The 144,179-nt window shown below is 35.6% G+C and overlaps 2 protein-coding genes across 2 annotated transcripts; both read right to left on the reverse strand.

Annotated features, from left to right (window-relative positions):
• Positions 1–18,999: 18,999 nt before the first annotated feature.
• Positions 19,000–72,740, reverse strand: Ido2 (indoleamine 2,3-dioxygenase 2). Its single transcript, XM_076852477.1, has 10 exons — positions 72,633–72,740; positions 57,857–57,952; positions 45,883–46,002; positions 42,632–42,750; positions 41,022–41,036; positions 39,589–39,688; positions 38,428–38,545; positions 27,442–27,493; positions 20,561–20,709; positions 19,000–19,355 (listed from the first exon to the last, which is right to left on the reverse strand). The coding sequence occupies exons 1-10, from the start codon at positions 72,729–72,731 to the stop codon at positions 19,000–19,002; spliced, it is 1,224 nt and encodes a 407-aa protein (XP_076708592.1). The 5' UTR covers positions 72,732–72,740.
• A 9,435-nt stretch (positions 72,741–82,175) lies between these two features.
• On the reverse strand, positions 82,176–97,269 carry Ido1 (indoleamine 2,3-dioxygenase 1). The gene is made up of 10 exons (XM_076853824.1): positions 97,090–97,269; positions 93,104–93,199; positions 92,860–92,979; positions 89,049–89,167; positions 87,855–87,869; positions 86,334–86,433; positions 85,804–85,921; positions 84,600–84,651; positions 84,018–84,166; positions 82,176–82,812 (listed from the first exon to the last, which is right to left on the reverse strand). The coding sequence occupies exons 1-10, from the start codon at positions 97,186–97,188 to the stop codon at positions 82,457–82,459; spliced, it is 1,224 nt and encodes a 407-aa protein (XP_076709939.1). The 5' UTR covers positions 97,189–97,269; the 3' UTR covers positions 82,176–82,456.
• Between the last annotated feature and the right edge of the window lie 46,910 nt (positions 97,270–144,179).

The raw sequence follows: 144,179 nt of genomic DNA on the forward strand, positions 1-144,179 counted from the left end.
GGTAAAAAATTAGGTGAAATAACATGTATGAAAGTATTTCCTCAGTCACATTCATCTGCTTTGATCATTATAGATCCTGAGCACTTTTATCTCAGCCATTCCTGATGCTTGTGTTTCAGGTCTCCATGTTCAAAGTTTTGCTTGCTGTGAATTTAAATATGATGTTATTGGTATAAAACTGTGTTGAGGGAAAGAGTCACAAAGTCGTTTGCCCCCGCCTGGAGATTCTCTAGAGATTCTTTTTCCCCTAAGAGAAGTTTGAACAGTGTTTACACTGCAGACAGGACCTCAGACGGGTTCTCTGCACCCTCTGAGCTTACTCATGCTTTCCTTCATTCTCCAAATATTAAGAACTGCTCATGCAAAACATCAGAAATCCTGAGGTGACTTGGTGGAATTTATCACTACGTGGAGGAAGTAGCTATATAAACAGGTAGTTTTGAGATAAATGCAGCAATAGGGGCAAACACAAGGTACTAGGCAACAACAGGTGGGGGCAGTGGAGTTCGTGGTGGGAGGAAGAATTTCCCAGAGCTGGTGCCTCAGTTGAGACCCCAGGGATTTGTAGAAGCTCAGCAGGGAAAGACAGAAGGGCAAGTCCTGAGGGCATTCCAGGGGATCTCTACATGGTCTAGAATGACTTAGTCAATTTTCTTAAGTGAGGAGGAATTATTAGAACCCACCTGCACATTGCGAGAGCCCCTTCAAGGGTTCAGTGATATTGCTTGGCAAGGGCAGGAGACCATGTTTGAGTGAGGGTTTGTTCAGGGGAGCTGGTGGTCACAGGCTGGGGATTCCATTTAAGGGGATGTGATTCTTGGGTGAATTTCTTTGTTCGTCATGATGAATTTTTTCTGTGCTTTGTCATTCTGTTTGTCATAAACACTGCCTGTGTTTAATGCAAACAGGCAGGGCCCAGCCTCAATGGCAAACTGACAAGCGCTTAGATATCTAGCTGATATTACAAATGGAACCAAACTCCTGCGGACTCTACCCATGACTCCCCTCGGTGCACTCATTAGTGAACCAGAGAACATTAGGAAATGAGAGAGAGATTGCCCAGTCCAGGATGATCATTTTGCAAATGAAGGAACAGGGGCTTACTGAGATGAGGCAGAGAGAGATGGGGAAGAGGAAAGCATTAATACAAAAACCTAGTCATACAGCTGATATCTTTTTTGCAGAAGATCCCCATTTGAACTAACATTTTCTGCTCAGCCTCTTCTCACTAACTTTTGAAGGAATATTTTATCCATTAATTTTGGCATCGCTTAATAAACACACCAAAGTAGCTTTAATATAAGTCCCAGTACCTGTCTTCCTTCAATAAAACCGCAGTTAGCAGTTGATTGGGGATGTTTCCATTTTAAGAGAAACCATCTATTTCCTGAGTCTTTGGGCCCAAGATGTCTTGAATTTTTACTATGCCCTTCATTTAACAATAATATTGCTTTTTTCCCTTAAATGTACATTTGTTCTTTATGTTTGAGTCCTAGTGTTGAAACTTAATGGTGCAAGAGAATGATCAAAATAAAGTGTTTCTCTTTTTAATATATGCAAACATTATTCTGGATATTTTGGTGTAGAGAGAAATGTGGGGGTCATCAAGACACACGGAACCTAAGCTTTCTCCCTTCAGAAAGCAGAACACTTTCACGAAGTGTGAGATGGATTGTAGGTAAGGGCTCATAGTGCTCTTGCTAATAAGGAAGAGAGAGAAACACCATAAACCAGTGGTTCTCAAACTTTAGCTTGTAATGACATCACCCGGGAACTTGTTAGAAAAGCCAGTCTTCCCACACCATCATAATGCTGGGTAACTGTAACATATCTGTCACCACAAGATAGATCCTCCAAACAAAAACTAAATAAAGAAGCTATAGAAGTAAAAACCCAATTGATAATTTACACTTAACAGACATATATGGAATATTTCATGCATCAGTGACAGAATACACTTTCTTTTCATCAGCATACAGATCCTTCTGTAACATAGACCATGTTATGTAAGCTATCACAATCGTTGGCATGCATGTAATATTACCTTAATATATTTTTAGTATATCTAGGGTTATTTTGATAGCTCCCTTTCAATTAATATTAATTTTTGTGTTCTTGTTTTTTTTCTTGATTAGACTGTTTTAGCTGTATTATTTCTTCTCTATTTCATACATTTCTGTTCCTACTCTTTTTTTCCTTCTTCCACATAATTTGGAAATAATTTGTTATTCTAGCTTCTTTCTGATACAAGTACTCCAAGTTATAAATGAATACTGTTTCATTCCAGAGGTCCTGATACTTTTAGCTTTTACTATGGTTTAGTTCAAAGCACTTTTTATTTACATTTTTCCACTTTCTTCCTTGACCTCTGAAGTATTTGTAAGTGTGCCACTGAATTCTGAAATAGTTGACACATGTGAGTGGGGTTCTATATATCTTAAGGTGAGTGATTTCTGATATAATAAATCATGCAGGAAACGGTCTGTGTGATTTCAAATTAAAAATAAGGGAAATGCTTTTTAAATTGATTGTATTGGATACATACATTTCAAAACTGATCAAGTTGCATACTTCAAATATGTGGACTTAATTTTACCTCAATAAAGCTATGGGGGAAAAGAAAAAGAAAAGCCAGTCTTCAGGTTGAACTCAAAACCCACTGAATCAGAACCTCTATGAGTGGTCACAGCAATCTCAGCTCTAGCAAGCTTTCCACAAAGTTCTGACACATTATGAAACTGAGAAACACTACTGGAAACTGGGGACAGGGATCCTTCAAAGAATTTACTCCTGACTCTGTGAGAGGAGGCAGAATTTCCTACATGCTAAGAGCAGTAATTTTACACAGGATGATGTGTTCCACATCAGTGGATCTGAAAGTTGGAGATAATATTACAACTTTTAGTGCAAACTGACTGTCTGAAGGGAAAGGTGTCTACTGTACATGGGCTACAATTGCAGCTCTCACCCTATTCAAACTGCCACCCCACTTCTTTCCCTTTCCTTTCTCTTGACATTTTAGTGGTGAGGTTTAAAAAAAAATACTAGTTTTTAGTCCTATTAAAATGCAAACCCACAACTTAGGGAGACCCTGTCTCAAAATAAAAAACAAATAAGGCTGGGAATGTGGCTCAATGGTTAAGTGCCCCTGGGTTCAATCACCTGTTCAAAAAAAAAAAAGTGCAAATCAATTAGGTAGTGTTAATATTTTTATCCATTATCAGTCTATTATACAGTGGGGTGAGTTTTTAGATTCTTTTCTGAAACAAAACAAAGTGTTGAGAAACATGAGGAACACTGAAAAAATCAGAGTATAAGAGAAAGATGTAATATAAATAGGTTTTGTTGCCTACCTCAATATCTGTTCACACCCTCCCCCTTTTTGCTTGAAGTCTCTTCAAAATAGACAACATTAGTTTTTTCCTGTTTTTCTCCTGACCTGGAAAGCAGATGTAAATGCTGTAGCTTCAGTAGCCTTCCTAAACCATGAGGTAGAAGAAGTATCCCGAAGATACCAGGAAAGGCAGAGAGTAACCTGAATTATTAATGTCAGTATGGAGGCATCATTCTATCCCTGGATGTTTTAAAACATGAAAACGAAACAGACATCTATCCTTAGAATATTTTTTGATAATGTCAACTATTTGGGAAAAGGATTACAGAAAGAGAAGTTTGGAAGTTAGAGGGTTAAACTTCCCCTTGAACCTCTCCCTCCTCCTTTCCTTCCCCCCCCCCTTCTTTTTTTCTCCTTTATTTGAGATGCTGGAGATGATGCCAGGGTCTCACGCGTGCTAGGCAAGCCCTCCACCAAATAGTGTTAGAAAAAGTCTTTTTTTTTTTTTTTTCTAAAAAGATCAGAATGCAATACTATAGACATCTTCTAATTTTCCCAAGGCCTTCCTCTGAAGTTCTTAGATAATAACTTTTTTTCAAGGGGACCTGGAGAGGCCAGAAGTTCACTCTTCGATGACTTTATGTCTTGAATTCAACAGTGTATCTAACAGCCCCTCACCACCCATAATAACAATGACAGCCGTTGCAACCAGTCACACCAAGTTTGTTCTGCAGAGACACTGATCTAAATGGCTGACATGTATTAACCCACATGATCATCGTGCCCTATAAAGGTCAGTATTTTTGTCACCCTAAAATTAACACTCAGATGTTGAAAATATGTCATAAGGAACAACTGGGATTCATACATACCCAGGCAGGTCACACAGAATGGAAGGTCGCTGTAAGGAGAAGACTTCTGTGGGCTTCATACTCTGTATTGCAATCCTTAATCTCAAATTTATTTTATGGGTAAAGAGGATTGAGCAGTGTGTAGATTTGTTGTTTTTCATTCATTTCGTATGAGAATTTTTAAATATCTGGTCAACATCCTACTTAATCATTGAATATGAATGGAGAAATGGTACAGAACTAGGCTTGTTTTGTATTTTAAATGAAGGTAGGACTTGGCAACAATAAGCCAATAAGATAATTGTCATCTTGCTTCCGTCTGCACAAGATCTCTGTCCCATCCAGAACTTGAATATGATAGGGATTGCCATAATAGGACATTTCCAAATGGACAGTCTATTTGCATATGCTGACCCCACCGATGACCTCTGAGGATAGTCCGTGTTCCGTGGAGTCACACGTGGCCAAGTGCAGCACAGTTGGGGTGTGGCGGAGGCAAGCAGGAGAAAGAGATTTCATTTCAAAGATAATATTTGTCTTTTCTTGTAGACAAAAATCCAACTAATCTCCTTCAAAGCCCAAGGCAGTGATTTGGCTCTTCCTGTTTGACTATTTACTGATCTTCCTCTTCAGTGCTTAGTCCTGTTACTAATCTTTTTGCACTTAAGCTTCTCTGACAGTAAAGATCTCGAGATAACACTGGCCCAGGGAGGTGGGATAAAGAAATCCTCTCTGATTTTAAAACAAAACAATATAGTGACTACTGATTTTACTTTTAATGAAGAAAAACATAAAAGAATACAAATTACCTGTGGTTCTATTAACTTTCACAAATAAAATATCACTTTTGAACCCAGAGAGACCCATTGGGGTTGATTTAAGTGGTTCTGTCTAGAGGAAGCATCCTGAGTGTAATAACTTCTCCAGGCCTTCCCAGTCCTTCTATGGAGAAAAAGATATTTCAAAAAAATAAGAAAAATCCTTGGCCTGTGAGTTAAATCCACAATCTCTTTCTTGGAAGGCAATGCAATGCTGAGTATTGCAGGTTGCTATCGCCCTCTCGTGGACACCCATCAGAACTACAAGCAAAGACAATGCAATGAAAAGAACCAGCTGCCACTCCCTTAAGATCTGCTGGGCAAATGTACACCAAGATGCCTTTCGTATATATATTTCAAGGCTATAAATAAATCTAACAGATATTCTATTACCTTAATTTCATCTTGACCTGGAAATCTATATCAAATTAAAATTCTCAGGCGGGGCTGTCTCTCAGGGGTAGAGTGCCTGCTTAGCATGCTCAAGGTCACGTTTCATCCCAAGCATCACCAAAGGAACACACAAGTGGGAACCACAAAGTGCCACGCTGGCTAAGCTTCATCGGCTCTCTAGAAAATTTTTGGGTTTAAATGAAAACATTTATGTGACAGAGAAGCACTACCAATCATGTACTGTAGAAGCAATCAATAACAATGAACGGACCCCAGAGAGAGGACTGTGTGAATTATAAAATTATTCTTTAGGCCAATTTTGGTAAGAATTCTGATTCCCATGTCTCCAGAGCATAATCCAGAAGGCAGTGGAGGTGACACGGATTCTTCCAAGGCAACTAGGGCATCCAAACCTGTGTGGATAGATCCGTCCTGTTTTAGCACTGAAAGTCCCATGCCCTGGGAAGTCCATCAGCATGCTACAGCCAAGTTCTCAGTCTATGTTTTTCTATTTTTTACTTCTTCTTTTCAGATGTACATGACAGTAGTGTGTATTTTGACATAAAGAACGGGAGTATAACTTCCCATTCTTGTGGTTACACATGATGTGGAGTTAGACTGGTTATGTATTCATATATAAATACAGGAAAGTCCACTCATTTTACTGTCTTTCCTTTTACATACCCCTCACTTTCCTCATTTCCCTTTGTCTAATCCAATGAACTTCTATTCTTCCCTTCTTTGGCTTGTTATGTGTTAGCATCTGAATATCAGAGAGAACAATCAGCCTTTGGCTTGGGGGCTTATGGGGATTAGCTTATTTCTCTTACCATCATAGTCTCCAGTTCTGTCCATTTACTGGCAAAAGTCATAAAGTCATTCTTCTTTATGGCTAAGTAATATTCTATTTTTTATGTATACCACATTTTCTTTATCCATTCATCTGTTGCAGGTTGATTCCATATCTTAGCTATTGTGAATTGAGCTAGTATAAACATTGATGTAATGATGTTACTGTAGTTTGATGATTTTAAGTCTTTTGGGTATATGCCAAGGAGCAGGACAACTGGATCAGATAGTAGTTCCAGTCCAAGTTTTCTGAGGAACCTCCATACTGCTTTCCAGAGTGATTGCACCAATTCATTATCCAGCCAGCGATGTACAAGTAGCAATAAATGTTGGTGAGGATGTGAGGGAAAGGAGCTTTTCCCCGACATCCTCAACTTGTATTCTTGATAATTGCCATTCTGAGTGAGATGAAATCTCAGTGCAGTTTTAATTCACGTTTCTCTAATTGCTAGAGAAGTTAAACATTTTTTTCATATATTTGTTGACTATTGTAATTGTATGTCTTATTCCGTGAAGTGTCTGTTCAGTTCCGTAGCCCGTTTATTAATTGGGCTATTTGTGAGGTTTTTTGGTGCTCAGTTTTTGGAGTTCTTTCTATATCCTGGAAATTAATGCTCTATTTGAGGTGCATGTGGCTAAAGTTTTCTCCCCTTCTGTAAGCTCTCTCTTCACATTCTTGAATGTTCCCTTTGATGTGAAAAAGCTTTTTGTTCGATACCACCCCATTTATTGATTCTTGATTTTCAAGTTCTCAGTATTGCATCAAAAGTTAAAAGAAGAAGTACATAACCCATAAAGCAGCCCACAATAAAGGAATAAAGTGAAACAGTTTTTACTGTCAAATGGACACAGCATAGACCGTCCATCGTCCATAGCCATTGCCACTGTTTTTTTTTTTTTTTTTTCTCCTCTGATTGCTGATGTTAACAGCTGTGATTTGTGATTGCCAGTAAAGGATCATCCATTGATTACTGTGAGTGAGGTGACTAAAGCATGCTATTTTCCTGTCTTGTAATCATGAGCATGGCCAGTCTGACTTTGACTTTGCCTGTGGATTAACTGGGGTGCTGTATTGAGATAGTATGGATTTAATTTTCTGCCTTCTCAATATCATGATTAGGTTTTTGAGCTCTTTCTATAAGTTTAGGTAACTGAAAATGAGAACAATTACTTGTTATTTGCTTAATTAGTCCCACTATTAATTACTGCTAATTGTCACTGTTAACTGGAAAATTTTTAGGTTTAAATAAAAACATTTATATGACAGAAAAGTACTACCAATTAAAATATGATTTCCAATGGATGCTTATCTTGCCTGTCTTAGTGATAAAATGGTAATATGTGCATAATTGTTATTTTTTAAAGATTGCATTTAGTATAGTCATGTCTCCAGTTTGTTCTGTAAAATGTTTTTTAACCTAGAAGTGATTCTCTTAGGCCCCAGATCTCCTTGCCTGGTGCCCTTGCCTGCAAGAAACAGAGTGGAGTCTCAGGGCCTACAGAAATGGATTCCAACAGAGTGCAGGTGAAATCTCTGAAGGGTACCTCTGAAAAGTGACAAAACTGTTTATGGACAATTAACAGGTAAATCCACAATAGAGTTTCATTTGACATCTCTGCAGCTGCCACAGAAGCATGTGGCCAATAGATTTTTGAGTTTACAAAGGGAATGACTCTGCAAAAATACTCATTTATGTTTTGATGGTGCTTACGCTCAGGAATTCAGTTTTTTAATGTTACTGGGAAGCAGATGCTAAACTGCAAAAATTAACGATTGCATTTCAGAAAGCAATAATATCCGACTTCTTTATTAAGTTTACTGTTAAGTGAGCAAAGAAGAAGAGTGTTCCTTCCATTAGCAAAGCAAATAGAACATCTGTGCACAAGAAAACGCAAGACAAAATGGGGTGGGTGAAATTTGTTGTTCTGGAAGGAATAATTGGCTTGTAGGAACAGACAGTTTTCTAGTACAGATCTTAAATTGAACAGGAACCCACAGGGTGTTTTTGTTGTTGTTGTTTGTTTGTTTTTGTTTTTTTCTTTTTTTCAGTACTGAGGATTGAACCCGGGGCAGTCTACCCATGGCAGCTCACAGTTTTTAAGAAATTCTTTCCTTCCTTCCTTTTCTACCTCTTTCTCTCTGTGTCTCTTTTTCCTTTTTCTCTGTCTTCTTTTTCTGGGGAAAAGAGGTCAGTTTTAGTTAGACTTTAACCTTGGTTTGGAGACATCAAACCATGAATTTCAAACTAACCTTGAAGGAACTGGAACTCATCCCATGAGCCTCCCTGTCTTACCCTCACACACTGCAGGTGGAGAGACCTCTGTGCCCCAGTTTGAGGGACCCATCCACCCACAGTTAACCCAAGAACCAGCAGCATAAGTCCATGTTATACAGCTATTATTCCTTTAGTGGTTTTTGCTTTCATTGCTTTTAAAATCATCCCAAGACAGCCTCTTTAAATGACCAAACTAGTCCTTGTTGAACTTGTCACAACCTTGAGAGGAACCAGTTTCTTCTTGTCACTGGCACTGTTAAGTGGTAGGGGCAGCCCAGGTAAAAGGGAATCTGTATGCATGGCTTGGGTCTCCACGTCCTTGTCATCCCCTCCCAGGTGAAGGCTCTTCTGTGTTACCAGCTTCAGGTCATTGAGTTTGTATTTTTAATAAGGCAATTTTTTCAGGGGCTGGGTGCAGCTCAGTGGTAGAATGTTTGCCTAGCAGGCCTGAGGCCCTGGGCTCCAGCCCCAGCACTGCAAAAAATAAATAATAAAGAAATAACCATAGATAGATGTTAGATAGATAGATAGATAGATAGACAGACAGATAGATAGACAGACAGACAGACAGATAGATAGACAGACAGACAGACAGACAGACAGATAGATAGATAGACAGACAGACAGACAGACAGATAGATAGGTAGATAGATAGATAGGCAGATAGATAGATAGATAGATAGATAGATAGATAGATAGATAGACAGATAGATAGACAGATAGATAGATAGGCAGATAGATAGATAGATAGATAGATAGAATTTTCATTCCTCATGGGTCACTCAGCATGGAGTCTTTAATAATCTAAATCAGATTGCTCAGGTGTTCCCCACCTTTCTCTCCCAATGTTCTATCCAATCCACTGCCACTTCCCTTCCAGGTATCTCTTAAGGGCCAGCTACACTGTTCACCATTTGTGACCTTCTTGCCACTATATAAAAGGAGAACTGTTTTTCTCTAATGGAAAATGCAACTTATCCTACTTCAGTTTCTTCCTAAGGAGACATTGATTTAATGTCAGCGTGACTGGGCCATGGCACCTAGGTGTTTGGTCAAACATTATTCTGAAGTGTCTGTGCTTGTGATTTTTGTTGTTGTTGTTGTATGAAATTAATGTTTAAATTGATGGACTTAGGTAAAGCAGATTGCCCTCCAAAATATGGGAGGGTTCTCTTCAAAGTTCTATTCAAGCCTTAATAGAACTAAGACTGACCCCTCTGAGAAAAAAAAAAAAAAAAAAAAAAGATTAAAAAAGATTAAGAATTCTGCCAGCAGATGTCCTGTGGACTCCAACTGCAGTTCTGGCTCTTCCCTGGTCTCCAGTTTGCCAGCCTACCTACCCTGCAAGATTTGAACTTCCAGCCTCCGCTATCTTCTCTCTCTCTCTCTCTCTCTCTCTCTCTCTCTCTCTATATATATATATATATATATATATATATATATATATACACACACACATATATATGTATGTATATAGACAACTATATTCATAGACACACCTGAACATAATCTCTCTTTTCTTTTCCATATTTTATTGATGCATTGTAATTATTCATAAATTGAGTATTTATCGTCACATATTTGTTCATGATGTGGCAATATAATTTAACAATTACATACAGAGAAAGAGACAGATGTGTGCACATATATAGTTAGATCTAAATATACATTTTTATACATATGATACAATAGTATAGATACATATATAATGGCTCTATCTATCTCTATATATTGTTGTTTCCAATTTCTGGAACACCCTAATTCAATGCTCTAATTAAGGAATCTCATAAATTTAAAAGATCATCAAAGGAGGTATCTACATTCGAGCATAATTTGGTGAATATTGCTCACATCAAAAACATGAAGGATAGTGTTTGATCCTGTTGTTGACTAACCTTTAATTGTAATCATAGATGCAAACTCCCTGTGATACAAAGAAACCACATATTTTGTTCACCTCCACTGAGGTCCTGGCAAAAAGATTTAGTATCTTGAATAAAACCATTTTCTGAAAGAAGGAACTTATACTCTACCCCTCTATTTCTTTCAATCTGGGTGTGGATTCATTCTACACTTATTGAGAAGCCATGACACTACAATTGGTTTTGATTACATCTGGATGAGTTCATAAGATAAGCCTATGACAGCATCCTTCTTGTTTATCACAGAGATAAAACGTTCTAATCCTAGATCAGAGTGTATCTGTCTAGAATTTGACCATGGTCTAGACCAGCAGTCTCTTGGTTCTCAGTTATAATTCCACTTCTTGACAACTATATGCACAGACACACATGAATTACACATGTGCCCCCCAGGGTTTTTTTCCACATTTTTATTGGTGCATTATAATTATGCATATTTGTGGAATTAATTGTTACATATTTGTACATGCACATGATGTAACAATATAATTTGACCAATGTTCCCTAGTATTTCCCCTTGTTTCCCTTCCTCTTTCCCCCAGTCCCTTTCCTATATTGTACTGATACTCCTTTAATTTTCATGACATCCTCCACCACACATACACACACACACACACACACACACACACATTGTTTCTTTCCTTTTTCCTCTCTAACTTCCACATATGAAAGAAAATATATGACCCTTGACTTTCTATTGACTTACTTCATTTACCCTAATATTCTCAAGATCCACCCATTTTCCTACAAATTACATAATTTTTTATGACTGAATAAAACTCCATTGTGTATATATACTGCAATCACTTTATTCACTCATCCATTGATGGACACCTAGCCAGGTTCCATAGTTTTTATATTGTGAATTGTGCTGCTATAAACATAAGTATGCACCTACCACTATAACATGATGACTTTGATTCTTTAGGATAAATATCAAGAAGTATGGTTTAGCTGAGCCATTTGGTGGTTCCATTCCTAGTCTTTTGAAGAATCATAATGGTTATACTAATTTATAATCCCAACCAACAGTGTAAAAGTGTTCATTTTTCTTCACCTCCTCTCCAGCATTATTGTATTCTTGATGGCTGCTATTCTGACTGGAGTAAGATAAAATCTCAATGTAGTTTTGATTGGCATTTCCCTAATTGCTAACAATGGTGAACATTATTTCATATATTTGTTGATATTTGTTATTTTGTCTTTTAAGAAGTGCTTGTTTAGTTAATTTGCCCATTTGTTAATTGGTTTTTTTTGGTGCTAAGTTGTTTTTTTTAATTCTTTGTATATTCTGGATATTAATTCTCTGGCAAAAGAGTAACTACAAAATTTTTCTTCCATTCTGTGGGTTTTCTCTTCACATTCTTAGTTGTTTCCTTTGCTGTGAAGAAGTTTTTTAATTTGATGCTGTTCCACTTATTAATTCTTGATATTTCCTGAGCTTTAGGGGTCCTATTGAGACAGTCATTGCCTAAGCCTATATATTGGAGACCTGACCCTATATTTTCTTTAAGGAGTTTTATAATTTCTGGTCCAATTTCTTGGTCTTTGATCAATTTTGAATTGACTATTTTGCAGAATAAGAGATAACAATCTAGTCTTATTTTACTGCATATGAATAACAAGTTTTTCCAGCAAGATTTTTTTTAAAAGGCTGTCTTTTCTCCAGTGTATGTTTCTAACACCTTTGCCAAATATCAGATGACTATATCTGTGTGGATTTGTTTCTGTGTCTTCTCTTCTGTTCCATCGGTTTATGTGTCTCATTTTATGCCAGTACCATGCAGTTTTTGTTACTATAGCTCTTCAGTGTAATTTGTAGTCAGATATTGTGATGCCTTCAGCATTGATTTTTTGGCTTAGAATTGCTTTAGATATTTGGGGTCCTTTATTCTTCCAGAAGAACTTTAAGACTGTTTGGGTTTTTCCCCCTAATTCTCTGTAGAATGTCATTGATATTTTAATGGAATTTGCATTGAATTGTATATTGCTTTTGATAATATAGCCATTTTGGCAATATTAATTCCACCTGTCTATGAATATGAGAGTTGTTTCCATTTTTTGTGTCTTCTTCAATTTCTTCTTTCAGTATTCTATGGTTTTCATTATAGATATTTTTACCTCCTTGGTTAGATTTATTCCTAGGTATTTTACTTTTTTTAAGGCTAGTGTGAATAAGACTGTTTTCCTAATTTCCTTCTGAGCATATTCATTACTTGTGTTTGTCTGGTTCTTCAAAAGCCTTGAGTTACATCAGTAAGTTGTTTACTTAGTATATTTCTGATTTTCTCATGTAAATACTTGTAGCTATAAACTATCTTTTTACAACTACCTTCACAGTGTCCCAGGGGTTCTGGAATGTTATATCACCTTTTTTATTTGGTTCTAAAAATTTTTAAATTTCTCCCCTGATTTCTTCTATAATCCATTCATCATTCAACAGCATAAGTTTTCAGCCTCCAAGTGTTTATGTACTATAGTTTCTTGTGGTGTTGATTTCTAATTTCATTTCATTGTGATCGCTAATATGCAAGAAATTATATCAATGTTTTGTCTTTGCTAAGAGTTGCTTTGTGGCCTAAAATATGATCTACTTTGGAGAAGTTTGCATGAGCCCAAGAAGAAAGTAAATTTGGTCTTTATTAGATGAAATATGCTACATATTTCTGTTAGATCTATTTCATTTGTAACATTTTTAGATCTGGAAAGTCTTTACTGAATTTATATCTCAATCACTGATCTATTGGTAGAAGAGTTGAGTTAAATTGCTCAGTATTATTATATTGGAGTCTATCTGAGTTTTAAGTATTTTATGTTTTTTGGAGTTAGGTGCAACAATATTTGGGACATAAACATTTCTTATCATGAAATGTTCTTGTTGGACTGTTCCTTTACCAATATTAAGTAATCTGTGTCTCTTCTGATTAATTTTTGCTCAAACTCTTCCTTTTTGCAATTGAACATTTTATTTCATTTATTGTATCTTTCACTTCCAAGATTTCCATTTGGTTCTTTTTCAATTTCTCTGTCTCTTTATGAATTTCTAATTATGTCCTCTCCTGACTTCCATAATTCATCCAGTTGCTTTTCTATGTCTCTTGAAATTCATTGATCATTTTTCTAACTTTCCTTCTGAATGCTTTATCTGGTATTTTATTCACTTTAGTATCTTTGGAGCCAGTTGTTGATGAATTATGAACTTCAGGAAGTATCATGTTACCTTAATTTTTTCATATTTCTTATATTCCTGTACTGTGTTTTATGCATTTGTTGTGATATAGTTCTCTTCTACTCTTATGGGTGGGCCTTTTTAGGGAACAGACTTTTCTTGCCAGAAAATTCTGACATATCAAGTTGTAAATTTTTTAATACATTTCTAAATTGGTTTTGTAGTATTTTCCCTGCCATTTCTTTGGTGGTGATTAGCATATTTTGAATCAGTGTATATTATGTCAGAGCTTGAGGATTCCACTTTCTCTGCAGGTTTCAAAAGACTTGGAAATTATGCTGTGTATAGAAAGGCATGTGAGGTAATATCTGTGATGTTCTTCTTAACAACTCTGTGTGTTTTAAAGGGGTATGAGAGTGGTCTAGACTGAGACACTTCATGGGTGTGATATCCATTGACTTTATGTTAATTGGGATTTTTTATGGGAGTGAATGTCCATGAGTTGGACCTGACACCCCTCCTCTGCCCCAGCCATTCCTATTTAGGGCCTGTCATTAGTTTGAAGGTTTTGTCTCTCCTATTCTTTGCATTTAAGTATCACTGATATTTGAACGTAGCTAAATTATGTGTAAAGCAGGGTGCTCACTACACTGTCCCTTGGTTGGGTCTAGCTCAGCAGCAGTATATCTACCCTATGAACTTGTAGTTTACCAGCAGATTCCCAGTGCCTCACAAAGGCAGAAATAAATAATAGCAACCACAAAAGCAAACAATATAAAGTACATATCTAGTGTGCACTATGACACCTGTAATATTCACTACTACAAAGACAAGAATGGTGGGGTCAGCAACTGACAATAGCAAAAATAACTGGTAGCCATGAATGAGGTCTGGCATTAAATTTAGTATTAAGTGTCAACTATGCCATCTGTAGTACTTACAAATGGAACAACCTAAATGGTGGGGGAAGGGGACATATAAGCCAAATAGTTCTGAAAGATGGTAAAAATCAATTCATTTAAGAGAAAAAAAAATTGATAGGAAGGAAAATAAAATTTTAGAATATTCAAACTATAAATAGAGAAAAAGCAAAAGAGATGTAGCAATGGATGGCTATATAGAAGGAGGAGAAAAAATAAACAAAGTAGGTAAAGAAAAAGAGAAAGAGAACAAGAGAATTTGACTATAAAGGCAGAATATAGGAGAGAAAAAGAAATAAATGAAAACAAAACCCAAAATAAACAACAACAACAAAAAAAAAAATCCCTAACCCGCAAAAGGCAAGACAAAGAAAAATAACAATAGTAAAAAATGTTTAGAATGAAAAAAAGAAAGAAAAGTGTATATGTGTACATCCATGAATCAATAAGCACAGCAAGAACACCAAATAAAAGAGGAAAAAATATTTTTAATTAATTCTTAATGAAAAATGAAATAATTTCCTCCACCACAGGTGAAAACCATTAACAAAGATGGATATTTGCACTCTAAGCTCGACTGTCCTTCTCTCTTTCTTCTTGGGCTATGTACCTCTTAGAGAAAGCAAGAGTTAGGACTTTTTAAAAACCTTCCTGCTTTTTGAGTTACTCACCAAGCTGTCAGCCAATTTGTGTGTAAAGCAGGGATTTAGGTCAGCTGGAATGGCCTAAAACTGAAACTGGATGAAGTAGCTTTCAGCTTCCCTTCTCACCAGTTTAAGGTAGAACAGGATGGGAAGCAAGGACTGACCATTGGAAGTTTGGTCTGCACAGACCACATCCATGTACTCCCAGCGTGGGGCTGCTGCAGAGTTCTGGGAGAGGGGGTGGGCTGTGGCTGGGGTTTAACTTTAATCAGACCTCAAGAATGTTGTTGGGTGGTATCTGGTCTGGAGAGATATCAACACACCCCTACAGCTGGGTAGATGCCAATCTGCTGTGATTCTGGATCTCAGGAGTATCCTTAGAATTCTACTCAGGTAGACCCTCCACAGGTGTCTCATACTCCAACACCCACAAATATTCCAAGGCTTAGACTTCCGAGTATAATTATGCCTGCCTATTTGGTTTCTCGACTCTCTTTAGCTGGTCATATAAACTGCCAGACTCAAAAAAGAAGCTAGTTGGACTCCTCTTCATTTTTCGGATTTGAATCTCCCTGGGTACAATCTTCTGGGCCTGTTTCACTGGCATTTTGCTAGGTACACCCTAGGCCACAGGGTAGGGACTTACCAGAACACTGTGACAATATTTGCTATGTTTTCCTGGACTCACTCTGGGGCAGCATGGCCTTCTGAAGATGGCTGCCATCTAAGCTCTCCAATCACCAGTTGGGAAACACAGAACAACTTTTTAAACACCAGTTTGCTGTGTACTTCCAGATCCCCTAAGTTCAGGTTTTCCACACCAAATGTGTCTGTTGTGTTTCTTTCTTCATCCTATACCTCTCTTCTGATAAGCTAGAACTTCTGCTGCTGCTGCAATTGACTGCGTTCCATTACACAGCTTCTTATTCTTTGTTCAATGAACCTGGATTTCTGAGTATCTAAGAGACTCTGATTGTCCAATATTAAATTTCATTGAATTCCATCTTTCACCTGTCCCACTGAAAAGCAGTATCCCTGCTGCTTGAATCCTGAGCCATAGAGCAACTGGAAAGCAACCGACTTTTATCTGAGAAAATGGTTTCTGCAGCACTTCTTGATTGCTCTGCATTCTCCTTGGAACTGGCAGGGAGAAGAACATGGGCCTCCTACTCCATTCACTGTTTATTTCCTAGACTTGTTTTATTTATTTATTTTTTTGGATCAACAAGGGATTCAGGGAGCATACACCATCATCACAGCACTACCATTTATTACTCAGGGTGCTACCTTACAAATGCATAATAGCTTTATTTTTCACAAAAACAGTGCAAGGTAGCTATTAAACTAATTTACATATTTGATTGCTCTGATTTAGAAATGTTAAGCAAGGTAAACAGATTTTATGGTACATAAAAATCTACACTAGACATACTGGAGCTTGACTCACACACTACCATTTCCTCATGCTTGCATCCCTCCCCCTCCCCCTTCCCTTCTCCCTCCTTCTTCTTTCTCCTCCTCCTCCTCCTCCTCCTCCTCCTCCTCATCCTCCTCCTCCTCTTCTTCTTCTCCATCATAATCATATTAATAATAATGATAAAAATAAATTATTTCTACTATTAGTTCATGTTTTTTGTTGTTGGAGGTGTTGTTCTCTAATGGTCACATATTTTGTTCCTGGAAATCTTGAGAAAAGTGGGTTCACTTCTGTGCTGGAAGTTTTATGCCCTTCATTGTACCATAAAATTGACAATTGAGCTCTGCCTCCAAAAATCATCTCCTGAAACATGAACAAAGTTATTGGATTCATTATTGTTCATCAGCAAATAAAATAAAGACTTGTTTATATTTGTTCCATCCTTCTTCATAAGGCTTAATCCCAAACAAACAAAACCTATTCTGAAGACTTTGAAAGACAAAGCTTTGAATATTCCTTTTCCCTCCCCATTCAATTTATCCACTTTTCCACATATTTGACATTATTGAAAATTATGTGTCAAGCTTTGGGGTCTCTTTGAGTGAACTTGGATGTATTTAAAGTGAACCAGTTAAGATCATTCTTTGCACGTGGTGGCTCATGACTGTAATCCCAGCAGCTCAGGAGGCTGAGGCAGGAGGATCATAAATTCAAAGTTAGCCTCAGCAAAAAAGCCAGGCACTAAGCAACTCATTGAAACTCTGTCTCTAAATAAAATACAAAATAGGGCTGGGGTTGTGGCTCAGTGGCCAAGTACCCCTGAGTTCAATCCCAGGTACCCAAAAAGAAAAAAGATCATTTTTTTTAATCCTGTCACTCTGAAGGACAAGACCGGGCCCTGTTTAGAAGAGATCTATATAAAAAACCTGAAGAGGCTGTGGCATTGCTTCTTAAGTTCTCAGTCAGAGATCTGTGTACTCACCAAATGTAACTGAGTGAGACCAAGGAAAGTCCTGAATGTGTTCACCATGTTGCTTGTTTAGGGGTCATATTATCCTTTTCTTCATCACTTACAACTAAGCCCCATGGTGCCCTGGTGGAAGACACGATTCATGTCTTCTTATCAAAGGCCCCAGAGTTGACAAGAGTCCCCAACTTGTGTTCCTCCAAGGTACTGGAGAGTGGAGAATGTTGCTTTGAGTGTTGGGCAGCAATCCTGAGCAGTTATAGTCTCTAAATATCTCTAGGAAATGTGGGAAGGAGTTGAATGCTTTCCCAGTGCCATGATAGGACTTTGAGGGCTAATCCCAAAGGCCTTTTAGACAAGATGAGATATGCTGCCATTTACACTTGACGTGTGTCCATATGGGGAAGCAACTTCTTGCCAGGCACTAACTCAGACAGAGGATGCTCAATGATCAGGAGCTACTCCCTGACTCCAGAACAGCAGAGACCCCCTGGGTATTTAGATAACATCCCAGGTGTGTTTGTGAGTACAAATTGGGGGCAGGAACAAAGTTAATGGAATTTACTTTCATTTGGCAAGATTAAAATTTTCTGACTACCTTCTGTCAGGCAGAAAGGGATTTTGAGATAGAAACTAATATAGTAAAAAGTTACACTTATTTGCACACTGAATATGTTGTTTTACTATTTATTTCTATTTGGCTCATTTGCTTTCCAAAGGTCAATTATTTCATTTTATAAGTACAGATTTTTAGTCTAAGGAGAAAACAAGAAACATTCTTCTAAAAACAGAGGAGAAAACTAAAATAGAATTTGCAAATCTATGTACCATGCATCAGGGAATCTCATATCATTAGCTGCTGTTTTTCACATGCATGACAACCACGTCTTTATTATCAACATCCTCTTCCTATACGTCTCCACTTGAGCATTCCTAAACTCCTGATACCAAATTCAATACATGCAGGGAGACCGCAAATTCAATACATGCAAGGAGACTTCCCTGAGGTCACAGAAATCCCTGTTCTAATCCCTGAATCAGAGCTTGGTAGTAACTTAATAAATGAGGTGAATTTTTTCTTTAAAGAAATCAACAAGGAGATGTATCCATGAGCAATTTCATTTAGTTTTTGAAAATTATATTATTTTTCTATTACTTGGCAAACAGAATAGGGCATATCTTCTTCTCTGTGGAGTTCTGAGGGGAAAGCATCCACAGCTGTTTGCTGTTAGGCAGTGATCAGGTAGGGCAGGAATATTTCTGGCCGTATATACAAACTCTCCTCTGTGAGGACAACAGTTCTCAGCAAAGGAGAATATGGCATACTGTAGAGGAGAGATATAAATGGTGCTGTATGATTTCAGGCAGAACCCTGACCTTCATTGTCCAGGTCCACTTACCCTCCAATGGGGTCTCCCCACTGGGGAGAAGGTGGTCTCTTAACCACTTGGGTGGAGGGTTGCCTCTAAGGTCTTATCCCTGACGTTCTTCAGGAAGCTCAGAACTGCAGTTCCTCCAGTGCCCCTGTCTTCTAAAGCCTGAGGTGGCCCTGGGAGATGGTCTAGCCTCCTGCTCCTTGCTCTGGCTGCAGCTGTGACGAGATATCTGGTCACCATGGTGATATGATAACTGCGCAGTTCTGCCAGGGCCTCCAGACACTGGTTATAGGCTGTCAGACAGTGACCATGGCCAGAGGATAGAATGAAGTCCCTCAGTGAGGGAGCTGAGTGGATTTCTTCTATGAAGGCCTTATGGGAAGGAGGCATGTAGTCCCTCATTCTGTACAGAAAGTCAGCTGAAAGAAACAACCCAGAACGATCTTAGCACCATGTGGAATTTTAGGAAAGCTTGGCTGCTTTTCCAGATAAGAAGGCACCAAAGACTGTGGATGGTGTCCTAACGCAATCTACTTGCTGGCTTTTTTGCTTGTAGATGTCATATATTCAAATGTGAATTTCTGACTGTTGACAGGAGATAGAGGAAAGGAAGCAAGTGCATTGCAGATAGCTGAATTGGAACTAGATCAGTCAACCAATGTATAAATATTTATCATATAACAAATAGAAACCAAGTATGTAGTTGCCAGCTTCTATGAGGGATATCCATAAATGTAGGATACAAACCTTAAACTAACTTGCTAAATACTCTCATAAATTTTGTTTCCTAAGTGCTTTTTTTTTTTTTTGGATGGAGTCCTAAGAACGATAAAAGTTAAAATGTTTATAAGGGCCCAAACACAAAGAATGAGCAACTGTGTTACTAATAGAATCTTGAAGCCAAGTTGGTTAAAAATCAAATCAACAGATACGTATGGCAAGTTCATTATGTGTTTAATATTATGTGTAGTATAACAGGTATTAACATCATCGATGCAAAAATTCATGAAAATTTTTCATAGTTCCACAGAATTGACTTTTGTCATAGAGATGATTCTGACACTGAATTTTGCTCATTTTTTTTCTAATCCAACTTGAAAACTTTAGAGTACGAAGTGCCTTTTTGCAGCTGTTAAGCACATAGCTCGGTGCTGGCAAGAAAGGAAATGAGCAATTTCAAGCTTCCAAAATGACAGACCCCCCTCTTCTGGGCCAAATGGATTTGGCTGGAACTTGTACCATTTCATGGGGAAGGACTGCAGTGGAGAACTTCAGACCCATTTCCATCTGGCTCCAGACTCAGCCACATGTCGTACCTTCAAACTCCAGATTTCCCCATTTTAGAAAAAGGAAGCTACACGCCTAAGGATCCAAATAAAAATTACAGAGAACAGCTGGAATTATGGCAATGTTTTAAGATTTGCAAAAGGAAAGCCAAGATCCTGCTAAGATCTGGAGTCAATTGACTTGACACCATAACATGTGGCAGGCACACAGTGTCCTAACTAATTTAGGGCAGTACAGACTGCCTGACATTCTCACTTAGATTTGGTTTTATCAATTGGTAAAAACACCTCTTTGTTCACCCTCCCCTTGGAAAAAGAAAAGAAAACGCCTGACTTACCACTTTCCTCGCTGTGATGAATGCCCAGGAACTCATCAAAGGCATGAAGTACTGAGCTCTGAGCTGCACTCCCTCCAGAGTATTTCAAGGGTTCTTTGGAGATTCCTTCATACATTAGCCCCATGGGCATTGCTGGGTTATCTTTCCATCTAAGCAGAAGTAAAAATCAGGGAGAAGTGGGTAACAGGAGTGAGGAATGTATTTTTCCATATGGAGAGTGAGTGAGAAAGTGAATATAGAATGGTGGTTTGGGGACAAGGGATAGGGAGTCTTTGCAGGATATGTTCTGATGCATCATCAACCTCAGCTTCATAACTCGCCAAGGAATTGCAGCCCTTCTCTTCCCCATTTAAAGGATTCTTTCCAAGAAGCAAAGGCTGCTTAGCGAGGATTCTTTGGCATTGGTTGCATGACACTTATTCAAAAAGTTCAGTCGTCATGATGGCTTCCATACTAATCAACAGAAAAATCTGGGAGCTCTGGAGAACACTTCCTCTCCTAATCTGAACCTTGATGATCTGATGCTTGTAATTAAAAAAGTACAACTTCACAAATGCACGCAAATACACACACACACAACACACACACACACACACACACACACACACACACACACTCACACATAAACATTATTGATTTCTCTCCCCGGAAACAATAACTGTAACAGTTGTCTCATTAAACTAGCAGTCCTAAATATGACCTGCTTTTAGGAGAATTGCATTTACCAAATGCTCTGTTGACAGCAGGCTCTGGGAATATGGGCAGCCACAAAGAGAACATTACACAACCCTGGGGCTTACCAGAGGGCCAATGGCACAGCATGGAGAAGGACTGGTGCTTGGGCTCATAGTCACACTCAGATCAAGTGGGCTCTCCTCCCCACCCCTGTTGTCTTTCCTGAGCCTCCTCTTTCTGCTGCCACCTCCTTTACTCACTTTTCTGTGTCTGACTGTTTACAGTTTTGACCAGTGACCAGTGCCCCTGGTGACTCCGCAGTGAGACAGGACAATAGCCATGGGAGCTCACTACATCCGCACCTATGGTGCTCTACGGTTTATAAAGCAGCTTCATATTCATGTTCTCACTTCACCTCTTGCCAGTAGATCAGGGCAGATTTTTTTAACCTCCATTTAGAGATAAAGAAACAAAGACTCAAGGAAGTTAAGTCCCCAAGGTCATATTGTTAAAAACAATGAAACCAGATCTTGAGCTCCAAACTTGCAATTACCTATTTTATTATTCCCTCAGAACACCATTTTGTAGATTCTACTTCTACTCAGGAAAAGAATCTTTACCTCTTGTGGCTGGGATCAAGCTACCTTCCCTGTCATGACATATTACATAACAGATACACATCGATGTTCCCTGTTCTTCCTGTACTTATAAGTCAACAGAGAAGGGATGCTAGACACATACAAAAGCCATAGACTCTTCTGCTAGCTGTGTGTGAGCTTCCTCAAATACTGCCCTGAGGCTAGAAAGGCTAGAAGGGGCTGGGTTGTTTTCTTTGGGCCTGGCTGTCCTGTGGTTTTCACTGGGTGAACAGCACAGTAGCCCTTGCAGTTTAGGATGCTATCACTCTGGAAAGAGATCAAGTACAGAAAGCAGAGCAGGACACATGGGAAGAGGGAAGGAAAGATTCCCACTGTGGGATGATGACAAGCTGCAGCTGTTAGGAGCAAGGCCTCTGATCTAGGCAGATAGAGATTTTAATCTCAACTTTTCTGCTTATTAACTGTGAGTTTGGACTCAGTTAAACTTTCTTAGATGTTGTTTCCTCATGAGAGTAATATCAGTTATCTACCTCATTGGATCATTGTGAGAACTAACCAAAATAACATTTGCCTAGTACCTGGAATACATTGAAGCATTAGATAAACATTAGTATTTTTATCATATTATTCAGAAAGAGGTGGAATTCCTAATTTCCTTTTCTTTTTTCTTTTTTTTAAAGATGGACACAATATCTTTATTTATTTTGTTTATTTTTATGTGGTGCTGAGGATCGAACCCAGTGCCTCACGTGTATGAGGCAAGCACTCTACTGCTGAGCTACAACCTCCTAATTCCCTTTTCATTATTTGGTAACTGTACAAATATTTCTTAACCTCAGGTACCCCAATTTGTATCTACTTCCTATAACAGAAGAATTAAATGAGATCCAGAGAGGTTTTGTGATTTGTCCAATGTCAGGACCCTGATCTATTAAAATTGCTGAATGATAAGTATTCTGTGGTGAAGAAACGTAGAACACATGACCACCTCTGGATGATAATCAGAACCATTACACACCTGCAGACTTGATCAGATTTTTCTGTAATTTGGATGATGGCCTATGATCATCTCAATCTCTTTTATTATTTCCTCCCTATCTTGGAACACTTCTAAAAATGTTGGAGAGGTCATTCCTTGGACTTCTCAGTACTCTTTATTTTACAAGTGATCTTAACTAGTCTCTTAACAAAACCAACTTTAACTATTTAAAAATTTAAACTTATACCTGGACGCCACCCCATACTTCAGAATCCTATGTCTCCCCACTTGAGATATCCACAGGATGAACATGCCCTTGAAGTAACCTCCCAGGACCCCTCCCTGCTTCCCAAACCTGTTCCTCCTACAGTCTTCCCAGCAGAAGAGATAACAGAATGAATTTTTTTTTCAGTGGGTTAGGCCAAGAAACCTTACAATCACTGTAGAACTGGTGTACTTCTCTTCAATTCCTTGTGTAATCCAAACAGCAAATTCTGTTAACCTTAGCATCAATATACACACAGATTCTGGCCATTTCTCAACACCTTCACTATTGCCACCCTAGTCCAGGCTACCACACTGAATCCTAATGATGGTTTCTCAAACACTTTCCTTGTTTTCAAATAGTCTATTTTCCACTCAGCAGCTAGAATGATGATCCGAAACCAAAGACAGATCATGCCATTACTCTCAAAACTGCTCACCTCACTGAGAGAGGAAGAGCCAACATGCCCTCACATCCCATATGAATCTTTCTCATTCTCCCTGTGCGTTCCAGCCCTGCAGTTCTCCCATCGTGACAAAAAAGGCAATGACAATGACCCTACATCCGGGTCATTGCAATTGCCGTTCCTTTTGCTTAGAACAGGAATCTGGGTGGATCACTCTCTTACTTCCTTCAAGTGTTTGCTCAAATGCTCAAATGCCACTTGTGATGTGGCATTCCTGGATGACAATTAGCAAATAAGACATTTCAGCCACCACACCTAACACTCTTTCCCGAATACCTTATATTCTGGTTATTATTTCCCTACATTGCCTATTGTTGCAACACACATTATAGGATCCTTGCTTTTAGAAGGCCCACTTGTTTTCCATGTTTATTTATTTATTATCTGTTCTCCCTCCTTCAAACAAGAACCAAGATGTTGTTTTGCTTCACTGCTCTGCTCTCAGCACATACAACTGTACCTGGTATGTGGTAAGCACTCATCATTAAATATCCAGTGAATGAATGAATGAAAAAGTAGCATTCTATGTATCTGTATCTAATATCCAGAATATGCAAACCCAAATGCATTTCTTGAAAGGATCCAGCCAGCTTAAAAGAATTATCAGATATTTCAAATTATCTTTATAGTGTCCCAAGGTGGAAACAATATATTGAAGCCATATTGAAGAACTAAAGAAACCCCAGTTTGGAGGATCAAAAAAAGAAAAGATAAAATTGATGTTCTCTAGCTAGAGTAAGTTCAGTTCGAGAAAGAGAAATTGGATTTCTCTGAGCAGCCTGAGTATCCATCCCATGTACTCTTGGGCCCAAGAGTATTGTAGCGTATTTCTAACAACCCCAAGAAAATAGGAAGTTTAAACAACAAGACTTGATATTACATCTTTTCCATAGAGGCATCTAAATTCCCTGAGAAATTTAATGTGAGTGGGAACTGAAGGGAATATTCTCATTTACAGATGAAATCCCTCAACTTTCCTAAATAAAAAAATTTTTTAAAGAAATAAACAAAAAATAATAAACCAAACATAGGACAAATCAAGTACAAAAGAATAAATTTGCATTTTCCAAGACAACCCTCTTGGGAATTCTCAACAGTTCAGATGTTTTGGCCATCTATACATACTATAGCTTTACAATTTAGTACTGGCCACATAGTTACATGGGAAATATTTTGAGGATTAGAAATTGATGGGGAGGCATTTATGTAGATTACAGTTAAAATGTGCTGCTGACCCAGAACTTATTTTAATGAAAACATAGTCACTCTCTGGTGCTCATCTAATCATGAAGATTTCAGAGGATGTGGTTCATTTTTATCTGATGTCTCTGACATAAAGATGTAGAACTTATTTATTCACTTGAAAGATGCTGTGGTGCATGGAATTCTAAAAAGAATTCTCCAAAATTTCCACTCTCATTTCTAGAACTGTTAATATTAAGAGATGCATGGGAGGAATGGAGGAACTTTAGATAGGGCAAAGAGGATGGAGAGGAAGGGAGGGGATTTAAGGGTAGGAAAGATGGTGGAATGAGATGTACATCATTACACTAAGTACATATATGAAGACACAAATGGTGTGATTCTACTTTGTGTAAACCAGAGAAATGAAAAATTGTACTCTATATGTGTATTATGAATTGAAATGCATTCTGCTGTCATGTAAAACAAATTAGAACAAATAAAGAAAGAAAGAAAGAAACAGGAAAAAAAAAGAGATATCTTGTCAATGTGGTGTATTATATGTTAAGGCAGAAGAGACTTTGCAGATGTAATTAAGGTTACTGATTAATTAGCTTCAATACAGCAAGTTATCCTGCATTATCTGGGTGAACTGAATCTAATCACACACATTTAAGTGCACAGTTTCCTCTGTGTAATGGCAGAAAAAGGAGTCAGGGAAACTTGCAGAAGAGAAGGGTTAGAGGTGGTGTTCCTGAGGTGGAGGGAGCCACTTCAGGGATCAGCAGGCCCTAGAAACGGAGAGAAACTCCTGCCCAGCTGTCTGCCGGAAAACAGTTTTCAGTTCTAGGACTCCAAAAATACTGCATTCTTGCAGCAACCTCAGTGAGTTTGGAAGCCAATCTTCACTCAGAACCTCAGCTAAAGGGCAGCCCAGCAGATACTCTGACTTCAGTCTCTTGAGATTCTAGACAGAAAACCCAACTGAGCTTGTCTGGACTTCAGATCTACAGAACTGTAAGATGATAAAAGCACATTGTTTAAAGCTGCTAAATCTGTGGTAATTTGTTATGTGACAAATGAAAAATGAATACAGATTTAGAAAGCAAAGTGAAGCACAAAGAGATTTTCCTGGAATAAATGTTTCCTAAATCCCGGTCTATTTCTGTATGTAGTGTAAGCTTTCTCTAGGGTTCCATAAAGTTTTGTTAAAAAATAAATGGATCTTTTTTTTTCATGTCTAATCCTACCAAAGGTATACAAAGAAAGCCTAATTTCTCAGCTATGCTCTCAACTCTTTTTACATACACTTCCCTCCTGTGTTAGTTTGTTTTCTTTAAGAGAAAAAAAATGCCAGAGATGATCATTATACAAGAAAGAAAATTTTATTTTAGCTCAGAATTTCAGAAGTTTCAGTCCATGGTCACATGATCCTATCACTTAAGGACTATACAGAGACAGGGACAGTGTGGTGGAGCAAGGCTGCTCACCTCATGACAGCCAGGAGCTTCCAGGGTCCCAATATCCCTTCCAAAGGCATGCACACACTGACCTTCTTCCTTCCTCTAAGCCCCACCTGGAAGAGATTCCACTGCCTCCCAATAGCGCACACCAGCCTCTAGGCAGCATTTAATAACTAAACCATAATAATCTACCTATTTGTTTCATTTCCTCACTTAGTCACATACTCATTTCTCTAAAGTTACTCTAGAAACCTTGCTTTTCACCATTTAAACATTAAACACACACACACACACACACACACACACACATACACACACACACAATTGTCAATGTGAATAGGAAGGCAATCTGATTAAAACAAGCAATGTCTTAGTCTACACCTGCTGCTATAACAAAATATTTTTCACTGGATAATTTGTAAATAATAGAAATTTATTTATTTCTCATAGTTGTAGAGCCTGTGAAGTCATAGATAAAGGCACTCACAGGATCAGGCTGCTGAAGACCTAGTCTCTTGCTTCCAGATGACTCCTTGAATGCTGTGTTCTCACAGAGTGGAAAATGTGGAAGGGTAAAAAGGGCCTAGTGGGTTTTTTTGTTTGTTTGTTTGTTTGTTGTTTTTATTTTTTCAGTGCCAAGGAATAAACCCAGGGCCTCATGGGTACTAAGTAAGTGCTCTACCACCAGGCTACATCCCTAGCCCTCCCCAAACCTTTTCAAAGTGCTTTAGTGCCTTTCACAAGAGCATAGCTCTGATGTCCTACTCTCCTTCCAGAGACTCTACCTTCTAATACCCTCATCTTGTTGATTAGGTTGCAATATAAAGAAATTTCAAAGGTGTGCAGACATCAAACCATACAAAGTATCTCTTCTAGGGACTTTGGAAGAACATTTCTATACTGTTATCTATTTCCACTTGCTTCAATAACAAGGGAAGAGAATGGACATAAGTGTTAGAGTTATGTGGGTGAAATATTGAACCCTGTCATCAAAGTGGGAGTCTAGGAAAAGCGAATATAAAGGGATCTAATATGAAGACCTAAAGACTCTAACTTAAGTAGTCAGCCTTTTATATCATTTGCAGATGGTGCCCCACTTCCTTGATTCAAGAGTGGATCCAGATGATTATTTTGGTAGCAAGGGTCACTTGGTATGTTTCTTACTTTAGGAAGGTTCTGTTTGTTTCTCTTCTCATAAATTTGGAAAATGCTACAGAGGCCTCATGCAGAGAAACAACTGAACTATGCTTACCCAGAGAGAAAGATCCGGATGACTGCATAAAATATATCTGGATCTACATAATCTGGAAAAGCAATCAGAATATGAACTTTACTACAGGCAAAAGAAAACAATTGGTTACATGTGCATGGGCCCTGCTGCTCTCCTGGGGCTGCATCCTCTCTCTGATCTGCACCGAGACCAGAATGGAAGTAGCAACAAGAGGCAGATGGAATGTTCTCTTCTGTGGTCCCCCTCATTGGCCCTTACAGAACTTTTAAATGATTCCATATGCTGGCCTTTTCTATTTATGGAACTGCTCTTTTTTACTTAATCACAACAAGGCCATCTTCAAAATTAATATTTTAAAGAGACATGATATGTGAGAGAAGGTGGGAATGGGAGGGAAGAAAAGCAGAGAGTTACCCCACTCAAGGTTTCCACAAGAGAGGGAAGCCAAATCCATCCATGCTCAGGTGAGGGTCTGTGTACTCAACAAAGGACACAAGCAGGGAGTACCCATTGTCCAGGATTGTCACAACAAGTCAGATACAAATTCATTTAGATCTAAATTGCATTTGTTAATGGGTACATCCATTGCTGAATCTATATTGATGCTTGGGGAAAACTGATCCTACTAGTTTGTTCACTTGTATGTAAAGAAGTATGTTCTCTTCTTTTTACTAAATTTCTTTCATCAGCTTTGGAGAGCCATTCTCTCCCCTCTTCACAATATGTCAGGTCACAGGATATATATGGCGCCCCTCTGAATTCTGTGGTCTCCTACATGTTCATCTTATCCAAATCTCTATCTAGGTTCTTTTGTTTCTTAAGAGAAAAAGAAAAATCTATGAAATGAGGCCAAATAACATTTCCCAACCATCGGTTTCCCTTTTGTACCGTCATTCATAGTCTGTGATCCTCCATGTCTTTCCCGTCTTTATTTTCTATGAACCATCATGGACTCAGGTAGCTCATACTTTTAGTCTCTTACTTTCGTCTCAGAGTGTTCAAATGTTCCTTGATGATGTCACATTCTCACCTCTCATGTCTGACAATGACCAAGTGTTGGTTTTTTTCCTTAGTCATACTTCTTGGTTTTTCCCCCTTTGGCACTCTGTCCCCACCCAAATGACTAAGTACTTTGTGCTGAAGCAGAAATGACTGGAAGTAATTTAATATTTTACCTAAATTAACATATGAAAGCAGTCAAATGATTATTTCAATATATGTATAATATTTTTAAAGTAATTGTAATAGATTTTTTAAAAAATTCATTCATGATTAAAACAACCAAATAATTCAGTTAATTTGGAATTTCTATGTTTCTTACTTACATTCTTAAACTGATAAAAAGACACCTACAAAAAGTGCTATGCTTAATAGCAAAATATTAAAAATAACTCTTTTAAAGAGTAGAACTAAAAAAGGTCAATATTTCCATTCAGGACTGTCCCTTACTTTGAAAGAAATTAAAGAAAAACTAGGACATGAAAGGATAATCTTTATATACTGGACCCATGGACAAGAAAATTCAATATCTAAGAGAAGAAATGCATTAAAGAGAATAGAGTTCTTTGTGGAATATGTCAGGTCACACGATATATAACTTTGTAAGACATTCTGCTTATAAAATCACAACATCTGTAGCACATGTAACTAAAAAAATCAGCAGAGTGTACAAAAAAAAGAAAAAAACAGTAAGTAAAAGGTGAAGTTCAATATGAAAGTGAGGAAAGACACACATCCTACAGAATGGATATGAATGGTGAGCCTATGCCCGTATGAATGTGTACCTGCGCGCGCGCGCGCACGCACACACACACACACACACACACACACACAGATATAAGACAGAGACAGAAACAGAGTTGTGAACTTACCAGATATGAGAGAAATTTCAATACAAACATGAAGAAACACCATTTCATATCTATCTGATTGGCAATAACCAAATAGATAACTGAATAAATGAGTGAAATGAATTAGTAAATGAATAGAACTAACAATATTAAATGCCAGTGAGGTAGGATTTCAATTATTACAGAAGCAGTGACATCCTTAGATTGCTCCATCCTTTACTAACTTTCAGTTTTACTAACTAGCATCGAACTGCTTTGAGGGCAATTCGGTGCTAGTTAGTAAAACTGAAGATGTACATACCTTCTTATTGTGCAATTCAACACCTTGGCATCTACCTTAGAGATGGTAGTCTCTTAAGTACAGACACCAGGAGTCATGGACTATAGTGACATTGCTTTTAATAGCAAAACAAACACAGCAGCTGGGGTTGTGGCTCAGAGGTAGAGCCCTTGCCTAGCATGTGTGAGGCATTGGGTTCCATTCTCAGCACCACATAAAAATAAATGAATAAAATAAAGGTCCATCAAAGTCTAAAAAAATTATAAAAAACACAAAATAAACAAACAAAAAAGAGAAATAACCCAGAAAAAATAAGTAAATTATAGTCTAGTTGTACAAAAACCTGCTACGTAACAGTGACAAGGCACTAAATCTATATGACCTACAAGGTCGGCGCTTGGTGAAATGGGCAGGATTCGGGAACAAAACATACATCTTAATTCTTCTTCTTCTTATTTTTTAAGGTTCAAACGCATGTAAAATAATGTACTGTTATGAAATACTTTCATAACGAAAATTTACAGAAGTGAAAGAGAACGACTAATATAGTAATCCACATGTTGACAACAGGAAAAATGTTTTGGGGAAATGAAGTTGAAAGGAAGCATTTAGAAGGTTTCAAAGTTTTAGGTAACAGTCTACTTTTTAAGTTGAAAGCTGGGCATGAGAGTTTTATTTTACTATTATTCTATATATTCAATTTTATGTTGTTTCATCCTTGAAAAAAGGCAGCCAGCAAAACACCATGTCCCCAAAATGCCGCTTTCCATTCCCAAGAACCTGGCCAAGTCAAGGGAAAATGAATGCAGGCCCACACTGGAATGTCCAGATAAGCACTATCTTGAAGAACACTGACTTGTTCTCTCATACACTGGGAACTGGGGCAAACTAGCATTATCTGCAGGAACCACTTTCTTGCACGTACGCTAAGCTCCTTGGGATGCTGGTCATACAAATGGAATGGAGCAATCTAAGGATGTCACTGCTTATGTAACCTAACCCCTGTCCCTGTAGGAACTGGTGCAGAACAGACCACTGTGGAAAGATGTACTCTAGTCCAGCCAGCTACCCCTAGAAAAAGTGCCTTGACAGACAGAGATACTACTTTTTTGGCAAAGCCTCATGAAGGACAGAGGTGCTATCTATCCAGTCTGAGACCATTGTAAGCAGTTTTCAGTAAACCTTATGTATCACGTGCCATTTCTGGGTATCTTGTTTTATTCTATCCATTTGCTTTAGCACAACTGGGTTGTGGACAATACATATATTCTATATTGTTTATACATTAAATATTTTGTTCTTTTTTTTTCCAGAAAACAACTTAGGGTTTATAGTATATAAGGCTATTAGTAAGTTCAGAGTTGATTCAAAATCTGGTATTTGTTGTTGTTACCACTCAGTTGATTTTCTGGGATAAATTTTAAGCAATTTGGGTGGGGGGACTATTCCAAATACTGTCTAAGGGATCCCAAGTAGATAATTTCTTCCTCTACCAACATAGTGCCTTGGGTCAATATGTATCTTTTGGCTGAGAAGGATGTTTCCTAAAACCCCTTCCAAATGACTTCCTAGCAGAGTCGGAAAATGGCACTGTGGTCTAAGGCTTCTGCTCAGATCGCACTCCCAGGCACATTCAGTGCCTGGATAAATATCTTCCCATGTTTCTGTTGTTGTTCAGCAATGCACAAAATAGGAGGCTGAGGATGTAGCTCAGTAGTAGAGTGCCTGCCTCACACCCACTAAGCTACTGGTCTCCAGGGTATGTCCCCAGCATTGAAAATAAATAAACAAACAAATAAAATATTGGTTAAATATCTCCTTTGAAACTCATGTGAATCTCAAGAAAACCTATGTGGTTGTGATCAATTTGCATGAAGCTCATCAAAATTTTTACGTTATCAACATTATGATGATATTGGTGATGGTGACAATGATGATGAAACCAAGGAAACCTGCTTTTGAAGCTTTTTAGGAGTAGAGATAATGGGTTTTATGCTGGGAAGAAGCTTTTAAACAAGAAAAACCTCAAAAAGGTCAAGGTCACAAAAACCATAGACCCAGAATGACTGCAGTATTGTCATGTTGTATGCATGTTCACCACAATCCCACTGAGAGACGTGATGTGGCCAGTGCTCTATTGGCCAACTCAGAAAGCAAGGCTTGGAGGGTGGCCACTCTAGGAGATTGAACTCCCCTCCAGGGTCTTGACCACTAAGCTGCATCTTGGAAATCGATATATCTCCACTGAATGTCCCACCATTACCTTAAGTTTAATGAGTATTTTTAAAATTCTCCCTTTTTAATTTTTAAGAAAGTAATTTATTGAGACTAAGTCATACATGCATTTGGTACACAATTTAAGAAGTACAACAAGGTTGAGAAGAAACAGTATGCTTTTCTGACACCCAGGTTCCCGATGCCACTTTCCCTGGTCAAATTTATTGGCTTCTATAGAACATTTTCTGTAGAATATTCTCTTTAATTATTGAGCAAACGTTTCAGACCTTACTGCTATTCTCAATCTCTTGAAGATGTATATATGTGTCTATATTTTTTTTTATTTTTAAGCTATCAATATATTTTGAGTCATAATCTTCTCACAAATTAACTCTAATATCTAGCAGCATTTTGGTTTAATTTTTCCTTTTGCTTCACTGTTTCACCAAATCCCAACCACTTGAATCGCTAATGACCATTATCCATTGCCCAAATCTGAGAAAATTATTGCAAAATGTAAGAAATCACCAATTAAACTTAGCATCCTTCCTGTGAATCTCCATCTACTCTGAAAAACAACCAACCAAGCAGAACTTGATTCCATCCACCAAATGATAGATCTCTACCAAAGGCATCATGATTTTTGTTTTATTATCCAGATTTGAAATTATATATACATATTTGATACCTATTTCTGCTACTAAATGTACCTAAACTTTGCCCATCCTCAGTCTTTTTTTTTAATGTTTCATTCATTTCTCCTGTTTCCATCATTGCTTCAGCCTCTTCCTCTCTTCCCAGGTTTGACAGCAAAGTTGTCAGGGTTTGAGCAGCTCTCAGGCCCTGGATGAGACCAGGGTACTTCCAGAGAAAGTAACTTTGGAATTGATATATAAGCAGAAGTTGACTAGGAGAAGGGTGAGTAGGAAAAACTGTTTGGCCAGAGGCAAAAGCAAGAACACAGACCTTGAAATAGAAGAAATAAGGTTATTTTCAGTAACTAAAAGCTAGTATCAGAAAAAGGTACCAAAGAGAAACTTGATAGCAAACAAAGTTAGATTAAAATTGAAACAGTATGGAGTCATATCAGAAAAGGATCTTAGAGAAAAGGTTAAGGATTTGGGCTTTATCCCTAGGGTAAACTAGTGCTATTTAATAGAAATGTGGTACGATCCACATGTAGAATTTTAAATTTTATTGTAACATTTCAAAAAATTAAGCAAGATTAAAATCAATAGTGTATTTTACTTAACCCCAAATATCCATAATATTATCATTTCAATATTTAGTCAGTATAAAAATTACTCATGAGGTTTTTTTATAATAATTCTGTGCATGCACTCACACTTCAATCTTACAGTAAATTTAGTTTGGATGCTAAATTTTATTTTATTTTATTTTTTAGTAACTAGTTGATTTTTGATTAACATGAATTAATTGTACATATTAGTGGGGTCTGATATGGTATTTTTATACGAATACTCAGCATGCACCAATCAATTTAAGTCTCCCTTCTTCAATTCTCACCACCCACAGCCTTTCCTACTTCTAGTAATCACTCTTCTACATTCAAGTCAACTTGGTTTTGGATGCCACATTTTCAATAATTAGGTGAAATATAGTCTTTGTCATAATAAAAGGGCTTTTAACTGAAAATTATTTTATGCTGATTCAATTTTTAAATTTTATTGAATTCAAATTAAAACCCCAAATTTAGTTTCCCAATCATACTGACCACATTCAATTGTTCAAATGCCACATGTGGCTAGAGGCCACTGTATGGAACAGGGCCCACATGGACACTCAGAATCTTAAGATCAAAAGTGATGCAGCCTGATTTACACTTTAAAAGTTCATTCAAGGTGTTGTGTAGACAATGAATTATACCAGGTAAAAGAAGATGATGCAAAGGATTTGGAAAGGTACTGCAGAAGTTCATGCAAGAGTTGGTGATGAAAACAAATGAAGAAAGAGATATGAATGATATTTAAGAAAGAGACTTCCAGTTGTATAATGGAGTGCTATTATGAATTGGACCTATTTATTTTTTTTTTACTGTAAACAACCAAAAACTCTGAATAAAACATAAAAACATCTAAAAGACATCTAAGATCTGTGATAACAGCAAGGAACTACCAGACAGAACTACCAGACAGAAACAGGGACTCAGTGAACAACCACTTTGTCCAATCCTGACACAATGTGGCTTGGTTTTAGTGGCTTCTCTGTATAATGGGGCCAGAAACAAGGACTTGGGCCCAGCCATGGTGACAAATTTCACATGATAGACTTTCCATACTAAGCTGAGAGCTCCAGATGCCAGTATCCTCAAGTTCAGTAAGAAACACAACCTCCTACCTCACTCCTGCTTGCCCCAGGAGACAAAACGAGAATTACCTTGGTACCGAGTCAAACAAGATTAAAAAAAAAAAAAAAGTCCCTGCAAAGTTGTAACCACAGTTTACTTGGTTTAGCCCCAATGCAACTTCCTGATTGGTATATGGGCCCTTGTTTGCCATATTTGAATCAAGGTGGTTCAGGATTTTAGTGTTCCCAAGAACCAGGAAGAACTAATTGCAAATGCTTCCTTGTTCCAGTCTCAAAACATTGCTTGCAAATATTGTTTCATGAATAATCAGCATTGCATAGTGAAAAAGAAAAAATCAACACGCAAAAAAAGATGGCGACCAACTGACAGAACCTACTGGGAAAAAAAGAAAAGAATCACGACGCAAACAGCAACCACCAAAGAAGTTAGGTGGACACAGAGAAGGTCTGAGAAGCAATCAGGGGGAAAGATGGAATGAAAGCTATGTCTCAACAGTGAGGAGGGAAACCTGAAGATGCTGTACTGATATACTTAACATCTGAAAGAATATAACTGCTAACAAAACTATTTTTCAGATAAAGAAAAATCAGGTGAACTGCTAACAAAACTATTTTTCAGATAAAGAAAAATCAGGTGAACTGCTAACAAAACTATTTTTCAGATAAAGAAAAATCAGGTGAATTTTAGATGGAAGAATTTACCTAGCTAGGCGTGGTGGTGCACACCTGTAATCTCAGCAGCTGAGGCAGGATTATCACAAGTTCAAAGCCAGCCTCAGCAATTTAGTGAGGCCGTAAGTACTTAGTGAGACCCTGTGTCTAAATAAAAATGTAAATAAGGGTTGGGGATGTGGCTCAGTGGTTGAATGCCCCTGGGTTCAATCCCCAGGACCAAATAAATAATAAATACATAAGAGTTTAGCCATAGCAGCTGCTCACTAGAGGAAATCCTAAGAGATGTGCTTCAGATGAAATAAATATGTGTAAAGAATGACAAGCAAGCTGGGGAGGTGACACATACCCCTGTGCCCAGCTACTTAGGAGACTGAGACCCAGCCTGAGAAATTTAGCAACACCTGATCTCAAAATAAAATTAAAAAGGTCTGGAGATGTAGGTTAGTGGTTGAGCGCTTGCCCCTGGACTCAATCCCCAGTAACAAAAGGAGTGAAGATTTTAAAAGTTTGTAAATAAATAAGCAAATCAAAGTAAATTATAACCATATAAAATTATAATAATTATTGTAGATTTTTATGTAGTTTTGATGTATGATTTGCAATTTAAGTTTTCATGTCTCTAAGAAGTCTTCTCTAAAGATTGATAAAAATCTTCAATATTTTGTGAGCTCTTTGTGTATACCGATGTCTATTTTCAGACTTAACCCATAAACATGATAAAATTGGACTTAAGGTAAATAAAAATTGAAATTAAGTTGGGGCTCAATGGCTTTAATATATTCTAATTACTGTGTGTAACTGACTCATGAGTGAAGACAAATATTAGAAATGTTAATATGATTTTATCATTATATAGTATTTAGCATAGAAGAATTCTAGTGTTAATTATTTTCCAATTAGGTTCAGACAAAATGAGTTCACAAATTAAATCAGAAAATTCCTTTGAAAAAAACTAAGTGAACATTCAGAAGAAAATGAATAGAAGTTCACACTACAGTTTAGCTCCAATTTACTTAGAAAATATAATTTAATAGCACATACTAAGTTGTTAGAAGGAAACATCCTGCCTCCACATCAGTGTTTAGAGAAAATTTCTTAAAGCTGCCAATGGATTAAGGAGGAGTCAGAAATTTGGTTGACTCAGAAGAAAATAAAGGCAATTTTTTTTCATGGCTCTTTGGAGAGATATTTATCATTTAGCTTTTCCAAGAAGAAAATTAACTCTTAGAGAATGAGAACAATCAGTAAACATGGCAAATATTATGTCTGTAAATAATCCAAGTGCTTGAAAATCTGAAAATATTTTATCTTTCTGATGAATTTCAGAGCTCACACCTGGTTGAACACTGTGTAATCCACCAATTCAAATGAAAAGCTAGACGTAGACCCTGCAGAGACACAATACTGACATGAGCAAGCGAAGGCAAGTTAAGATGAATATGATATTTTAGCACTGTGATGGCCTCTTATGGGAAGGCAGAGAATGAAAACAGAGTAGTCTCCTTTTATAGTCAGTAGTAAGCACTGTGTCAATCTCTGTAAAGATGGACAGAGACCCAGTAAACTGGGATGCATAACATGGTAGTTCTCTGAAGTACCAACTGCAGTCTAGAAAGAGCATTTTCTACTCTGCCTTAAGTATGAACAGGCCTGCATGTCTGGAAAGGGTATATTTATGAAGGAAAGAAGAAGCATATCTGACACTTGCTACAGTTGAGATCTGAAAGAAGTGGTTGTTTATAAAGTTCCACTTTGGGGACTGAAAACAAGGAGAAATCCAGCCCAACTGTATTATGCAGATTGCAATTCTGATTTCAGAATAACAAGCTACTACTCTCTACCTACTGGCATTATATTCTGTTGGTCCGGTTTCTGCCCAGGACAAGGTGGAGATGGCTTGTCTCTGCTTCGCAGTATCTGGGGACTCTGTTGGGAAGACCTGAGGACTGAGGATAACTTGATATTGGAGCCTAGAATTGTTTAAAGGATCATTTACTCCTGTGCCGGGTGCCTTCTGAAACACCTCTCTGTGTGGTTTTTCTCCTCACACAGCATGGTGGCCTCAGGGGCACTGGACATTTTACATTGTGTCTCCATATACAAGACAGAAGATGCCTCACCTTCTCTAGCCTGGCCTCAGAAGTCATCAGGAGCTGTTCCCTCAACTGCATTCTATTGGTCAAGATCAGGCACACACACTCCTCTCCTCCAGAGAGGAGTGTCAGGTCATATTGATGAGGAGCTCATGGGAAGACATGGGAGAATGTTGTGGCCATCTTTGGAAAATACAGATATGTTCACTATTTCTCCATAGAGGTAGACATGAGTGGTAGTAAAATCTTTAAAACAAATATGACTGCGTGGGAAAATTTGTCTTTGGGGAAAACAAGAAGGCTATTCCTGGTACCATCCCAGACCATCAGACCTACTGCAGGAGATGATTATGACAGCAAAAGAGGTTGCTCCAGACTTAGGAAGTGACTAGAAAACCTCCGTCAGATATTAGGTGAGTCAACTTACTGCTCCATTCACTGTGACCTGTGCAGAGATTCTCATAGCCCCTCAAAACTACTCCTGGTACTCATTGATAAGATCCAAATTCACCTGCACTATGTCTGGTTATAGTCCCATCCTGAATAACAATCTCAAGTTGTATTGGTGACACAAAACACTATCTCACTACCTAGGGGAACTTGTCTGGCAATATACCTACTGACCATGAGGATGTTAAGGGTAAGATAGAAGGAAATGGGGTAAAAATGAAAATAGAAAGTGTGTAACAGAGAAGTTGATTGGAAATAATACATAATCTAGTGATTTGGGGTAGACTTCTACTAGTGCAGAGCCTCCAGATGATTAACTAATTTATTTAACTAATGTTAGGTGCAAAGCTCAGCACCACCTTCTCCCTTCTCCTATCAGGTTTCCTCTGAACACTCTCTTTTTCCCAGAATCTCTCAGGGAAACAGGATCCAGGGAAGCAGATACTTAGCTCTACTTTTCTCATGCTAATGGATCACACCCTTCTCCTAAACCTTCCTTAAACACTCACCAGTTATGATCTTTAGATTTCTCTGGTAGAGGAAGTTAAAGAGCCTGCCAGATATTGGCATTGAATGTAGTAAACAGAATAAGATGTAACTCAGGAGGGACAGGCCACTTAACTGGCCATAATTCATTACAATTCATGCTTGTACTAGACACAGAGGCCTTAAGTCAGAGTCAATCATCTCAGATACCAACAGAGAGAAAGGAATCCAAAGGAAGAATGTAAAGAAAAACTCCATCATCACAATCCTGCCTTGCAGCCGACAAACATGGCTGGAGGCAGCACACAAGACCAATATTACAGGGTTGGCCCATCCCCTCTTCCCAAGCTTCCTACAAGACCAAAAATATATCTGGCCTCTGAAGAGAGGAAATTATGCTAATCCCAGGAAAATATAAAGAAGGGCAAAACTGTGAAAATGTTTCTATAGACTTACTCTGTTAGAACAGCAAAATTAGTTCTACCTTAAAAGAAAGATAGTGCACCAGCGCCATCTTGTGGAAAGATCAGTCCTCACCTATTTTGGATGTGCCCAAACTTCAGGCCCTCTTTCCCACTTGCAGAGCCCTCAACCACTTGGATCCTTCAGGAACAAGGGGGCATTATACCATGCATTCGTCCTAAGGTTCTGGTCATGTCCTGGATGCAGAGCTTCAGTTGCTGCAGGGCCTCAAGCAGGGCATCCTGGCTGGGCTGCAGGACAGCATGCATTGCTTGAGCAAGTGCCTGGGGATGAGATTGCTTTGTTTGCCAGCATTCTCTTAAAGCCCACTGAGGTTCCACGGCTGGGGAACCCAGGGGCAGGTACCCCACAAACTGCTCAATTGTCACATCTTCCTGGGAGTATTCTTAAAATGAGATTTGCCATGAAGTCCATTGAAAGCCAGAATCTTTCTGGCACCTTCCAGGCAGAACCCTGGTTAGGTTTTTTCTGATTCTTTCTAGTGGCTGCTACCCTTCTTATACATCTTGAAGAGACTAAGCTCTATCATTTTTATCCCTTTTTCTTTTGGATTTATTACACATTATATTCATTTCTACTGTATTGCCAACTAGGGCATCCTAACTCCAAAGCTCTGTCTTTGATAAAAACCAGGCAGATTCCAAAGCTCCCCCAGCCTTTTCTGATACATGTAGGATACCTGAAAAAAATTCAAACCTGCAATCCCCAGGGCAAGGTCATCTTAATGCTGCCTTCTGGCACTAAATACTAAAATACATTTCATTTCATTTTTTCTCTGAGGCTATATAGCAATGTTTTCTGCCAGGAATATATTTGTGTGTGCTCTTGATATTCTCTCTCTCTCTCTCTCTCTCTCTCTCTCTCTCTCTCTCTCACCATTCAGGTGTTAACTTAGCTGTCATTTCTCTGGGGAGGCTTTGCCTGAATCTTTAACTCTATACTTGTCTTTTCATGAAACATGCCATTTTTTCTCATTCTCACCCTATATTAATCCATCTCCCTCCACTAGATCCTGTGCTTCCATCAAGGCTGGAACAATTTCCATCATGTTTGCCTGATTTCCCATTCCTAGAATGATACATACAGAAATTATCTACTCCAAGTTTTACAGCAGTTAAGCAAATGAAGCTAACACTGTGGACTAGAGTTGAAATCTTTTCTCTCAGATTTGAACTAAGTAGGACAAGGTTAATATTCATCTACATTGAGAAATCTACTTCAGGGAAAGGAACTGGGGTTGGGGAGAGTGAGCTCAGACTAATGTCTCAAACTTAAAAGAAAAAAAGGCTATAAAGTGAGAAGATACCTTAATTCCAGGCACGGCTGCTTTTTCCACTAAAACAGTCACCAGTATGAAGCCACGCAGACTCTCTCCCCCAGGAAACAGGATGATGGTGTCCAGGTTACTTGGGAAGGAGATTGTCACATGGTTAAAAGGGTGGACACTGTGCTACAAGTACTCACTACCATAGGTATCCACCAATAGCCTACTACAGATAAAGTTGGGAAAACATGTTTTCCACTCCTTAAGACAAACCTGAGGATGAGTATCTATCTTCAGCAGCATCATGGAGGAATGGGAGTAATACGTTCAAATCCAAATTCACCTTACCTGAGGACTCTCACTTAAGTTTAGCATGGCCCTGATGGTCCTGGACTATCAACCCAGTGGAATGGCCAGCTGAAATATGGATAGGCAATTCTTAGCTAAAGGTATAGCTGTTTCTTGAGGATCACATCATTGTTGTCCAAAGATGAGGAGTCTTCGAGCTGGGTAACCATGCTCCTTTCTTACATATATAAAATTATGGCCCAGAGACAAAAAATGGCTTGTTCAGGGTCAACATATAACTCTTATAGCACATAGCCAGACCAGCATTCCTTTTACTCTGGAACTAAATGCCATCCAATATACCAGGAGCTGTAAGACCATTACAGAGGAATACATCTTTTTAAAAATGACCAGTTGTCCTTTAGATTGATTCAAATATCTCAGATGTCGATCCAGTCTACAAAACCTACAAAGTTAACTCCAAAGATTACTGTAACATAGATGTCTCTCACACCTTAAGTATAAGAACAGAGCAAAACAAACCAAATGAGAACAAAATAAAACTTAAGATAGGAATCGCATTATTCAACAGAGTTACATTAGCATGGGGAGTGATATTTTTGCCTCCCCCCACCACCTCCTGAACTACAGCTTTTATTCTTTTATTCTTTAATAGAGGCTGAGGTCTGAGGATGGGAGAAACAACAGTGGCTTCAGGGGTAGCTTTGCTTTTTAGGGAAAGTGGAGCCTAAGAATGTCTTGGCCATATCTGCCCCATGAGCTCTACTCCATATAATAATGAGATGTTTCAAAGAGATTCTTCTATAGGTGTAATCTGCCTACAATTTGATTTTTATAGAAGTTATTGTGAGACAGAAATATTTTTCAAAGCGTTAGACTTCAAAGAGTCAAATACTTGGTGAGGTTATTTTTTAAATCTGTTTCCTTCTATTGTACTTGCTTTATTATGCATAGATTGGAAAATCAAGAAATAAAGAAAAGTAAGTTCCTCATTCTTACAAGGCAAAATCAACCATCTCTAACTTTTGGACTGTTAATTTTTGGCATTTTCCTTTTTATCTTTTTTTATGCATACAAATAAATTAGTGCAATACAAATAAATTAGGATGTTCATGTTCTATTATAAGCTTTAAAATTTAGCTTAGATTCTAGAGTAAACAACTTACCTAATTTCCAGGGGTCTAGCCAAAGTTCAGTTATTGGAAACCACCAAGATAAAGAAAAGAAAAAATAATAATTGAGTTTGTAAACCAGATATAGCTTCCAGGGTTACATGTACCCAGGCACACATACTTGTGAGTGATGCACACGACTAATACATATATTGACATACATCTTGCACATCATTGGCTATGCCTGGACTAGGAACCACTGTGTGGTTCCAGTGAACATATTGTTTGTGTCACCCTTTGACATTTGTCATGCTCTGCTTTGTCTCATTATTTAGCCACTTTGGAAGTCCTTCACTACTATGCTTTTATTCATTATTCAAAGCACTTAGCTCTGTGCTAGGCATATTAAAAGACTTCAAGATGTACCAACAAGCATTTGTGAGGAAGCCCAGGACTGTGTCTGCTTATCTGGGGTTAAATAAGCCCAATACTCTCACTTTGTAGGATGCCAGCCTTCTCTTTTGTGTTTTGACTTTCCCAATCCAGTACTGCCATTTTTCCCTTTAATCTTCCTGTCTCCACATTTTTCCTGAATTATAAATCCAGCTTATTCAATATCAATGCATTAACAAGAATAATTCATGTATGTTTATTCATTATTTCTTCCCACCCAAATTCTAAGCTAGATTTTGCTATTTTCAATGATCACCACTTCTGTTATTAAAGCATAATTGGTCAAAATTAAAATGTAATTATTCAACAAAACAAATTTCCAGGTCTTAGAGGTCCTTAGAGACCTGAGATTACCCATTGATTCTTCTATGGGAATATAAATTAACCCTAAAAGCTAAGTTGTGTATTAAGTATTTACTCCTTTACAATTGAGTCGCATTATCTCCTTTAGGAATCCTTGGCTACCTACAACCATTGTGCTGAAGAAGTTCTTCCTCACATCCAACCTGAATGTCTCGTCAGATATTTTAATTCATCACAAAAGCAAGTGCTATATCTTGCATCTATAAATAAATTTGTCTGTGAAAATAAAAGTTCAATGGGAAATTTAGCACTTCTCTCCCACTCATTTCTGACTACTGGATTTCTTATTTGTTATAAAATCATGCTATTTGTTCCACAGACAAAAGCTTTTATTCCCAGGAGAATTATCAAAAAAGTGATGTGTTAGGTAGAATTGATGACATTATTAATCAAATTATCAGTCTAACATACCTAGATCACCAACTCTCGAATCATATACAATCATTATTTTATGATCACTGTATAATAGTCATTTATTGAAGGTTGTAACTTGACTTCAATGGAGGGCATATCAGGGAAGAAACAATTTGATGAGAAGGAATAAATGAAGTAGGATTAGGGGGAAAAAGAGTGAAATAGGATTATACAGAAGCTTGAAGGTTGGGTTAAAAATTTTAGATATGATATGACAACAGCAAGAAAAAGTGGGCCATGTATTCAGAATGGATTTGGGGACACTTATGATCAAGTTTAATCTTTCTTTGGGACCACAAAAACAGACAATCAATGTGAACATCCCTAATGATAAAGGAACTAAAAAGTCTGGACTTTCCTTGTGGAGAGAGGTGAAGTTTTAAGACCACCTTTTACTGAGTTTCAAAATCCGAAATGTTCTCTCCCTTCCTTACCCTTCTGGGTTCCTTTTCGTCCAATTTGCCAACACCAAGTCCGAGTGTACCAGGATAGGAGGGAGCCCCAAGTTCCTGGAGACTTCAACAAAGGGAATGGCAAGATTTCTTGGCAGCACCTTTCAAATATAAATCCAGACAAGTATCATATTCTAGGAAGAATGTGGCAGAGGAAATACCTATGGTTGTCTTTTATTCCAGCAATCCTGTGGCCAAGAAATGATTTGAGGATCACATTTGAATTAGCAGAGTGATCCTTATTCACATGCTTCATGCAGATATCCATGAACAGTAACTTAGTGGCAGCACAGTTTATGAGTACACACTGCAACATGTATGAAAATTACTAACCGCAGAAACTGGCTATGCAAAAAAACGGTACTAAAGCAGGAGCTAAAGAAATTAGCAGTGAAAAACTCCTTCTCTAGACAGATAGTTAGACCTCTAGGTATGGGTATACACATAGATGGAAATACATGTGTGTGCTTGTGTGTTTGTGTGTCAATCAGAGAGATCAGAGCACACTGGAGAAGAGTGGGAAAGACAGACATTTCAGTCTGTGTGGAAACCAAGTCTGTTGGTCACTTCCTAAGTCAAACCTGATAATGACTTTCAAATAAACCATTTCTGGACACATGTTATTTACCCTCTTCTGACTCTTTGCATAATTTTTTGTAGTCGCAACCTACACTTTGAGATATGAAGTCCCTAGTTCCATTACTCATGGTATGGCATCATTAAAATATACCTAATCTCCTTACACCCAATGGATCCTTCAAGTCACAGAACCCCTATCCCTTTCTCTACCTTTTCAGCTGTCAATCTTTGTAGTTCTCTTGAACAGATGCCACAGAGCCTTATCTGCTTACATCCCAGAAAAGCTACTCAGATCCATGGGATTCGCTATTTAAATTAAAGTTAGATTAGTCCAAATTAAAAAAAAAAAAAAACATTTGTATGCTCCTCATTTCCGTACCTCATATTCTTTTAAGATAGAAATATCTTTAAAGAAGCTCTACTTCACTTTGTTGTTTTTTTTTTTTAACTTGGAGTTTTAGGTAGATTTGGGACAGCATTTTTAGATAAAAAATTATAAAGACTTTTGAATTTTGAAACTCTAAGGAACACTTTCTTTAGAAAGCAAGGGCAGGAGTGACAACAGGAGTCAGATACATGGTCAACACAAATATGAAAAATGCTCAATGTCATTAGCCATGAGGGAAAAGCAATCAAAACCACAATGAGATGCCTTTTCAACTCAACCAGAATGGTGATTATCAAAATAGATAGATAAACAAATAAAACTAATAATAAATTATGGTAAGTATGTGGAGAAAATAGAATCTTAGTACACTCTTGTTGGAAATGCAAATTGGCACAGTCACTTTGGAAACCAGTATGAAGATTCCTCAAAAAACTAAAAGTACTCCTAGCTATATATATATTCCAAGGTGATGAAACCAGCATACAAAAAAGAGTCATCTGCACAAGAGTCATCTGCACATGGCAGCTGTACTCACAACAGCTGAGGTATGGAATCAGCCTAGGTGCCTCTGAAATGGATAAAGAAAATGTGGTAAGTATACCAAATAGTGGATTAGCCATAAAAAAGAATGAAGTCACTGAGTGTGGTGGTGCACACCTGTAATCTCAGCAACTGGGGAGGCTGAGACAGGAGGATCATGAGTTCAAAGCCAGCCTCAGCAAAATTGAGGCGCTAAGCAACTCAGTGAGACCCTGTCTCTAAATAAAATACAAAATAGGACTGGGGCTCAGTAGTTGAGTGCCCCTGAGTTCAATTCCTAGTGCCACACCCGCCCCCCCCAAAAAAAAAAAGAATGAAATCCTCTAATAAGAGCAAAATATATGTAATCAGAGGACATTATATTAAGTGAAATTAGCCAGAAAAGCAAGTGCCTCATATTCTTATATGTGGAAACTTTACCAAACAACAACAACAACAAAAAAAAACTGGAACTCAAAACAGAATAGTGATTAATATGGATTGAAAGGGGTATTTTGAAGAGGGTAGGGAAAGGGAGGTTGAATTTGACAATGCATGGAAATATAAATGAACCCCAATAATTCATGCAATCAACATGTATTAATAAGAACATTTTAAAACAGTAAGAGATGACCGAAGGCCAGGTCTGGGGTCTGGAAATGAGGAGCCCTGTGGGGTGGCTTGAAACCACATGGATACAGCAGTAGGCTGGAGACTGCCTCCCCCTGCCCTTTGACTACTTCTCCCACTACTTTAAGACAGTGATTCAGGGAGAAGATAGCATAGGGAGCCTCATTGGCTGTCCATGTGCCTAGATTTCAAATTTTTCAGACATACAACTTTTTCAAAATGAGATGTACATCATAAAAATCCCGAAGCAGCTCCACACTTTGCCCCTAGGGCTCCTTCCTGTGCTTTGGGGAGGAATAAGAGGTAGAATCAATCAGGCAGACAAATTGGGCACAGGCTGTTCACTTAACTGTGTTTTCTAGAACACGAAACACTTTTTGATTTCTGGAATAAGGATCTTTATAAGAAATGAAAACTAATATTAGTTTAGAAGATGGGTAGTAGAGCCCAGGAATTTATGTCCCAAAGTACATGTTGTAATTATAAAAGTTTATGCAAAATGTCAGAAAAGAACAGATAAATTATCAAGAGATAGGCTTATAATTAGCCTAAAGAGCATGACTACATAAAGATCAGTGTTATAAATGTCAATGTGTCCCTCTGGGAAAAGAAGTCTCCATGAAGGAAATCAGAAGTGCCAGGTTCTGGCCCTGGCTTTTCTACTAATTTGCTCTCTGACTCTGGACAAGGGACTTAACTTCTGTGCTCCTCAGTTTGTAAAATTGACATAGTGTAACCCTACGTATTTATGAGATTGTAAAAAAGCATCCAAAACAACAGATATGTTTAGGAGTATAAGACAGCTGTAAGTCTTCAATGCGTTTTCAGGATGTCTTCAAATGCAGCTCTTTACACGTTCATGGAGGAAAGTGCCAGAGAAAATAATCTCAAAGGCTAATTAATAAAAGGGAATATGACTATCAGTCTAAAAGAATATTAGCTTCCTACCAGAAAAAAAAGCAATTCTTTATTTAAATTGTCTCTTCCTCTCCTTCAACTGATATCCCACAAAATAAATATGAAAGTACACTTTAAAAAGTATAGTACCAAGCAGAGAGCTTATCCCAGGTGCAGAGGATCAGGCAGATGATAGGACAGGCATCTCTTTGCCTCTTACCTCTTTAGGCTGTGTCTCTCCTTCCTGCCAGACATATCCCATGGTAATAGAGCTCAGGACCAAGTGGGCCAAGCGTTGTTCCCGGTAACCCTTTAGGAACTGGCAGCTCAGGAGGGGCATCTGTTCAAGAGACATTCCAAAGATTAATAGCTGTGAGGGTGCGAGATAGGTACAGGGTCCTGTGATTGGAAAGGGTCTAAGGAAGCCTGTTAGATTTCAATGAAGAAGCCGATAGCCTTCATGCCCATTTATTTATCCCCAGATCCTAGGACACTCAGTATGGGAGGCAACCCACATGGTATTGTTGAGGAAGTACCCAATTACCCCACCTGAATCCCTAAATTATCCACTTAATTGTGCCAAAGACTCTGGTCTCCATTGTTGAAGCTACTGCTTGGTTCGAGTATTGTAGAATAAATTGCTCCTAGGATTGAGATAATTTATTTCATAGGAGTCACTTTTGACAACTTTTATAGTCTCGTTTTATTCTTACTTGACATCATTTAACCTTGTAATAGTCCCACATGGTGGTCACCATGCAGGGCACTCTCTATTGACTCCTGGAGTAAAAGGAGGTCCGATGGGGTTAGGAATTTGACTATATCCCCATAGAAAGGTAAATGAGCTGGGGAAAATGGAGGTTCAGCTTTTGTTTGAAAACCACAAGCAATAAAGGTGGCAAGGTCTTTTCATACCTGCTCCCTTCCCATGCCCATTTCTTCCTTCTCAAAATGGGGATAACAATGGCCTCAATGAGACATTTAAAGGTAGTATCATTATTAAAAGCATTGTCCCTGGGCTGGGGACATAGTTCAGTTGGTAGAGTGCCTGCCTCCCATGCATAATGATCCCTAGGTTCAAGCCAGACATTAGGTATCTGTGACAGCCCTGCACCTAACAAATATTACCGATTTCTCAATTTTGCCTGGGGCTCCCCTGGCTATAGTGGCTGATCTCAGCAATCTCTAAGCACTGTCTTTCTGAGCACATCCCCCCTGCTCTCCTCCCCACTTTGTGCACCCCCTACTCTAGACACAGCCCAAGCTAGATCTTGCTGGTGACTCTCTTCCGGCGGGAAGGTCAAGAGTGGGATGGCGGGAGAAGTTTCCAGCATCTTTCAGCTCTCCAGGCACTGCCAGGCGGGCAGAGCGCAGAGGTTGGTGCCCCGGGCTCTGGAGCATAGGCCTCCTCGACTGCATCCCTACTCAGTCCACCAGGGGGCAGTCTCTCATCGCCGGACTAGAATTCTCCAACGCTATCACAAACACCAAGTGCTCTGGGCTGTGGCTGGGGAGCTGATCCTGCGGGCCCTGCTGAGATGCTGCATTTTAGCCAGCACCAGCTAAGAATTATAACAGTTGTTAGGTTACTTTTAAGGTATTTCTTATAATACGCATACTAAAGTGTCCAAACTGCCCATGCAGAATGGTATGCTGTCTTCCCCCAAATCCAGAGGATAAAACTGAGATTCAAAGACGTTAAAATATTTGCCCAAAGTCACAAGGCCAGGAAAGACCGGGTCAGGTCTGCTGACCACAGTCCTACTCTCCATGTCAGCACTGCCTAATGGAAATATGTGAGTCATACGTTTTGTTTAAAAAAAAAAAAAAAAGTAAAAAAGAGACAAGTAAAATGAGTTTTAAATTTTATCAAGTGGTTGTATTAAAGATTTATCCACATGTAATCAATAAAAAATTAACAAGATATTTTACAGTTGCTCTTTCAAAGCCTTCGAAATCCATTAGTAGCTCCTTAATTTTTACTAGCCACATTTTAGCTGTGGAAATAGTCATAGCTAACCTATGGGACAGCCTTTAGATAAAGGAATAAGGTTCAGATGAGAAATACTCATTATGATTGGAGACACTTTTTAGGAAACTTCATGCATATATATTCCAGAGTCCCTGGCCTTACCCTCCAAGTATACAGTTATAAACCAACTAAAATCCAGAAATGATGGTGCAGGTCTGTAGTCTCCACTTCTGGGGAGACTGAGGCAGGAAGATTGCAAGTTTGAGGCCTACATGGCCAACTTAATAAAACCCTGTCTCAAAAACAACAACAACAACAACAACAACAAAAATGCTGGGGGCTTTAGCTCAGTGATAAATCACTTGCCTAAAAACAACTAAAGGGATTAAAACAGGAAAAAAAAAAAGAAAGAAGAAAAACTTATAGGAGAATATTTTATATCTTTGTGTAAGGAAGTGTGTGTATATGTGATACACAAAGATGAATTAGAGAAACAGTGAGTCATACACCTGTTTCCCTCAATTTAATTTTTCTACTTTTGGTTTATTGTAAGATAGAAAGTATATACTTGGCTGAAATAGTTTAGCTTAATTTAATATTAAAACATTTCCCCTTTTGTACCTCACAACAGTGAACTGGCTTATTTCCTGATTTTCTTAGTATTTGTTGTAATCTCTTTTGATAGGAAGGAGGTGGAATTGAAGCCACTTTAAGTACAACATAAGAATCAGCATTTCCATTAGTTGGTTTCAATACCTTTTCTTTCACCAGAATTTTGCTCAGCTCAACGACTGCTTCTTTAGTCACATGTTGTTTTGCTGGTGACATTGTAGTATTAAAAGAGCTAGCATTAATCGTTTTTCTTGGCAGGTCTGACTCATCAGCTAGACTAAGCTTCTGGAGAAAAACATTGTTTTTAAAAATAGTATTCATATTTTTAAGTTACAAAAGTAATAAAACATTGCTGTAAACAGTATCAAATATAGTATAGGTCAATATATCTTAAAAACATACATAATTTATAAGCAGAAATTTGTTTCTGCTACTATATATTACTTCTTGGATGTAATCATTAAAAGTTTAATATGTCTTCTATCTATGCATCTATCTTTTCAATAATAATTCAATCTTATTTAATGTATACATCATATAGTCCACATTATATGCTGTTATACACTTTTGTTTTCAGTAACCTATATGGCAAAAAAATATGTATATATAGGCATATACATGTAGACATATATACATTGTATACACACATACATTGTAATTTAATAGCTGCAGTTTTCCTCTGTTTAACAGATCCATTTATTAATAGAACTTTAGCATATTTTATCTTTTTATTTTGCTATTACAATTGTTGCAATAAATAGATTTGTGTACTCATCTTTGCCATTTTGAGTATATATCTTTGCAAGATGAATTCATAAAAATGGAGTTTCTGGATTGAAGCAATTTAAGATTTTAATGGGTACTTTAAAATTGTTTGTCAGAAAGAGTTGTCTTGAACATGTGTTTGTTCCTCTAGATCATGACTAATACTATACTGATATGTTTGCTTGTTTATTTTAATTCATTGCAACCTGCTAGCTAAAGACCCTTAATTCATTGTTTCACTTGCATATTTGGTTTGTTGGTGAGGTCATTTTTCATATTTATTAGCAACTTGAATATTTCTTTCTGTTATATATATATATATCCTTTGCCCATATTTTCCAGTGATTATTCATCTTATCGATGTGATGGAACACATTTTCCATATGGATCTTAATATTTGATATAAATGCTATAAATTATCTCCAAGTTTATTGTTTTCTTTTAATAATACTTTGAACATTACCTTAACATTATTTACATTATAGTTGGGTACATTGAAAATATATTTGAGAGAGTTATTATTAATACCTATTTTACAAATGAATAAAATATATCGATTGCATTTTATTCCTCAGCCAATTATATCTGAATTTTTAATAACTTTGGAAATATGAATACATAATTACTTTTATAAGAAGATATTAAAAGCTTATTAATTAGTGTAAATTGTGGTTTCCATGTCAACAGAAAAAAAAAAAAAAGTTGCTCTACCAATTGAACCTTTATCTTCCTTGATGAAATTCAAGTAACATTTTGACAGTTTCTGGACTCAGGTTGGCAGAGAGAAGTATGAGTTTTTCCCTTTGGTTTTATCCTGGTTTTGCCATTAAGGGGCTCAAACTCAGGGCATCCTGTGACTCTACCACCTAGTTATATCCCCAGGCCTCAAATTATATGTTATGCTCTACAACCTGGGCTGATAGTGTAGCTCAGTGGCAAAGTGCTAACTAGCATGCATGAGGCCCTGGGTTGGATTCCCAGCATCACAGAAAACAAACAAAAACAATTGAGGAGCTTCTCAGAAATAGTGAACATTCCTTCAGAATCTACAACTTGACTCAGGCCAATTTGTTTGAACAGTGTCTCTCCACTGAACATTCTGAAGTTCATCTCATAGCTGTTTACTTATTAGAAGTATTTTGTCAATTGATGTCACATGCATATAAATTGAATGCATGTGATACCTGTTTACAGCTTAATGAATACCTATAGGCACTTACTTACCTTTCACTCAACTTAAGAAACACAGCTTGATCAAATTTCAGAGCCCTGTGTGTGCTTCTAATTGTATTGCCTAACACTCTGCCTCTCCCCCCAAAGCACCATTTGGTGATTTTTTAAATTTCCTTGCTATTTATAGGTCATGTAAAAATGCATATGACCACTCTATCTTGTGTTGTTTAGTTGGAATGACTTTGAACTTAACAGAATAGCATCATACTGAATGTATGCTGTGATTTACTTTTCTTATTCAACACTGTGGTTTTGATATTCATCAGCCTTTACAGCTTGCAGCTGCACCTCATTCACTTTCAGAACTATTGCATATATTTTGCTATGATTAATTATACTTTTTCACCTCTCAGGGCACACTCCTGCCTAAGCACTAAGAAAAGATTGTTTATGGCTATTTTTTTTTTCGTTTTCTTTTAGCCTATTTTGATGATTCAAGGTCCTATTTTAATGATACTGGGTTTATCAAAAAAATCCCAATTATACATCTTGTTAGGGAATTCTTTGTTAGTTCCAGTACTTAAAAAAATCCCCTATATTTCCTTCTTAAAAGTGACTACCTTTGTCTTTTACATTTAAGTTCTTCAAACATCTTGAAAAAAATTTATTTTTGTTTGTGGTGAAAGAAGCAGATGAAACTTAGTTTGCTCTATGCATGCAGCGTGTATGGACTATAGGCCATGCTGCTATAAGAAAGTTCCCCATTGCTCTATAATTCCACCGCTACCACATATCAAGTTTCAATATATACATGGATCTGTATGTAGGTTTTCTATTAAATTTTTAGTTCTTTCTGTTTACTGCTGCCCCATACCGTCTGATGTCAACTTCTTTGTAGTGAAGTATATCATAACTACTAGCAATGTAAATTGTTTTACTATCCTGTTAAATATACATTATTTATGGTTGATTTGCTTCATAATACAGAATAGCAAATGGACATAAATGTAGTATAAACTTACACAACTCTCACATGACTCTATCTCTTGAATTTTGTTAAAAAGAATTTTGAAATTTTAGCTATTTCATATTAACATAGCCTGGATACAAGAATGCATATATACACACACATGCCTGCACACATTGTTACAGAAATTCCTTTATAGTTATGTTATCAATGATTGTTTAGAATCAGTCATAAATTTTTAAAATTTCAGTTAGCAATGTTTCTGAAATACTCATATTTTCCTCTCTAATTCCTTTATATTGGTTTGTAATTTTTTTTTGTTTGTTTGTAACAAATGCTCGATTGGCTGGTACATTTTCTTACTTCTTGATTTGAGTGATTACTTGTTATCTTTTGTCCTCACAGATGACCAATACACGTCAGCATTCTAAAGACTCTTTTTCTTCAAACTTTATCAATATTCCTAAATTATATTTTGTAGAATTGTCGTCGTTGTTGTCGTTGTAGATGGACACGATACCTTTGTCTTATTTAATTATTTTTATATGGTGCTGAGGATGGAACCCAGTGCCTCACTCGTGCCAGATAAGTGTTCCACCACTGAGCCACACCCCCAGACCTGTAAATTATCTTTTTAAGATATATCAGTATACATGTGTGTGTATATATACATATATACACATATATGTGTGTGTGTATACATATATCACATATGTGTGTGTGTGTGTGTGTGTGTGTATACACTAATTTTGAGTTACAATGAAAGTGAATACTAGTTTATTTACATGCTCAAATTGTTCCAGCCTGGCCATTGGCAGCTCTTTAAGTTTGGCTCCTAAGTTCCATTTGATTTTTCCATAACAATTCTTTTTGAGCAGTGTTTTACTCTCTGGAAAGATGTTCTAGGATGCTCTTGTATTTTCTCTGCCCCAGGTGCATAATCAGGGAGCCCTGGTTCTTGTCAAAAAGAGTATTTCTCTGAGTGTTGGGTTTGTTCATTGCTCCTGGGATGTCCCTACTTTCACATCCTCTCAGTGGACAGAGCTAGGAAAAGTATGTGTGTGTGTGTGTGTGTGTGTGTGTGTGTACATATTTATAATATTATATACTTATTATCTATTTATTGATTTATTTTGGGGGTACTAAGGATTGAATTCAGGGGCACCCGACCACTGAGCCACATCCCCAGCCCTATTTTGCATTTTATTTAGAGACAGGGTCTCACTGAGTTGATTAATGCTTGGCTTTTGCTGAGGCTGCCTCACCTCCTGCCTCAGCCTCCTGAGCCACTAGCATTACAGGCATGAGCCACTGCACCTGGCTTAGTATCAATTTATTGATGTATATGTATCTACCTACCCATATATGTTCATAAAGATACACACACACGTCTGTGTGTGTGTGTGTGTTTATGTGTGTGTGTATGTATATATATACATATATATATATATGGCTGAACATGACTTTATACTGATGTCTCCAACTCTATTCCAGTACCACAAATTATTTCTAGCTTCCCTCTCTTCTTGTTAATCTGTAACTTTTCTCTCTCACAGGGAAATATCATCCACAATCCTAATACTTATTTGCTCAACCCAAGTACAAGTAAAGCAAGTTTATACTGTATCTAATGAAAAACAGATTTATCCCCTAGAGTATGGATTGTGTGTAGTTCATTTTTTCTTTAGCCTTGCTAATAATATTAGTCGAATATTATTTTCCAAGGTAATTTAGGTCAGCTCCGATTTCTCCCTCCCTCTTTATTGAGATTCTGCCCTAAGTCTGTAGTCCAGTTAGATTCATTCATCACAGTGTGCATTGCATCCTGGGACCTCCCAATATTCTGATTTACTTTTAAAAATTTTATGCATGTGAATGTCCATTCTTTATGTTGTACAATTCCATGAGTTGCTCACTGTGGAGTGTCGTGTGCCCACTACTGGGTACCATGTAGAACAAAGAATTTCATCATCCTAAAAGTCCCCGTGTGCATCCCTGTTGGAGTCAAGTACTCTGTCCTCACCAAACCCTAGTAACCTTTGATTTTGTGCTTATAGTTTTGGCTTTTCTAGAATGTAAAGAAGGGAATCATACAATATGTACTTTCAGGGTCTGACAACTTTCATTTAGTTGAGTATACTTAATGTTCATTCATGCTGTTGCACAAATCAACAGTTCATTTATTTTTATCACTAAATAGTATTTGGCCATATATTTCACTACATAGAAAGGCTTTAACTCAGTTTATTCACTCTTCTGTTAGGGATATTTTGGTTGATTCAAAGACTTTTTAGGTAATTATGAATGAAGTCTCACATACAGCTTTCCTGTGAATATAAAATTTCAATTTCAATGGATACATACTTAGGAATACTATTGCTGATTTGTATGCTAAGTCTATTGAACTTTACAAAGAATTTGTGAAGCTATCTTTCAAAGTGGCTTTAAAATTTGCATTCTCATCAACAATGAATGAAAGTTCATATTGTTACATACGGACATTTAAAAAAATTATTTTTATGTACAGAAAACTCAACAGTATATAGTTAGTCCAGTTTAGTGATGAGTTCTTTAGACTTTGTCTTTTCCAGCTTGGAACACAAGCCACACAGTTTTGATCCAATGTGTTGCCTCCCCAATAACCATGAAGGTCATCATGTGTCATTGTAATTGGTCCTGATAGCGTCCACTAGTTTAGGCAGAGCACATTTGCCTTCCAGTTAAACAGTCTTATGGTGACGGTGTTGTACATATTCCTGATATTCTGTGGGCTAGATGCCCCAGTCTGACTCTCCCATTGGTTGATTCAGTAGGGAACTCCTATTTTATAACATCAGGCAGAAAAGAAGAAAACCAGTCTGATAGGGCCTACTTCATGTGCAATCACCAGAAGCTGAGACTTCTTAATCTCCACAAGGTGATGACATCATATATAAAGGACAGGTGGTCTCTTAGTAGAGATAACTTCTTTGCCAACAGTTTTCTTTATAGCTAGGGCCAACAGTTTTGGCTTCTTTTCTTGCCTTGTCTCTCACCTGGTCTATACTTAAAAGTCCAGTTTGATAGTGGGTAGCTTTTGGCAATTCAAACCTGGGCAGATGAAATGTTTAATTGCAGAAGGCACTGTTAACCTTCAGGCAGGGTCCCTTTGGGGCTGAGTGTACCATGCCATACCCCAAATCTGAAGGCTTTTCTCAAAGAGGATTTACCACCTTCTCGGTCTCTTGCTCCTTCACAATGTTAGGGCCCTGGACCATTTTCTTCCCTGGATCTTCTTTCCTTTGGCATACCTAGTCACTGTAACCCTCTCCAGCATTTGGTATGGCTGAATATGTGTATATATATTTTTAATTTTAGCAAAATAAGTATTCAATTATATTTTAATATGTGATGTTATAGATAAATATTTCTATGTGGTTGCTCTAAAACTAAATTACTTTTCATTTTTTTAAATTTTTCCTTAAGAAGTTGCAGAATTTTTTTTATTATGCAAGAAAATTTGAAAATTCACCAGGGTATTTATAAGTTTCCCTCACTCAACCGCTCATATTTTTTTCTTATATAAAAACTCAAATATTTCATAAGACTGAAATGTTGGAAGTTCTGCTTTTCCCTTACCCATAATAATCTGTAATGTAATCCCATGTAATATTCTATTACATAACAGTTTAGATCATTTGCATTTCTTTTTTTTCCACATATGTATATATGTTCATGTTTCTGATAGTTTCTGTTTCTTTGATTCTTGCTGTATACTTTATAAAATTTTTCAGGGGAGTTCCTAAACCTCATTTTTTTAAAGTCAATATTTCACTGAATGTATTGGATTTGAGCATTTTGTATATTTGTTTCTTTGCTTTCTGATAGTTCCTTTTACATATAAACCTTCAATTAATTGTGAAGACAATATACTACACACTAATTAGAATTTTTAAAATATCAAACTCATCTTTGGTTATTTTTTGGAAGCCATTGGCTCTGCATGTCCTGTAGACCACCGTTGCTTTCTATTACTCATGATTTCTACATTGTTTGATAACTTTTGGTTTATCTATTTATGTTCACAAGAGAAGGTCAGTTTTATCAAGATTAAAAACTAATAAAGCTGTCCTTATTGTATTTGCAGAATACTATTGAGTTTCTTGTATAACTCCATGTGAACATATCGTCTTAGGAAATGTGGGAGGATGAGACTCAGCCAATAAACAAGTTTTGTTTTAGAATGCAAGTAAGTCTATTGGGTCTTTCTAAGTTGACTTGGTGTAAGATCAGAATCTTATACTCACTTATTACACTGTAATCTGTACCAAGTAAGAGATTTCAGAGGACAGATATTTTCATCCACATCTCCATATGAGGTTTTGGAAATGATCATATTATTTCTTTAGAAATGATTTCCAGCTGATTAAGTCTCAGCCTTCAGCCTTTGGTAGTGAAGTCTTTTCTGAGTGGTTTTGTGTTGTTGGACGTTTTATAAGTAAAAAGAAGTAGAAAGAGAGGTTAAGAAGGTTGTCTTAGTTTCCTACAGCTACCCTGACAAATTATAGCAAAATGAGTGAATTAAAACAATAGTTACTCTCTCACAGTTAAGGAAGATAAAAGTTTAAAACTAAGATATCAGCAGGGTTGATTTCTTCTGGAGTCTTAGAAGGAGCTTCCTGTGTGTTTCTTCTAGCTTCTCGTGGCTGCCCATAATCCTCAGTATATTTTAGATTGCTGCATCTCTCCCGTATCTGTGTTAATCTTCTCTCTCTCTCTCTCTCTCTCTCTCTCTCTCTCTCTTAATTTATCTCTCTCTCTGTCTCTTTTTGAGACAGGGTCTTGCTAAGTTGCTTAGATACTCGCTAAATTACTGAGGTTGGCTTAGAACTTTTGATCCTCCTGCCCCAGCCTCCCAAACTGCTGGGGTGACAGGCATGCAGCACTGCACCGTCTTCTTTTGATGGATTCCCCTGCATCCTTTTGTCTCTGTGTCAAATTTTCCCTCTTCTTATATGGACACCAATAATATCAGGTTTAGAGAGTATGGAATTCCAGTATGAACTCTTAAATTCATTCCATCTGCAAAGATGTTCTTTCTACAAGACCATTTCCAAAGTTTTACATGAACATTTTTTAGTTTTCGGTGGGCACAACATCTTTATTTTATTTTTATGTGATACCAAGGATGGAACCCAGCGCCCTGCGCATACCCGGCTTTCGCGCTACCGCTTGAGCCACATCCCCAGCCCCCTTCCCTTTATTAATGTTGGGTTAATCAAATAAAACTTTAGGGAAGTCTGGTACAAGAGACTACATATTTCACAAATTGAATTCCATTCTTCCCTCCTTCCAACTCTCCAGGGTTACCCCATGCTTGTTTCTCTACTTTTCTGACACATGATTTACTTAATGTGTTTTAAAGCTCCGTAAAATTTTTGTTCCATCATCTATAATCTCCTCTCTTTTCCTGCCCTTAGAGATATTTTATTTTTTTCTTCTTTCTTCTTTCTGTATTTCTTTGGTCATGCCCATGAAACTTTTTACACAAATTGCAAAGAATTTTCAAGGTTTACTTTTAATATCTTCACAGACATTGAAGACAATCTCTTATTATATGTTTCTGATCTTGTGCTTTTCACAGAACAGACATTCAAGGAATATTTTTATTTATTTATTTTTCTACATTTTATTGGTGCATTACAGTTGAACATTAAGGAGTATTTTTAAATGAGTGTGTAATTACAGATACTAAATATGATTCCATCAGAAAACAGAGTTCTGAAGAGTAGAAAAATCTTTTTTGTGCCTCTGAAATCATGTAGCATGATTATGATGGATAAAGAAGAAGAGAAGGAAATATCAAACATATAGCAAGCCCTGGAAGTCCCCTTCAAAACTATTTAGTTATCACAGCAATACTATGAGACTAGAATTTCTCCCATTTTTTAAAGAAGGAAGTAAATTTTCAAAGTCAATAAATTTTTACCAGGTCCATGTGCTACCTGAGTGATAAAACCAAGATTAAATCCAGGTATTTTTGGAAGTTTATGGCTTTCCTATTATACCCTCTTATTATTCCTTGTGAGGTCATTTTGGTCTTCCTTGGAATTTTCTTGGTTCCTTACATACTCTTGAAAAAAAAATGTTCATTTTGTCACATGTTACTCATCATATACATAACTCTATGTAAATACGTATGTGATATTTGCAGATAATTATTTCTGCATCATCCAAGACTAATCCTGACTTTAGAATTCAGAAATTCTTGTATTCAAGTATTCTGTGAGACCCAAGATAAAATCAGCACAGATTCACTCAGAGGCAGCAGAGCACTTATCATGTGACTTGGAATGAGGCCTCTGAGGATGTCCACACCTATCCTCTCGGAGTCACACATTTTTCATTAACTTGCATTCAACTCCCAGCCAGATTCTTCTTTAACAAACATTTGGCTGGTGTTTACTACATTCCGGGTATTGTCTGTATGGGTTCTGGAAGCTTTAGGGAAAGTCATGATCAGGAAAGAGTCACCCTATTTTTTAGGAAGGATGAGATATTTATATTGTCATGGTAATACACCATGACAATGGCAATGACCATTCTCCAGGTCAACTGTCTCACTTCAACTGTCTCACTTCTACAAGACTGAAATATAAAAGTGGTATGAAGATGGAAGCAAGATGGTAAGAAGGGGATAAAGAGACAAAAAAGAAAAGTAAATACCTTATTGACATGAGCTCGAAGCTGGTGACTTTCAATCAAGTGGGGAAGATTTCTGGCAATTTCCATCCAAGGCCTATAATGATCTGGAAGTTCTCTCTGCATTTAAAATTAAAAAAAAAAATTCAATATTTTAGAGCTCCCTGGGACATAGCTTCAGAGAGTAATTACTTTCAGATTTCAATCTTTGGGGGAATTCAAGTCAATTCAGTTCAACAAAGTGAGAATTTTCTATCTTTTAGGCCTTGTGCTAGACACTGAAGAAACCTAGATGACTAAAATATAATTCTTGTCCTTATATGGTCTAGTAAAGGAGAAAAAAAATGTAATCAGATGGATCCAATGAAGTATAATATGTTTAATTACTAATGTGTTCATACGTTAGCTTACAGATTTGCAAAGAAGTGAAACTGGTTAATTTTGTCAGCTTTTGTGGAGAGTTAAAAGAAAATGTTCACAGAAATGTGAAAGTTGAACCCAGTTTTGGAGTCTGAAGGTGACTTTTCCAGGTAGAAATTTGAAGGAAGTAAAGGTAGATGGGATAGCAGATAAACAAACATAAGTTTCTTGGGACTCCAAATTAATCAATGTAATTAGATTGCAAAGCTCAAGAGAAAAGATTACTAGAAGATGAGTCTAGAAATTTAGATAAAATGTGCTTTACACAGATTGAGAGTTTTTCCTTTATGTAAGATTTGGATATGGTCTTGTCATGAGAGATGAGATGTCTCCAGAGAAAAGTCCAAGGAGTTCCTAGAGAGAAGGGGCAACTCAACCTTGGCTTATGTGATGGAAAAGAATTTCAGCATGTGGAAGTCAGAGGTACAGGCAAAGGTTTATTTAGGAAATTTGGTACACATTCAAGGGAGAATGGGGACAATATTCAGAAAGAAACATCTTTTGGGGTAAAGCAAGGAATACAGACTCAAGGGAGAATTCTGGTAATTTCAAGAGTGAAAGATGCATTTTTTTAGGTCCCCAGCTTTTCTTTTAAAGTAAACTTGGTACAGGGGGGTATGGAAATGTATGTGGAAATGATCTGATGAGTTTCAGGATCCTGAGGATAAGATGTTCTTCATTATCTGACCAAACAATAGTGCTACAAAGTCCCTGAATTGCAGAATAGCCAAGGCAATCCTTGGTGAGAAAAGTAAAGCAGAAGGCATCACAATCCCAAAATTGCACCTCAGAACAATAGTAATAAAAACAGAATGGCATTGGCACCAAAACAGCCATGAAGATCAATGGAACTGAAAAGAAATACAGAGACAAACCCACATAAATCTATTATCTCATACTAGACAAAGGTGCCATAAACATACATTGTGGAAAACATAGCCTGTTCAATAAATGGTGCTGAGAAAATGAGAAATCTATATGTAGCAGAATTAATTTAAACACCTGTCTCTCACCCTGTGCAAAATTCAAAGTGGACCAAAGGCCTAGACATTAGATCAGAGACACGACACGCACTAGAAGAAATGTAGGCCCAATTCTCCATCATGTTGGCTCGGAAACCAACTTCTTCAACAAGACTCCTAAAGCTCAAGAAGTAAAATCAAAGATCAATAAATGGAATGGTATCAAAGTAAAACCATTCCTCATAGCAAAGGAAACAATTAAGAAAAAATATGGGAGAAATATGGGAGAAAATCTTTGCCATCCACACCTCAGACTGAGCATTAATCTCCAGAATTATGCAAAGAACTTAAAACACACACACACACACACACACACACACACACATAACCTAATCAATAAATGGACAATAGAAATGGACAGATACTTCACAGAAGAAGAAATACGAATGGTAAACAAATAGGCAAAAAAAAATGTTCACCATCTCTAGCAATTAGAAACATGCATTGTAAAAAGTATACTGAGATTCCATCAGAATGGCAATCATCAAGAATACAAGTAACAATAAATGTTGCTGAGGATGTGGGAGGAAAAGGTTCACTTATACATTGCTGTGGGTCTATAAATTGGTGCAACCATTTTGGAAAGCTGTATGGAAATTCCTTAGAAAATTTGGAATGGAACCACTATTTGACCCAGTTTTTCCACTCCGTAGAATATACCCAAAGAACTTAAAATTAGCATACTACAGTGACACAGTCACATCAATATTTATAGAAGCTCAATTCTAAAAGCCTCATAAATATTTATAGCAGCTCAATTCTAATATTCTAATAATAGCTGAGCTAATGGATAAAGAAAATATGGGAGATAAATACACAGTGAAACATTGCTAAGCCATATAAAAGAATGACTTTATGACTTTTGCTGGTAAATGGATGGACCTGGAGACTATCATAGTAAGTGAAATAAGCCAATCCCCCCAAATTAAAAGGTCAAATGTTCTCTCTAATATGCAGATGCTAGCACCCAACCAGGGGTGGAGAGGGGAAGAATAGAAGTTCAGTGGATTAAATAAAAAGGAATGATGGGGAGAGAGAGGGATAAGACTAGGAAAGACAGTAGAATGAATTGGACATAACTATGTTCATATATGAATATACCACCAGTGAAACTCCACATTATGTACAACCAAAAGAATGGGATCTTGATTAGAATAAGTTATACTCCATGTATGTATAGTATGTCAAAATATACTCTACTGTCATGTATATCTAAAAAGAAAAAAAAAACAAAGTCCCCTGAACTACGAGTTTCTCAAAATATCATCTCTCTCTGCTTTATCTCTTGGGTGGTTAATGAACAGTGCACAGGTAGATTTGCAGATTTCCCAGGAATTCGGAAGTCACGGGCTTGCCAGAGAGACTGATTTAGGGAGTGACAGGCCTAAAACAGTATGTAAAACTTCTGAATTACAATTTTCTTTTATTTTCTTTATATATCCTTTCCATTAATTTTTCTATTTCTTCTATTCTACCTCAGTGTGATTTTAATTTTAGAAAGGTAATTTTATTTGTAGTATTTCACCATAAGAGGTCAGATTAGGAAGACCTTGAAATATTCTTCCAGGATTACACTTAGATAAGGGCAGTGAATTTGAAAAGGAAAGAGCATGTATCCAAGATATATTTGGAAAATAATATTAATATGATGTTATGAATACATTTGGGGGTAGAGACTTCAGGCAAGAAGATCACTAATCCAAATAGTACCATTCCTATTGTCCTTGGTTTACCCAGTAACCCCATGTAGAATTTACTGTACCCAACTCTAATCCAAAGGGATGACAAACTCATCTCTTTTTATGAATCGATTTTTATGGGAGGTTCTACTTTCAGACACATTTTCTTGTGTACATTTCATCTCTGACTGATTTTGCATTACAACAGCAGAGTAGGATAACTGCATATGGTATTCACAACTTCAAGTTTATTTGTATCTTCGAAAAAAACTTGCCAACCAGTGATCTAGCCCAATGATCTGGCATCCTTTTTTAGCATATAACTTGTACAAATGATTGTAGTATCTGTGGGTTCAAACAACAACAAAAAATAAAAATGACTTCCATTTTTATGAATTTGGAGGTTACATGAATGGGTGGAAACACAAATTGAAATAGAAATGCAAGTGGAAATAAAAGAGTGGGCATAATAATAGTGAATTTATTGAGCTTAAAATATCTGTGGAATCTAAAAGTATAACTGTATGGAGAAGTTCAGAGTTCTGTAGAAAGGTCATAGCAGAATATAACTGCAGGAAAACCCCCATGTTGTGGTTAAAACCACAAAAGTGTAAAGTCTTCCTGAAGATTTTGCAAATTAAAAGGAGAAGTAAGCCTAGATTATCACACTAGGTAATATTCACATGGCAGGTAGAGAGGTTGAATCCATTGATTCAGATTTAAAAAAAAAAAAAAGAAAGAAAGAAAGAAAGAAAGTTCTAGAGATTCAATGAGCCAGAAGAGAATGACCATATAGAAGTCAAGACATTAGAGGATTTCACACAAGTGGACAATCTTCAGAAGGTCAAAAGCATTGATGGAAAATTAAAGAAAGATTGGACTCTTTAGAGAACAAAACAAGGAAGTCACTAAAATATACTAGTTTCTGTATGTATGTGGTGTAGAAATAAAGATGAGGATCTTGGAAGCAGGATTCAAATGCTGATACATTAAGGAAGTAAGAAAATAGAGAGAAAAGGTAAATGACCTTTTTCAGGGGAGATGGTAGCCAAGCTTGAGAGTTCTATTTCTCTAAAAATAACAGAACTGGTTCAGATTCTACTACTGACAAGAGAGGGGAGTAATTAAAGACAGAAGGTCAAGGAGGAAGAGAAGAAGGAGAGAAGAGCCAGGAACATCCAGCCTTGAGGTGGTAAGAGGAGAAGATCTGGAGCCTGAAGGAGTCCACTTTTTACGCATTTAATTTCTTAGCACATTGGAGTGAAAACCAGGGTGCGTAACTGGCAGATAGGGGTAGGCATTAAATTAATAATAGAGAAGAAAGGAATAGGGACCTGTACATAAACAAATGTAAATAATACTGAACTTACACTGAGAATCCAGAGCACTTTAAAAAACTATAGACTTGGAGAGGCAGAGATCTACAAATTACCCACTTATCTCTTGTTTGAAATCCACTGTCCCTCAGAACCTACAATAATCCTAGGTTCAAGCTTCTAGTTAATTTGTAGCCTGGACATGTCTAATATCTCATACTTACTACTCTGAAAATTATGGATTTTATTTAATCTTTTCCTTTCGATCTTTATTCCTGAATTGATTCAGGACAAGCTGGGCACATTTCATTTTCACAACAAATCTAATTCCACTACAGACAATTGTTGAATTTTCACTATAAATGTGCATGTGCCCACAAAGGAGATTATATCATGTTCTTAATTTCTCATAGCATCTCAGCTTCTGGGAGATAGAGGCTCTTCTGTTCCCTCTGCTCTTACCATAGGGAGAAAAAAGTGGATGGTGTCATTTTCTCCAGCAAATTTCAGCTGTAGGTTCAGAATTGAAGGAAGCTAATTATTAAACTGACAAAAGTTCGGGGTTTACAGACTAGTAGCAGAGTAACAATGCTGCAAGAATAAAGGCAGAGATTGGGGATGCAGTTCAGCTGCAGAGTACTTACCTAGCTTGTGTGAGGCTCTGAGTGTGATTCCCAGAACTTCAGACTGAAGGTAGAGAAATTAATGGTAAACTAAATGTGAACTAGCAACCTGTTTTTCATCCCATTAATGTCAATCTGATGCCCATGTTGTATGGATAAAAGTTGAATATAGTGACAGAAATGATGGAATCGCAGAGCTGACATAAACTCTGTGACAGAAAATCAAGAATGCATAGTTACGGTATTCAGAATGCCCCTTTAAAGTGAGTCTTAGAGAAGTAGCTGTAGTTGGGTGAAATGGTGCACACCTGTAGTCCCAGCCAAATTTAAAAAATAAATAAAGAAATACACAAAAGGCTAAGGATGTAGCCCAGTGGTAAAACACCCCAGGGTTCAAGTGCCAGTACTATACATACACATCCATAGAGAAGTTGTAACTAGGCCCAGGGTTGTGACTCAGTGGTAGAGCACTCACCTAGCATGTGTGAGGCCCTGGGTTCAATCTTTAGCACCACATAAAGATAAATAAATAAACGCATTGTGTCCATCTACAACTGAAGAATATTTTTAAAATAAGCTTTTAAAATGAAGCTGTAATTAAATCATCATCTTTGTCTTTCCTTCTTTGATATATAGGTAATAAGTCACATTCTTTTTTAATTGGTTGTTTTTCATTATAGATGATAATAGAATGTATTTTGACATATCATACATACATGGAGTATAACTTCCCATTTTGGGGGTTGTACATGATGTGGGGTAACATTGGTCATGTATTCATTTATGAACACAGGAAAGTTATGCCCAGTTCATTCTACTGGATAATGAGTCACATTCTAAAAGTTAAATCCTCCTGGATTTTTGGCTTCCTGACTCGCAAAGATATTTTTAAATGCTTCATTTGGTAGACTGAGAATCTTGGCTATATTTTACTCTCTAATATCTAGTTTTTCTCTTCCATTAGATTCCTAGAGGAAAGTTCCCTTCTTCCTTTATTTCATTCTTTCTCTTTCCAAAGTCTAGTGTTTGGACTTCTATATGGAACAATAAAAGCTCTCCAAGTGTGGTCCCCAGTCTAGCAGTATCAGCATCATTTGGGAACTCTTTAGACATACAAATTCTTGGGCCCTGCCCTGGACCTTCTGAATCAGACATTCTGGGGTAGAACCCAGCAGCACATGTTTAAAAATCTTTCCAGTAGATTCCAACACACCTTAAAGTGGAAAATCAGTGAACTGGAGAACAAACCTTGCACATAATCCAAAAGTGAGAAAGTATTTGAAGGCTATTTGATAATTCATCTAAAATGTATTCTGCCTTTTAATTTTTTCTAAAGAAACTGAATAGTATTAAATTGTGTTAATTTCTGTTGCCAGGCTATTTTTTAAAGTTAAGTTTTACATTTTCATTTGCTCCCACAGGATAAGAAACAGGACCAGCAGATGGATTTTTCACTAAACAATATTCCTTTTGGAGTTAGTTCATACATCTCTATGACATGTTTTAAAAGTATAGCAGGGCTCTGGATGTGACTCAGGGGTACAATACTTGACTAGTGTGTGAAGGATGCTAGTACTGCAAAAAGCTAAACTTGCGTAGTATTCCAATAATCTACTGATACATACTACTAATTGTTTTATAATTTTTCACTGTTATTAACATATCTGGAATAGTCCTCCTTCTACATGTATTTCAGATTTTTAAAATTATTTCTAAAAGCAGATTTTCTGGGTTAAAAGTTTTAAAGGTTGGAAACCATTCCTTGAGTTTCTTAGAGAAAAATTATATCAATTGATAATTGCATTCATGGTGTATGATATATAATGGGAGTGACAATTCATCTAAGCTTTGGACAACACTAAAGACATTACTAGACTTTTTGTTTTGTTATGTTTTGGAATTCTTTTATACTTGCTTTCTGCATTACTGTAGAGGGAACCCAGTGCTACTGTACCACTGAGTTATATCCCCTGCCTTTTTTATTTACTATTTTGAGAAAGGGTTTCAGTAAATTTCCCAAACTTACCATCCTGAGTAGCTGGGTGTTTTGTTTTTATTTTTTGTTTGTTTGTTTTTTGTTGTTGTTGTTTGGTTGGTTGGTTGGGTTTATTTATTTATTTTTGTTTTGTTTTGTTTTGTACCAAGGATTGAGCCCAGGGGCACTTAATCACTGAGCTACATCCACAGCCCTTTTTAAATATTTTTATTTAGAGACAGGGTCTTACTAAGTTGCTTAGTGCCTCAAAGTTGCTGAGTAAATTGCTGAGGTTGGCTTTGAACACATGATCTTCCTATCTCTGCTCCAGAGCAACTGGGTTTACAGGCATGCACCACTGCACCCAGCTTTTATGTTTTGCCTGGCCCAGGATTATTTGCATTAAATTTCTATATTTATTTTAATATTTACTAAACTAATTAAAGTAATACTTCAAGAAATATACTTATCTTAGGCATGATGATTAAACAATGTAATCAATGCCTATGACAGGACATTCAAAAAGAATGAAGCCTATGAAGTAAAACATAAAAGTTTCCTAATTCCCATTTTTCCATCTAGCAGTGATGACTTGAAAGTTTCTCTCATGATTTTCCAGACATGACATGTTGTGAATATTACATGGACCATTGTCAATTTGCTAATATTATATTTTAAGTTCAGCTATAAGTTTTCAGTTTTTCCTACAGCTTAAGACACAAGACCAACAGATGAATGTTTCACTAAGCAATATCCCTTTTGGTGTCAGTTCATGCATCTTTGTCAGTTCATGTCAGTAAACCATCATTCGTGGTTTACAAATTTCACAGCAGGGCTGGGGTATAGCTCAGTGGTAGCATTGTACTTTTATGATTTTATGTGTGTGCTTGAAATAATTATGCCTAACAGACTAGTCAAATAAACCAATATTTTATTCATCCTTGAAAATTTTAAATCATATTTAGAAAGTTTATTTCATCCAAACCTCATTTCTTTTAAAAATATTTCTAGTTTTATTGTTGATAGTTAAGTCTTTAATCCATATGCATTCATGTTGTATATCTTTATCACATAGTTTTTCATTATTTCATTTTGAAATCGAGGGGGTTAAAACCCAGAGAGATTAGATGACTATCTCCAGGTTTCACATCTGGTTAGTAGCCAGACCAAACCTCTTTCGACTCAAAATTCAGTGTCCTCTCCAACACCTCTTCAGAGCAAACAGGGAGAAGGGCATAGTGGGGGGATGGAGTACTAGTGCAAGAGGAAAGAAAATTTGAAAAGGTGGACTGGGGTTGTGGCTCAGCAACAGAGCGTTCACCTAGCACATGCGAGATCCTGGGTTTGATCCTCAGCACCAAGTATTAATAAATAAAATAAAGGTATTGTGTCCAACTACAACTAAAAAATAAATGTTAAAAAAAGAAAAAAGAAACCGATTTGACTTAAAAAATTTTTTTTGAAAAAGGTTTAAAGGCTTTTCTTCCCTCATTCCCCAAATCACAAACCCCAGAAATGGGATGAGCAGGAATAATAAAATCTTCAACTTTTCTTTCTTTATAAAAAATGTCCTGCTTTATATTTGTTTTTCTAGGGCTTTTCCCAAAGTGTATTTTTCAAAAAGTTTAAAAAGTGACTCACACAAATACAGAACATGTTTCAAAATATAGTTAGCTCATTATGCTAATATCTGCAGGATGATAAAGTGGGTTCAAGCAGTACTTGAAAAACTGAGGTTTATGGAGTTGTGAGAAAATAGTGTTGAAATAAATTTGCGGATTAAACACATAATCTGTTAATAATCTACAGGGTATTGTGATCATAATTATCAGAGTTGTAATTTCTACTCAACAGAAATTGCAACTCAGAAATCTACAATTAGCAGATAACTTCAGATATTGGGCCCTGGTCAGTGGGACAACCCACAGATGATTAGTAATCCTAGAGTGATTTGTTAGATCATGCTTCAGGATGAGAGTGAAAGAATGTTCAACAATCCTTTTGCTTTATTTTGGAAATTTTTTCTTAACACACTTATATTCAAAAGGAGAACATTTTTTCCTCCCAGGCTTAAACTCAGGGGCACTTAACCACTGAGCCACATCTCCAGCCCTATTTTGTACTTTATTTAGAGACAGGGTCTCGCTGAGTTGCTTTAAGCCTCACTTTTGCTGAGGCTGACCTTGAACTCAAGATCCTCCTGCATCAACCTCCCAAGCCACTGGGATTACAGCTGTGCATCACTGCGCCCACAAGGAAAACAGATTTTTAAGAATGTATTTTTCATAAGCAATACACTGTTAGATTATCACTTGGTTGGGTTAACTAAAACTTTTGTTAAGAAAATAGCATGAGGAGGGTTAAAAATAAAATAAAAACTTGAGTAAAAATAAACCAGGCATATCTCAACAGGAATGTTTGGTAATGAAAAGAGGCTGATATGGCATTGTAGTAAAGTGGAGGGAAAGAAGGTAAGATATCCCCAGGAAGAAATAGGCAAGCAACATGGGGGTCCTTGTAGGATTCTATTCTAAAGACAATTGGAGACTTTCAAATAGCAAAGTGCCATGTTTCATCTTCATTTTCAAAACTCACTTTGACTGTTATACACAGAATACTGGGAAAGAATAGAAATAAAGAAACAAGATGGGAGGAGATTGTCTAGGGGACATATGGATGGCAGATTGGACTCGGGTGGAAATGGGGAAAGTTGGTCAGCTATGAGACAGATCTCAGAGGTAGAGTTGGATCCATTATCAAATGGAATATTTCTAAATGGTGAAGATTACTGTGAAGAATAGATGAAAGCAAGAGGTAGGCAAAGTTTACTTCCCTACACAGAGCCAAGTACAAAGTAAGAACTTTCTTCATTTTTTTTTATCTATTACAAAAAGGATATGGCAGCAAATAAGAAAAAGAATAGCGTGAATAAGTTTTGCAATACCTTCAAAAATTTCAGTTGGGTTCCCCATTTTGGAAATTATGAAAGTTGAAAATTTTGTCTAGAATTAGGAATCCTCAATGAACAATAAGCATGGAGAAAATTAAAAAATGTAATTTAAAATGGCTCACCAAGATGGTCTGTAGTCCAGAGATCTTGGAATTTGTATTGATATATAAAAATATATCAGAGTACAGATAAAGATATGAAGGCATTTGATGTATTTTATGAAGAAAGTATGAACTCAAACTTATTCCTTGAATTAACAACACTAACCAAGTCAACTATACACTGTTTATCCCTGTGTTTCCTCACCATTTGATTTATTTTTCTTTAATTTATTATTATTATTATTATTATTATTATTATTCTAAGGATCAAGGCCTCATGGGTGCTAGACAACATTCTAATACTCAGAGATACACCCTCAGCCTTTCATAGACCATTTTATATTTTTCATTCTCAATTTTCATTCTCTTTCCCCTTTTAATACCTATAAATTCAGTTTTGGGAATCTATGAACAAGATAATATTTAAATTCATTAAATATTATAGTATTTAAATTAATTGCTCAGGTTGCTCTATCCCTCTCACCTTTCATTTTTTCTTCCTACTTCCTGTAGTGGGTTGAATGGTACCTGTCTCTACACCTCACTTAAAAAAAATACAGGTTCATTGGAAATGAATTATAGACTAATTTGGAAAAGAGTCTTTGAGGTGAGATTATCCTGGATTAGGATGGGTTTTAAATCCAAAGACTAAGTGTCATTATAAGAGAAGACACCAGAGAGGAAAGATACAGACACAGAGAAGGACCTATAAGATGGGGGCAAAGATTGGGAGTTCTGCAACCTGAAGCCAGGAAATATCTGAAGTGCTCAGAACCTGAAAGAGGCAAGGAAATTTAAGAATTGTAATGCAAAAAAAAAAAAAAATCAATAAGAGAGCTCATGCATAATGGCATCATTTGCCATGAACATAGTTTATATACAGAGTTATGAAAAATTGTGCTATGAATGGATAATTATGAATGTAATGCATTCCACTATTGTCATGTATGAAAGAAAGAAATAAAAAAGTGAAAAAAAGAAATATTCTCCCCTGGAGTCTCTGGAGGAAGTACGTGCCTGTCTACACCTTCACTTCAGACTTCTGTTCTCCAGCATTCTGAGAGAAGAAATTTCTGCTGCTTTAGGTCACCCAGGCTGTGGTCATTTGTTTGGGTTGACCTAGGAACCCAAAACACTCCCTGAGCCTCATATTGGCTGAAAGTATTGGGCACATATTTTCCCATGATTGATTTCTTCATTCATTCTTAGGATCCATCAGCCTATCCACCCTTCCTTCATGTTGTCTCAGGTTTCTTTATCCACCTAGGTGAAAACATTTTAAGTTGCTTCAGTATTCAACATTTCAGTTTATAGAGGATTGTCTGTCCCTGCTCCCACTTTCTCATGCCTATCTGTTTCCCCTTTGACTCTATCCACTTTTCTCTTAATATTGGCACAAAATCTATATTTCATCCATTACTTTCTCCCTCAGCCCCAAACATATTTTTAAACTTGCATATTAACTACTATTAAATATGACCTTCTTGTCTTTGTGTCTACTGCGGTACCATTAGTGTCTCCAGTCCCCATCCAGCCTGATCAGAGATGCCCCAGAAACTACCAATGGTGCTATCATTTTTTGGGGGGAAATGTCTGAGCTCTTGCCATGTACTCCTTATCTGGAAGCTAGAGCCTATTGTGACAAATAATTTTCTACACTTTGTTCTAACTAGCTGGAGTCCACAGCTTCTATCAAGTGTTTTGTGTTTCTACAAAAGAACATGTATGTATTCATTTTTCCTGAAAGATTGATCAATCATAATTAAAAACAAAGTACCCAACGTCCTTATGGCTACTTATACCAGTCCTTTTCTTCTGCCCAAGTTGTTCATGTAAAATGTCTCTTTTCCCTGATTTTTAAACTGCTTTCAAGCTCTTTGCAGTGTTTCTCCTAGGTAAGTCACTTTTATTTCCAAGTTGACCTCAGAGGTGTAGCCCTCTGTCTTTCACCTGGATCACTGTGGTGGTCTCCCATTGTCTTCCACTTAAGCTGGTACTTGAGTATTAAGGTCAAATAGGTGATAGATTCTTAATTATATCAATCTCTGGCACTGAGATTTTTTTTTTAAACACCCTAAGTAATTTTGCAGTACAGCCCTGGAACCATTGTTTTTTAACTACCCCACCCTTAACATTGTTTGAGGAAACTGTTGAAATGCCATCTGTACATGTTATTCACCAGATATATTAAATACAAATTCCAGAACGCAGTATTCAAGTTCTGCTCCAATCTAGTCTGCAGCTGTCATCTTTCTTTATCCCTCCATTCCTGGGAAGCTAAATTTCCAATGTTCTTTGTCTAAAGGAAATAGTCCCCCCCAACACACACACACACACACACACACACACAAACACACACACAGTCACACAGGAAACATGATCTGGCAAAGGATTTCTGTGGTTGATTTCTAGCTATCACTTGTCCAACCTGAAACTTTGGAACTTGGAAATGTTTGAGAATTTATAGAAAACAGCAGGTTAGAATATTCGAAACCAAGTCAGCCTTCTCCCCCAAAGCCAAATATTTTCCTATACATTAAGTTCTTTAGAAAGACTTTCAAATAAGTATTTAGAGTACCAAACCACCTAGAAGAGATGCCAGATGAACCCCTTTGAGGCCAGCTGACATGGAGAAACACCCCTCCTAACACTTGCCCTTAAGTGGAAGGAAAGGAAGGCACAGTTGTGCTCTTGACTAGAGGTGTTGACTGCTGATTCCTGGTTTGTGATGGGTTGCAACACTGCTGCCCCTGGTGATGCTGGGGACTGAGTCTCCTGATCTGTGGGGCAACTTGAGGTAGATTCTCAAGAAAATTTCCTTCCTCTATTTCTTCCCAGAAAAGGAGACGCTTGAAATCTCAGCACGAATGAAAGAAAATTAAAAGTGAAACAAAGAATTACACTTTAAGAGATCTGGGAAGTATGACTCTGACAGTTAAGACCAGGGAATTTTTTACGTGAGCTCAGGAATGGAAATTTCTAAGGGTTATCAATCAACCAAACCACACCACAATTCTATCTGACTCAGAATGTCATGAGAACTTGATGTTGTTATTGTTTCTCATCTGGCTCCAATATTTATTAAAAAAAAAAAAAAAAAAAGGAAACAACAAAGAGAGGAACTCTACAATTGTGGCTCCGCCCAGTGTTTACCAGCTTCGTGATATTTTTCCTGAGCTCATTTTTTTTTTTTTTATATTTAACCTCAACAAGATCATGTTGGCTGATTATCTTTCCTTCCTTTTAGACTAGGTAGGATGGGAGCATCCTTGACTGTAGTTATTCACATGGAATAGTGTTGTTGCAAGCACTGATCTAAGGATCAGGAGAACTGGTTTCTAGTCCTTACACTAAATCTTCACAGTGTATTTATATCCATGCAGCTGATCTCCATTCATGTGAAAACTGAGGGTTGGGTGATATTTGTAAGTCACCCAAGTCATAAGAATTAGTAAGAACAAAATATAGTGACTGACTCTTTCAGATTTTTCCAGGACATTCATAGCTTACGACTGAGAGTCCTGCATCACAGGAATTCATTTAGCACAAAGAAAGTTGGTGATCCAAGTGGAAGCATCAGAGAACACAATCCAGTAATCCAGACTGCAAACCTACCCATCTAAAACACCCTGTACTGCCAATGCCAAGTACTTGTAGGTCTGTGACTTGATGCTGTACAGAGCATTTAATTCTTATCTTCATTTAAATGCTTCCAGTAACACTCAGAAGCAAACAAACATCAGCAAACATCAGAATAGGTATTTGATAAAAGCTCTTTGAATTCCAGACAATTCCTTAATCTTAAAAAGTGGCAAATTAGGCTGGGGCAGGTTGTTTGTTCAATAAATTGTTACAGTGATTGCAACATAATCATCCCTGTATTTTGTAACTGAATGACCCTACCCTTTTTCTATAGTGCAATAGAACAAAGATATCAAGTGCCCTGAGTATCAGTTTTGCTTTTTTCAGAAATGTGACTTTGGCTATGTCACCCCCTCTGGCCTTCAACTAGCCAGGGGGGTAAAAAGAGGGGTTTTGTACCAGATAGTTTCCTGGGACCAATACTGTTTTAGTAGTCAATGTCTCTGGTCATATTTAAGGAGAAAACCAGTATTGATAAGCTGGTTGATAAGACAGAATTACACTATGGTTTGGATTGCTAAGCACACTGAAAGAAAAAGTACTGTTTGTTTTCAAATTTCCTTCTCAGAAATATCTGATACCATCTACTCGCTTTAATTAGCTCTGAAAGCACCTAATGTTCCTCTTGTTCTCTTTTCCTTCCACTAGCAAGTAAGATAAACTAATTCACATAATAGGCTATCAGTGGTGTCCCAGAGCTGCTTAGGAATGGAATGCACCTCAGAAGCACCATGCTACTCTTCCCAGGGCTCTATATTTGTCCATGTAATTAATCCTCTACCAATATTCAGAGTTCTTCTTGCTAACTACAGATTTTCTTATGATTTTCCTGGCATCGATGGCAATCTATTAAAAGAAACCAGCACCAAAGCATTTGATTTAAACTATCCTCAGCTATAGCTATCACTTCTCTAGTCAGTAATTACACTCTATGGTATTTGTAGTATCTTTCTCGGGTTTAGTGACTTAGAAATTATATTGTTTCTCTCTTAATTATGACATAAATTTAAAACACAAATAAGCCAGAATCTCAGGACACCTCCTCTAACCTCATCCAAGACTCCATGCTTACCAGAGGATTTGGAAGTAGAAAGCCATACTCCTCAGAAATGTAATAGCTTCCCAAAGACAACTGCCATGCTGTCTTCAAATTTTCTGTTTGAGGCTCCATATTTTTACTTGAAGTATCTTCAGTGAAGCTGCCACTGAAGAAACAATTGGTTCATATATATCACAGACTGAGGTTAAGGGAGCTTCAAAACTATATTTGGTTGTGTGATGTCTCAGCAACAGAAGAGAACCTTGCCCTCAGGTTGAATTCCAGACTGCCCTGAACTTGCTTTCAGAGAAGGATAAGTAAACAATTAAAAACTGCTGATTAAAACCAACAGGCAAACAACCCACTGCAAGAAGAAAATCCCTTCTTCCCATTCTCACACACGCAATATGAGAAGATTGGTTTAAAACAGAACCATATATGTTCAACCTTGGAAAAGGGGAAATAAAATAGACTTTTGGTTACACCTGATGAAACATGTACACTGACGGGAATCTGGTTTGTGGTGACGACTGGGTCATAATTATTCTCCAAAAGCAGTAACTATTAAAAGTAGAAGTTAGATTCAGTGTTATTTCGGTGGTCAGCAGTGGATGGTGAGCAGAATGGGGAGGAGTAGAGTAGAAGCTCAGATGAGTTTTAAAACAGCGTAATCTAATATCATGCTTGTTTCAACTTATTTTAAGAAATTATACTTGGATAATGAATGAGTATAACAAATAAGGCAATGGATGCCAGCGAACTTGAATTTAACCTGAACAGATCTATTGATTCAACCACCTAATATTTTAAAAAATATTTTCATTCTTAATTGACATGTAGTGATTGTACTCAATCCTCTCCTTTTGTCAAATAACTTTTGAGAAACCATCATTAAGATAAGTGTTTTTTTTTTTTTTATATATAGCATTATTTTGTTTATTTATCTGTGGTGCTCAGGATCGAACCCAGGCCCTTGCACGTGTGAGGTGAGTGCTCTACCGCTGAGCCATAACCCCAGCCACAAGAAAAGTGGTTTTAATGTAAAAATAGGTACTGAGTTTTATTTTACAGATTAGTAAGCTGAAGCATGCACATGTGAATTGCGCTGTCCAGTACTGCGCTGGTAATTATTACCAGAGTGAGGTAATACCAGAACATTGCTCCTTTCACTAATCAGGCTGCCAGGCTAACTGTCATCTGTGCCATCACAGTGACAATTGTCTTTAATGTGGAGCCCACCATAATGACTACCAGGACCTAAACCTGCACTGGGGAGATTCTGAAGTCTTGCCTTTCACTCATGGACCCTGAATTTTTTTAAATGTAATTTATTTGAAAGATAATTCATCTATCCATATCTCTCCTTCATCCCTTTCATAAAATAAATATAGAAGAGAAAGAATTGTTGTGATAGCTCGTCTAACAGATCCAAGGCAGGTTTAAATTCTGAAGTTTATGTACCAAAAGCAGCCTAACATATTAATGGTTCATTAGGAGACAACTAAGATCCGTTTTCAATTATTCACTAGCCTTTAGTTCAATATTCAACCAAATTTGAAGATTGATTTCTTATGGTTCCTAAATAAAAATTTTCCATCTTTGTATGTCATCCTCATGATCTTCCCTTCAATCTCAGATGAAAAGATGACTCAATTCTATTTTTATACGAGTCATGTTATTTACTATCCATTTCCTCTACACCCTCCCATAAATTTATTGCATAATTATAAAATCATAAAATATTAGAATTCAAAGAGCCATTGCAGAATAAATGATATGGTACAACACCCTCATTCATTATACGAACAACCCAAGATTTAAGGGAATGAAATGACTTATCAAATGTCATCCTGGGAGTTGACAGCATTCCTGAGTTATTGTCTCTCACTATAGGATCTTCCCACTGTTAACTCACTCAGGGAAGATGATCTGACAATAAAATCTCAGTTTTATCACTTTTATCAGTGTAACCTTTTGACAGGCAGCTTAAAATCCCAAATTTTTGTTTTTACATCTGAAGTAAATAGTAATGTTTATCCCAGAGACACTGCATGATGAACAAATGAGAAATCACAACCAAAGCACCTAACATATAATAACAAATTATTTTTTTTTTTCGTATTTGTTTCCCCTCATTCTAAAAATCATGTCTTAACATTGTGTATTTTGGGTTGTTTTTCCTATTGGGATAAATATATTATCTTTTCTGTCTAGTCAATAACTCTTTTTATTTTTCTTTCTTTCTTTCTTTTTTTTTTTGTTCATGTTGTTTTTGTTTATTGTTTTTTGTACTAGGGATTGAATCCAGAGGCACTTTACCACTGACTACATCCCTAACCCTTTTTAGGTTTTTTTTTTTTGTGTGTGTGTGTGTGTGATACAAGGTCTTGTTAAATTTCTTAGGGCCTCACTAAGTTGCTGAGTCTTACCTGGAACTTGCCATCCTCCTGCCCCAGCCTCCTGAGTTGCTGGAATTACATGCATGCACATCACACCTGCTCCTTTTTCTATTTCACTCTTAACATGTAGATATTTCTTTACAAAGCTGTTCTTAAATATTTCCATCTGACCTTAACTTTGAATCTATTCCAAGGTCCCCAAATATGCACATGCAGTCTTGACCTTTCTTGTTTCCAAGCCCTAGACCAATGTACCTTTGGTCTGTGACTCTCTCAGCTATTGCCACAAAAATTTTCAAGAGCTCCTACCTGGTGATGAGATAAAGTTCACATTTCACTGAGCTGACATACCCAAGACTTATGCTCAAAACTTCAAAAAATAATTTGCTGCTCCTGAGTAACCAGCACTTGGCTACCTACTTTATCTCTTCATTTATACTATCTCTGGTTTCCATGATACTTTATGTACATAGCTGAACTAATCTTTTAAGACATATCTCAAATGCTAATACTTCCAAGAACTCTTTTCTAGAATTATTCTAACACTGCAAAATTCTATAATCAGCTCATTTCCCATTTCAAATTCTATCTAGTTTGATTATTACAAATGTATTCACTTCATCTTTCCTATTCAATTGTAAAAAACAGAACCCATATCTAACCCAATGTTGTGTTTTCCTGTAGCAGCAATCCTAATGTCTGCCACTCAATAAATGTTTGTAGAAGGAATGATTTCCAAGATTATGGATCTTATATTTTAGAATCAGGGTCTTGATGTTAGATAGAGCTTTACTCTGGTCCAAGTTGTACCATTTTAGACCCAGCCCCGGAAATTTACTCTTCAGTAAAGAACACAGAGACACATCCTACTTAAAGCATGGTGTCTTTCTTATTTACCAAGAGGAAATGTGGCTGTGCCCAGAAACTTCCCCTCTTATCAGTAGGGCCAGGAGTTTCAGAGTCCTGGATTCCATAATCAGCTTTCCCATAAAAGTATGGATATACAAAAAGGGCTTCATCTCTTTGAGACGGGGTATTTGAGCCTTTTGGAAATTGACCAAGGGATATTTAGAAAATGAAAGAAACATGTTCCCAATTAAAAATTTTTAGTTCACTTTTTACTGATAACACCATCAGATATTCTTAGTTTCGGTTTCTAAATTGATAAGTAAAGTCCCAAATAGTACTGGTACACTGAGTATTCTTCTCCAGCTCATTAATTATTTCTTTGTTCCTAAATTCAATTGGGGACTTCCTAGTCCTTTCCTTAATGAACTGTTCAGGTATCTGACATTGCTGCCTACTTTTTTTTTTTTTTAACTGTCTTCTCTCCTTGACATTTTTCACTACATGTGTTCCTCCTCATTTTATTGGCTGTAAAATAATAATAGTGGTAAATAGCAGCCAATGATCCTTGATTTTTCTCTCCGCTGAGTTCTAAGGAAAGTGTTTTCCATAGTGCATTTCATTTTACTCTCACAACAGCCCTGTGAGTTAGGTACTATTATTATTTCTATTATTTAGTTGAGGACACTGCAGCTCAGAACAGTTATGATCAAGCTGAGTGTCATGGTTCTATGAGTGGTAAACCAAGACTGAAACGCTGATAATCTGATTTAAAGTCATGATCTTCTCTCCTTTTTTCCTGGTTATACTTGATTATTGGTCACCTTTATAGTGAAGATTTGAATTGCCCCTCTGCTTACTCTGTGCCCTCTCCTTGAGTGTGCTTATTCATTCATTCAATGACTTGGACCATCTTCTCTAGCCTGGTGACTACAGTGTGGTTCTTCCAGCTGGATTTTTTTCAGATTTCTAAACTCATGTGTCTTTCTGTCCTTTGGACATATGGACTTGGATGCTCTATAGAGGTTTCTTATGAAATATCTCAACTACTTCAACTTTTACTAGATGTCTTCCATTAAGATAGGGGCAAAGCCAAAATCTGCAGCTACTGACTGAAGGCCTTGAGCAGACATCCCACTGTCTAGTGTCAGTTCTAAGCTAAAGTTGTCACTTATGTTTTTGTAACAAGAACAAAACTTAGCTTATTCTTACATTCCATACTAGTTAATGGTATCTCTAAGAACCAGTAATATAATTTGAGATGCTTAATAATGGATAAAAAATGTAAGTTCTCTTGTTCAAAAATATTGAGAATTGTAAGACCCTGATAGAAGAGAATGAAGTGTAGGACCCTGTGTGACTGCCCAAAGTTGACCAGATAAAGACCTGAGTCATCTCTCCAGCAGACCCACATCCAATAGAACACTGGTCTTTACAATCTAGCTGTCCTAATGCTTCTAATATTTCTCTCTTTTTCCAATCCAAGGTCAGGCTTTAAGTCTTTTGCCATTTACTATTGAGATATTATAATAACCACCTAGCAACCACATAACTTTCTCACTGCTTCAAATCTATTCTGATATTTTCTCATCACTTCATACTTACTTGATACCCTCTCAGCTCATGAACATGCCTCTAGTATTATTCATCATGGCATTTACATATCTTTTTTATAGTGCTTATGTTTAATAACCAATGTTTTAAGTATGTTGCTAAATTCTACAATATAAAATGAAAATTCTGTCAATCTGCCCATAGACCAATTAGCAAGTGAAATACCATGCACATATGTACACACATACAGCAGTAATCACTCTGTGAAGGCAAAGGTAACATGTATTGAAAGAGATTCAAAAATCCATAGGAATAGAAGTGAGAGAGAATTCCCTAAAAGTTCTCCAGGTGAGACTGAATAATGGCAAAAGCAGTGGTACCCGAATGGGAATAGATAGGTAAATGTGGGTTGTATCAGAGTAATCAAGCTCCTCACACCCTTGGAGAATTAAAAGTTCTAAGACAGATACTCTTCAAAAGCTGCTTTCACCAGAAGACAGGTGATTCTGCTCTTTACCTTTCCTCATTTTCCCTGCTTACAACACTTTTGAAAGTCAAGACAAAATAAAAACAGTTTCCCTTCTGACTTAACTGACAGCGTGGTTACTGGGTGGCATGGCAAGACACTGCTAACCTGTCTTCCCAAGTGACAGTCCCATGTTGCATTCCCTACCAGACATGAACTGTGTTCCAGTTGCTCCACATTCTCACCAGCATTTGGTGCTGTCAGTATTGTGGATTTTCAAGGCTGCTCCAGAAGTGTAGAAATCTAGAAATGTAATTTGAGATTTCCTAAGACATAGGATGTTAATCATCTTTGCATTTACCTAATTACCATCTGTCTTTTCTCAGTGAAGTGTCTTGCACAAACCTTTTGTCCATTTTTTAAATTAAGTTGTTCATTTTCTTAGTTTTGAATTTTGAGAGATCCTTTTATGTTTTTTATAGTAGTCATTTACCAGAGATATTTTTATACATATTTTCTCCCAGTATGTGTTCTGTCTTTTCATTCCATTAACAATAATGTCATTTGGTGAGAAGAACTTTTTTATTGTAATAAAATCCAACTTTGGTTTTGTGTTTAAAACTTGTTGCCAAACCCAAAATCACCTAGATTTTTCCTGAAGTTATCTCCAGTAGTTTTATGTTCACAGCAGTATTTAAAAAGATGACTTTATTAGAATTTTAAAAAAATAATTATTTAATAAAGAAATCAAGGATAAAGTGCTTCATTAATAAATTTTTATAAAAAATAAATATTCTCTCAGAAACTTTTGCTGAAGCAAAATTATAAAACAAATACATATTTTTATATGTAACTTGTAGTAATTAAAATTATTTATGTGTTCACAAACTCTAATAACTTTTGTTTATAATGCTCTTATGTCTGCAAAGTAGGAAAAACAATAAAAGCCCAATCATAACACACTTTTGTATTTTGGCTTTTATAAAACTGCTCATTACAAACATATGAATACAATAATTTTGTAGGCATATTTCAAAAGCAAAATTATATTGCTTACTTATTTTACTTTTCAACCATTACATTGTAAGGATTGAAGATTTCTTTGCATTTTTGCCTTCATTTAAAATACAGATTTTTGGAAATGGATTAAAATTCACTTTTAGAAATGCTTCCTAAAACAGAAAGTTATATTAAATGAAATAATAATTTCTCTTTAAGGGAATAATAAATTATTTATTTAACACATAGACCTAAATGAAGTTATAACCAATGAAAACTAGGATCTGTATTAGAAAACATGAAAGAGGTAGAAGAAAGTCACTGTAATTTCTCTTCTATATAAACTACAATGTTTTAATTCTTGGTATCTAGTTGCTTTGGTATATTTCATAATTAATAGAAAATAATCCCACCTCCAGGATAAACTATAAGCCATCATTAAACTATATCCACATGGATCCACTAGTTTACTGTGTATTTCCACCAACACTTTTCATAAAAATAGAAGTAAAAGTTATATTAATTTTTAAAGATAATATTTTGGGCACTGGAACAAAAGTTTGTACCCAAATTGCTGCTGTTCAGCCAGATCCTTCATAATATACCAATAGCTAGATTAGGAATGCAGAAGTAAAATTACTCATGGCAGTCTATTACAAGATCCAATATTTCTCACTGGGTAACTTTGATCCACAGGAGGAGGTGATAAGGTCATAGGTGTACTAGTACTGCCAGACTGTTTTTCTAGAATAACTAGATAGAAGGAAGTAATTCCAGTATTATTTCCCTCTTCTGAAATCTTGGTTTCCAGTGCTCAACAAATGCAATGAGCCTCATTAGTGAAAACCATATATATTTTCATTTCCTCTTTCAAACTATCAACTTCAGTTTCTCCTTTCTAAGTTTTTTCCAACCACTGACATTAAATTTACTCTTTTGACTTCATCATAATACCTAACCTCAAAATCAACTCCAGGATTGCATTTATAGTACTTTGTTAAAAACATATAGTTTTAGGAAACACATCTTACAAGTTGTACAAAGGAATAGTATTCATATTTACTCCAGGATTCTGTTTTAGTAAATTATCAACCCTGTCACCACTAACACTGTCAGTAGGTGGGTGCATCGTAATCAAAAACAGAAAACTTCTTTCATCATTTGGTTCGTACGTAGTAATTATATGTTCGTCACTGGAAATCTTTCATGTACACATTCTGTGAAAGACATTAGTCTTCTTCTGCCACTTCAGTTTTCAGTGTAATTGATTTTAATTTGTGAAGCCTTAAAGTATGTACAGCATTTCATAAAAAATGTACATTTCCATCTTGAGATAAAGAGAAGATGGAAACAATCTGACTCTGGTAGGTAGTTTTGAGGCTCTGGGAGGGGGTTAGGGTTAGTTATGATGAACTTATGTTTATCAGGGTGGAATCTCCATGGTTGAACCCTGGTAACCTTATGAAAAGAGATTGAGACCAGAACTTGCACATTTCTTCTGCTCTCTCAAGATTCAGCCAGCCAGAGGGCCATCACTGGATGCTGGTTCTGAATCTTGGACCAGTACTGTGATCCAAAATGAACTTATTTTCTTTATAACTTTCCCAGTGTTATTTTACATTTCCATCAACATTTTTTAAATGCTCATGGACTAAAGTCTTGGTTGCCAGCCAGTTGGTGCTATTGAAAGGTGGTGGAAACACCTTTAGGCAGTGGGGTCTGATGGAAAGAAATGGGGTTACTGGAGATGTGCCCTTGAAGGGCATATTGGGTCCCTGGTTCTTCTGTCTATTTTTTCTTCCTGGCTGCTATGAGCTGGGCAGTTTTGTTCTACCATGTGCTCCTTTCTATGATGTTCTGCCTCACCACAAGCCCCAAAGCAATGGAGCCCACTCATCACAGCTCATCTGAAACTTTAGCTAAAATAAACTTTTTCTTCTTGAAGTTGAATTTTATCAGGTAATTTTTCATAGGAACAGAAAGTCGACTAACATACTCAGTCTGTGGTATTGTGTTATTAGCAAGAGAAAATGGACTAAGAAAAACAGGAACCATGTTACTAAGAAGTTATGACATCTAGCTAAAACCTTTTCCTGTAATAAGATATCCCTTTTGCCCTCCATTGACACATCCTCTATAGTGCCCAAAAGAACATTCACTGTGATGAACAGAGACTATGGGGCAGTGGGTGTGAAGTAGCCACATCTTTAGAAATATATCAAGTATTTCATTGTGCCTCTCTCAGTGCAGATATAAATTCATTAGAGGAAAATTCAAAATCTGGTTTTGTGTTATTTGGACCTACAGACTATCATATATATAGACATATACTTTGTCCACTATAAAATTATGTGTAGTCAATTGCAGAAACACTTACAGGGGAAAAAGGGGGAAAAATGTATCTCACCAAATAAGTATGATTACCATTGAAATTTAGCTTATTTTGTAGGCAATCAAGTAAAATTTTGCTATAAGCTACAAGATTTCACTGGGAATGGTGTATTTGAGCAATGATGTTAAAGTGGTATTTAGACATTTTGATTTTAGAAGTATGTGACTGCATTTCCTTCTTCAAACATAGTTGTGCATACTCGTTGAAATTTCTGAATTATATTCCTTATCCTTAGAGCTGAACTTTTCATGAATTCAAGGTGCTTGCTAATCCCACACTCTGGGCATTGAATAGTTTTTCCTTCTATCTTTTATTATGCAACCAATTTCTGGCTGACCATTTGCTTCCTGATAAGATCCCTCTAACCTCGTCTATTCCAAATAGAAAGAAAAAAAAGATAAGACTTATCAAAAACTCAAAATTTCTTCCTATTTATATCAACTATTACCCTAAGTAAGTTACTTCACTTTTATGAGCCTCAATTTTGTCATCTTTAAAATACAGAGATTGGCTTAGATGATTTTTAAGTTCCTTTCCATCTCTACCTTTTCAGAATTCCATTATTAAACAAATTCATGCTAGAGTGTTAGTGCTTAATAACGTAGGAAGAAACTGTATTTCAAAGGTGACCTCTTCTTGTATGTCCTGATAGATGTGTTCATACATTCATTCATTCAGTAGTTATTTGCTAAGTATCTACTAAGAGCTGAGGGAACACAGGTCCAATAAATAATACAGAGTGTTTCTGGCATCCTGAAGCTTATTGTGCAAAGAGAATACAAATAAGTGAGTAATTATGAACAAGCACTAGCATTTTGAAAGTACCAGAATCCACTGGCCCTGCTGAAGGGATAATAGTGTGGAGTATACCTCATCTGGAGCAATATTTAATGGTAGACAAAAATGAAGCAAGATTTGTTAGATCTTACATGATTTTCTCTTTATTGAATTTCGTTATATTCCATTGATAAACAGGTTATAATATTTCTAATGTTATTTGTAGCATCCTTCTACTATCATTTTTTTGTTATTTTCCTACATAGATCCATAGATAAAAGAAAAAATATTTAGAAATCTTTTTATGGTGTATCATTAGTAAATTACTACCTATCATTAATTCATGGGTCTGATTCAGTGAGCAGTGACAGGAAACTATGTCAATTTCTGTGCTTCAGTGAAATGTACCCTTGCTGGGGTTACATTAACGATCCTTCAGAAAGGATTTCTTGGTTGTGTTTCTTACAGTCTTTAGGAAATTCATGATATCAGTGCCTCCAGTTCCTCTGTTTTCTTGTCCTGTTGGCTCTTCTGCCATTTCATTTTCCCTGGGTTTCTGGCTTGCAGGAATCAGAATGTATTTTGTTACAATTTGCAAATGGTAGCTCCTCAGGGAGACCAGAGCGTCCACACACTGATCAAAAGTTTCCTGCAAGCCAGCATCACCTTTCGAAACAACAAATTCACGCACTGATGGACCTGTCTCTAAGAAGCGAAGAAAGTCCTGATGTGCTGGTGGCATGTATGTTCTCATGTCCTGGAGGAACTCAGCAGCAGGTCCTAAAGGAACAAGATAAAGACAAGGTAACAGGGAGGCCAAAGTCTTCCCCAGTCAGGGGAGAAGGCTGAGGGAGGTCAGAGCAAATGGGAGATCACTGTTAGGAACTATAGCAAAAAGTTCTGAGGTTAAGATCACCCTGTTTGGAGGATAAACAGTTATTGGGCTGCTACCAGCCACCCATGGTAACTACGCAAAACTACAGTTAATTCTGAAAATAAAATGAGCAAAAATTATTTTTCATACTAAGAATGTTCATATGTGTTTTCTTTATCATTTTTCTACTGCATTTGGTTCTTCCAAGGCAGGGTATAAATAATCTACACTTGTTAGGTCATGACATTGAGTTTAAAAGAGTTTAAAGGATCATTTTAAATTAAGAAAAAAACATTTTCACCTAGCCCAGTGCTTTCCTCTTAGTATATAAAATAGAAGCTTAAGTGGGAAGAAGTTTTTCTAAGAAGAAATACATATAAAAATACAAATGAAAAACTGGCTCATCTTTTTTTCTTTCTTTTTTTTTTTCTGTGTGTGGTGCCTCATACATGCCAGAAAAATGCTCTACCATTGAACTATGATTTCATTTTATTTTATTTTATTTTGATGGAGGGTCTTGTTAAAGTGCTAAAAATTTGAACTTGCAATCCTCCTGCCTCAGCCTTCCCAGCAGCTGGGATGACAGGTGTGTGGTAATGCTCCTGAAAAATGTAGCTCCTCATTAAACTCCTGTGCAAGCCTGTTTGGGCTGCTGGGTCCATAAGATGGCTACACACAAGATATGCCAGGCCTCTCCTGTCACTGCGGCCTTCATCTCCCCAACTTCTGCTCACAATTGGGTTTCATCTGCAGGTGACTTTCTTTCTGAATCTCATCCTACATTTTCAGAACATGTGATCCTGGCTCCCCCAGAGTCTATCAGCCTGTAATTACATATTCAAATCCAGATTGAGAGAAGGATGAATTGGATCTGGGTTTTGGCTCTGCCACTTTCTAGCTGTTTAACAAGAAGCCTGTCGCATTATCCTCTTAAGTTTTTGCTTCTTCATCTGTGAAATGGGATGATGGCCATGTAATCCTTACTTTTCTGATTCTTCTGAAAGCATCCAATAAGCTCAGATGAGAAGCCAAAGGGAACAAGCTTTATAAATATTAAGACACAAGTTGTATTATTGCAAGTGATGATTATTATTTGCCATTTTCCACTTACCTCCACCAGCAATCTGCTCTATGCCCAGAAGGATATCAAGACTCTGAAATATGCTGCTTTGGGCAGCACTTCCCCCTGCATATTTTCTTGGGGTGTCCCAGACCCCCTCATACAGCAAACCCTCTGACAGCTGGGGGTTTCCTTTCCAGCTAGACCAGGAAGGAAAGAAAAAAAATCACTTTATATTAATTGTCAATTTTCTGATTTAAAATCTTGCTCTAGATGTATTAGAAGGTGACAAGACAGATTTTGTGATTCTTTATCAAAATCTCTCCCTAATTTTCATGTATGCGAATAATAATGCTATTCTGAGAAAATTTGGTATAAATACTCCCAGAAAAGAAACTTACCTTTGCACTAGCCAGGTCATTCACTCTATTTAAAATGACAAGTTTCCCTATTCCCCTTCTAGGGCAATCCTAGACCAGTAATAACAGAGAATACTATCTATTCTTTTCTACAAAATACATTTTTAGCATAATTATTATCCAAACCTCATGAATGGTGAGGAACCATCAATAAGTATTTGGTGTATTTTTATATTTGTTGAAATAAAACAAATTCAAGCATAAGACTACATACCCAGACAAATATATGCGAAGAACATTGAAAAATAGTTTGGGGTCCACATATTCTGTAAAAAGATGGAATATGTTTAATTAAGACTCATTAGAGGTAAACAGGGAGTTCAAGGTGTTGTAAATAACTCACAGGATTTTAACACAGGGTTCAGGAAAGGGATTATATCAGTCTATGCAGAACAAAGCCCATGTGGACAAGCCCTTCTCACTCTCCTACCAATTGTGGAGGTGCCAGGCTCATCACCCATGTCCATGGAATGGGGTCCACTGTCAGACTGCTACATTGCTTGTTTAAGAAGCCACCCACCTTCTTACTCTACATCCTCAGGTCAGTTAAACTGTCAACATTTCTTTAGTACTACTTTATATTCTTACGACGCACAGATAAACTGCTTGCAAGAAATAAACCCGGGCTGGAGATATGACTTAGTGGTACAGCACTTGCTTAACATGTACTAGGCCCCCAGAAGAGTGAGGGGACAAAAAATTTTAAACAAAACAAAACAAACAAACACAGCAGCCCAATGGACTATATATATCCCTAGGTCTCCCTCCCCAAAACTTACTAACATTTGATCTGAAAATGTGTCTCCTTTGCCAAGGAGCAATCAGCAGTAGCTTGAAGCCCAGTGATAAATACTCACATATTTGTTAAATCTGTTACCTGGTAGGGCAGATGCTCTTTTGCAAACCTTTTTGTTGTTGTTGTTGTTTGTTTGTTTTTTGTAGCTTTTCTAGCTGTTAATTTTGCAACAACTTTTGAGCTCAATGGCTTTTCTCTGTTGCTTCTCAGTGAACTTGTGAAGAAGCAGAATTAGCAGAGAGCTCTTATCAAGCAGAAGCTAAGATTTTTTTTCAGAATTTAAAATTTCCTTCCCATTTAGCAAATGTCTTCGTAATTATTAGAAGCAAGCAAAAAACTCTTCAGAATTAAAGAGATCTGGTATGAAATTATGGCTTTACTAGTTACTACCTGTGTATCCTTAAGTGTTTTAAGTCTTTGAATTTATATTTCCTTATCTGTAAAATGGAGATAATAAAATCTACCATATGGAAAGTGGAATTATTTAATGAGATAAATATAACAAGTGAAGCCACGCTCACTGACAGCTGTTTTTTACTTTCATTTCCTAACCGATTGTACCCTTCAGACAATCAGAAACATCTGACTGTTCTTAGAATGTTGTAATGTGTACAGTACTTGCCATGAATTTCCTGAAACACTCTTAGGGCTTCTTTCAGAGAAAAAACCACATCAGGGAGTGCCTTTTGCAAAGTATCCTGGTCCTGCTGTTTCACGGCACTGAGTATAATGGGAATTGCCTTAAAAAATAAAAATAAAAGACAAACATGTAAGATCTCCTACCACTAAACACTGATATAAAATTCCCTCAGCTTAACCCACAAATTAAATTTATTTCTTCATTTATATTTTTAAAAGTCAAAACAATTGGATTATGTCATTATGTATTATTAATGACAAATTGCATTGAAAATTTTTATTGCTTACAGGATTTTCAAATTTGATTCTAAATATATGACCCCTAGTTTTATATTTTAGATGATACGCAAAAGCAAATAAAATATTTTTTATAAGATAATCCATTACCCCCAATTAAGTGATCTTATATTGTATTTAACCAACACAAAGTCAATTCATGCTACTATAATTCAGTTACTAAGGAATTACTCTGTTATGAATTGACATAAAAATTTCAAAAGTAAGTGGACATACTTTGATTGCAGGAGAAGCTGCTATTTCCACCAACAGAGAAACCAGGAAGAATCCTTTACTGCAGTCCTCACCAGGAAATGAGAACAAAATGTCCATGTTGCTAAAAAAATCAGGTAAAATAGGCAAGAATTTAGCAAAATCACAGTATATTTTAGTATAACTTATAGTTTGCAAACATGTTAAATCAACAACTCCACACACACACACACACACACACACACACATACAGAGAGAGAGAGCTATATTAGGCACACTATCTAAGATCATACAATTAGTAATAAATAATATGTAAAATTATACTGGGACTTGGAATTTTGTTCTAGAATTAGAACTAGAAAGTCCACAAATATGTCTGTTTCTACTATTCCATTAAATAGATATAGATACTCAAGGTTTTAAGAGAAATCTGTGGTAGAGTTTGAAGGAGTAATCTTTTGTTTAAATAAATATATTAATTTTTTTTTCTGTGAACCTCACTCAATTTATCAGTGGCTTATTTGATATAAAGGAATTGACCAAGAAATTCAAAAACTTGGTTAGACCCTTTTTTTCTTTTCTGTTGAAGTCTTGGCATTGGTACAAAAATGGTTTCAATGTCTGTGTATCTGTGAGTGTTGTGGTAGTTAGAATTCTGGTTTCTGAGGTCAGACCACCCCTGTAGCATATTTGCTTGCTGTATGTCCCTGGGCAAGATAAGTGATAATCTTTTTATAAATTTATTTCTTCATCCTTTTCTCCTTCTTTTTATAAATTTATTTCTTCATCCTTTTCTCCTACTGTTATCTTCATCATTGTCTACAGTGACACCAGCTAGCCTTCAGCATTGATAATGCACCAAGACTTCTGTCAGTTCCAAGTCTTCACACTTGCTATGTCCTCTGCTATATAGACTGCCATCTTTCCTGTCTTCTGGACTCACTTCAAATAAATTGCCTCATGGATTCTTCCCTTTAAATATGTTATATAATTAGATAATTGATTAGACCTCCTAGCAGTTTATCTTCTTGTCCCTTCTATTAATCATGCAACATTATACAATTTTCATAAGTTGCCTTTCCTTTCCATTAGTCTAGCTTCACGAGGAAAAGCTTACACCTTAGTTTCTCCAGCTCTTGGCTATGTGGAGTACATAGGTCAAAAGTAATAAGGACTGGTAAAAAGCAAAATCAAGCAAACAAAAACAGGTTTCTTTATAACTACTTATTGACATTGTTAACTAGTTCTTCCCAGAGAGGTCATTACATCACAGATACATAGATGTATGTTCATTTTGTATGTAGGCATATAAATTCCATAATTCATATCAAGTTGTATTTTTGTAAGTGTCTCTACCTATAATATTAAATAGACATGGTCATATTAAAATCATATATATAGTTTTAAGGAATGGGATTATTTGCTCTTTTAATAATAACCTAAATTATTTTTGCCTGAATTCAATCAACTATTTAAAAAACGTATTTGTAATACTTTGATAATCAACATTCACTTTGAATAAAAAATAGTTCTTGGAATACTTACTCATAGGTCATAGGCCTGGTAGAATCAATCCGGAAGCCATGAACCAATTGGAATAGAGAAAGAAAGGTAATTGAAATCAAATGGTTTTGAGTTACTATTATCAGATTGAATACTATTGATCAAACTGAGGTAAGACATAGGTAAAAAAGAAAAACTGGTTTTTTATTTTTTGTATCTTTCAAGATTGCATTGGAAATATCTAATTTATAAAACAAATTTAAAAATTAAATATGCGAGGAACACATAGTAAAAACTCATTATTACTGTTAAGATAATTTCTAGATCAAATCTTTTCATTTGGTGGTACAGCAACCTGTAGAACACTCCTTCCTGTATACACCCATGGCCACAGGTCTTTGTTGGAGCAAATCCCATCACTGAGGGATAGGAGTGGCCTCAATTCTGTGCAGTCTTTTCTGAGAAGCAGACACTGCTGCTTTCCTGCTGGAAACTCTTACATGCAACTTACTACTTAAAAATTAATTCAAATTATGATGATAATAATAAAAATAACAATTAATAATAGAAGGGAGATTATCAGAGTAGAGCAAAGGAATCAAGAGGAGGGAAGAATGGAGGAAAATGGATGTTCTGTGGAAGGAGATTGATCAAAGTGTGGTATGTGCATGTAGAATATGGTTTAATGAGTGTTAGTGTTTTGTATTAATCATAATATATTAACAAAAAAGGTAAGTAAATTAATTAATTAAAAATAGATTGGTAAAATCTCAAAAATGTGTTAATCCAAGGAACTCAGGCACCAAAGCATATATACTCTAGGGTTTCATTGATACAAAATGCAATGAAAAACAAACTAATTCCTGATAAGACAAATTAGAATGTATTTGCCTGGAACAGAGAAGGGAATTGAATAAAAAGAGACACAAAGAACTTTTCGGAGGTCACAGAAGTACTCTGTGGCTTGTAAGCTTGTTTGGGGACGTGGTTACATGCATACCTGTATACAAAAGGCAAATTCAAATTGAACATTTAGAATCTCTATGTATTTTACTATATGTTAAATACACAGCACTCTCTCACTTTTGTACATTTGTAGTTTCAGACACAATAGTCCAAGAAACAATAGACAATACCAGAGAAACTGTACTGTCAAAAATTAAACCAATAAATAACTACATCTTGATTTAAATAACATACATTCCAATTCATCTGTTATAATCACAGTTTACATACCCACTGGGATCCTTTTTCTTCCAATTTGCCAAGACGCAATCTGCATAACACAGAATAGGAGGCAGTCCCAGCTTCTCAGAGAGTTTGCAGTAAGGAATAGCAATATTGCTTGGCAAGACCTAATTAAAACACAATACTTAGTTTGAATAATTTAAGTGTGTTACTTTTTTTTGCTGCTTTCTGGGTACCAAAACCTTGACTGCTTTTTGTATAATGGCATTTGAAACCACATTTCATTACTTAACTCTGGTAATTGTTAAACATTCATGTTTTGAATTTGGGTGGGCATAATTTGGCTCTAAGGAAGAAAAAAAACAGAGTACAAAGCCTGTGTCTTTTACTTCCCAGGGGCCTTGGGAGCTAGTTTCCCTCCTTCACTCATCCATTTATCCCATGAATAATTATTAAGTAATTTTTCTATGCAAGACACCACATTATTCATCAGCAATAGAAATATAAAATTGATCATGTCAAAGATACTCAAAGTCTTTGTAATTAAGACTTTTGGATATGAGACAATAGAAGTGCAGTTTGCTACTCTTGAAGCTCAATGCAGAAGGAAATTCTCCTGGACACTACACCCCCCCACCCCACCCCCGCCCCACCCCCCGTGAAAGATTCACCATAGGACCTTGGTGCTTAGTAAGTCTTTCAGATTTAATTGTCCTGGAAGAAGGGAGCTCCTTTACCCTGGCTTTGTATTTCACTGTAGATAACTACATCAACTGAGATGGCACTTTTGGCTAAACTCTTTCATTCTCTCTTCCTTAGAGGAAGTATAGAGGCTCATCGAATTGCTGAGTTTGGAAGTGAAAACACAGCTCAGCCCCTTTTTTCTCCTCAACTCTTCATTTTCTGAACCTGCTGCTTGTAAAATCTGTTCTGCAATCAGTCACAGAATAAAAGGCTTCTGCCCACACAGGGTGATTCTGCAGTTGTCTAATGCTGCCTAACTAGATGACTAAGTAGGCAAGCTGATTCTGAGAGCTCTTACAGCCATTCACTGCTTCCTCCTTTCCAGGCCAAGTTCTCCAATAACTCCCTTAGCCATGAAACTAACATTTTATCCTTTATCTGCCTGACTTCATCATCTACTATCACCTAGCTTATAATTGTACTGTCCCATGTAGTAATTGGGATAATCATTGTCATCAACAGCCTTTGGCTGATATATGTGTATATCTAAGGAGGGGAAGAGCAGGGATTATGGCCTGCCTGGGGTAGTGGATAGAGATGGTATGATGATAAGTCATAGGCCACAGTTTTGTGAAAACCACAGGAGTTATAACCCAAGTCACTCTCCATTAGCTTAATGACTTTTGAGGGCTTTAACCAGGAGAACAGAATGTTAGGACAAAATCACTGGTCATCAAATCACACTGGGATGTATACTTTATGTTGAAGAGCTTGAGCTTCTAAAGACTGAAACATTGTAACTGGCAAAATAGTTACATTTTTCAAAAGGAAATAATTTTCTCCCTCTCTGATTTAGAGAATGATCAGAGGGGTAAAAAGGGTGATGTTTAGTTGAATAATTAACTAGAACTGATCTGGAAAAAGGAAATAAAGTGCTCAAACATGTCTTTATTACAGATACAAGCTGCTATGAAACTCAGATGATAACTTCTTGCCAATTCTCAAGCAAAATGTGATTTATATTGATATACATTTTGTTCATTAACTTTTTCTTTCTTAATAACTGCCCCACTGAAACATGTTTTTATTGGTTTTACAGTACTACTACCTCTTGAGATTATTTTCAGAATGATAAGACTATGAAACCATGATAAATTAAAAATACACTTTCATCTTTTCTTTCTTAATTCTGACCTAAAGTCTGATACATTTATTATTTTTCAATTACACTATATGCCTTCTGGTCTCCACATTCTTGGTCAGTGTTTTTCCTCTTGCCTTGTTGTTATGTCTTCTGAGCATTAGTGGTGACACCAACTACTATTTAAGTCCTCTGGACTTCTGCTCAGGGCAACTAGCATAGACTGATTTTCAGTACAGACACACATATTTCTAGCAAATCTAATGAGATATTTCACTTAAAGAAATTTTAAGTTAGATTATAAAACTAAAACCAGTTTTAGTCTGTTTGGCATCATCCCAATCTGGATATAATAGTTTAATGATTAGCATGAGTTGTTCCCAGGATCATGCAGAACAACAACTTCTATCCCTATGTGTCAGAAATGACTCATCACATAGGTGGACCATATGTAATCACCTGCCTTTAAGCACAGTGTGATAAGAAAAATAACTAAATAAAACACTAATTAGCTTTGCTGAAAAAGGAAAGTGTTCACTAAGTGGTAGAAGACGCCCTTTGAATCCAGTTTATTTTTAAATTCAGAGCTGGGTGGGGTTGGGCACACCTGTAATCCCAAGGGCTCCAGAGGCTAAGACAGGAGGATATAGAGTTCAAAGCAAGCTTCAGAAATGGCCAAGGTGCTAAGCAACTCAGTAAGACCTTGTCTCTAAATAAAGTACCAAAAATTGGGCTGGGGATGTGGATCAGTGGTTGAGTGCTTCTGGGCTCAATACCGGGTAACCTCCCCCCAAATAAATAAAGTTCAAGTATTGGTTTGATAAAATTGTGGCTGCCAAATAAAATATAGGATGTCCAACAAATTTGCATTTTTCAGGACACACACATACACTAAATAATTGAATATATGAAATTCAAATTTAACTGGAAACCCTGGTGTTTGCACTGGCTGAATCTGGGACCACTACAAGAGATGGGAAGGCAAGGATTTTAGCAGCATTACAGGACAGATACCGAATATGAGCCTAATTTACAATGTGATCATCACTGCTATTTTTATTTTAATAGTAAGGCTATGACTGACACATGAATGCATACCTATAAATATATATACAAGATGATTTAAAATTAAGGTTGTTTTATGTTGATAAGAGTTGAACGAAGCCGAGATACTCTTCTATGTTGATAGATGGAAGCACTTACACATTAACCATGAAGAGCCATTCAAAGACATTTATTGTAGTGTCATATATAATACTGATTTTTTTTTTCTATTTTGTTACCAGAAATTAAAATTAGGGGCACTTAACTGCTGAGCTACATCCCCAGCCCTTTTTTGTATTTTATTAGAGACAGGGTCTCACTGAGTTGCAGAGGTCCTGTCAAAGTTGCTGAGGCTGGCTTTGAACACTGCATCCTCCTGCCTCAACTTCCAGAACTGCAGGGATTACAGGCACGTGTGACCATGCCCTGTTTATAATGAAATGTTTTTGAAAAGTTATCAATAGAAGATTTAGTAAGTAAGCAAAAGTTCAGTAACTCAATGAACAGTTGTACAATTATTCCAAACAAATAGGATGATCGTGTAGTAACTAAAAAGTGTTCACAATATAATTAAATTAAAGAAGTCAAATGCATATTTGTATGGATAGGATGGAGCAACTGTGTTATACAAGAAAAAGGCAAGTATAATCCTAACAGTTGATATGCTAAATCAGTAAACTGTTCTTTTCTTTTTGTTCGATCAACTTTAAAAGTACAGTTATAGTATTTTTTGAAAATTTTTCTTCTTTTTTTTTCTTTCTTTCTTCCTTTTCTTTTCTTTCTTTTTTCTTTTTCTTTTCTTTCTTTTTTCTTTTTCTTTCTTTCTTTTTTTTTTTTTTTTTGTGGTACAGGTGATCAAACTCAGGACCTCACCCATGATAGGCAAATGCTCTGGAATCTATAACCAGACACTGGGATTGTTTACATTAAATATCAATTGGATTTCATTTTCACTCATGTTGCATAAGAAATATCAGAAAATCTCCATACCTTTCGGACATCTCCATCACCTCGATCCCACACGTATGCCATGGTAATGTATCCCAGAACCAAATGTGCGAGTCGCTGTGACTTATGTCCTTGGAGCTCATCAATACTGAACAGTGGTATCTGAGAACAAATGGAGATACTTGACCCAATTCACTCTTGACCCAATTTCTAATTTAGGCTTAGAAATCAACTTAAAAGTGTTAAGCAACCATACAAGAAGACAAATGTAATATATATTTCAAACCTTCTCAACTTCTGCTCGAAGTTGGCCATTCTCAATCAGTTCAGGAAGATTTTTAGCAATGAAAATCCAGGCATCATAATCATGAGGTAGCTCCTCCTTGAAAGAAAAAATAGGACTTTGATTTGCTAGTGGAAGTTACTGTAAAATAGTGTTGGTTTCCTGAGGATGACTCCCCTTGCTTCTAAGTACATTTTGTGCATCATTGCCCCAACAAACCCATACTTGTCTGAAAACACCAGCCTGTGCTTTGCCACCTGACAAACAGGGATCAAGCCCTTCTCTGTTTTCCACCTCTTCTCTCTTTAAGCACTTTCATTTTGCATCCTTTCCAAAATTCAACCCAACAGATGCTCTAAAACCTTCCTTCATATACCATTCAACATCAATCTTCTTCATTATAAATCCTATGGAGTATACCTTACATGTTATTATTAAGTAATCTTGTGTTTTGTATTTTTTTCCATTTCAGCTAGATTTTAAGTTCTTTGAACAGAAGAAAATCTCATTAGTGGATTGGGCTTTCTGCTCACTAATATCATATGTATTTCTCATTTAATTCTTGTAATTGCCCCCAAAGTTGTCTCTATGTCATAAATAAAAATAACCTGGCCTCAGTTTACATAACTTGTGATACACAAACACACACAATTGTAATTCAGACATATATATTTCCAATTTCAGAATCCATAGTCTTTTTATGTCTTAATATTTGATGACAAGGATTATAATGTGCAAATTATTTTAAATTTATATGTTTTTCAAGAACTGGAATACACCTGGAAATATAGAAGAAACTGTATAGGATAAAGTCTCTTATGCTTCTAACAAATGTTTCAAGGCTCCCAGTTGATGCCTAAAACTGCAAATAGTGCTTAACCACTATGTGTTTTCCCTGTACCTACATCCTATGATAAAATTAATACCTTTTTCATTTGAAGTAAGCACTTACTATGCTCTTTGGTTCTAACTTTTGCAATTTTAGGTGTGAAAAACAACTTGAATAGTTTCTTCACAATTTCACTGATACATTTGTTCTTACCATAGAGCTTAACAACACTGCAAATTTTTTTCTTTATTAAATCAAGAACTTTTCACCTTTTCACTTTATGGAAGCACATTAAACTCCTCTTTGGAATATCTAAATTGTCAAGAGACGTCACTACTCTTGTGCTTTGGGGTTATTAGTAAGAAAAATAAGGGTTGCTTGAATACAAGCACTGCAAAACTTTGACAGTTCATCTGATAACCTGGGCACTACTGAGTTACTAACAGGTAGGTGAGTTTATAGCATGAATACACTGTAAAAAGAGATGACTCATGTCCTGGGAGGGATGGAATGGAGTGGTGTGAAGTTTCATTATAAGACTCAAAACAGTGAGCAATTTAATGCTCATAAATTGTTTACTTTTGGCGTTTTCCATTTTAATTTTAGACTATGGTTGACTGCAGGTCACTGAAGCAAACGAAAGCAAAAACGTAGAGGGTGGACTACTGCATGCATGTAAATTGCCTACTTTGGTTCCACTATAAGCTTGATTTTTGCCCAACAAATACAAATGAAATTCAAATAAAAGTGTCTTCTTGATCTGATCATATTTTTTTATCACATATCAAAGGGAAATATACAGCCAGGTGCAGAACGGCACCTAGAGATGTGGCTCAGTGGCTAAGCACCTCTGAATTCAATTCCTAATACCCCCCTAAACCGCAAACAAATCCCAAAGGGAAACACACAAAAGTAAGACCTAGGCAAAATCCTGAAGTGAGGCACAGGCAGATGTCTGAACAACTCCCTGTATACCCTGCCCTGCCGCAGTCTAGCTGGGCACAAAATCACGAGCCACTCAAGCAGGAACAAACTTTATTTTTTTGAAACTGCCAACAATGCTCCCTAGGCCTCTGGGAAGATTCCTGATTGCCCACACTGTGTTCTCCCAGAACCCGTTCCTCCTCCGCAATTCCCTCCTACCACACTTCCCCCCTACCACACTTCCCCAACCAATGGGAACTCTCCAGGAGTCCCATAGCAGGCCAAGGTGGACAGCAGGAGTCCAATATCCATATGAATGCAAATCTTAACATAATCATATCATCTCAATGGCTTGTTGGCATCACCTTTCAACCAAAAATGCCATGTATCATATTACTTGGCTGTGGCTCTTAGCACTGCCCTAATGCCTCATTCAGGTTGCTTCAAGGTGTGCCTTTTGGGTCATCAGTAATGGACTGTGGTGACTGAAGACAAATGGCTTAACTTTATTCCACACGGGTAAGGCTTCGAACTTAAAAACCAAGTTAAGACTGTAAGTGAACTGTAAAGCAAAATAACCGATATAAATAAAATTCACAGAGATTCTTCAGCTACATCCATGTGTTTGGGCGCAGTGTGTGTGAAAGCCCTGAGGTCTCCAGGAGCCACGGGGGGCGGGAGGGGAAGTGTCAGGGTTCATAAGTTGCACACAATTGTAGATGTGGTCACTCTGGCAGTGAAAGTGGTGGCGCTGGAAACAGAGCACAATGGAGTTTCCACAGCAGCAACGGCGCACCCTGGGACCCAACAGCGGCTTGGGCGACTGGGAGAGTCCACCGCCGCCGCCGGGGCTTGAAGCCTGGACCCAGGCCAGATCAAGGAGGCGAGACTGCAGCTGATTCCAATGCCCGACCTGCGGAGCGATGCAGCTGCTTCCCCGCCAGGCTCCTCAGACAGAGGGACCGCGCTGTGGCTCCGCCCCCAACACGCCCACTTCTAGCGGTGGCTCAGCTGCTGCGCTCCTGGGTCGGGTAGGGCGGCTGCTTGGGCAGTTATTTCAGAAGCTTGCGGCTGTGTCAGCCGCTGAGCGTGATTGTGGGCAACTGGACTGACTGTGAAACTTGGGAGGATTAGGCAGAGGTTGGAACCATTAGGGAAGCTGTTTGGGCCTATTACACTGCTTAGCTAATTAACCTGATCCCGTAAGCAGCAGAAAAGGCAGCATAGCTCCGCCCTCAATGTGGGACCCGCCTGCAGAATCCTGGGATCTGGGGTTTGTGCGGGGAGACAGTGCTAATTCCTTCTCTGGAGCCAAGCTATCATGCACGCTCCAGAAAGTCCCTTTAACTGGGCTCCAAGCTTGTCCCCTATGACGCTAAGGTTGCCAATGTCGATGGCAAGGTTGCCTTTGCTGATGGCCACAGAGGTCTGCTGGGACTTTACCCCTTTCCTTGACCTGGGTCGCATTTTCGGTGAGCTTTATACCATACTCTCCACTCTCCCAAGACTGTATGTTACAGGGTTCTTGTCTCTACCTTGCTGGGTTCCAAAATCACTCACCTCAAAATTCAGCTTTTATTTGTTATGCTGGTGCTTCTTTGTGAAAGAGGTGAGTGCTGGGCACCTCTGTATGACTATCTTGCCCTCTGTCTCTAAATGTGTGATAATTAAAATATTAATGATAAATTGATATACGTGGCATTCTTTAGAATACAACTTAGGGACATGTAATTTTGAAGCAAGCATTTTTCTCCATATGCATTGTGCTTTATAGCTAAAACTTGCAAAATACAATTTTTAAGGTATTTCATACTCATTTTTATCTCATTCTTAGTAAACAGTAACCATTATTCATACAAGACGAAAGTTACTTGATGTATCATTTCATAAACCAAATCAAATCAAGAGCACAAACTTTGACCAGTTTGACAGATAGCACTAGAAAAAGGGGCTTCTGCATGACTCATGGACATTAATAACTTTGGCCTTTTCAGAATACCCTCAGAAAAAACGATTGTAATCAGTCAACTTTGGGTATCTATAGTATAGTCCTTTTGTAAAGGTAAAATACCTCCCATGGTTTCTTTATTTAATCATTCTTAATTTCTATTAGGTAAATAAGAACTACATATATGACTGAGTTTCTAGGAAGAAAATTTGAAGAACAGAGAGACACAGTTATTCAAACTCTGCCTCCAATTATGATATTTCCCCTTATTTCACCACCCTCTCTTACCAGTGGATTTGGCAGAGCGAAGCCCAGATCTTCATCTATATGGTACTCTTCAAGGATTTTCCAAGAATCTTCCATAAGTGATACTTTATCATGTGCCATTCTTGAGGTCTACTCCACTGATCCTCCTCAGCCTCTAAGAAGTTTCAGAACATCTATTTTTTATAGTCATTGTTAGAGCCAGTGACTACAGCTTATCACGTAAGCAGAAAGAAATGACTTCCACTTTGGGATAGTTTCATTTTCTACTTTCTTTATTTGTAATTTGATAAACAATAAAACCACAAAGCATCTTTGTTCATCATATGAAGAAACTGAAAGTTTGCATTCATTATCAGGGCTTTTTCAATAAGAACATCATTTGCTTACTGCTATATGGTAAACCATAAAAGTTTTGATTGAAATAACAAGAACTATGGGAACAGGTGACAAGAAAAAAAAATTTTATGGAAAAATTCAAATCTTCAATTCAAACAGTTTTTACCATGGCTATATCTCTAAGTTATCATTTAGTCAATGCAGCCATTGGCTTTCATTTATACTTACAGGGGTCTTTGAAAACTATTCATGTCTTATTTCAGAAGCCCTGGAATACAATGCATGAGACCCTGAAGTGCTTATTGCCAATGGCTTTGAAGTAGAAAAAGTAGAACATGATAGATTTGAAAGATATTACCTCTCCACCTTCCTATTTTTCTTATAAACATTTGCTTATGTTCTCTCTTCTTTACATTCATAATAACTCGCTTATAGGTAAGTTGTCTTGCATATGTACTATATTTGATTGCCAGGGAATCATGAAACAATATGCTTGAACATTTGTAGACTTTTTACTATGTTGAAAGTCAAAGAAAAGGATAAAATATCTTGAAACTGTTTTCTTTTTCAAAATACAAAATTTATGACACATTTGGTAAAGGTTTTCAAGATGCATGAAAGTCTCTGTTCACTGAGAGATTTTGAAAATAGAAGAAGTCATATCTCCTTTTGATTATCAAAAGGAGAAAATAGGGAAAGTTATTATGCAGTACATTAATAGAGAATATAGATTTATGATCCAGGTTATCAGGCCTTGAAGTAAATTTTACTAGCACATAGTTTTGGTTACATTCTAAATAGCTCTCACACTATTCTTTATTTCATTATGGCTTTTCTGTAAGCATTGGGCTTTACAAGAATATGTCCTCTTTATAAAAAAAGGTAAGGGATATTGAAACCAAAATTACAAAGCAAAGAGAATACAATGACTAAGCTTCTGGAAAATAAATTATTCAGGAGACTCAAATTTAGAACCTGGCCCGAGTTGGCGTGGGGTGGAGGAAGCACAGGGAAGGATAAATCACTAGGACCTGTCACATCCACATGGAAGACAATGATGCTAAAAAATTCTTGAGAGTTAGAAAAGGTGTGAGTATTCATATGATTTTTTTTCCTTCTTGAATATGTCTATAAGTGAGTCTGAACATGGAATGAAGTTTTGGATTGTTTTGACTTGGAACTATGTCTCAGAATTGAGTTTTAAAGAAGCTTGTCTTGGTAAAATGATTTTTTTTTTTTTGGTAAAATGATTTTTTGACTTGGCTTATCCAGTTACCTCACTGAATCTATCCTGTCTTTGCAGGAACAATAAGGTTTACTGCTCCAATTTTACCCCTACCTTTTTTAAATCCCCCATAGTCTACTTCTTTCATATTTCTGAAACACTATTCTCAGTTGGTCTTATCTTCATTTATTTCAATTTTTGTCCACTCTAACCATATCATTATACTATTGTTGAATAACTCCTTTCACATGGCTTCTGAATAGCATATTAATTTTATGGTCACATTTGGATTCTTTATCTTCCTCTTTAGCATTTTACTTGTGCCCAGGTCACTATGTTAGAGAACATTTTACCCAGAACTCATGACTTTTTGCTTCATGACTTCTTAAGTCTGAGCCTTTACTTGGATCTGTTTACCTTGTTATATTGCATGATTTGATTATTTGGTTACTCTTTTCTCTATAATGATTATATTTCCTGACTTATCCCTTTTGCTACAGACACATTTTTAATGCCTGGTGCACATCTCTACCTGAAAACCCTGTTATTCTATTTCATTGTGGACTTCTTTGACATCATCAGTATTATAAGTAGATCTACAGAGGAACTTTATTCAGAGCTGTGCTAAACACACATTGATTCCCTCTTAATATGGCATTCTCTATAATGCATCCAACTTTCTCCTTATGCTATGTTATGGTAATTTGTAAAATATAGTTTTATTTTCAAATGAAGAGAATTCTCAGGTTAAAAAAACTCAAGTGATCTGGAGCATGCAAGACTAATAAAATAACTCATTGAAATACAAACATCTATTGACATTCACCATTAGTATTTCTATGGTTATGTTTTACACCATTTTTGGTGCAAATTAATAATAGCCAAAGTTTCCAGAGCACTTACTAGTAATAAGAATTTTCTAAAAAATTTGTATATAGTGACAAATTTGACTTTTATAATTATATTCTTAGGAAAATTTTATGATGTTACTGAAGGGTAATCACAGTGATTTAGTATTTTCTGTCCCTTCAGTGTCCTGAACAAAACATCATCTTAGACATGAAAGTATTGGTGCTACTATAATAGAAACCTAATAGTCCCTGAAAAAATGAACACACAGACTATACAATACTTGGACAAGAATACACTCTAAGAAGACCTACAGAGGATTTTTAAATTCACTTACTTAATATAGTATTCAAAAAGTAAAAAATAAAAAATAAAAAATTGGGAACTGCAGAAACTATAGCAAATGCAAAATAATAATCAGATTGAACAAAAAAAAACCAAAAAATTAATTAATATTCTGGAATTAGCATAATTTAAAAAATAATCCATGGAATTACAGATATGAGAGAAGAAGGTACAGATTAAAGATGGGAGAAAAAATATGATGGAAAATACACTTACAAATAGAGACAAGGAAATAAGACACAGAGGTGCAGTGAGGAAATGTAATATAGATGTAATCTTAGTGGAAAGGGAAGGGGAGAATAGGGTAAGCAGTAGTTAGGGGGTTGACGGTTTTTAAACAGAAGACACAAAGTCCCAAACAGACAATATACTATGTTTCTCAAAAGGACTTAAATGAAATGAAAAGCACAGCTTTTCATTAATTAATTTTTCATTAATCACATCAGAGTAACATGACTCAAAACCAAAAGAAAAAAGCACTAAAATGTTAAAATTTCTAGTAAATATAAATCAAAGGCCTTTAAAAGAGCAACAATAAGACTGACAGCTAAATTCTCAAAACAACTACTTAATCCTGCAGACACAGTGATGATACCTTAAAAATGCTGAGGAGGAAAAACAAGTCCACCAAGAAGTATGTATTCATGGAAAATATTATTTAAGAGTGTAAATAAAACAAAACTCTTTTAAGATAAGTAAAAATTTTAAATGTATCATCAGCAAGCTCATAATCAAGAAAATGCTAAAATTCTTTTGTTTGTTTTTGCACAGGAAAATGATCTCATAGAGTAGCAATAAATGAAGAACAAAGAAAAAGGCAACTATCTTGCTGCATCTAAATGAATGATGATAAAATATTAACAATTATTCCAACAAAGAAAGTAGTGTGGTGTTTGTGATAGATTAATGATAGATTAATAGATAGATAAAATACATCATGCAACTCATGAATGTAAAGAGGGGTGCAAATGATATTAAAATTTTTCTATGTTCTGGAAAGAGGAATGAGAACAAATGTATAAGAATTTTGGAAATTTCTGCTTTAATCTCCTGGATTACCAAATTATAAAATGATAATCAACAAGCCAATAGTTGGGAAAAGCTTGTTAGTAAATAAATCTTAATTAGTACATGAGAGGATATTAAAAAAGAAAAAAAATGATAATAAACAATTAGATATAAAAGAAAATCCATGGTACATAAATTGTGTGAAAATATACAAAATATTTCAATTAAAAAATTCAAAGATTATCAGATTGAACTCTCAAAAATACCTATATACACTATTTAAAATATAAAGAACTAAAATATAATAAAGCTTAAAAATAAGAGAATAAAAATATACATCATACAAACACTAGCAGTAACAACTGGTATAATTATGTAAGTTAAACTTTGAAGCAATTAGTATCATTAGAAATTCTATCACTCAGGATTCTACTGAGAAGCAGAACTCAAATTTTGATTGATAGACAGACAGACTGACACACAGACTTCAAGGAATCAGTTTACATGAGTGTGGGGGCTAGAAGGTCCAAAACCTGGAAGACAACTCAAAAACTAGGGACCTCTGGTAGGCACTTATGTTGCATTTCACAGGCAGAATTTCTTTAGGAAATCTAAATTTTTGTTTGTAAGGCCTTTTAACTGCTTTAATATGTCAAACCCAAATTATTGAACTTAATTTTTACTTAAAGCCTGCTAGTTACAGATGTTAACCACATCTACAAAATACCTTCACAGAAATTTAGATTATTAGGTTGACATAAAACTAATCACAGAGATAAACGGGGATATTTTATAACATAAAAATTTCAATTCGCCAGGAAGATACAGTTCTAAATTTCTGTACACTTTGAGCCAGGTCTGGTGGCATGTACCTAAAGTCCTTAATGCTCAGGAAGTTAAGGTAAGAAGATCCCTTAAGCTCAGAGCTCAAAGTCAACCTGGGAAATATAGCAAGAACGCATCTTAAAAAAAAACAAAAACGTTTTTGTCTTGTTTTGTTTTGTTTTGTTTTTATTATGTTTAGATAGTAGGTTTCCCCTGAAAGCTCCTGTGTGAGACAATGCAACAAATTTAGAGGTGAAATGACCGGGTTATAAAAGCCTTAATCTAATCAGAGCATTAATCCCCTGATAGGGATTAACTGGGTGGTAACTTTGAGCAGGTAGGGTGTGGCTGGAGAAGGTGGGTCCTTGGGGTTATGCCTTTGGGGTTTACATTTTGTTCTTGTTGAGCAGAGCACTCTGTTGGCTTCTTATCATATCTTGAGCTAAGCTGCTTTCCTCTACCACACCCTTCCACTGTGATATCCTACCTCAAGGAGATATCTCTAGCTACTTGGGAGACTGAGGCAAGAGGATTCCCTAAATTCAGCAGTTAGAGTTCAGCCTGAGCAATATAGCAGGAGTTGGTCTCAAGGAAAAAAGGAGGAGGGGGAGGGGGAGGGGGAGGGGGAGGGGGAGGGGGAAGCAGCAACTACTTGGAAAATTCTTGTATGTTTAAAAAAGAATAAAAATTTAAATGTGATTCACTGGTTTAAGAAGACCTCAAAACATAAATTAGAGGGCTAGGGATACAGATTGGTGGTAGAGTGTTTGTCTAATCCTAGCAGGTATGATGACCTGGGTTCAATTCCTAATATCCTGTGCTTTGCTTTCTTTCCTGTCTATAAATGCTCATTCCATGTTACAGAACAACACTCTTCTGAACCTCTTCTAGCTCTGAGTATTGTCTGAACCATGAATCAGTTTTTGCTTAAATAAACTGTTAAATTTGTTAATTTTTTCTTTTAACAATATTATACTAATTAATATGGAGCTTGAAACATTTCATTGCCTGATTCAACTCAACTGAATAAATCTTAAAAGGTCAAGTGCCAGCATCTAAAAATAAATTGCACTTATATACTACCAAATAAGTAGAAATGAATTTTAGAGAAATTATCTTTTACAAAAACATCAAATAAATTTAATGAGCTATTTTAGTGAGCTATTTTTTTAAGACTTTGATAGTAAATACTAACAAAAATTTTAGGGAGTGGGATTCAGTTAATGACACACTTAATGGGAAGTCTATTGCTGACATTATATATTTTTTTGGAAAAATAACCAAAGTAATCTCAAAAAATGTAAAAGAAAGAAAATGAATAAAGACATTGATAAATGTAAACCCTGAAAAAACAAAAAATTATGCAAATACCAAATATCAATAATGGACATCACTATAATACCATAACCGTTACAAATATAATATTCAAGTAAGAATCAGCCACTTAACTAATGTCACAACTTTTTAAAAATTTTGTTATTATATATGACAGTAGAATGCATTACAATTCATATTACACATATAGAGCACAATTTTTCATATCTCTGTACACAAAGTAGAGTCACACCATTCGTGTCTTCATCCATGTACTTCATATATGTGATGTTATCCATCTCCTTCCACCATCTTTCCTACCCCCATGTTCCAATGTCACAAATTTTAACTAAAAAGAACTGAAAGGGGATATGGAGTACATAGATTTTCCTTAAGAACTGTATAAATACAAATCTATGATTCACCTTGAATTGATTTTAGTTTGTGTAGCTGAAGTCAAATTTGAAGGTTTTTTTTTTTTTTACTTTTTTCTTTATTGCTATATGAATATTCAGTTGTTCCAGCACCACTATTTGTAAAGGCTTTTTTATGTAGATACTTTAGCTAGTCTAAGTCCTCTTCTGGAAACTTCAAGAACCTAAAATCAAACACATATTGGGGAATTAATTGACATTACATTAAATCTATGAATCAATTTGAAGATAATTCATATCTTTCCAATATTTAATCATATAATCTATGAATATAATAATACTCCATTAATTTAATTATTAAAGTTCTAAAATTTTTGTATTTACTATTGAAGTTTTAAAAATAGTTCACTAAAATTGTTCACTAAATTTATTCGATGCTATGGTAAATGGTAATTTCTTTAAAATTCATTTCTACTTATTTGGGAGTATATAAGTACAATTTATTTTTAGGTGCTGGCACTTGACCTTTTAAGATTTATTCAGTTGTCCTGGTAAGCTTGCACATGCTAAGTAAGGACTCTGCTTCTAAGCTATATCCCTAGCCATTGTTTGCATATTCTTTAGGATTTTTTGCATATAGAATGATTCCATATATTAAAAGTACAGTTTTACTTCTTTCTTTTATCTATATATCTATCATTTACCTATTATACATTCATCTAATATCCTCCAGTTACAGTGATGTTTAGAAGTAATAAGAGTACACATTCTTGACTTATTTTTAACCTTAGGGCCAAAGTGTTCAAAAATTTATGGAGCTTTTAGGAAGTGATTGGATCGTGAGGGTTCTGACCTCATCAGTGGATTATCAAACTAATGGTGTTATTGAGAGGTGGTGGAAAATGGATGAGGTAGGGATTCACTGGAGGAAGCAGGTCATGTGTCATGCCCTCAAAGTACTATTATATCTTGTCTATGACCTCTTTCTCTCTTCCTCTCTGTTCTACCTACCATGAGGAAATCATACCTGTTCCACTTCATCCTTTCTGCCATGGTGTCTGGTCTTACCACAGGCCCACAGCAATGGAGCCAGTTGACCATGGACTAAAATCATTGAAATTGTGAGTCAAAAATAAATCATTCCTCCTTTTGTGTTGTTTATACCAGGTATTTTAGTTATAGAGACAAACAGCTGACCAACATAGGAAATTGGCACCAAGAGGTATGACTACACCTGTCCATGAGGTTTGTTTCAGAAACTGTTTTGTGGGAAGAGTTTGAAAAGGTTTAGAAACACAGGTTATAGAGGCCATAGAATGTTGTAAAGAGGAGCTTAATGGAACATTCTGATATGAACTTAGAAGACCAGAATGATGATAGAGCTGTGGTAAATAAAGACTGAGATCATGAGGTTTCAGATGGGAGTGAGGTTCTATTAAGAATTGAACCATACATGTTATATTCTGGCATACAATTGATCTATATTTTTTTTTATCATGTGCTGAGACATTGTGTAAGACTGAATTTAAAGTGATTATCTGGCAGAGGAAATTTCAAGCATTTAGGCTTTTTTAGAAAATATATTTTTAGTTGTAGTTGGACACAATACCTTTATTTTATTCATTTATTTTATGTGGTGCTGAGGATCGAACCCAGCGCCTCATACTTGCAAGGCCAGTGCTTTGCCATTGAGCACAGTCCCAGGCTTTTATCTGGGTTTACTGTGATAATCAGAAACAACGATCAGGGCAAAAAGATGTTAAAAATTTGAATTTTGAACAGAAAAGTGCATGTAAAATTGGTGCCAAGGAAGATCCAGTTGCTGGAGAGATTAGTGCCACTGAAGAAAAGCTAAATATTTTTCACAGGGACAGTAGCAAAGATTATTAAAGGGCATCTCAGGAATTGACCAGACCTCACCCATCACACGCTCAATAGTGTAAAAGTGTAAATTCATTTCAAAGATTTTGCTTTGAGAAGAGAGTGCCAGGGCTTCCTTCTTGCACAGGGCCACCTAGGAAGTTGTTGCCCCAAGATTTGTTTAACGGTACGCAGCCATCCAGGTACTTCACGGCCACTACAACCATGGTCCAAGTGGGCTCCACTACTGTTCCAACTGGTGGAAGTCCTTGACCTTATCCATGTGGTGCAGGTTTTGCAGACTTGAAGAAGGTAAGCATTTCAGGGTCATGAAGGGTTCCACTGGAATTTTAAAAGTAACTGTGGAAGTTCAGGCAGTATGTGACAGCATTGGAATCCCTGTGGGCAACCCCTGAGGGGATGGCACATGAAGTTGTGAGAATAAAGCCAAAGCTGCAATGGAGACACCAGGAAGATGCCAGTGGCATGGAACATCTGTCAAGGAAACCTTTAGGCAGCAAGTAGAATCAGCTCAAGAGAGAGGCCAGGTGGATTATAACTGGTAAAAAAATGGAGTCAGCTTCCCACTCTCTTGAATCTAGGTTTTTCTCAATACTTTTTGTTCAATAGAGTATGGCAGACATAATAATTCGTACTTGCAAAGATAGACTGTAAGAAGTTTCACAGCTCACATTTTAGATTTTCAAACCTGTTTGTTCTTAGATTCTCACTGTGAGAAATTCTCACTGGGTGAAAGATTGAGAGAGAAATAAATTCTGGATCCTAGTTCTCTGAGAACCCAAAGCCATGTGTAGAATCGCAAGAGGATGGGACTCCATGAAAATTGCTTTGATTAATGAAATGTTAACAGTTGTTGCCTTATTTTGTTTGTTCTTAAATTTATTTACTGAGATAAAATTCACATAACCTCAAATTCACCATTTTAGCCATCTTAAAGTGTCTAACTCAATTGCATTTAGTCCATTGTTACACAATCAACACCATCTAATTTCAGAACATTTTCATTACACCAAAAAAAAACAAACAAAATGTACCCTAGTCTATAAAGCAGTCATTACTCATTTCCTTCTTCTCCCACCCCTGAAAATGCTTTCAGTATCTATTAGTTTCATGGACATTTCATATAAATGGAGTTATACCACATGCAGCCTTTTGCGTCTGGTTTCTTTCATTTAGTATGTGTTATGGTTTGGATGTGAGATGTCCCCCAAAAGTTCACATGTGAGATGATGCAAGAAAGTTCCAAGGAGAAATGATTGAGTCCTAAGAACCTTAACCCAATCAGTGAATTAATCTCCTGAAAAGGATTAACTGAGTGTAAATTGAAGTGATAGGGGTGGCTGGAGGAAGTGGGAATTGGGGCGTGGCTTTGGGTTTATATTTGTATCCATCTCTGCTTCTTGATCACCATGATGTGAGCTGCTTTCCTCTACCACACACTCCGCCATGACTCTCAGCCTCAGTTCAAGCCCCAGGAAATGGAGCCAGCCTTCTATGGACTAAGACCTCTGAAACTCTGAGCCCTCAAATAAACCTTTTCTCTTCTACAATTGTGCTGGTTGAATCTTTAAGTCACAACAGTGAAAAAAGCTGACTAAAACAGTATGTTTCTGAGAATCATCCATGTTTTAACATGTATCAGCACTTTCCCTCATTGTAGATGAAAAACATTGTATTGTGTGGATATACCGAATTTGCTCTTTTATCAGCTCATGGGCATTTGGATTGTTTCTACTTGGCTACTGTGAACAGTACGGCTATGAACATTCATATACACTTTTGTTTGTTTGTTTGTTTTTAACTGAGCATTGTCCACAATTTCTTTGGTATAAAGTTAGAGGTATAATTTCTGAGTCATGTGGCAATTCAATGTTTCTCTTTTAGAATAATTGCCAGACACTTTCCATGGCATCCAACTATATTACGTTCCCACCAACAATGATTACTTCACATACGTGGAACATTTTGTTAGTTTCTGGTTTTGTTTTTTCTTTAAAATGCTATTATAAGCATTGTACCCATATTTCATTGTGTTTTTAAAATTAAATTTACTTTAGCTGTTACATGAAATGTAACTACATAAAACTTACATATTAATGGGATATCATTGTAGTATATTTGAGTGAGGTGAAAAATATCTAGATTTTCAAACACTCATCATTCCTTCATGGTGAAAACATTCAAAAATTTTCTAGCTTTTTGACAGTAAATAACTGTTATCTACAGACAACCTATTGTTCAGAAATTCATACCCCTATCTAACTATAACTTTGTACCCATTAATCATTTCTGGAGGAAGAGATGGGGAAAGGTTGATAGGAAAAGATTATCAGAATTAATTTTATTTAGTTGTACTGTCTTTTCCTTTCAGTTGACACATGAATGTACATATTTGGGGTGGTGGCACAATGACATTTCTATACATGTATAAATTGTATAATGATCAAATCAGGTAATTACCTTAAGCATCTACCTTTTCTTTGACATGAGAACATTCAAATTCTGTCTTGTATCTTCTCTGAAATACACATTACATTATTGTTAGCTGTAATTATCCTACTGTGCAAATAGAACATTGAAACTTAATTCTACCATCTGTTACTTTGCACCCATTGACTATCCTCTCCCTATCTCTCTTCCCCAGTGCCCTCCTAGTCTACACTAACCTCTCTTTTCAAATATGCTTTTGTAATTGAGTGTGCCCTCCTGTATTTTTATCATTATCTAAGGTGAGCAGCTGCCATATCTCTAACCCTGAACTCTTCCTGACATAAGACCTTAGGCAGAAAGTTCCTCTGACTGACTCAGGTCTAAAGTAAGCATTAGAGTCACCTCACCCAACCACTGTCAACCTCTAGAAATAAATCATTGTTGAATGTTTTGAGTTGTATAGTTTTGTTCTGTAGCATTATCTTTTAGCAATTGCCCCAATAATTTCATGGCTTTCTGTATTTTCAATAAAAATACATGGAATTGTTTACTAATATGTATTAATTAGAATACTTATGGTATCAGTATCTCTGTAAGCTCTGCACTGGAAGCTATCCAAATTTCTATGATAGGTAATTGGTTAAATAAATTGATGAGAAAAAGGTGGTGAATAGAGCTGGACATGGTAACACAGGCCTTTAATCCCAGCTACTTAGGAGGCTGAGCTAGGAGGATGACAAGTTTAAGGTCTGACTGGACAACTTGGTGAGATCTGGTCTCAAAATAAAATGTTATATTAAGTAAGTAAGTAAACAAATAAATAAACGTGGCTAAGTGTATAGCTCAGTGGCAGAGCATTCATCTAACACGTACAAGGCACTCACACACACACAAAGCCAAATAAAAAGGGCTAGGCACATAGTATTCCCATTTTTAAAAGTCCAAACAAGTGAGCCTACAGTGGAACCATGGCGGGTGATAATGTTCTATTTCTATTCCTAGATTATATTTTCACAGATAAGTTTATAAAAACTGACATACACTATGATAGGTACACCTATGATAGGTGTACTTTTCTGTATGTATTTTATATTCTAAGAAAACTATTTTGAAATATTTGAAAATGACCAAATGGTAATGTGCAGATGCAGGAATGTTAAAAGATGTTTCCTGGAGAATGATTATACAATCATTATCCAAATAATCTTGGAAGTGATTTGTAAATGTCTGAAAAAACTGAAGATATTCTTGTTCAAAACCTGAGAGTCCCTTTAATGGTAACAAACTATAGGTATTTCTTTTCACACATTTTGACCTCAGTGATAAGTGGATACATTTTACAATGGGAACACATCCTAACATCAATAAAGAAAAACCATTACTAAACTATATTCACTTTTGAATGCATGGTGCACCTTGGAATTTCCTGTTGTATTCTTCTATCCTGTTGTATCGTTTCTATGCTATTCTATTCCATTCCATTCTTTCTATTCATTTATATTCTAAAAATGTGTGTCCCAATAAACTCTATCAACTTTACAATTTATTAATGTGTTCAAGCTTAGAATTGATCATAATTCATATGTTTGACAATATTGCCAAAGAGGACTTCTCACAGATGTGTATAATAAACACACACACATGCACACACACATATACCTACATGTACATACACTGGAGCATTTTCATAAGAACAAAAAATTAGAAACTACATAAATGTTCATCTATTATATAGACTATAATATTTTCATATAATGAAATATTATTAAATAATAAAAACAATTATTAACCATATTATTCTTTCAAACTTATATAGCTGACATAAAGAAGGAAATCCTGGTATTTTCTGATAAATGGATGAAACTGGACAAGACCATGCTAAGTAAAATTAGACAGATTCATAAAATCAAGGGTCACATGTTCTCTCTCAGATGTAGAAGGAAGAGCACAGTAATGGAGAAAAAGGGGGTTCAGATATCATAAAGACAGAGGAAAGATCAGCAGAGCAGAAGGAGATTGAGGAGGAGGAAGGAGGGAAGGGAAAGAGGAGAAAATGCAGAATGAATTTGGCAAGGTTACTCTATGTGCATGAGTAAAGTAGTGAATTCCAACTTTGTGTGTATCTATGAAGCACCAGTTAAAAATGTATGAATTAGTGGAAGATAGACCAATAGAGTAGAAGGGGAATAGGAGGAGGGAAGAAGGGGAGGAAAGAAGGAAGGGCAATGAGGACTGAAATGGAGTAAATTAAATTCTATGCATGTATGATTATGTCAAAATGAACCTAACTACTATGCAAATATATTAAATATTATTATATTATAAATATGTTATATTTTATATATACTCTATGTAGTAAATAAAATATCTTTTTTATAAATATATGAAATATATATTTCATTATATTTAAAATATTAAATATATTTATAAGTATAAATATATAAAATATATATTATTCACTATGTATAAAAATAATATACATTCACAATATAATATATGGTATATATTAATATATATGATTCATATATACATACATATGCATATGCATATATATATGTGTGTGTGTGTGTGTGTGTGTGTGTGTGTGTGTGTGTATGTGTATTTATATATATCTGAACAAGCCAGGCACACTGATGCACACCTGTAATCTCAGCTATTTGGAAAGCTGAGGAAAAGGCATTATGAGTTCAAGGCCAATCTCAGCAAATAATGAGACCCTGTTTCATAATTTAAATTAAAAGTAAAGGGCTAGGGATGTAGCTAAGTGGTATAGTGCTCCTGTGTTTGTTCTCCAGTGCTATAAAATGGACAAAGAAAAATATGTTAAATAAAAAATTCACCCAGAGAAAAACGTGATATTTACAATAATACTAGTTTTTAAAAATCCATATCTACAGTGGCAGAAATATAAGATCATACAATGGGAATGGAACATCAAAATCACAGTAGTGCTTTTTTTTCTATTCAAGTGAAAAGGAAAGGTCAGAAAGTAGCTATATGAGTGCTTTAATTACAACTGTAATGATTCATTTTGGATAGGTTCAAAATTTTCTGCAAATCTGTAACATTTCTTCATTTTTAAAAACATTTTTATTTTAAAAATTTTATTTCAATTATTTTGGGGGAGTGGGGGTTTAACCCAGCTGTGTTTTACTACTGAGTCTTATACCCAGCCCTTTTTATTATTTTTTTAAGGCAGGGTCCCACTAAGTTGCTTAGAGCCTTGCTAAATTGCTGAGCCTGGTCTTTAACTTCTGATCAGCCTCCTGAGTTTCTCTGATTACAGGTGTGCAACACCATGCCAGTTCATTTCTTAAAACTGTATTTGAAACAATATGACATTCTATTTATGCTCTTCTATGTCCTTGTTATTGCTAACTTGAAATAATTCATAATTTAGAAAAGAATACAAGAACATCTTAATCGAATATTCCCATGGACTATTTTTCAAGAATTCATTTAATTTTACAAGATTATCTGAATTTCTAAAGAAACAAATCAATAATGTGCAAGGATAATTTCATTATGACATAAAAAATTAAAATTAATTTAAAATTACTCAATACTTGTCACACGTGTACAAGATTGGTGGCATGATTCAGGAGATCCAGTGCAAAATGCAAATGCAAGCTCTTCAAGGCAACAAATCCATGTAATTGTGGAGCCTTCTCCTACACATGTATTCAACTAAAAGATAGAAAAGTATTTAACTGCTTTGTCCTCATTGCAATTGTATAAATTTTAGAATAGATTTTTAAGGGACCTCTTTTGCCCTGTGCCCCACTCACCTGCTCCATTACCATTTTGTATTGTTATAGTGATAATTCAGTAAACACAAGTGAAGATCATCATCACATTCCAAAAGTTAAACTCATGCAATATTTATTTTATTAATAATACTTTTTAACTTTAAATAGCTGCATAAGAAATAAATACAGTTGGGCATCATGGTACATGCTTATAATCCCAGTGTCTCAGGAGGCTGAGGCAGGATGATCACAAGTTCAACGCCATCCTCAGCAATTTAATGAGGCCCTGTCTTAAAATAAGAAACAAAAAGGACTGTGGATGCAGCTCAGTGGTAAAGTGCCCTTGGATCAATCCTCAGTATAATAATAATAATAACACAAATCCAAACCATTAGAAATAATTCCATGTTTTGATATTAATCATGTTACATTTTAATTTAAATTATAAATAGTTACCATAAAATCCCCAAATTTACAGTTAAATATATAGAAATTCATATTTAGAAACTGAGTAAACCTGTTCCCTGCAAAGGAATAGATCAAGAGTAGACAAGACACCAAGACAGAATTTTTGAATTAGTTCATCATTATTTCTTCTCTTCTAGAAAGCGTTTTTCTCCTCCTAGTTCTTTTTTTTTCCTCTCTCACTCCCTTTCTCTAGACACATAACATGTGGAGAATATGTTATTTAACTTTACCCTACTTTATATTTCATTACTGTTTCCTTCAGCATAAGAGAACATAACTTTTCTGGGAAAAATTATCACTAATGTTAAAAGCATACAAATTTTAAACCACACTGTAATTTTTATTGTGCATAGGTTAATATTTTGGAGGTAATTTTTACTTCAAAAAATCTTGATGATCCAAATGCTGAGAAAATATAATCTACTTTTTTTTTTGAAAGAGAGAATTTTCTAAAATTAATTTTTTTAGTTTTCGTCGGACACAACATCTTTGTTTGTATGTGGTGCTGAGAATTGAACCCAGGCCTCACTCATGCCAGGCGAGCATGCCGCTTGAGCCACATCCCCAGCCCTATAATCTACTTCTTGAGGGGGAAAACTACACAGTTAATTCAAAACAGATGTGGACACAAGGAAAGCAATAATTGTGGCCATTTTGCAAATTGGATTTCTGACTGGCTTATTTCACTTAACATGATGTCCTTGTCCAGCCATTTTTCTGCAAGTGACATAATTTTATTCTTCTTCGTGGCTGGATAAAACTCCATTGTGTGTGTGTGTGTGTGTGTGTGTGTGTGTGTGTGTGTGTGTATATCTCACATTTTCATCATCTAGTCATCTGTTGACAGACATTTAGACTGGTTCAATGATTTTGCTACTGTGAACCTTGCTGCTATATACATAGATAGGCATGTATCTCTTTGGCATGCTAACCTTATTTATTTTGGATAAACACAAAAAGAATGGTGTAGCTGGATCACATGGTCATTCCATTCCTATTCTTTTAAGGAACCTCCATATTGATTTTCATAGTAACTGCTCTAATTTGTATTCTCATCAACCAGGTATAAGAGTTGCTTTTTCCCATATTTTTGTCAACATGTCCTGGTTTTTGTTGTTGTTGTTTGTTTTTGATGATTGCAATTCTAACTGGAGTGAGATGAAATCTCAGTGTAGTTTTGAATTGCACTTCCCCAATGGCTGGAGATGTTGAAAATGTTTTTAATAAAATTGTTGGTGTTTTGTAAAAAAAAAAAAAAAAATCTTGATGACAAAATCTTTCTGAAGTAAAGAGATTTTGACGTTTTAACTTTACAGAGATCCTTCACACATTTTGCATGTCCGGGATAGTTTCTTATACTTGCTGGAAATTTTTATATCTTTGATTAGTATTTTAATCATATTATTGCTGGGTATCAACTCCTGATGCTTATAAGAGTGTGATAAATTCATAGTACATTAAATCCCTTGGCTTCCTATATCTAGTAAATTCTGAAATTGGGTTGGACCAAACATATTTTTTTTATTTTTTCTTTTCTTTCTTTTTTTTTAAGGCTAGTAAAGAATCCTTTATTTAATTTTTTCGGTATAAAGAGTACTTCCTGAAGAGGAGCCTTAGGCTGTTCTGACTGTTTTTTTTTTCCACTCTGTTAAAGGCAGTTTAGAGCATTTGGGAAAGTTCATGTTTTTGTTCAGCTTTCCTGTCTGTGATCAACCTGTCTTTATTCTAAACTATTTGAGACTCAGTTTGATGGACTTAAAGTTATCATAGACCTTATTTAAAGTTATAATAAACATCATTTAAACAAACTGTTGAAAAATGAGTACAAAATAAATAATTTCCTATAGTGTAGATTAAAATACACTATTGTCTCCTCTAAATAAAATAGCAAAAATTGTATGTTTATTATCTATTTCAGAATTCTGAAAATTAAAATATCAAATGAGCTTTTAAGTCACTGTTTTTTTTTAATATTCTTTTTTGTTTGTTTTTTGATTAAACTTGGGGCACTTTACCACTGATCTATATCACAAATTCTGTCTGATTTTTCTTTTTTAATTTAATTTTCTTTTTTAATTTATTTAATTGCTCTAATTAGTTATATATGACAGCGGAATACTGTTTGATTCATTGTAAACAAATGGAGCACAATTTTTGACTTCTCAAACAGATTTTCTTGAAAAATCACTGTGAGGGAAACTGTGAATTGAGTTCGACAAAAGGATTTACTCTTTCTTTATTTTCTAATAAATGCAGTACCAGGTACCATGTACCAGGTACAGTACCATGTACCAGGTACAAGTTACACTTTCCTTCTCTATTTCTTTTTTTTATTTTATTTTGTTTTTTATACCACTCTATTCCAACCTGAGCACCTCAATATAAAACTAAACACTGGTGAACTGTTTTCCTTACTAATTCTGAATTACTATAAAATGTACAAGTTCGGCTAGCAGTTCAACACTTAAATAGATTAAATCATCTCTGACACATGGTAGATTTCATATAATGAAAAGACTTAAAATAATTAGTGCAATATACTGAACTGATCAAAATAAAATGGACTTTGGAAAAACAAGGCTGCAAGATTCTTATTAACATTGCAATATTTATGTTCCAAATTACAGGTACATTGCTTATTATGGTTCTAGTCACGAGGAACAACTGAAGCCCCTTCCTTTCAAAGGAGGATTCCTTCTCTATTTCTAATGGCAGGATTCTGTTGCTGTTTGTATGAAGAATCATACATTCAGGCATTAGTTCTTGTTTTGGGGCACTGGATGATGCAACTCCACACATTTTCTTCAAGTATTTATGAGTATTCTTCTATCACACTACTGGGGTATAGCTCAGTGGTACAGTGCTTGCCCAGCATGTGCAAGACCTCAGGCTCAATCTGCAGCACTACAAAAAATAAAATAAAATAATAAAAATAAAGTCATTTCCATAGTATGTTGAAGATATGATATACTCGTCTTTGAAGCTGTCAAGAAAGAGGGCTTTTACCTTGTTAAAAGACAATTCATGATAGCACAATCTGTTGCACACTATGTATTTCCAAGTGAGGCAATAGATCGTTACTTGTACTCACTGGTGCAATTGTCCTGTTAGTTATCATGTCTATTAATAAAATATTTTGCATCTATTAATAACAGGAAAAATATAAGTATGACGTGTGTTGGCAAGTAGCACATAATCATCTTTAGTTTTTACCAGGAGTCACCCAATATAGTCTTTGAACCACCAGAAAGTAAGAAAGCACAAAAAAAGTCCCAATTTTATTATTCCTATTAATTTGGGGGAGTGAGTTTTAAAACAAATCCCTACTTATTTTTGACAGGATTTGCTTCAGTGACCTTTAACACCAAGGGTTGGAACACTCAGTAATTTCACCAGCATTTCATAATCTTTTACTAGTCATCAGTTCAGAATGGAGTAAAATTATTTTATCCAGAACTTGTTAGGAAATTATTTCAGTCCTCAGTCTATTGCATTTCAACACCCCAAAAGATTTTGCATAAACTTGAACTATCTGTGTCCTGGTAGAAACCACAGACAAAATAAAATGGGACCCTCCAATCTTTCCTCTTCAGAAAATGAATTAATTAAAATCAGAGAGCCCAATAATCCTCTCAAATATTCTGCCTGGATTTGAGAGATCACATTACTTGCAGTGGTTTACGTACACAAACCCTGACCTGATCAAATGGGTCATGGGAACACTGCTGCTGACTGCAAAGTCTTGTTCAGGAAAGAAATTGCATGACTTCAATTTGAGGTGTATTGTGTGATCATTTAATTGATTTATTTTTTAATGAAGAAAGGGTAAGGTGACAATTCCTGAGGGAGAATGGCTTTGCCTTGCATTCATTGACATTTCATTTTGTTTTCTTGCTGTGCTAAAAGAAAAGACCAGCAGGATCAAGCTAGGGTAAATCAATTTCACTAGAAAATCAGCATGGCAAAATTGAAGTCAGGGTCATAAGCATATGGATGGACTCTTCAGGAGATTGTTCACTAGGGCTGGAAGCAGTGATGATTGTTGGTAGGCTTTAGTTTGCTATGTGAGAATGAGGTTCTTGTTCCTTCTCCTAATATACGTCATTTAGTACATTCTATTATCCCAGAATCAGACTGGGAATAATCTCTAAAAAAAAATTAGAGTCTGCTAAACATTTTAATGAATTTCTTTATGTCTCTGTGTAAATATAATTATGGGGTATATGTTTAGTTTGTAGAGACACTGAAAAATTTTTAAAACTATATTCATGTCCTTGAGAAGGAGCTATTTCCAAATTTTCCTTAGAAATATGATACAGAAAAGTTTGCTCTTTGACAAACCACACCCTTGGTGCACAGGAGTAAAAGAAAGATGATATCCAACAGAAGAAAGAGTAAAATCATTGAGAATTTCTAGGATGGAACTGAAGACCTGGGATAACAACTGTCTAATAATCCAAACTAGAATGAGAAGATAGATACACCAAGAGGCATGTCTCCAGGAAGAAAAAAAATGGAAATGGTAGAAATTACCAATCAGATTTAATCATATTGTGGGCATTTTAAAATGGCAAACTTTTCTGTACACAAGAAAGGTACAGAAAAGGTCTGGTTCTTTGAGAAACCCCAAATGCCAATTATCTTTAGGTCTTATCTCTTGAGCTGTCCTAGACAGAATCAGTTTCCTGATGATAGAGGTGTGTGTATCAATCCAGCAGTTAGAGTTTCAGCCTCCATGCCTAGGTCATGGAAAGGCTTTGGAGAAAGGATCAGGTTTACTCTTCAGTATGCATGAATTTATTTAATCATTCTATTTTCAATAAGGAAACTTATTTTCATCTTCAAATGTCTGGGGTCTTAAAAAGTAACCCTCTTAAGTCTCCATGGATGAAGATTGAAAGCAACTTTATCAGATCATAAAGTCATCAAGATGGTGAAAAGGGTAAGTCAATTAAATTGTATAATCAACAAATATTTATTGATTTCCTAATTCAAACAAAGCATTGTGTTGGAAACTGAGCAAATGGATGGTAACAGTTCTTTCTGTGTTCTGGATTCAAGTTCTCTGTCAGATAAATCATTTTTAAATATTTTTTTCCAGTTTGTGTTTGCATTTTGAAGCACAAAAGTAGTTAGTTTTGATGAGGTCCGACAATTTTGTAACTTACCAAATCCCTTTAGTATCAAAAAATTAAAAAAAAAAAAAAACCACCATTTGTGTCCTGGAAAATGGCTTCATGCAAAGACACAACTTCACTTATATTGCCTTGAAAAGGCTCACAGATACCAATCCCCCATCCCATTTGCTTCATAAATGATAAATTAAACTATGGGTCTCTACTGGTCAACACTTATAACAACATTCTTGTTAACCAAGCTTTAATTAAGCTTCTTTCCTTCTGCTAGGTCCTTGATCTTTGGCCCATCTTCTGTCTAAGACAATATACAACTCTTCCCTAATAGTCCCTCCTGTGAAAACTCTGGCTGCAGGGTTAAACAGTATCTGATACATGTCTCATCTCTGATGATATCTAATCATGACACTTCTTACTCCCCATAAAAGAAAAAAAGAACATTGTTTTCCTAAGGCTTCTGATACTTTCAAATCTTATATCAGAGAATTGTCTCGATTAGTTCTCCACCCCCTCTTGTTATAATCTTTTCAGATACAATCTTTCTTTACTGAATTGCTTTTTATTTGACAAGTCCAATTTATGAAATTCACCTATATGAATTTTGCTTTTGGTGTCATATTTAGGATCTCTTTGTCTAAAATAAAGACATCAAGATTTTCCCTGAAGTGGCCTTTTAAATATTCTGTTGTTTTATTTTAGAAATTTAGATTTCTGGCACAATTTGAGTTATTTTTGATGTAAGGTAAAGGTAACAATTCATCCTTTGCTATGTAGAGACATCATTGTTTCAGCATACTTCTTTGAATATGCTTTCTTCTCTGCAATGACTTTACTTGACACCATTATAGAAAGTCAATTTATCGCAAATGAAGGGTTCACTTCTATACTCTCAATTCTGTTTTATTGGTATGTGGGTCCATCTTTTCATCAGTACCATACTCTATTACTTTAGCCTTATGTTTACATTCTGAAAATTGAAAGTGAATTGAAAGTTAGTCTGATTTTTTCAAATTGTTTCCCATGTCCTGATTCATTTGAATTTCCATAGTAATCTTTTCATTTCAATTTCTGCTAAAACCCTTCAAGAACCGTGATAAGAATTGTGCTAGAATCATAGGTCATTTTGAGAATTGCCATCTTAACAATATTTACTCTTCAGACCTCTGAACATGGATTGTCTCTTTATTTAGATTTTCTTTCTCTCAGAAATCCTTTGTATTTTTAAATCTTGTACTTCTTTTGTTAAATTTATTCCTAAGTATTTTATTATTTTTGATGCTATCATTTCCTACTTTAATTTTCCTATTATTTATGCTATGATATGGAAATACATTTGATTTTTTTTATCTAGATCTTTTTCCTGTGACATATCTGAACTCATATATTTATTCTAATGTTTGGTATGTATGTTCCTTAAATTTTCCATACATAAGCTCATGATTGGACATATAAAACATTTTAATTCATCCTTTGCTATCTGGATATCTTTTATTTCTTCTTTCCTAATTTAGTTTGAGGATATTTCCCTCTATTTCTGTCTGTTCTGATTTTATTTATTTATTTGTCTTTAATTGACATATTTATTGGGTACAAATATTTTGATAGTATAAAGATTCAATCAATCTAATTAACATACATATCAACTTATTTTCATGGTAAGAATGTTAAAAATGTATTCTTTTAGCAATTTTGAAGTACACAATACACTGCCAGGCATCTGTAATCCCAGTGATTTGGGAGGCTGAGAAAGGATTGCAAGTTTGAGGCCAGCCTCAGCAATTTAGGCCCTAAGGAATTTATAGAGACTCCAAAAATAATAAAAAAACATATTTTAAAAAATGGGATTGGGGATGTAGCTTAGTGGTAAGCATACCTGGGTTCAATCTCCATATAATGTGTGTATACACACACACACACACACACACACACACACACACACAATCTGGATATCTTTTATATATATATATATATATATATATATATATATATATATATATATATTTCTATATATATATATATATATATATTTCTATATATATAGTATTATTAACATTGTCCCCCATGGAGTGCAAAAGATCACCAAAACTTAATCATTCCAATGGGAAAAGAGGAAATGTTGTGAATTTTTATTATGAATAGATTTGGATTTTGTTCTTGCATTCTTGGAATAAATCATAAGAGATTTAATGTCTAATGATTTTTTTTTATAAATTTCTAAAATAGTTTCTAATATTCTGTTGAGAATCATTATACTCAGAGGAGATATTGGTATATGGTTTATTTTTCCTGTGATAACTTATCTAGCTTTGATGTTTAGAAGAAGTTTTCACATGTAAAAGTATACTTGCTCCAATTTTGTAAAACTTCATTAATATTCTAATTTTAGCATATGTGCTGCCAAAATGAGCACAACATTCCTTTGAGTGTATTTAATGCACTGAATATTTGTCAGTTTCCTAAAATAATCTGCTTGGATTTTGTCCAGAACGTATTGAGAATACAGATTTAATTGAGAAATGTTAATTGATTGTTGTTCACAAATACAAGGTGGCTTCTTGAACACACAAACAAGCTAGATCCTTCTAGTTTTTAAGTCTTCTTTAATATTTCTTGAATATTGCAGTTTTCTATCAAGAGGTTCTTACATAATTCTTGTTAAAATATAATCCTAAGTATTTTTGATGTTATTGTATATAGTCTAGCCTTTTGCATTTCACTTTATCTCTTTGATGGTGAATAGGAATGAGATTGGCATTTGCATATAAGGTGAATATTAATATCTCTAATCTAATTCTAATAATTTAGAGATTATTTTGGATTTTCTATAAACACAATTATTTTGTGTAAAAATAAATAAATTTTTTCCACTTGTCAACATTTTTATCATTTACTTGGCTAATTACATTATTTCCTGTAGTGTAATTATAAGGAATGAGAACAGGTGATTCTTGTCTTGTTCTCAATTTTAGAGGTAACACTTACAATATTTAATGATTAAATGTGACATTTTTCTAGTTTTCTAGTGGATACCCTTTATTAGATTAAAAGCCTTTACTTCTGGCCAGGCACTATGGTGCATGCCTATAATCCCAGTGGCTCAGTAGGCTGAGATAGGAGGAGGTTCGTGAGTTCAAAGCCAGCCTCAGCAAAGGAGAGACACTAAGCAACTCAGTGAGACCCTGTCTGTAAATAAAAATAAAAATAGAGCTGGGGATGTGGCTTGAGTGCCCTGATGCCCCTGAGTTCCATCTCCAGTACCCACTCCCCTGCCAAAAAAGATCCTTTACTTGTATTCCAAGTTTGCTAATATTTATATCATGAATAGATGTTACATTTTATCAAAAGATTTTCTGCTTCTACTCAGATAATTATATTCTACTCATTTAATGAATTATATTAATTGCTTTTTAAATTTGAAATTGAAATTTTTGAATGAATACTGATCACAATATAGTATGATTTATATATTGCAATACTTAACATTTTGTTTTCAAATCCCTAGGAATGAGATGTTTGGGTTATGTGTTAATTATGTGTAACTTTCTAAGATATTGTTGGCACATAGCTTTTCAAAGTGGTGGTGATATTATCACACCAGCAATGAATGAGAACACTTGTTGCAATTCATTCTTACCAGAGTTTTGCATTGTCAGGTGTTTTGAAATTTAACTATTCTAATAGATGCATGATTAACTGTGTCTTGCTAAGGTTTTAATTTGCATTTCCTTAACAATGATCTTTCCTTTATATTTGCCTCTAGAATTTTTACCCTTATGTACTTTACACTGAGATTTCCTTCCCATTCTCAATTTTTGTGAATGCATAAGGTGTGTGTTGAGGTGCATATTTTTTGACATGTGGGTGTCCAATTCTTTCAGCCCACCATTTGTTAAGAGACTATCTTTTCTCCATTCGTTTGTCACTATCATCACATGCAAGCTGAGTATGTATGTGAGAGCCTGTTCTGCCTTTGTTTTCCTTTCTACAAATCTGTGTGTCTGTTCTTGACTAATATGGTGTTACAGTATATCTTGTCGTTGGGTGAATCTTCCAATTTTGTTCTGCAGTTTTAGGGTATTTGATGTTTTTTAAATTTTTATTTTTTTCTAGTAAGTCATTAGATTGAACTGAGAAATGGACATATTTATTGATTCTTCTTATCCATGTGCATCTATTTAGATATTATTAGCTGTGTTTCATAGTTTTAAAATTTTTAGTATGAAGATAACTGCAAATGTTAGAAAGTATACCTAATAACACTATTTTTGTACAGTTATTATATGTAGCCTCTCTGTCTCTAGTTGGAAAATGGCCACTGCCTTCGTGCTGTGTCCCCATATCTTTGCTCTGTTCTTATACCTGTAGGTTGATTATCAGTCTATTCTATGTTCTTCACCTTGACTCTGCTTTAATTTAATTACCTTTCTAATGGTCTCACCTCAAAATATAATCACATTCTGGGTCACTGGGTCACTGGGCTTAAACATATAAATGTTGCAGGTTGCAATCCAGCTCTTAACATTGTCTGAGGATTTTAAAGTTAAAAAAAAATGAAGGCAGAGCCTTAAAATTCTGCTGGACTTTATTATACCTTTACATATAATAGGGGAAATCTCTGAATGAGAAAAGAGAAAAGGGGCATAAAGAATGTTTGAAGAAATAATGGCTATAACTTCCCATACATGATAAAAATATATAAATCTACACATCTAAGAAGTGGAATGAACTCCAAATAAAGCCTATTATACACATATAATCAAACAACTAAAAGAAAAACAAATTGTGAAAGTAATATAAGAAAATGACTTGTGAAACTAGGTAAGAGCAGCTGATTTGCCATCAGGAACCATGGAGGCCAGAAGGTGGTGGCATGAAATAGAGTGCTAAAAGAAATAATTAACCAAGAAATTCATAAGCAGCAAAATTATATTTCAAAACATGAAGATGAAATTAAGACATTCCCAGATAGAGAAAAAACAGATTTTTATCACTAACAGACAGATCTGTCCTATAAGAAATACTAAAGGGAAGTTCCTCAGGATGCCTTAACAATCATTAGACAGTAACTTGAATGCATATGAAGAACTGTTGAGCCAGTAAAGGAAACTATGAAGTAAAGGTAAATATAAAAGATAGTGCAAGCACATTTTTTGTTGTAACTTTTTCTCCTGTATTATTTAAAAGATAATCACATAAAGCAATAATTATAAATCTGTGTTGCTGTGCATATAGTAGTGTTTGTGAAAATAAGGCCAAACGTAATGGAGAGAACAAATGTACACAGAACTAACTCTGCATACTACTGAAATTAAGTTGGTATTAATCCGTTGTAAGTTATATTAATTATAATCCATAGGCCAATCACTAAGGAGATAATTCACTGATTATATATATATATATATATATATATATATATATTTATTTATTTATTATTATTATTATTATTATTGAGAATAATGGTGCTTGGAATGTGGGTCTACAAATATCTCCTGAAACCTTTTCAATTCTTTTAGTATGTACTCATAAAAGGAAGACCTCTCCTCTTTGGTAATTATACTTTTTAATTTGGGAGGACTCATCATACTGCTTCCTATGGTGGCCGTACCATTTTACACTGTCATCAACAGGGCGCAAGGGTTTTGATTTCTCCACATTGTTTTTTGAAAAAAAAAATATATGTGTGTGTGTGTGTGTGTGTGTGTGTGTGTGTGCGCGCGCAAACTTGGCTATCTGTATTGAAACATCTCCTTCATTGTTGTTTTCCCCTATCTTTTATGGCACTGTAATTTGCAGTCCTGGTGTTTTGGAATCTTTGGGGAGCAAAGTTTATATGGGCATTTCTCAGTGTAGGGCTGCATCCTCATTCTTCATTTAATTATTTTTTAATCTCTCATTGCTCTTTATAATTCCAAACCCCAACACCCACATATACACCATCAGCACCATAAAATTATACTTTGATTTCTGGGAGAGGCTCCTGTAGGAGATAGAGAATTGCCCTACTATAGTCTAGGGACACTTTGTGGCCTACTAACCTCAGCCCTGAGTGGAAGAAGTGTAGGCTGTAGGTCTCAGACTCCATCAAGCTTTTTCCTTCCTTGCTCCCCAGGAGAAATGCACCTTCTTCTGTAGGTCAGGTTAGTGAGGGACAAGTGTCTCTGTTATGCACTGAACCCTTCAACCACTAGGTCTAGCAGGGCCCTCACAGTTCTTGGGCACTGAAACTGGGCAGTGTTGGATCCTTCAGCCTGGTCTGAAATTCTGAACCAAGAGAAAATCTCTCCTTACCATGTGGCACTATGATAGGAAGCCCTAGTCCAGCAAGACTCTACTGGGTAATGCCAGTTTGCCCAGGCTTGAAAAAACCAGAAGGAGAGAGCACCAGTCAGCCAGGACACGGTGGTGGGCTTGCAGAGCTGAATTGTGGCAGGCTGACACCTGTTGTTTCCTAGGCTCTTGCTGGGGCAGTAGAGGTGGAGCTGAATCAAAGGGCAGTGGGTGTATGAAGGACTCAGCTGCCCAGGCCCAGCTTTGTGAACTCAGAGGCCAGTGTCACTTGCAGCCTCAGGAGCACCCAACCCCCCGCAAGCTGCCTTTGATTCATAGGAGCCTGCTGTCTATGTATGTGGGCTTTATTTTCCTAAAGTCTGACATGTACAATGCATTTGGGCATAACATGGGGTTATAAAGCACATTTTCTCTGTTAGGCCATTTGGTGGTGAACTTCTTGGCAATATTAATACTTCACATCATAGCTTTCTGGTACAATAGCTGAATTACTGTAATAAAGGAAAAGAAAGAAATTCTCAGTATGATCATTAGTAGTTGCCTATTTGTAACCATATCTACTGCTGGAGTTCTACTTTATGCTATAGTTCAAAACACACAAAACATCAACAAATAAAAAATAAATTTTATTATAGTCAAATTTGAGTCTAAGAATACTGTCTGAGTAGTCCAAGCAAGAAGCTGACTACAAAGTGTATGGTTTTGTGACTTTAGTATTGATTTTTAATTTAAGTATCAGACAAAAAATTACAACTATGAAATAACCATAATACAAAAATACCACTTATTTATTCAGTTTTGAACAACTTTGTTTCTTGGAAAGCCCCATGGCTTTAGCATTTGAAAGATCCGTCATACCTTCCCCCCATCAATATGTTCACACATGGAAGTTCACACATGGAAAGACAATGGAATTAACATGGAAAAGTTTTCATTTTACGGCTAATGAGCTTGTAACATGCTAATTTCATTTTTTTTTTTACAATTTACTTATTTTTAAATAATACATTTTATTGTAGTAAATACACGTAGCATAAATTTGCCATCTTAACCAATTTTAAGTTACACGGTATTAAGCATATTCATATTGTTGTGCAGCTACCATGACAGCACCATTCTTTTCATCTTGCAAAAATGAAATTTCATACACATTAAACAATAGCTTCCTATCCCCTGTGGCCCAGAGGTACAAGGAAAGATGCTCAGTACCACCGACCATCAGGGAAATGAAAATTCAAACAATTGAGATACCACTTCACATTCATTTGGATGACTATTATTTAAAAAATAAAAACAAAAACAAAACAGCATGAAACAACATTGTTACCTAGGAGTATTTTACCTAATTTTACTTTTGCAATGACTCTTTCTTTCTCCCTCCCTCCCTTTCTTTATTTCTTTCTCTTTCTTTTCTTTTTCTTTACATTCTTGTTTCCATAAACTATCTGGGTTTCTATACCTTACATATAATGATGCATAGAGACAACAATCAAATATTGGTTGTCTTTCTAAGTTTGTAAAAGGAAACAAAAAAAATGTGTAAAGGGATCTTCAGCAAATGTCTCTGTATAGTACTCGGCAAAATTTTTAATATGGATCTGTCACAGAAGCTGCTCCAAGATGGGGTGCAGTCCTGCTTGGCTCTGCTTGTTGCATTGAGTTCACAGTGACATCTTTTGGTCATTTCCAAAATTGCAATTGGAAAACTGAAGTTGCTTAACTTGATCAACAAAAGATATTTGAGGTGAGGGTATTTTTACCTCAAAGAGAAGAGGGCATCTACTCCTCCCTGCCCCTTAGGTGTATTTCTAGGTGACTAGGAACTTCATGGAGGTTTCAGGACTCCAAGATGTGGTGCTTTTTCATACAATTCCCCTAATAAATAGATCCCATTGCTGGTCAGAAGGAAAAATCCTGTCTCACCCACCAGGTGGATCCCATAAAGGACATTCATCCCAGGACCTCAAATACCCTGACAGTGATCAGGACTTGGGTCTCATTAATATTTCTAAAAGAGTGTAATGATTTTTGGATTCATGTTTCTCATTTTAAAAGAAAGTCAAAATCCTCCTGGGAATGATTTAACACGCAAAATCAAGAAGTTGTAGATATCTACCATGGTCAGCTTACAAACCCAAGGTTCTGGACCAAGCCAGGATATTTTGACTGATTTAGAGACTAATCTAATCCCTGGTAACACTACAAGTTACTTGATGACTTCTTCTGATAATCCTTATTTCAGATTCTCTGTAAGCATAATCAATCGTATATGCTCAACAGCTGTAACTTCTTCAGTTAATATCCTTATTTTATGTGTCCTTATGCTAATTTTTAGCTACCAAAAGTAATTTTTGTTCTTATGAATATTAATAATTTTGAACATATTGCACCCAGAAGGCTACATTCCCTGTTTTAGATTGCTTACTCAGCATCATTATTATCCTAACTGCTAGAACCCACAAAAGCCCACATATAACTGTACCCAAACTTGGAAAGATCATGCGTTAATTAAGTTGTCCCAAAGTGTCATAAAATTAGCATTGGTTTTAACCAACTGTTGGATATGTCACCTGATTTCACAATAGATCCATGACCAACGCATGCCCTTAATTATTCCTATAAACAATTTCAATGCCATCCCTACTGTCATAATCCATGAAGATCTTCCCCTTTCAGATCTTACCTTCTAAGTAAAAGTCATTCACCAGATAAATGTTGCTATTCTAATTTAAAACTATGCACCAGGACTTCCATGATCTATTCCCAACTTTATAGATAGGTATCTCACCCAGATTAACAATACGAGACTATGACAGACACTCCTTCAAATTCAATATCATTCAGTTGACTTCTGTGGCCACACCCATCCTTGCCTTGATACAGTTTTCATCCTCCCAGTCAATAAAGAAATAATGAAAGTACTTTTGGTGGCATTATCTGCAATCCAAAGTCTACATTTTTGTCTGTGATATAAGTATTTATCCACCAACTCAAGGATGGGACCAATTCCTTGTTTAGAGAGCTGATGGAAGGAATACCTCCCTTTTAGGGCATTCCATTACTCCCCTCTTGCTACAAAAAACATGATTTCAATTGGGAAAATCCCCATAACTCCATTTCCAGAAGAAAAAGAAGCATATTTACATGTTATGATGATAAGGTAGGGTCAACACATACCTGCTATTCTTATTTGCAGTGCTGGAGAATACATAAGCCAAGACATGGTGAGAAATTTTTCTACCACCACAGGTCAAATAGCACAAGGTATTACAAGAAAATTGCTACTAAACAAAAATAATTGTATTTTTTCCTGGTAATCCTATATAACAGAATTGCTCCTGAAAATTTACTAGAACCACATGGAGGAGTATGTATGATAGCAAACACAACATGTTGCACTGTGTCAACACTTCTGGGGAAACAGGGACTAGGGGAGAAAGAATCAGCCTGAAGCAAACTGGTTGCAGCATGTAATAAAGGAAGGCAAGTCTATATGATTTGTTCAGCTGGTTACCTATGGGGATGGGTTTCTTCACTTCGAGGAATAATACAAGGATGCTTGATAATGTTACTACATATCTTTCTAACATTTTGTCTTCTAGTGTTCTGCTTTCTATCTTTCTAACTTCTGTAAATCCATGAACAAAACCTTTGCCAATGCTATCTTTGCCCAGCCATTTGCATTAACTACCTATGCTTTTGCAGAATAAGAAAAATTTAAACCAAATAGCAACAATAAATGTTGGCATAAATGTGGGGGAAAGGGTACACTCATAATGGACTCATGATGGGACCATTATTGATACATTTATATGGCACTGAATTGGTCTAGTTTGTCAGAAGTTTCAGGTACACTTAAATGTGATTCCCGATGGATGTATCTCAGAGTGTTCTGAAGGTTCCTGCTGCTGGTTACTGTTTTACAATTTTTTAGGTCCTTATTATATTTTCAGCCTACTAATTCTATCAATTGTTGAGAGAAGATTGTTAACACTTCAAATATTTGTAGCTCATTCTTTCATGCACCAAATAACAGAGGTTCAAGTACACAAAGCCAAGGTAAAAATAAAGAAATTAATAAAAAATAATTTTTATTAGAACAAAACAATTATGTGTCTCCATAATGACTTGATTTTTATATTATTCTAATTGGCATACTGAATTATCCTCTTCATCTAAAATAATTATTCAGAAAGCCTTTGGTCTGATATTAACATAGCTCTCCATGTCAAGTATAACTAGTTTCCTTATGGTTGGTGTTAGCATGGTGTGTATATACGCACACATGTACATAACTATAAATATATTTAGTTATATATGTATATAAAGTTAAAATATGTATTTTAACTTCAGACATTTTGTTAAATTTAATTTGGTTTTAACTGACATATAAATATAAACATTGCACATATTAATGGAGTACCATGTGATGTTTACTTGCAGATATATACTGTACACCAATATAATTGGGGTTAAATATGTTTCATTTCTTCATGATGAAAATATTCTATATCCTTCCACTTTTTTTGAAATAATAGCATATTATTATTATATATAGTCACAAAAGCATACCATAACTTAAAAGTTTAAAGTGACTTTCTTGTCAGCTTATAGTTCTCTTTATTTTTATGCAATCTGGTATTATCTGCTTTGTAAATAAGGGATTTAGACTGCTTAAATTTATTATGACTCTTGAAACAATTAGGCTTCAATTTAACATCTTAATATGTCCTATTATTATTTTGCCTTAATCTTTCATAGATTTTATATTTTACAGGAGGTTTTGAAGAAAGAATCTTGATGATTTCTAATTTTTTGATGGTTATAGATTTGTAGAACAGAACAATAATTTTTTTACTGGTAGTTTCAATCTACTTTGTTTCTCCTGATGGTGAAATCATTGAATAAATAAGAGCTCAAATGGGAGGAAAAATAGTTGAAATGATAAGGAACAGGTAGACATGAGCACTGAAAATATAGAGATTAAGGCATTAATTGCAAAGACCCTGCTTATGTGCTAGCCCTCAACATGTGTTACACAAAGTCACACTGACTGCTCTGACTTAATTATGAAAATAATCTGCAACATTATCCCTAGGGCTAAAAGGTGTCTATTCAAAATGACTCCTTTGATAAGAGGAAGACAGAGTACCCTGACCTAAGACTACTATAAAATATATTTTTTAAAAACTTCCAATTGCCTTTAGGTCTGTGGCACATGATATGATCTTAGTGTAATTATAAATTTTCACCCACATGGATTTCATCAGACACTCATTAGTAAACATATGCAACAGGGATTTAGAAATCTGATATAAGCCAGCTGTCAATCAAAAGCTAGGACCCTTTAGAAACTTCCCCCCAAAATCCCCATAAAAGCTGGGACACAAGAAGTAGGTTCTTTATCTCCTCTAAAATACGACCTCTCTCCCTTGAGAGTGTCTTTTCCCCCTTCCTTGTCTTCTAACACACTTTGCTATACTTTTACAATGCCTTATGTCTTACTTGACATCTTTTACAAAGGCACAACTTTTCAGTCAATAAGAATTATATGTGAAGAGAGGAAAGTATAATTTACAAAAGTTAGATACAATTACCACCTCCTCTCCTCTCACACACCCTAATACACAATAAAATCTTACCCCTAACTTATTGGGAAGACTTATTCTTTTAAATGGCCATGTTTTTTTTTTTTCCTGGGAGTGCATGAAGCCAAAAAGATCACAAATTTTGCCAACATCCTTGCTTAATTTTACCAGGCTAGCTAGAGCTCTCCTCATTTTTATTTTTCCTACTCTACCTGGGAATGTGCCTAGCATTTCACATAATTAAAGAAATTCTCAATACAGTATTTTCTTTGTTAATTTCAGTGATTATTTCTATGAAGATCTGAATGAAAATGATCATTACCATATTTTATATGAAAGTCCAATATTTTGTCTACTGACTTTACATGAGTTTACTTAAGTGAAAGATCGAGTATGTCAAGGATAAGAATGACTAAAAGCATGCTTGCAGAGGCCATCCTTACCCCTAAATATCAGAAATAGATAAAAAGTTACTCTGAAAAACTCATTTATAAATGAACAAAGAAAAAAGAAATCCAACTCTATCTTACATTAAACATTCACTCAAGGTATAGATGAAAAAATATTCCATAGTCAATTTTTTTTTACTTATAACCTAAGACATCAAAAAATTGAACTAACTCAAGGGTAGGAATAAGACTTTCTAGGACTAAGCCTTAGGTTGTTACTCTCAAGGGAACTCTAGAGAAGCTGGGCAGCAAGCAAGATGGTTCTATACTAAGTACATCCAAAGATTCCTGAGACTCAAAGCCCTTTATAGAGCCCTTTATAAAATTCAATAAAGAGGTAATGCATGGTGGAAATGAGTATATTCCTATATTTCCACAACTGGTTAAAATAACTTTTCAATGTATCCAAGTAAATATTACTTGTAGAAATACAAAAAATAAAAATATTGGGTTATGGAGATGTATTGAGCACATACATCACCCAGATCCCCTCAACTGTATCACATGCAAGCACACAAGGTCTTTTTTTTTTCTTCAGAAAAATGCTGGTAGCCTAATTAAATTACTTATTCTTTCACTGGAACAATATGCATTGTGTGGATAAAACTGAAAGTATCTTCCTGAAACAGACCAATAACAACAGCTTTAAAAGAAAACAACACTTTGAAGATGAAACAATTTGTGAATGTTATGGTCCTCATCAAAACTCATGTTGAAATTAACCCTTATTGTGAGATGTAAAGAGGTGAAATCAGGTGGGACTTTCAAGAGGTTATTAGGTCATGAGAACTCTGGCCTCAAGAACTGAATAATCCACTCATAGATTCATGAATTAATGGGTTCCCTTGAGAGTGGGTGTGTCAAAAAAATCCACTCTGTATCTGTCTCTTGGACACCCCTTTCTACCATATGATGCCCTGTGCCATCTCAGGACTGTCCCCCTAACTAGCAAGAAGAACCTCAGCACAGAAGCAATCTCTCAATCTTGGACCTTCCAACCTCCAGAACAGTGAGCTGAGTAAATATTTATTCTTTATAAATTATACAGTCTGTGATATTCAATTGTAATAACAGAAAACAGACTGAGACAACCAGGGTGCAATTAGAGTCCTATGAGTTTTTTGCCTTTAGTTAATTGAATGTTTGGTCATCAGAAGAAAAAAAGCACAAATCTAAGAACAGCATATACAAACCTACAGAAAACAGTATATAATTTCAGAGGAAATCTTAAGTGAGATTTTTTATGTTATTTGAGACAGAAAGATTATGAAATTAAAACAATTTGCTAATAAAAGTTGTAATGTAACTCCTAAATTAAAAAAGGCTTTCTTTGAAGAAAGCCAAATCCAATACATAAGTTGGATTCAAATAGAAGGAGGCTTAAAATAATGCACCAAATATATTCTTCTCTGATTTATAAACTCCCAGTACAGTGTGGAACACTCACCAGGAAGTGTTTTAGGACAGTCCAATTTTTTACTTGGCTCAATAGACTAACAAACTATTGGAAAACAAAATTGTAAAAATGGTATTTATATTATATTAAAATAGTACATCTTTAGGAGTAAAAATGACAAGTGCTATATAACATTAGTATGATTTTATGACAATGGTCAATTAAGTACAGTTTAACCTAATAAATTAACTACAAGAGTCATACTTACCCCTCACATTCTGTGTTCTCTCTGTTGTCTGATTTTCTCCTTTCATTTCTCTTAATGATAACAAGGATGAAAGAAATTAAAAATGGCAGAAAAATGTAGAAACTCAGAATAAGCCAGTTGTACCGATGTGCATTATAGCCTTTTTTAAGAAAAAATAAATCTAGAAATGAAAGATCAGAAAGTACAGATTTGTTGGAAACTTTAATAAACTTATAGTTTTCTTATTTTAATCATATAAATGTACACACACATGAAATTTTAATACATTGCAATTATTAAGGGGAAAACACATTTAAGCTCACAATCCCCAAACCATAATGGTATACTTTCATACATTTTTAATTTGTCTTTTATACATATTTGTTTAAACACTATGGTGCTGTATACATTTTGAGTGCTATTTACTGCATTGGATTCATTTGTAACACCAATAATTTAAAAGGACTCATTGATCAACCTTTCCCTTTCTTAGGTAGGTAGGAGTGTGAAATTTCACTGTGCTATTGCACAGTAGAGTGACCCTGGATAATGATAGTGTATTTCTAAGAGTCAGAAGAAAAGTTTGAATGTTTTTCATAAAAATGATAAATTTTGAGGAGGTATGTTTCACTTGATTTAAGTATTGCACAATGTATATATGTATTGAAGTATTACATGTTACCCCACTAGTATGTAAAACTTTTATGTTTTATGTAAAAGTTAAAAATAATATTAATTTAAATAAAAACAATTTATTATTTTAAAAACACTTAAGCTAAACTTTTAAAAAAAATTGTAAAAAAACTTTACCCACTCCCTGCTTGTTGTAGGGCAGGTGGCTCAGAAAACACACCAAGTCCCAGTTTTGTCCAAATTGAAGAGTCTTTATTTAACCAGCCAGCTGGCTTACTCCCTGCAGGACCCATAACTGTCTCTGTAAGGAACAGCCCTGAGCCTGAGCATTTTCGGATATTTAAAGGAAAAAGCTGAAAAAAACACATCCAAGTTGATGTAGCTGCAAGCAAACTGGTACAGAAGCTGAATTGGGCAGTTAGGGGCAATGGGTATATTGGTACTTCCCACCGGACTTTCCAGGTTGTCATAGCAGCAAGCAAGCAGAAGGGAAGCGGTCAAAATGACCTAAGTTCAGTTCAAGTTAGAGAATGGTTACAAACGTCTAGATAATCAATCTCTGACAAGGTACACTGCCCAAGAAAAAAGGAAACCAAAGAGAACAATTTTATATTGTTATAAGAATTGCTATTTTGTGTTGCCAAGTGTGTTATGCTTGGTAACTATTAACGGGTACAGAGGCGGAGCTTTCCAATGGGAGAAGCATTTCTTACATGATATGGAGTTTTAGGGTAAAATGGAGTCTGTTTGGTCATTGCCCATACAGCCTGGTCCATAACACTGATAAATTAATTCCTCTCCTTGCAAGAAGCAATTTCCATGTCTTCCCATCTGGTGTCAATATCTATATCCGTGTATCTAGATATAATATGTGTATATAATTCCCCTTTCATTTATATTCTACAAGGTTTTGCTCTTTAGTTATTTTTTTTCTCTAAAAATCTTTAATAGAACCCAGAGTTTTACAACACACTATCCAGAGGATTTAAGATATGATCCAAAATTACTCACTAAACACAAAGAATCAGGAAAGCATCCCTGAGAATATCCCTGAGATAACTCAGATATTAAAAATTTCAGAAAAAAAAATTTAAAGCAAATGTTATAGCCATGCTCCTTGAGGTAAATATAAACACTCTTGAAATGAATGAAAAGATTTTAACATAAACATGTATATTTAAAAATGTAAACTTTAGAACTGAAAAATAAAATATCAGAAATATTCATTACATGGGTCAATAGTAGTGTTATTTTTTACACTTTTAAAAAGCTAAGGTATTACACAATTTAGAAAAATATACATTATATCAATATACTTGTAGAATTAATAACGCATTAATAAAATTAATATGCATATGCCTACTGTCCTGTATATATTATATGTGGGTTCTGTCCCACACATAATATATACATAATACAGATATCTAATATATATAACATATATATAAAAATATCTATATCTATGTATATATACATTAATCTATATACACTTATTTTTCCAATTATCATTTATTTATTATTTTTAGTGTAACATAATATTTTTTAAAATGTGTGCATATGCTATTATAGCTCAAACAATTTTCTAAATTTAACATGACTATGCAATCACCACCAAATCCAGAAATATGACATTTACCAGCACCTCAGAACTTCCCAAAGCTACTGTTTTCCTTCTCAAGGAAAATTACTACTTTGGCCTCTAAAAGCATGCATCATTTTCAACAGATTTTAAATGTTATATTAATGATATTATACTATATATACTTTTAATCCATCTCACATTTTTTGTTCAATATTGCTGGCTTTTGTAATGGACCCACATCATTGCTTATTGTGGTAAAAAGTTCATGCTTTTTGGTGGATACTATAACATTGCAGAGAAATAACAGCTATCAAAGCTTTCTATTCTATAGGATGTGTGGGTACTTTGCCATTTTGGTATTATGAATAGTGCTGCCATGAATATCCTACTACATATTTTTTTCATTGACATATTTGCCTTTCTCTTGCACATGTATACCTAGGGAGTGGCAAAGCTTGTTCACAACATATACCTTTATTCAATTTTAGTAAATAATTCCAGTGATATTTTTAAGTGGTTGAAAAAATTATATTCCCATCAATAGTCAAAGAAAGTCTTGGCTGTTGCATAGCTTTGGTATTTTCCTTTTTTATATTTTTTTTAATATGCAATGAAATGCAAATATTCAATTAGATGAGATTTGACAAATATATACACCATGAGACAAACTGTCACAAGACACAAAGGAAAGAATGTGTAAAATGATAAAAGGGTCTATTTATCAGGAAGATGCAATGATTATAAATATACAGTCATATGCCACTTAGAGTGGGATATATTTTTAGAAATGTGTCAACCGGTGATTTTGTCATTGTTCAATCATCACAAGTGTACCTGAACAAACCTATATGGTATATCCTACTACATATCTAGGCTATGTATTATATCCTTTTTCTTCTCACCTACAAATGTGTACTAAATATCAGTGAACTGAATATTGGAGAAAACTAATACAATAAGCATTTGGTTATCTAAACATATCTACATATAGAAAAGGTTCAGTAAATACAGTATTAAAAGATGAAAATTAAAAAAAGATACAACAGGCTAGGGATACAACTCAGTTGTTAGAGTGCTTGCCTTGCATACACAAGGTCCTGGGTTCAATCCTCAGCACCACGGGAAAAAAAAAAAAAAAAAAAGAAGGAACAAAAAGAGATACAACTGAATAGGGCACTTACCATGAACGATACTGCATGCAGGACAGATAGTTGCTCTCGGTGAGTCAGTGAGTAAATGTGAAGGATTGGACTACAGAAGAATTAATACACACTAGACAGTAGGGCCTCAGTAAATTTTTTTTAAGTTCTATAATAAATTAACCTTAGATGACTGTAATATTTTATTCTATAAAATTTCTAATTTTTTAATCTTTTGATTCTTTTGTCATAACATTTGTTTAAAACACAAATACTTTGCATAGCTGTGTAAAATATTTTTCTTTGTACCCTTATTGTATGTTTTTACATACTTTTTTAAAAAAAATTTAAACTTTTTACTGTTTTCTGTTATTAAAAACACATAAATACAAACATTAGTCTAGGTTTAGCCCAAGACAGATAATAAATATCACTGTTCCACTTGCACATCTTGTCCCACTAGAAGATCTTCAGGGGCAAAAACATACAGGAGCTGTCATCTCCTGTGACAATAATGTCTTCTTCCAAATGCTTCCTGAAGGACTTGTCTGAGCTCTTCTGGAGAAGGATGTGTTATTCTCTTTGGAAATATGTCCATAGTGGAATGCACCATGAACGTTCTTCTCTATTAATAAAAAGCTTTTAATGTTTGAGTCCATATTTTCAAATTTTTTGAGAAGTATACTGAGGTCTACTACAAAAGCATGTACTAAACCTTTCACTGTAAACTTCCATGGGGGTGATTATTATTTTTTTCTTCTAAGTATGTCCTCCTGTTCCAATTTCAATAACTCCACTTTGGCCCATTTCTCAGGAACCACCTCTAGGTGTCATCCTTATCCACACCTAGGTTAATGTGGTTTGCCATACCAACCCCAGCCTGTTGAAATCTGTAATTCCTCATCCTTGACAAATCTTTTAAAGTCATGGATAAACCTCTTTAGTGTTTCCTTCTAGATGCCATTTCATAAATTCCTTGGTGATATCATCTCAAGTCCCAATAAAGTTCTTGTTTCTGTCATAGATGTTCTAATTCTTCCAGAATTGAAATATCTCCTGAATAACCTGCTTGGTGGTCTTCTTGAGGAGGTCTTGCTCTTTCTCAAAATGTGATTATGCTGGTTTGATTGATGTCTCTTTTTCCTTTCCATCATGGGTTTCTTTCCATCTTGGTAGATAATGAACCATGACATCATAGAAGAGGGTTTTGATTATCCTTGACTTTCTCTGGCTCCTGCAGCACACTGGCAGTGTATGTGCTTGAAACTTGGCCTCCTCATGATGATGCCTTTCAGGTATCCATTTCCAGAACACAAGCTTCACCCATATTGAATATTTGCTCTCACAAGTAATTTTCCTCCGTAATCAGTTCATCTAGAGTTTGCAAAGATCCTTCAGCTTCCTTCACATTAGTACCTACAGACTTAACACTAACATTCATGTAACAACCAACAATCCTTAAATCATTCAAACCAGCTAGAACTACCAGTAAATTTGCTGTTGCTTTCCCTATAAGTTCAAATCTGGTTTATAATTTTTCATTTTAGTTGGTGTACTTTTTTAATTCCAAAATTTGTTTGGTTCTAGCTCTAATGATATTCTCATTTTGTTCACACACTTTTCTGTGATTACCTTTAGTTCTTTGTCCACATTTCTCTGTAGGTGTTGAGCAGGTTTAATAAGAGAGTATTTAAAGTTTAAAGCCTTTGTCTATCACATCATATTTGGGGATTCCTGGAGGACGGTTTTTGTTAATTTTGTTCCTGTGAACTATGAATGGGTAAAGTCCTGTGAAACTTTTCTTAAAAAAAAAAAAAAAAGAAAGAAAACTAGAGATCTCATTCTGTCTTCTTTACTTGGGGTTTACCATTTTGTTTTGGTTTGGTTATTGTTTCTCTTTTGGTTGTTGAAGAAAACAAAGCTAATGCTTTTTTACACTAGCTTCTTCCTGGTTGAACTACTACATCGAGAGAATTGAGTCAGAAGCAGCCTATGGAAGTAAGTCACAGACCTCACAGTCTGTTATCAGAAATAGTCTTCATAAATAAAAATCTAAAAGGACTTTCATTCGTAAGGAGGCCAAGTCAATACCAGGTTTCAGTGTGCTACAGGAGCATGAGAAAGTTGTGGATGACCCAAACAATCTTCTGTTATGTTAAGATTCATTATAATCAGCTGTTGGTTGATCTCTAGAAAAGAATAATGGTTGGGGGAAGTTTGGGGCCATTACTTAAAAAAAATATCTGTTCTGTACATTCACTTTCTTCTCTTCATCTGAATCTTCCAAAACACAAGAATGGTTGACAATGTCTCACCATTGTGCTGCTCATTCCATGTTTCCCGTTTCTCAAGGATCATGTCTTGAGACATGATCAACAACTCCATGTTGTCACTTGTTGACAAACATTCAGGTAACTTTCTGTTATTACTTTGCCATGGCCAGAAGTAAACACATCTGTTTTGCTACTCCTTTTCATTCTGTTTCCAGGATTATTAATCATCTCAGAGATTTTGTTTTTAAACTCTTGTTGCTTCCTGAAGTTATATCTCATCTCATTGTGCATACTTTTATCATTCTATGAATTACTTTGATTACTTAACCATAAACTATGGATTACTAATCTCTGAGAAAATTGGATTATATTCATGCTCTGTCCATCCTCTGATTTATTTTATTTTATTTTTATTTGTTATTATTACTATTTTTACTTTGAGGTACTGGGGATTGAACCCAGGGATATTTTGCCACTGAATTCCATCCCCAGGGTCTCAAAAACTTGCTTAGAGCCTTGTTAAATTGCTATGGCTAGCCTGGAACTTGTGATCCCCCTGCCTCAGAGTGGCTGAGATTACAGGTATACACCACTGCACCCAGCTTTCTTCTGATTTCTAATGAAAATTTGGTTTTATTCTCAAACACCTTTCTTCATGTATCAATTTTAACTGATAATTTTTCTTTACTCATTGTTACTTACATATACCTGATATTATATAGCAACTTACCTGTCTTCTCTTTTTTCATTGTCTGCTTCAGGCCCTTATAATTAAAGTCATTGCTTTTCAAGTAATATATTTTCATTCAGTCTGACGTTACCAAACGCCTTGTTTTAGTCAGCTCTTTTCACTGCTGTGACTTAAAGACCCAACCAGCAGTTGTAAAGGAGGAAAAGTTTATTTGGAGGCTTACAGTTTCAGAAGCCTCAATCCAGAGACAGAAGACTCCATTTCTCGGGGCTCAAGGTAAGGCAGAACATCATGCCAGAATAATATGGCAAAGGGAAACAGCTCACATGGTGATCAGAAACCAGAGAGAGAGAGAGAGTCCATGCTCCAGATACAAAATGTATACCCCATAGCCACACTCCCAGTGAACTACTCCCTCTGGCCACACCCCACCTGTCTCCAGTTTCACTCTCAGTTAATCACACCAGGGATTAATTCACTGATTAGGTTAAGGCTATAACCCAATCATTTCTCCTCCAAACCATCTTGCATTGTCTTACATGTGAACTTTTGGGGGACACCTCACATCCAAACCATAAAACACCTAGATAACTAGTTTATGAAATATAGATATTAATTTGCCTCTCCAAATATCCAATAATACGCTTGTGGAGGAAAAGTATGAATGAATGGTTGAAGCAACGTACCTTAGGATATTGTATTCATTCATAGGAACAGGGGAAAATATAAACATGCACTCCCACTCCAAATGTAATTGATTCAGTATTAATTCATATAAAATATACTTTTATATTTTGCCATATGTTTTTCCAAATTTCATTCAAATTGCACACTATATCCTACAGTTGCTTTTAAATGATTTACAAAGTTTTTAATAATATAAAATGCAAATCACAAGTGTATTCTTTGTTATTCTATATGATTTTTAAAATATTAACTGAAATTTAGGAAGACTATTTTATGTCATCTTATTTAACTAAATAAATAAATCTTGGATGTCTCAGAAAATCTGATTAAAAATTTGTATAACATTAATTTAAATAGAAACACCATATATGTAACTCTTTGAATTTCTCAGGAGAGCATGAAAGACTTAATGCAGAAGTAGATTTCTTTAATTAGTACCCTGTAAAACAAACAAAATTCTGTTTTGCTTTTTAAGTTGAACTTTTACTCACCAGATTTTAGAATATTTCCATCATCAATACTGCCCCCTGGTGAACCAATCTGAAATGTACAATCTGGAGGCCTATGACCAGGAAAGCACTGACAATTGCCAAAATTGTTACATATCTGAAACAGAAAAATGTGTAATAACTTTGGATTATCTTAGTCTTTATATCTGGTATAGGTGTTTGAAATACAAAGTATAATGAATTTTCATAATATTTTTATGATTACATAAGAAATATTTAGAAAAAGTAGTGAAATTTTGACATTAATTATTCAAATGGCAAAAGCATAACTTACATGAAAGTATATTTTGTATTCCTCCATCATCTTTTAAAAAAATGAAACTCAATAAACTTATGACCTTCAGGTGAATTTAGTTCTTCACAAGTATTATTTTATTTGATTTGGAAACATTTGCTGTCACCATTTGGACAATTTCTATTTTTGTATTTATAATTGTTATACACATTTTGATAAAATAACTATCAATTGACATGGATACTATAATGTCTTATTCTAAACCCTTCAACATTTTATACTACTGATCAACAATTTCCATTTTATTTTACATGAATATCTTTTCTTCAACAAAATAAAACATCTGAAAAGAAAATATTAAAAATGAATAATAAATATATATTATGATAAATTCGCATTTCTAGAAGCTTATATTTGACAGTTTTTCCATATTACTGGTGCTTTAATATTTTATTAGCGTTAATTTTTATTTTAAAATTAAGCACATATTTTGTAACTGAAAGTGTATGAATTTAAAAATATCTTTAGCCACTAAGTCCCACTTCCCACTAAAAGAAGTTTACATTTCATTCATACACATATGTATGTATTATATGCATTTATAAACACACATATTTACAGCCACAAACACACATTCGTGTATTTTTGCCAAAATAATACCATAAATATATTTCCATCCCTGTATAAATGCGCAGAATTTGACCATTTAAAATTTAGATTCAAAATATTCAGTAGTTTAGATATTTCTACAGAATTACATTGTGCATTTACCATTATTCTGTTAAACTGTTTAAAGTTCATTAAATTTTTAATCTCCCTTTCCTATACACCAAAAGAAATTTCAATTAAAAAAATTGAATTAGAGTCTTACATTTCTACAAAGTGGTCTCCTATTTTATATAGCCACACCCCTACTGTTACCTGTTTAGTGCACTGGCAATAAGTATTTTTTTAAAGTTATAGATGGATGCAAAACCTTTATTTTATTTATTTTTATGCAGTGTGGAGGATCAAACCTAGTGCTTCACACAGGCTAGGCAAATGCTCTACCAACTGAGCTACCACCTGAGCCTGGCAATAGGCATTTTAATATACAGTTTGGAAATTAGGATTAGAATATCACTTAAGCATTTTTCTAAATTTATTCTACAAAATCCCTTTGTAAATTAATTTATATTTATTTAAATAACATAAAACAACAAAGGATATCATCATCTTTTTTTTTACTAGTATGAAAAGATGATCAGCCAGAACAACAACAACAAAAAGGTAAATGGTATTGGACACCTTTTCTGCAGTGAAGAAAATTTGACATAGACCATGTGAGCAGACTGATTTTCTAATAAGGAAAAATGAACAAACCCATCAAATCTCAAACATTTGTCGGCTATATTTCTAATCTCAAAAATATTCATAACAACAAAAAGAAAGAAAGAAAAAGGATGAAGAAAGAAAAGAAAGAAAAACTATAGAAAGAAAAGATATCACATTCTGTACAGTGTAAAGAGAATAAAAGTAGCATTCAGTTCCTTTATGACTGGACTGAAAGCATCAAGACAATATAATAGGGGCTCCGAGTTTGGGAATAAAACTGAAATTTTAAAACTTTAGTCAACAAAAAGGACCAATTATTTGGAAGGGCACCTTTTTTTTGTAATTTTAATACATAAGAATGCTAAAATGTGTATCTCCTACGTATATTTTCTCTCTACACTATAATTAAAATGGTACTGCAGCATCTCCCAAGCCACACTAACATAAGTGAAAGAACACCTGACAAAAAGTAGCAAACTTAAATACAGATTTAAATGTTAACAATTTTAAGAGACAAAATTAATATAATGCATAGAATCCCTTATAATGTCAGAGACTTTGACTTTCAAAATTGCCAAACAAAAACAAAATTTAGAGGTAAAAGGTGGAGGGCCTTCTAAAGTATAAAAAAAAATGGTTGATTTAATTGTGCATACAGGGAGAAATAATTTTATTTTATCAGCTGGGTGTGGTGGCAGATGCCTGTAATCCCAGAGACTTGGAGGTGGACGTAAAGGATTGCAATTTCAAAGTCAGCTTCAGCAATTTAGGTAAACACTCAGCAATGTAGTGAGACTCTGACTCAAAATAAAAAAAAAATAACAGGACTGATGATACAGTTCAGAGGTAAAGCCACCTTGAGTTCAATCCCTACTACCAAAATAATAATTATAGTTACAATTTTAAAAAATAAAAATGATTTATCAAAAATGAAAGAAAGCTGAGTGCAGTGGTGCATGCCTATAATCGCAATGGCTCAGGAGGCTGAGGAAGGAGGATCTTGAGTTCAAAGCCAGCCTCAGCAAAAGCAAGGCTTTAAGCAACTCATTGAGACCCTGTCTCTAAAAAAAAAAATACAAAATAGGGCTGGGGATGCAGCTCAGTGGTTGAGAGCCCTGAGTTCAATCCCCGGAGAAAGAAAGAAAGAGAGAAAGAGAGAAAGAAAGAGGAAATTTAAGAAATAAATGTTCTGTGATGTATGAAACAACAAGCATATTAATTAATAAAGACTAAGATGTTAAAAATGGATTTAAAAGTGAAAATTAGGAAATAGATCATTACATATATTGGCAAATTCAAAAGAAGTATAAAGAATGAACAATCCAAAAAACAAAATAATAAAAAATAAGATATAAAGATATATCTGGCACATATTAGGTTTGAAACATATTTAAATATACAGAAAATACATTAATTTTTAAATAAAATGCAAATAAGCAACTCATGTTAGAAGAATTTTATCCTAAATGGATCACCAACTAGTAGGAGAAAATGAAAACTGTAGTTTATTATCTAAGTCCTATAGAAAGAGAGGTCATAATTCACTAATTTTGACCAATAGTTTTAGAATGAAATGTCTATATCCTTTAAGCTTGACAAGATCTGAGAAAGGTATGATAGAATGTTTCCCAAATCACTTTATAATAGTATCTCCAAATTTTTCACATCATGTTATAACTTGATGTTTGTCAATACCCAATTAAATGGAAAAGGATTAGGAAATTAAATTTTTCTCTAAATAATTATATTAAAAAAGATAAATTATAAAATATTTGGGAATATATTAAATATTGCATTTATATGTGCAATTTTTAAAAAAATTTAATAAGTCTAATCTTAGATTTATAATAAAACACATAAACCAAAACTATGAGCTTACGTTGATAAAATTAACTCCACTCTGGATTTTAGTAATCAGGCCCACAATATTTCTGCAAAAGGAAACTATGAAGCTTCTGTTGTGAAAAATACCATCACCATCATTTAACCAAAAATTCAAAGTTTTAATTAAAAATTACTTACCATGTAAAGAGACAGAATTTTTTTTAAATAAAAAGGCAATTTAAGATGATCTAAAGAGGAAACAGCAAAAAATAACTTTCCAGTAACTGTGCTAATATGCTCAAGAAAATGATGAAAAATCTACAAAATAAACAGAACCCTGGAGAATTTCAAAAGAAATCCAGATCCACCTGGAGCAATCAGATGGACATTCCTGAGTCTCTATGTTCAAGAACTATGAAAAGTGTGCAAATAATTATTTATCAAAGAAGTGAAAATGCAACCTCAAATTTGTAATACCATTCTACAACCACCAGAATAGCCAAAATAAAAGAGATACAGATATTTAAAGGAGTATAAATATGTCAAACCACTTTTTTGATATCATTTATAAAATCTATAGATAGCCTCTGAAGATACAGGGAAAGATAAATTTGGTTTTACCTGCTGAACTCTCACAATACAGTCAACACAGAAAGCCTCCATGACTACTGATGTGTGGGTGTATTTCCTCCTCAGACCAAGAAAATTCTCCAGGGGACAACATTGCAAGTCTTCTAATTCATTTTAATTCTCACACTATATCTCATACTATTGGAGACACTGTCACATTCCACAGGTTGAAGATTCATTCCCAAAAGAAAGTTCCCTCATTTCAGATGCCAGGTACAAAACTAGCTTTTAGAACTTCTGGCCAACTGGTTATAAATTAGATTTACCACAGTCACTTCCTAGGATCAATTAATTTACTAGAATGGCTCACAGAACTCATGTAAGCATTTCACTTATAGTTACCCATTTACTGCGAAGGCATTTTAAAGGATATAAATGAACAGCCACATGAGCAAGATGTATAGGTCAATCTCTGGATTCATCCTGAAAACAGGAGCTTCTGTCCACACGAAGTTGAAATATGCCATTCTCCCTGCAGATGCATGATCTCTCTAAGTCCAATCCTTTGGGATTTTTGGTTTTCTCAGACAGGCATGATTGATTATATCCCTGGCCTTTGGTGTCCAACCTCCCCCCTTCCCAGAAGTTGAGAAGTGACTTGAAAGTCCCAATCCTCTAATCATGTCTTCATCTTTCCATTGAGCGGTCTCTATCCTGAAGCTAGAGTCCTTGAGCTACCAGTTTTCTCATTATATCCATCACTCCAGAGATGCCAAGATTTTTAGGAGCCATAAGCAATGAAACAGGGAAATTTAAATCCACATGTTAGGAATCAGAGAAAAAGATCAAATATATATTTCAGAGCAGCACATGTGTCTGTGCTATGACATTCTTAGTTCTGTTATGGACAAGATTGTGTTCAACTCATCAAATTTGTACCCTGAAATCCTAAACTTCACTACCTCATAATGTGAATACCTCTGGAGATAAAAATGGTTGTTAAGTTAACTTGGGTCTTTCAGAGTGAGCCTTAAGGTAGTCTTTCTTACATCTTTAATAAAGGAGACATCAGCACATACAAAGAGCCATTGAGAGGTGTGCATTCAGAAGAAAGATCACATGAAGGCATCAAAGAAGCAGCCATCTTCAAACCAAGGAAAGAGAAAACAGAATTAAACTTTGTTGACACCTTGATCTTGAACTTCTAGACCCCAAAATGATGACAAAAAATATATACCTGGTTTTAAATCTAGTCAGATGTGATATCTTGTTATGACAGCCTGAGCAAACTAACATTTATGCCAAATAGAAATAGTATATGTTCACCAAAAGATGTGAATAAAAATCTTATTGCATCGTGTCTGGTAATAATAACAAAGCATAGCATAATGTAAAACTGGTAACTGCCAAAATGCCCACCAATAGTAGTGCAGTGGATGGTGACATACTTGCACAATACAAATATACTAAGAAATAAGACTGAACCAAAAATTTACATGTAATAATATGGATAAAACTTAAAATAATACAAATTTTTTCATGCCAGAAGGCAACAATTTTATAAATTAAATTTACATAAAATTCAAAATCAAGTTAGTAGCTACATTTCCAGGAAACTCTTGACTAGAAGAAAGAGTACTTGACAGATGCTAATAATATGAGACAATTATGTGCTCCAAAACATAATTTATATATACTTAATATTTTTGAAAAGATTTAAATGAAGTTGCTATGTTCTAAGAAACTT

This window comes from Callospermophilus lateralis, chromosome 4 (genome assembly GCF_048772815.1).
Source record: "Callospermophilus lateralis isolate mCalLat2 chromosome 4, mCalLat2.hap1, whole genome shotgun sequence".
Lineage (NCBI taxonomy): Eukaryota > Metazoa > Chordata > Mammalia > Rodentia > Sciuridae > Callospermophilus > Callospermophilus lateralis.

Coding starts and splice junctions, on each gene's coding strand:
- Ido2 (XM_076852477.1), bottom strand. CDS start 72,731: ATGGAGCCTCAAACAGAAAATTTGAAGACAGCATGGCAGTTGTCTTTG. Junction 38,546..39,588: donor CAGCCGTGCCTGGAATTAAG/GTATCTTCTCAC, acceptor TCTCATCCCCAG/GCACTTGCTCAAGCAATGCA. Junction 27,494..38,427: donor AACCTTAGGACGAATGCATG/GTATAATGCCCC, acceptor TTGCTTTTCCAG/ATTATGTAGATCCAGATATA.
- Ido1 (XM_076853824.1), bottom strand. CDS start 97,188: ATGGCACATGATAAAGTATCACTTATGGAAGATTCTTGGAAAATCCTT. Junction 93,200..97,089: donor TCGCTCTGCCAAATCCACTG/GTAAGAGAGGGT, acceptor TTTTCTTTCAAG/GAGGAGCTACCTCATGATTA. Junction 84,652..85,803: donor AGTGTTTCAGGAAATTCATG/GCAAGTACTGTA, acceptor ATCTTTTTACAG/AATATGTGGACCCCAAACTA.